We start from the raw sequence: 144,179 nt of genomic DNA, 5'->3' as shown, positions 1-144,179 counted from the left end.
ACAACTGTTGACACGTGAGTGAACTCCATCAGTTGTTCAGCTGTGCGAGTCATGTTCAGTGAACTTATTCTATAATAAGCACCTACATACTAGCTATAGTGTCACCACACAAATGTCTATTAGAACAGACATCCTTCATAATGAAGCAAACATAGTATGTACCGATCTTTGCGGATTACTAATTACCAATTAGTAATCCTATGACCAGGAACTATTTAAGTTCAGAGTTATCATCTTTTAGGTCGCATTATTATGATCTCATCATAATCCATAAAAATACTTTACTCTAAACTATAGTATATCTTATTTAAATACTTAAATAGGTAAAGCCCGTAATAAAAATAAAACAAGTCTTTTATTAATATAATTGAAATCAAACAAATTACATAAAAGTTATTCCTAAATCATCATACATGATTGGACTTTGGACACATCTCTTTCAATCTCCCACTTATACTAAAGCCAATCACTCTAGTATATAATACCCATCTTATCTTTATGACGATCAAAGTGGCTTTGTTAAAGGGTCTGCTATGTTGTTATGTGTGTCAACTCTCTTGACGTTGACATCTCCTCTTTCAACAATCTCTCTAATTAGATGAAAGCGCCGCAGGACATGCTTGGAATTCTTATGAGATCTTGGTTCCTTAGCTTATGCTATTGTCGAATTGTTGTCACAATACAACACTATTGGCTCTTCTATGCTAGGAACAACTCCCAACTCAGAAACAAATTTCTTTATCCAAACAGCTTCTTTTGCAGCTTCACTTGCAACTATATACTCTGCTTCCGCTGTGGAGTCAGCCGTCGTTGACTGTCTGGAACTCTTCCAACTAACTGCCCCACCATTTAGGGTAGACACATACCCTGACATGGATTTACTATCATCTATTTCTGACTGAAAACTAGAGTCTGTATACCCCTCTATTTTTAACTCAGAACCACCATAAACAAGAAAAATTTCCTTAGTCCTTCTAAAGTACTTCAGGATATTTTTCACCGCTTTCCAGTGTTCTTCACCTGGAATCGGACTGAAATCTGCTTGTCACAATAAGTGAGTGAGCAAGATCAGGCTGAGTACATAACATCACGTACATGATAGATCTTATTGCAGAAACATAAGGAATCCTACTCATACGCTCTCTCTCCTCAGATGTCTTTGGAGACATTTTCTTGGAAAGAGAAACTCCATGGCTCATGGGAATGAGTCCTCTCTTGGAGTTTTCCATGCTATATCTCTTTAGCACTTTTTCGATGTATGTACTTTGGGTCAATCCTAACATTCTCTTTGATCTATCTTTATAAATCTTCATTCCAAGAATGTAAGATGCATCTCCCAAGTCCTTCATCGTGAAGTTCTTAGATAGCCACACTTTGACTGATTGAAGCATCGGTATATCATTCCCAATGAGAAGTATGTCGTCCACATACGATAGTATGAATGTTACTACACTCCTACTAACCTTCTTGTAGATGCATGGTTCATCCATATTTTTGATGAAATCAAAATCTTTGATTGTCTCATCAAAACGGGCGTTCCATGTGCGAGAAGCTTGCCTCAGTCCGTATATGGATCGATTCAGCTTACAAACTAGATGTTCATTTCCTTTAGAAATAAATCCTTCATATACACATCCTCTTCAAGTTTCCCATTGAGGAAGGCCATTTTCACGTCCATTTTCCAGATCTCATAGTCATAGTAAGCCGCAATCGCAAGCAAAATCCGAATGGATTTAAGCAAGGCTACCGACGAATAGGTTTCATCAAAGTCAATCCCTTGTCTTTATTTAAATCCTTTTACCACTAGACTAGCCTTATAGGTCTCCACCTGACCATCTGCTCCAATCTTTCTCTTATATACCCACTTGCACCCAATAGGCTTAACACCTTCAGGCTCCTCAACCAGAGTCCACACTTGGTTGGCATATATGGAGTCCATTTTAAATTTCATGGCACTCTGCCATTTCTCTGAGTCATCACAACTCATAGCCTCATCATAGGTCATAGGATCTTCTCCATCAATAAGTGACAAGTCATTGTCATTCTCAATGACAAGGCCATAATACCTCTTAGGTTGACGCGACACCCTATTTGACGTACGTATAGGCTGTTCTACAGAAGTTTGTTCTTTCTTAATAGGTACTTCCTCTTGAACCATTGTAGGTTGTGCTTCTTGAACTTCATTAAGTTCAACCTTGCTCATACTATTCCCTTCAAAGATAAACTGTTTCTCCAAGAAGGTCGCGTGTCTGGAAATAAACACCCTTTGTTCGGTTTAAAAGTAATATCCTAAAGTCTCTTTTGGATATCCCACAAACCTACATTTTATGGATCTTGATTCCAGTTTTTCAGGTTCAACTTTCTTGACAAAAGATGGACATCCCCAAATCTTAATGTGTTTAAGACTTGGCTTCCTTCTTTTCCATATCTCATATGGAGTTTTTGGAACAGATTTAGAAGGTACCTTGTTCAGTAAATAAACTGAAGTTTCTGAGGCATAACCCCAAAGGGATACTGGAAGATCTGTATAGCTCATCATGGACCGAACCATGTCCAACAAAGTCTGGTTCCTCCTTTCAGAAACTCCGTTCAATTGTGGAGTTTCAGGAGGTGTGCATTGTGATTGTATACCGTTTTCTTTGAGATGATTTAGAAACTCCCCACTTAAGTATTTACCTCCTCGATCTGATCGAAGAACTTTAATACTCATTTTGGTTTGTTTCTCTACTTCATATATGTACTCTCTGAACTTTTTAAAAGCTTCAGACTTGTGTTTCATTAAATACACATATCCAAACCTGGATTTATCATCCGTAAAAGTAATGAAGTATGAAAAGCCTCCCATAGCTTGTGTTGACATTGGTCCACATACATCTATGTGTACCAAGCCTAACACGTCTGCAGCTATCTCTTCATATCCAGTAAATGGAGATTTCGTCATCTTACCCATGAGACAAGATTCACATACCGGATATGATTCAAAATTAAATGGTTCAAGTAACCCATCCTGGTGTAATGAGCGTAATCTTTTCTCACTAATATGACCTAGCCTACAGTGCCATAAATAGGTTAGATTTTCATCATCTCTTTTTCTTTTATTATTTTGTTCAATCTGAAGTAAATCATTTCCTAAGTCGCATACATACAAACCAGTATTTAAAGTACCACATCCATAAAGAACATTATCTCTAAGAATAGAACATTCATTATTCTTAATAATAAATGAAAAACCATCCAAATCTAACATAGGAATAGAAACAATATTCCTCACAATAGAGGGAACGTAATAACAATTATTCAAAATAATTGTCTTTGCCCATAGGCATTTGTAAACTAAATGATCCTACAGATATGGCGGCAACCCTTCCTCCATTACCCATACGTAGAATCACCTCATCTTCTTCAAGAGTCCTACTTCCCTTTAGTCCCTGCAATGAATTGCAAATATGAGAACCACAGGCGGTATCTAATATCCAAGTAGAAATTTGACTTAGTGACATATTAACTTCGATCATGAATATACCTGAATCAAAAGGGGTAGTCTCACTAGCCTTCTTCTTTTTCAACTCTGCAAGATAAGCTTTGCAGTTTCTCTTCCAGTGACCCATCTTGTTACAGTGGAAGCAAACAACATTGCTTTTGAGGTCTACTTTAGCCTTTGCTGAAGTAGGCTTACTCTCACCAATCTTTTTCATTTTCTTGGGAAAGGTCCTCTTCCTTTTCTTGGAAGTTGAGCCTTCTCCAATAAGAAGAACAGAACTCTTCTTCGAAGGAAAATACGACTCAGCAGTTTTCAACATGTTATGAAGTTCAATCAAGCTGACATCTATCTTATTCATGTGAAAGTTCACAACAAACTGCGAGAATGAATCTAGAAGTAATTGCAAGACCAAGTCTTGGCTCAGCTCCCCATCCATGGCAAAACCAAGTTGCCCCAAACTTTCAATCAAATTGATCATTTTGAGCACATGGTCATTCACAGATGTCCCCTCTGCCATTTTACTGCGGAATAGCTCTTTTGATATCTCATATCGAGCTGTCCTCCCCTCTACATCATACAACTCTTGTAGATGCACTAGGATAGTGTATGCATCCATGTGCTCATGTTGCTTCTGAAGCTCAGGGTTCATAGATGCCAACATAATACATTGGGCAACATTTGCCTCATCTATCCAATTATGATATTCTTGATGCTCTTGACAAGTTGCATCATCATCGGGGGTTTTAGGCAATGGTGAGTTTAGCACATAGCCCATCTTCTCAGACTTAAGAATAATTCTCAAGTTTCGAAGCCAATCAGCAAAGTTGGGACCAGTCAACTTGTTAGCATCAAGTATGCTACGGAGTGATAGTGCAGAAGACATGATATCTGTAAAATCTGAAAATAAAAACACATAACAACATAAGCACATAAAAAAATCATTTATCACTCCACCATATGAATCGGGTCTTTATCCATTGGTGGCTCCCACTATTGAATTTATGTTATTCAACCCTCTAAATATATAACTAAGCATTCATAACACTAGTGAGAATAAGGATCCTATTTTCCATTACATCACCTCGGTTGTAGCATGAAACGCAATGTGATGTTCTATAGGTAGACAACTCTTATCAATTACATCTCATGTTATTCCCTATAATATTTTAGCCTCTTGAATCATTGAGTCTTGGCTATAGCATGACTCACTCAATATTTTAAGTCAAGTCAAACTCAATATCTTGTATAATTAAATTAGACTTTCAATAGCCCACGGCTGTGGCATGTAACGACCATTGGAACCCAATTTATCATACACATCTCATGTGATAGAAAAGCATCTCTTAATCTCAAAACAAAGCCCTCGGCTGTAGCACGAAACGATAATGTCTCAAAATAAGAACTTTACTTTCTATTATGCTGGAAGGATATGACCGACACAATCCCGTTATGTCTTTGGCCAATTTACTACTTGATATTATTTTATGAGGGATTATATTATGCTACAACCATAATCATATTATAAAGAGATTCTTCCTTTTAAATTAAATATTTCAAATCAATAATCGATAATTGGATGATTCCCAGATCGGGGGAGTATTGTCAAGAGGCGTCACTTAATATCCCTTTCTTACAGATTGAAATCCGCTTTTGACAAAATCATCCTTTCTCTCAAAATTGAAAATTCATATTTAATTATGTATTTCACAAACACAAGAATCTCATGATTGTATTCATAATATTTATATTAAAATTATGGAACACTTCCACTAAGCCTAGATTGTCTACATACGCCTTACGTCAATTAAGTTCACCTAAATCTATCATCGCATGATAACTCAAGCATATATCATATATAAAATATAAAATAACATATATCTAGGCTTGACATAATATGTAGCCCAATTATATACAAGTGTACCAATTATTCATGCATTTAATATTATCAAATGCAATCATGCGCGTGTTATACACGCGTGTTATACACGCGCGACCAAAACACAAAAACGGACAGGACTGAGCCGCTAACACACCTGATCAAATCAGCAGACCTTTTCTAACTTTCTGCTTTTTCCTGCTGCGCACAGAATTTCGTGTAATGATTACAATAATCATCACATAATTATATATACAGATTATTAACTTTTTAATTTAAAAACACTTTAATAAATCAAAATTAAATAATCTGTATATCTAAAAAATCAGAAAAAAATATCCTATCGATCTAAAGCAGTTGTAGAATCATATTCTGGGATCAAAAATATTTTTAATATTTATTTATATTTAATTCATAATTAAATTAATTATAGCCCCAAACACGAATAAATTGATAAAAAATTCATACAATATAATAAAATTCTGAAATTTTTATCACGAATATAGATGCATACAACCTATGCTCTGATACCATTGTTGGGATTTATGCATACACGGAAGCGTGGATTACAATTAAATCCCAACATCATGAACTCTCTGTTATTTTTTTGATTAGTACCACTATTGTTTCCTGATGCTCCCCCTGAATCAGTGTTCCCATTGTTATCAGTATTTGACTCATCAGGATTTGAAGAAGATGAGTCTGATGATCTTTCTACAGATGTCTCTTGAGATGAATCACTTGTTGTAGTCTCTGGATTTGAATCATGTTGTTCCCCCTCAACATATGCTTCAGTGTTAGAAGTATTTCCACTGTTTTGTGGAACCTCAGAGCTTTGAGTGATATCAGGACATATTGTATTAGAGTCAGGATTTAAAATTTCGGCATAGGGTACCTCATTTTCAAATCCCAATTTGTCATGGTCATCTGCATCTTTTAGACATGCTATCATCTTGTCATCAAAAGATACATGTATACATTCCATGACTGTTCTTGTTCTCATATTGTAAACTCTGAAGGCTTTTCTGGTGAATGGATAACCCACAAATATTTCTTCATCAGCTTTCAGATCAAACGTGGTTAGCTGCTCCGGATGAGTTTTGAGAACAAAACACTTACAACCAAAAATATGAAAGAACTTCAAATTTGGCTTCTTTCCCTTCACCATCTCAAATGGTGTTTTTCATGCTTTTTGATCGATGTTGCATTTTGTGTAAAGCAAGCAGTTTGCACAGCCTCAGCCTAGAAGTAGGTAGGCAATCTTGCTTCCTCTAGCATGGTTCTTGCAGCTTCTATCAGAGTTCTATTCCTTCTTTCAACAACTCCATTTTGTTGTGGAGTTCCAGGAGCAGAAAACTCTTGTTTTATCTCCTTGAGTTTGCAGAACTCTTCCATAGAGCTATTCTTGAATTCAGTTCCATTATCACTTTATATGTTGATCCTTTTTCCAGCTCCCTCACATGATCAATAAGAATGGATGGAGATTCATCCTAGGTGTGCAGAAAATACACCCATGTGTATCTTGTATATTCATCAATAATTACGAGTGCATACCTCTTCTTGGCAATTGACATAACATGCACTGGACCAAAGAGATCAACATGAAGTAGATGATATGGTTCAAGAATTGAGGATTCAGTTTTACTCTTGAAAGATATTTTTCTTTGTTTGGATTTCTAGCATGAGTCACATAAGTCATCAGGAGTAAAAACTGCAATGGTCAATCCTCTAACAAGATATTTCCTCTATAGTTCATTGATATTGTTAAAGTTGAGGTGAGAAAGTCTTTTATGCCAGTTCCAGCTGTCTTCCACAGATGCTCTACTTAGTAGATAAACTTTTGAATTTTCAATACATGCGGAGACCCTGGCTAAATATAAACTACTATGTCTTACACGAGTCAATACAATCTTGTCATCAGACTTACTGACAATTTCACAATGCTCCTCATAGAAGTTGACATGGCAACCTCTGTCACAGATTTGACTCACACTAATCAGATTATGCTTGAGTCCTGCGACTAGAGCTACATTTTGAATGATGACATTTCCAACTTTGATTTTGCCATATCCCAAGATTTTTCCTAAGTTGTCATCTCCATAAGAAACGCTTGGGCCAGCCTTCTCCTCAAATTTTGATAGCAAGGATTTATAACCAGTCATATGTCTTGAGCATCCACTGTCCAAGACTAGAGCATTCCTCATGTCACCCCGCAATCAGTAATTTGAATCAGTTAGTGTTTTTAAGGACCTAGATTTTATTGGATCCTTTGGCCTTTTTAAGTTTGGTAACATATGCAGCAGAAGACTTTTTATCAGAGTTTATGTTAACATCCTTACTATCAGTATTTATACATGGAGAAACAAATTTTTCTTTAATTAAAGAGGGTTTCAGTTTATAATAATCATAATATAAACTGTGATACTGTTTAAATATATAAATAGAATGTCAAACACTTCCACAATGAAAACAAGGACTCTGTGGTTTATATCTTACTGTTTTATTCCCAAACTCTAATTTGGAAGAAACAGTATTTATCTTTTTATTCTTCTTGCAAGAGTTAGTAAGATGATTAGTGCTACCACAGTTTAAACAGGTCTTTCTAGGTGCATTAGGTGGGGTTACATAATTTCCATTCTTGTAAACACCTACCTTGACATTCTTATTCTTCCTAGACCTTTTCCTCTTGTCTTTAATGTGTAGATCCTTCAGCTTTTGCTTAAGCTGTTTCTGAGTCATTGAACCAATATTTACAGAATTTGTGTTAACTTGTTCACTCTTATCAGTGATTAAGTTTGATCTAGGTTTTGAGGTTGTACCTTCCTCATGGATTGACTTAACAGTATTAGCACTAGGATTAAACTTAATGGTCTTTATTTGAACCTTGTTCAGTTTGACCTTACTATCAGTTTTTATTGGTTCTGTTATCTCAGTTTTTTTCCACTTTTCTTATCAGAATTAGATCTAGCTGAATATCCTAATCCCGATTCCTAACAACCATTCTCTAAAATTTCCTGAGTTGACTTTCCTGAGTTAGTCAAAAGTTTAATGACTTCTCTTTTTTTAGCTAGCTCCTTCTCTAGATAAGCATATTTTTCTAACAATTTTTCCTTAACATAAACAACATTATCTCTTTCTTTTTGAATTTCTACCATGGAAAGCAACTCAATTTCTAGGTAATCATTCCTTTTCTTTAACACAGAGTTTTCACTCTTGATTCTATTATTCTCTAAGGTTTGATCCCTAAAACTAACATGCAGAGACTTAAGAAATAATCTAAATTCATATATATCATCAGTATCAAAAGCAAGAGTAGTCTGAGGTACCTTTAATTCAGCAATATTATCCTCAGCATCAGCTTTTCCCATGAGAGCATAATTGACTCCATCATCTGAATCTAATTAATCATCCCAGTTTCTCTTCCTTGAGATCAAGGCTTGTTTCTTCTCAGCTCTGGGTTTTCTGCAGTCAGCTGCAAAGTGTCCAATTCTATCACAGTTGCAACATCTCTCTTTTGACTTGTCAAGTTTTCCAGATGTTGATTCCTTTCCATCAGTATTCTCCTATTGATCCTCTTATTAGAGTTTGAGAAACTGGAACCTTTTCTGGAAAATATTCTCCCTTTCCTGAAGTTCTTGTAGACCATCTTCTTGAATCTTTTAACCAATAGGGCAGCCATTTGATCCATATCTTCATTATTGTTATGATCACTGTCAGTATCTGATTCAGTAGCAGTATTTGAGTCATCATCAGAAATTGATGATTCAGTATCTAACTTTGCAATCATGGCTTTCCCTTTGAAGTAGCTTTTCCTCCTAGCTTTCTCTTTTGGCTTCTCTTCAACCTTGAGTGCAACTGGTCTAGCTTTTGATCCTTTCCTCTTGCTTCTTTTCTCCATCTCTAGTTCATGAGTTTTCAGAACTCCATAGATCTCATCTAGAGTTGTGTTGTCAAGTTGATAGTTGTCCCTTATTGATGTGACTTTAAAGTCTCACTTTTCATGGAGAGCGAGTAGGAACTTCACGTTTGAGTCCTCCAAATCATATTCTTTGTTGACAAGGATAAGTCATTCAGCAACTTCTAAAATCTGTCATAGATCTCAGTTAAGGACTCATTGTCCCTTGAGTCAAAGTGCTCATATTCTTGAGTAAGTACTGTCCTCTTGTTCTTCTTGATAGCAGTTATACCTTGACACTTTACTTCTAAAGCATCTCATATCTCTTTTGTTGTCTTACATCCAATGACTCTATTGGACATAACACTGTCGAGACTGCTGTGCAATATGTTTCTAACCTTAGCATCCTTAATGATAGATGAGATATCTTCAGGAGTGTAGTCCTTCCTATCTTTGTCTATCATCTTTGTCTATCATAGATCATGTTCAGATATTCAGGATTTATGGCTTCCAAGCACATAGCCATCCTGACTTTCCAAATGGGATATTCATGTATCTTTTGGATAAGCACCTTGATTGCTTCATACCTACTCATGTTGCCGTTTATCTGTGATATGGCTGGGGGTTGTGGCTTCGAATTCTGTGTTTCTTCTTCTTTGTCTGACATGGTTGATTGATTTTCAGATCTTAAACTGTTTATATGTTAACAGCAAGCTCTGATACCAATTGTTAGACCCTTAATCAACTATAGGGGTGAATACAATTAATACAATCAATTCCACAAAGCTTCAACAGAATCAACAGTTTTTATATTAACTGATAAAAACTTATTACAAACGTACTCTCTCGAAAGGATGAACAAATATCCTTGAGAGCTGCTAGGTTATGAGAAAGATATAACAATGTCGGAATGCATATAGCATGAACCTAATATGTGCTTTATGTAGAGCATAACTACATAATGTATAAGGAATCATATTCAATCAACAACAAGGAAACCTATATAATTGCTTTTGAGATAAAGTCCTTCACCGCCTTGAGTTCCTGTTTCCTTTTCCTTCTCGAACATCAACTGATGTGACAAATATTGATTTCATCATCCGCTGACATCATCATCCGTCGATATCCTTATCTGTCGATTATCAACATCCGTTGAAGTCCTTATCCGTTGATATTAACATTCGTCAATGTCATCATCATTCGTTGATGTAAGTTCTAAAATGAACTTCTGATAGTTTCTGCTTGATATCATCAATTGCTCCTAACAGATGAAGATAAGAAAGGAAAAAGTGTAGACATCTCAGGTTATAGAGGAATGATTAAATCTTTATTGTATTTGACTACAAGTAGACCAGACATTATGTTTACAACATGTCCGTGTGTAAGATTTCGATCCAATCCAAAGGAATCAAATTTGATGGCTGTGAAAAAGGATTTTCAGATATTTAAAGGGAACACCAAACTTGGGACTATGGTATCCTTAGGGAACAAGATTTGAAGCTGTTGGATACATAGATGCAGATTTTGCTGGATGCAGGGTTGATAGAAAGAGCATTAGTGGAAGCTGTCAATTTCTTGGACAAAGACTTATATCTAGGTAAAGTAAGAAACAACAATATGTGTCAACTTTTACAGCTGAGGCTGAATACATAGCTGCTGGAAGTTGCTAGGCTCAAGTGCTTTGGATTAGAAATCAATTAATGGGCTATGGCTTAGTGTTACACAAAATATCAATTATGTATGACAATACTAGTGCTATATCTATTGTTGCTAATCCAGTTAATCATCCTAGAACCAAGCAAATTGATGTAAGGTATCATTTTATTAGAGAACATGCTGCAAATGGTACCATTGATCTCATTTTTGTTCCAACAGAAAAACAATTAGCTGACATTTTCACTAAACCTTTGGATGAAGCAACTTTCACTAGATTTTTTGGTAATTTTGGAATGTTAAATTCTTCATCCTAAAGGCAAGAACTCAGCTAATATGTTGCAGCAGATTAATTTCTAATAAATCAAAATTAATTTAATTTAATTGGAAATTAAATGGAATAGGAATTATAAATATTTCAGAATTCTCTGTATATTTATTTTTCAAAATTCAAAATTCAGCTTGGAATCTTTTAAATTTTAAGAAAAACTATCTAATTATTAATTTACATTTTCAATATGTGAAATTAATAGAAGACGGAATCAGAAAGAACAAAAGTATAGAGAGCACTGAGTTCTCGATAAGTCTAAGTGACTTTTCGACAATTCATTCTGAGACTTCTCGATAAAGTTCTAGATAAGTCTTTTTCATAACTTCTCGACAAGTCTTCTAGAGATCTCGACAAATGTTAATTCATGGAGTTCTCTACAAGTATCCATTTTTAGACTTCTAGATAACTTAGAACTAGTATAATTTAGTTTAATAAATTATTTTAATAAAATACTTTTGATATAAAATCATTCTAATTTTATTTTGATTTATTCAAATAAAAATTGGAAAAAATCAGTCCATTCAGGACAAACTGGGTATTTACTTGACATCTCCATAAGTCATTGTCTAGTTCTCGTTAAGGATCAAGAAAGTGACATATCAATATGTATCTATTCTCTCACGTGACTTCTCGATAAGAAAATCTCAAACGTTTATTTCTACTTCTCAACAAGTCACTTACCCTTTTCTATAAATACCCAGACATCTCGACATAACGCCTCTTTACGCTTTCGAGATCTCAATTGACTTGTTTTTGAAATCTTTAACTATTCTCTCTCATTTCGAGCTCTTTCTCTTTCAAATCTCTTACACACTCAAATTCAAACACTTACAATGGCATCAAATACTGTTATAGTTGTTATCCCCAAGGATGGTACCAACTACCTAGCTTTCACAGATGCTAACCAAGCTCCTGATAGTTTCAAGAGCTTTGTCAAGTTTTTATCTGAGACATACTTTGCAGGTGCTTTGTGTGGTGCCCTCCAAACCCGGGTCAAAAGTTTGGGGTACATACACACACCTTATTAATAACCTGCTTATAACAATGATAAAAATAATAATAATGATATGCAGTGACCCTACTTACCAACTATCACGGACCGCAAGAGGTTAAAGTATGCACACAAGCCAACCACACTTACTTATATTACAAACCATTTAAATCCCAACTATCCAACTCAGAGCTGAGTATTAAACATTATTACAAACTTTTTACAAACTTAAATTATTCCAAAAGAAGCCTACTAGCTCAACTCGATCAACCTGAACCCCTAGCTCTCGCGCTGGACTGGGGATCCTCGGTACCAACCGGTTCCTTTTTAACTAGAAAGAACATAAACAACGTCGCACAAATGAGCTAACTAGCTCAGTAAGTCACAATGACAAAACTGAGAATAATGATCATCAGGTAAATATGGTTATGATATCAAGTGAACAATGGATTATGATTTAGAATTGGACATTATAGTTTCATTTTAAAAAAAAACAAGGTTAGGCTGCTGATCAGTCACGCACTAACCCCGAGCAAAGCACACAGCACTACTCTAACTACTAGATCCAAGGCACACATTGGCCTAACTTGACCATTATATGGTCTGACCACGAATCTGGTCCACAATTTTATAAAAACAATCCAATTCTAACATAATAACAGAATAACAATGTAAATCAATGAACAAAAACATTAACAATATTGAACGATCAGTAATGAAAGGGTTCAATCTTCATAAGGATTAATATGGCATTTTCAAAGCTTGGATGCTAGGTAATGAAAGAATTGGATAACAAAGGAATCAACGTTTCAGGGTTTCAAGGATTTGGTCTTTCAAAGCATAAGATACAATGGGTTGAGTATGTAGGTAATTCGATTCAGTGTATGGTATTTAGTTTGTATGTATTTGTGGAGTAGTATCGTATATTTGTGGTTCATATTTGGGTATACAACAATCAATGGTCTAGAAAGAATCAGGTTTACGGCTCAAGATCAATAACTGGATTCATGGTTAGGGTTCAGTGCTTCAAAGCACTTGCAATATAAAACAGGACTATCAATCACTATAATATCTCGAGAAAGTTCAGAACACTTGCCTGGTACTAGCTTACTATACTGCACTCGCTTTCAATCACAATCGTCTTACTCCTCAACTACCTGTTTCCCTTTCCTACGTCTTACCTCTTCTTCTCACATAACATAAGCATCTATCAATATTCAACTCATATGATTCTATTCAACACATACTCCTATCTACCCTTCGTTTTACCCAAATCCGATTAACGGATTGAAAGTTACGCAATAAACATGTAAACATCGAATATACAGACCGACAGTCAACCAACAAGTCACATATAACACATAACACGTCACATAATCAATGATATATCATTTTTAAAGAAGTCTTGGGTATTAAATAGGCTTTCGGGTACTTAAAATGATTTTTAAAACATTTTTCGGAATTAAAACGGGTTATTGGATCAATTTCGGAGTAATAAATAGGGTTCGGTTGGCCAATTCTGGCTTCAGAACAATTTTATAATAATTATCGAGCCTTGAAAATAATTTAGAATAATATTTTAAAGCTTGAAACTATTTTTCGGGATTTTTAAATCATTTTTAAATAATTAAATCTAATTAAATAATTAAGTAAAATCAATTTATAATTAATTAAATCAATTAATCAATTAATTTTCGAATTTAATTGACCAATTAATCAATTAAAAATTAACTGAAATTATTAACTAATTAATTCAGATTTATTTTTGAATTAAAAATAATTTTTGGAATTTAAATAATTTTTGGAATTAAAATAATAATTTTTAGAATTTTTAGAAATTAAAAACCAATTTTGGAAATGAATTTATAAAAGAAATATGATTTTTAAAAGTTTTTGAAATAGAAATCCCATTTCTGCAAAGCTGGGAAACCTTGGGGGGCTAAACTGTAAAAACAGAAGTTAGAAATTAATTTTACAAAATTTTAGATCAAAACCGGGTCAAACCGGGTCAGAACTCCGGGTCACCAAGAACAAAAACGGGCTCTTCATGAACCCAGATTCCGGTGACCGGAATACGGCTCCGGTGAGCCCCGATTCAAGCGAAAACAGGATGGTTTGACATGATTCAAGTGGGGTTTTCATTCTAAATCACTTCAGGAGTTCAAATCAATTAACAAATGGACCAAACGACATCTGGAAACGAAAATCCGACCAAAAGCTTCAAGAACACCGGCGAAACATTCAAGAGATCGATTCGCACAAACCAGGAACTGTCCGTTGCTATACTATATACGAATCGATTCCATATTCAACCAGGAACACATATCAACCATCAACTTCGACAGATAGCCCCTAACAAAGATTTCCCTAAATCGAATTGAAAACATTCAAGATAAGATAAACCCTAATTTCTAATTCCGAGAATCAAACACAAAATTAAACACGTTATTGAACTCCAAATCAAGCGTATAATATACCAAAATCTTCAGAATGAAAAGTTCTACCACATGCAAGCATCAAAACATACAAACAATAGCTCGAACAAAAATTCATAATTTTATTTTTAAGAAATTCGAATATAAATAATTAAATCAGAAAATACCTTTGAAATCTGCAGTGAAACGGATGAAAGATTTGGATTCTAGATTTCAGTAGCTTCGTTTTGAGTATATGTATGCCAAAATCGGATATCGATAACGCCTCCAAATTTGTATTTGATTACGAAGAACAGTTTATAGTTATAGTATTTTCTCTGTAAAAACTCTGTAAATACTGTTTACAAATGATTTCTGGTACGAAATAAAATACGGTAAAGGCTATTTATAATTACGGAAAATTAGTATCCCGTTGGATCATTTCGGATATAAAACAGTACGTTTATTTATAAAAACTGATCCAAACGGTATCGGTTTTCGGGATAATTATCCAGATGAGTACAATTTGTACTGCGGTCTTGGTCTCAGCACCCGATTACACGTATTACGAGGTGATAATTGTGATAGTTTAATAAAAAGCTCCCGTTTATCGAAAATACGAGTTTTATTGATTTACCGAAACGAATATTGTATCGAAAATATTGCGCCGGGACCCGCACAGGACAAACCATACGCCGGATCGAAAAAGTCAAAACATGGAAAATGTTCGGAATATTGCAATTAGGTTAGGAAGGAGTTCTCGGAAGAGTTTCGGGTTCTAAAAACGTAACAACGGATGACGTCGGTTGGTTCCCATTTTTATAAAATAGATTTTAAATACCCGGAAAAAGATTTTATAAATTTCATATGATTCTTATAAATTCATAAATCAACATAAAAATAATTAGGAAGATATGACAATTATCTATATTTTATTTTGGACATATAAAAATTAAAATACTCAATTAATATTATTTTTAAATATCCAAACACAAATAACACTTAACAATTAATTCACAGAATAGATACTCAACATATATAATAATTATTTATTACAAAAATAATTACACGATATATCCTGAATATTACATCCTTCCCCCCTTAAAAGGATTATGTCCTTAGAATCTCCTAAGAAAATAAATAAGGGTACTTTTCTTTCATATCGCTTTCTAACTCCCAGGTTGACTCTTCAACCTTTGGGTTTCTCCATAATACTCTTACTAGCTTCACCACTTTATTTCTCAATATCTTCTCTCTTTCCTCTAGAATCTTTATCGGACTCTCTACATATGACAAATCTGCCTGAAGCTCTATTGGCTCATATTCTATTACATGCCTGGAATCTGGATTATACTTTTTAAGCATAGATACGTGAAAAACATTGTGAATATGCTCCATGTGCGGAGGTAATGCCAACTCGTAAGCTACTTTGTCGACGCGCTTTAGAATCTCAAAAGGTCCGACATATCTTGGGTTCAGCTTTCCTTTCTTTCCAAACCTCGTTAGTCCTTTCCACGGTGATACTTTCAGTAATACCAAGCTTCCTTCTTCAAATTCTATGTATTTCCTTGACTGGTCGGCATATTTCCTTTGACGGTCTTGTGCTGTTATCAATATTTTCTGGATTACTTCAACGACTTCCTTTGTCTGCTGTACCAATTCAGGCCCAAGTATTTTGCGTTCTCCTACCTCGTCCCAATACATTGGAGATCTATATTTACGTCCATAAAGGGCTTCATAGGGTGGCATCCCAATGCTGGCGTGGTAACTGTTGTTATAAGCAAACTCTACCAGAGGTAAATGCTCGTCCCAACTTCCTTTGAAATCAATAGCACAAACACGTAACATGTCCTCGATTGTCTGGATCGTCCTTTCACTTTGGCCATCCGTCTATGGGTGATAAGCCGTACTCATATTCAATCTTGTTCCCAAACATTCTTGAAAACTCTTCTAAATTCTTGAATTAAATCTTGGATCTCGATCAGATAAAATAGACACTTGAACTCCATGACGAACTACGATTTCCTTTAGGTACATATGGACTAACTTATCGAGCGAGAATCTTTCATTTATAGGCAGAAAATGAGCTGACTTGGTAAGTCTGTCCACTATAACCCAGATGGCATCATGATTAACTCTTGTCCTTGGTAATCCCACTATGAAATCCATGGCAATATGTTCCCATTTCCATTCTGGTATCTCCAATGGCTGTAATAATCCACTTGGTTTCTGATGCTCTGCTTTAACTCTCTGACATGTATAACATCTGCTAACCCATTCCGCAATTTCCCTCTTCATATCTTGCCACCAATAATTCTCCTTTAAATCCCGTACATTTTGGTACTCTCTGGATGGATTGAATATCTTGAACTATGTGCCTCCCGTAAAATTTCATTCTTCAGCTCCGTCACCGGTGGAATCCAAATTCTAGAAGAAAACCTAAGAATACCTTGATCATCCTTTTGCGTGCACAATTCTTCCCCTACCAAACGATTTATATCTTGATCCATTACATCTTCCTGACACTTCTTTATTTTCTCTAACAACTCCAGCTGGAAAGTCATACTGTACACTTTTGCTTCATTAGGCCTGCAAACTCTAATTTCCAATTCCAGTTTCTGAAATTCCTTATATATCTCTTCAGGTACTGATAACACATTTAACTTTTCCTTCCGACTCAACGCGTCTGCTACAACATTCGCCTTACCGGGATGATAATTAATCGAGCAATCGTAATCTTTGATCAATTCTAACCATCTCCTTTGCCTCATATTAAGTTCCTTCTGGGTGAATATGTACTTCAAACTTTTGTGATCCGTATAAATCTCACACTTCTCTCCATACAGATAATGTCTCCAAATCTTCAAAGCGAAAACTATGGCTGCTAGCTCCAAATCATGAGTAGGATACTTCTGTTCGTGTAGTTTCAATTGCCTTGACACATACGCAATCACCTTATCGTGATGTATTAGAACATATCCTAGTCCTTTGTGAGAAGCATCGCTATAAATTACAAAATTCCCTTGATCGTCTGGAAGTGACAAAACAGGTGTCGTGACTAATCTTCGCTTCAACTCCTGAAAACTCTCTTCGCATTTGTCGTTCCATATAAACTTTTCATTCTTTCGCGTAAGCTTTGTCAATGGTGTTGCAATCCTTGAGAAATTTTGAACGAATCGATGATAAAATCCCGCTAATCCCAAAAAACTTCTTACCTCGGTGGGTGTTCTCGGTCTTTCCCAATTTGTAATTATCTCGATCTTTGCTGGGTCCACTTTGATCCCTTCGTTACTGACTATGTGTCCTAAGAACTGAACCTCCTATGACCAAAACTCACACTTTGAGAATTTAGCATATAACTTCTTTTTCCTTAAAATCTCCAAAGCTGTTCTCAAATGTTCCGCATGATCCTCTTCCATTTTTGAATAAATTAAAATATCGTGTATAAACACAATAACGAACTTGTCCAAATATTCCTTGAAAATTCTATTCATCAGTTCCATAAACGCTGCCGGGGCATTGGTCAATCCAAAAGACATCACTAAAAATTCGTAATGTCCATACCTTGTTCTTAAAGCTGTCTTTGGTATATCTTCTGGCTTGATCTTCAGTTGATGATATCCCGATTTTAAATCAATTTTGGAGAAATATTTGGCTCCCTTTAATTGGTTAAACAAATCGTCAATTCTGGGTAACAGATACTTGTTCTTGGTTGTAAGCTTGTTGAGCTCCCTATAATCGATGCACAGTCTCATGCTTCCATCTTTCTTCTTGACAAATAATACCGGGGCTCCCTGATGGATTTTAAACGCAGCGGGGGCATGGCAAAACACTTTTACACACATAAAATCCAAATAAAAGCATATAAATCGTGGTAAAAACGTAGGGATCGAATCAAACCTTTAAAATAATTCGGAGACAACGATCAGAGATCCTTAGCAGTTGCTCCTCAAGTGTGAAGCACTCCACCGGTATCCACCAAGAAAACGATGTTAAGGAGGAGGAAGGAGGTGGAGAGAATTGGGTTTTCCAAACTTTTTGCGTTTTTGGGGTTGGAATAAAAATAGGGTCTATAATAGTATATTTATAGGCAAAATTTTCAGCTGAAATTTTCCCATAAATATTATTATTATTATCCCATTTATTATTCTCATTAATAATTAAAACACCTTTTAATTATTAATCCTTTTTCTAAACACTTTAGAAATAATTCTCTTTCTTGATTTAATTTCCAAAAATTAAATCCTTAATTAATAATATTAAGAACTTTTCTTAATTAATTTATAATCAATTAAATCTCATTTAATCAATTATTAAATTTGCCAATTAATTATTTATTTCACAAATAAATAATTATTAGCCATTATTAATTAATTCCTCCACCAATAAATCATTCTCTTTTTATGGTATGACCCTGTAGGTTCAATATTAAGCCGGTAGTAGAAATAAATAATGATAAAACTATTTTATCATTATTTATATAAATTCTCTAATTTATTAAATATGATTAATTAATTAATCGCATTTATTCTACATCGTGAGGGATACTTCTCAGCATATCGCGAATATCCGGATAATACGAATTCACTGCTTAGAATACCAAGAACCTATTTAGTGAATAATTAACGTACAATAAACTCCTTCTACCCTACAATGTCCCGATTAAATACAAGGCATGGATCTCGTGTCAAGCCTATCTAATTTAATCACTTGCTTACCATTTACTATGCGTAGTTCTATGTAAATTAGAAACTCCTTTCTAATTTCATTCACTCTGGCCAGAGATTCCTGAACTAGCATAAGTGGATCAGCCTTGAACATTCGCTTCCTTCACTGGAAGGGGTAGATCCTTTATTGATCATACACTATCTTCGTGTACAAATTCCTATACCCGGTAGAGCCCTAATAATTACCACTGGAGACTAAGAACTAAACCAAAGCATAGTTCAGTGTACACAAGATGACTATGATGACCTCAAGTCTAAGGATACTTGTACAACTATCACTATGTGAACAACTGCTGATACGTGAGTGAACTCCATCAGTTGTTCAGTTGTGCGAGTCATGTTCAGTGAACTTATTCTATAATAAGCACCTACATACTAGCTATAGTGTCACCACACAAATATCTATGAGAACAGATATCCTTCATAATGAAGCAAGCATAGTATGTACCGATCTTTGCGGATTATTAATTACCAGTTAGTAATCCTATGACCAGGAACTATTTAAGTTTAGAGTTATCATCTTTTAGGTCTCACTATTATGATCTCATCATAATCCATAAAAAGCTTTACTCTAAACTATGGTATATCTTATTTAAACACTTAAATAGATAAAGCCCGTAATAAAAACAAAACTAGTCTTTTATTAATATCAATGAAATCAAAACAGATTACATAGGAAGTTATTCCTAAATCCTAATACATGATTGGACTTAGGACATATTCCTTTCAATCTCCCACTTGTACTAAAGCCAATCACTCTGGTATCTAATACCCATCTTGTCTTTATGACGATCAAAGTGACTTTCATAAAGTAGCTTTGTGAGTGGGTCTGCTATGTTGTTATGTATGTCAACTCTATTTCAATACAACACAAGAAATGTTATCGCGCTCCCACTAACCCTTTTGTAGACACATGGTTCATCCACGTTTTTCATAAAATCAAACTCTTTGATTGTCTCATCAAAATGAATGTTCCATCTTTCGAGAAGCTTGCTTTAAACCACATATGGTTCACAGTAGCTTACACACTAGGTTTTCATTTCTCTTGGAAATAAAACCACCTGGCTAATTGCCAGATCTCATAGTCGTAGTAAGCAGCAATCGCAAGCAAAATCCGAACTGATTTTAATAGGGCTACAGGTAAAAGGCTTCATCAAAGTCAATCCATTGCCTTTGTTTGAATTCTTTTGCCACAAGCCTGGCCTTATAGGTCTCCACCTGGCCATCTGCTATAATCTATCTTTTGTATACCGTATACATAGATTTCATTCTGGATTTCTTGGCACTATGCCATTTCTCTGAGTCAACACTACTCATAGCCTCATTACAAGTCACAGGGTCGTCATCATCAATGATCGACAACTCTTTGTCATTCTCAATGACAAGGCCATATTACCTCTCAGGTTGGCGAGACACTCTCCCTGACCTACGAATGGGCTGTTCCACAGAAGGTTGTTCAGTCAGAACAGGTGTATCCACTTGAACCGTAGTAGTTTGTGCTTCTTGAACTTCATCAAGTTCAATTTTGCTCCCACTGTTTCCTTCAAGGATAAACTCCTTTTCCAAGAAGGTAGCATGTCTGGAGACAAATACCCGATGATCGGTGTAAAAGTAATACCCTAAAGTCTCTTTAGGATATCCCACAAAACTACATTTTACGGATCGATATTCCAGCTTATCTGGGTCAACTTACTTGACATAAGCTGGACGTCCCCAAATCTTAACGTGTTTAAGACTCGGTTTCCTTTCTTTCCATATCTCATACGGAGTTTGAGGAACAGATTTGGAAGGCACCTTATTCAGTAAATATGCTGAGGTTTCCAATGCGTAACCCCATAGGAATACTGGAAGATTCGCATAGCTCATCATGGACCGAACTATATCTAACAAAGTTCGATTTCTCCTTTCAGATACCAATCTGGAGGAGTCCACTGAGAGACTATACCATTTACTTTGAGATAATCTAGAAGCACTCCATTAATGTATTCACCACCTCGATCTAATCGAAGAATTATAATACTATGTTTGGTTTGTTTCTCCACTTCATACTTATACTCTTTGAACTTTTCAAAGGCTTCAGACTTGTGTTTCATCAAACACATATCTGAATCTAGATCTATCATCTATGAAAGTAATGAAGTATGAAAATCCACCCATGGCTTGCTTAGACATTGGTCCACATACATCTGTGTGTACCATTCCTAGCAAATTTGCAGTCCTGTCTCCATGTCTACTAAATGGAGACTGCAGTGCCACAATGAAGTGAGATTTTCATCATCCCTTTTCTTTTATTAGTTTGTTCAATCTGAAGTAAATTATGTCACATTTATACAGACCATTATTTAAAGTACCACGTCCATAAAGAATATTATCTCTAAGAATAGAACATTCATTATTCTCAATAATAAATGAAAATCCAGCCAAGTCTAACATGGGAATAATATTCCTCACAATCGAGGGAACAAAATAACAATTATTTAAAACAATAGTCTTGCCCGTAGGCATACGTAAATGAAATGATTCTACATCTTTAGCAGCAACTCTTGCTCCATTTCCCATCAGTAGAACCACCTCCTCTTCCTCAAGAGTCCTACTTCTCCTTGGTCCCTACAACAAATTGCAGATATGAGAACCACAGGCGGTATCTAATACCCAAGTAGAAATTTGATTTAATGACATATTCACTTTTATCATGAACATACCTGAATCAGAAGCGGTAGTCTCACTACCCTTCTTCTTCTTCAATTCTGCAAGGTAAACCTTGCAGTTCCTCTTCCAGTGCCCCACCTTGTTATAGTGAAAGCAAACAACTTTGCTCTTGGGGTCTTCAGCTTTTGGTGGAACCGGCATTTTCTCACCTACTTTCTTCTTCTTGGAAGAGTTCCTCTTCCTTTTCTTAGGATTGGAACCTTCACCAATTAGAAGAACAGAACTCTTCTTAGGGGGAAAATTTGATTCCGCAGTCTTTAACATGTTGTGGAGTTCAGGAAGGCTGACATCCAACTTATTCATGTGAAAGTTCACAACAAACTGTGAGAACGAACTCGGAAGCGATTGCAAGACCAAGTCTTGGCTCAGCTCCCCATTCATGGAAAAACCAAGTTGTCCAAGACGTTCAATCAAATTGATCATCTTAAGTACATGGTCATTCACAGATGATCCCTCAGACATCCTACAACCAAACAACTCCTTTGATATCTCATATCGAGCTGTCCTCCCCGCCACATCATACAACTCTTGTAGATGCATGAGGATAGTGTGAGCATCCATATGCTCATGTTGCTTCTGTAGCTCAATGTTCATGGAAGCTAGCATGATGTATTGAGCAACATTTGCATCATCTATCCACTTACGATACACAACATGTTCATCATTATGTGCATCACTAGCAGGTTCAGTAGGCTTAGGTGAGTCAATCACGTATTTCCGCTTCTCAATCCTGAGAACAATTCTCAAGTTTCGAAGCCAGTCAGCATAATTAGGACCAGTCAATTTGTGAGCATCTAGTATGCTCCTGAGTGATAGTGCAGAAGACATAACGTACAAAGTAAATCTGTAAATGATAAACACATAACAACACTTAGCAAATATTCGATTTCATTTCAAAACACTATATGAATCGGGTCTTTATTCATAAGTGGCTCCCACTAGTTTATCTAATTTATTCAACCCCCTACGTGAAAAATTAAGCATTCATAATGCTAGTGGGAATAGGGATCCTACATTCCATCACACAACCTCGGCTGTGGCACAAAACGCCATGTAATGTTCAATAGGCAGACAACTCTTGTCAATTAAATCTAATGTTATTCCCTAATCAAACTTTAGCCTCTTGAATAATTGAGTCACGGTTGTGGCACGACAAACTCAATATTCTAAGTCAAGTCTAACCCAACATTCCGTACAGTTGAATCAGTCCCCAAAGGCCCACGGCTGTGGCACGTAACGACCTTTAGATTCTTATTCAATGTACACATCTCTATGTAATAGACAAGTATTTCTTATTTCGAAATCAAAGCCGTCGGCTGTGGCACGAAACGACAATGATTCAAAAATAAGAACTACTTTCTATCATGTTGGAAGGCTATGACCGACACAAGCCCGTTGTATCATTGGCCAATTACTACTTGATATTATTTAATTTTAGAGGGATTATATTACGTTACAATCATAATCATATTATAAAGAGATTCTTCCTTTTAAATTAAATATTTCAAATCAATAATCAATAATCAGACGATTCCCAGATCGGGTGGAGCATTGTCAAGAGGCGTCACTTAATAACCCTTTCTTACAGATAGAAATCTGTTGTTGACAGAATCATCCTTTCTCTCATATCGAAAATTCATATTCAATTACGTGTTTCATAAACACAAGAATCTCATGATTGTATTCATAATATTATTATTAAGATATGAAACAATTTCACTATACTAGATTGTCTAACAAACGCCTTATGTCCATTTAAGTTCACCTAAATCTATCATCTCATGATAAACTAAGCATATATCACATATATCAACATGAATAAACATCAAGGTAGGCATGTTATATCATCTAGTACATTAGTCTAAGCATTATACATCTCTATGTATCACATGAAGCATTTAAAAGCAATTTAAACGATTAAAAACAGCTTTAAAACACTTCTGTTAGCTATAAACAGTTTGAAACAATTTCATAAAATATCATATAATATACCATTAAAAGCGTCTCGAAAAGACGAATCCAACGGCACCAAAATTGCCCAATTCTGAGCTTCCACGCGCACGCACGCGCCGAAAGAAGGTCTCACACGCGCCCCCACGCGCACATGCGCTGTCAGGCGCGTGTGTGACTGTTCCCCACGCGCCCCCACGCGCACACGCGCGTCACACGCCCGAACCCCTGTGCTGACGTCAGCATGACGTCATCTGATGATGTCAGCATGACGTCAGCATCCGTCTGACCTTTGACCAGCGCGTGGCTGACACGCGCCGCGCGTGACACACGAGCGCGTATGCCCCACGCGCGCGCGCCAATCGCGCGGTCCTTCCCTTTGCTGTGATTCGCCGCCTTTTCTGACTTGTCTGTTTCTTTGTCTCCTCCTTTTCCGTGCCACAGCACATCACATGTGCCATTGATTTCAACATCAGCAGTACAGATGTAGATATACAAAAATATATACATACATACAATTTATATATATATATGATTTATTTAATTACGAATTTAATTGTAAAAACTTCAAAAATTCATAATAAAAAATCTATACATCATAAAATTATGAAAAAAATACCCAGACGATCTACAACACTTGTATAACCCAGATCAACATTCAAAATTATTCTGAGAAACGATTTCTTATCAGACAAAATTAATCCATGATATAACTTGTAAAAATCATAATTAATTCATACAAGCACATAAAATTCCGAAATTTTTACCACATATCTATATGCATACAACCTATGCTTTGATACCATTGATGGATTTTAAACGCAGCGGGGGCATGGCAAAATAATTTTACACACATAAAATCCAAATAAAAGCATATAAATCGTGGTAAAAATGTAGGGATCGAATCTAACCTTTAAAATAATTCGGAGACAACGATCAGAGATCCTTAGCAGTTGCTCCTCAAGTGTGAAGCACTCCACCGGTATCCACCAAGAAAACGATGTTAAGGAGGAGGAAGGAGGTGGAGAGAATTGGGTTTTTCAAACTTTTTGGGTTTTTGGGGTTGGAATAAAAATAGGGTCTATGATAGTATATTTATAGGCAAAATTTTCAGCTAAAATTTTCCCATAAATATTATTATTATTATCCCATTTATTATTCTCATTAATAATTAAAACACCTTTTAATTATTAATCCTTTTTCTAAACACTTTAGAAATAATTCTCTCTCTTGATTTAATTTCCAAAAATTAAATCCTTAATTAATAATATTAAGAACTTTTCTTAATTAATTTATAATCAATTAAATCTTATTTAATCAATTATTAAATTTACCAATTAATTATTTATTTCACAAATAAATAATTATTAGCCATTATTAATTAATTCCTCCACCAATAAATCATTCTCTTTTTATGGTGTAACCCTGTAGGTTCAATATTAAGCCAGTAGTAGAAATAAATAATGATAAAACTATTTTATCATTATTTATATAAATTCTCTAATTTATTAAATATGATTAATTAATTAATCACATTTATTCTACATCGTGAGGGATACTTCTCAGCATATCGCGACTATCCGGATAATACGAATTCACTGCTTAGAATACCAAGAACTTATTTAGTGAATAGTTACCGTACAATAAACTCCTTCTACCCTACAATGTCCTGATTAAATACAAGGCATGGATCTCGTGTCAAGCCTATCTAATTTAATCACTTGCCTACCATTTACTATGCGTAGTTCTATGCAAATTAGAAACTCCTTTCTAATTTCATTCACTCTGGCCAGAGATTCCTGAACTAGCATAAGTGGATCAGCCTTGAACATTCGTTTCCTTCACTGGAAGGGGTAGATCCTTTATTGATCATACACTATCTTCGTGTATAAATTCCTATACCCAGTAGAGCCCTAATAATTGTCCCTGGAGACTAAGAACTAAACCAAAGCATAGTTCAGTGTACACAAGATGACTATGATGACCTCAAGTCTAAGGATACTTGTACTATTATCACTATGTGAACAACTGCTGACACGTGAGTGAACTCCATCAGTTGTTCAGCTGTGCGAGTCATGTTCAGTGAACTTATTCTATAATAAGCACCTACATACTAGCTATAGTGTCACCACACAAATGTCTATGAGAACAGACATCCTTCATAATGAAGCAAGCATAGTATGTACCGATCTTTGCGGATTATTAATTACCAGTTAGTAATCCTATGACCAGGAACTATTAAAGTTTAGAGTTATCATCTTTTATGTCTCACTATTATGATCTCATCATAATCCATAAAAAGTTTTACTCTAAACTATGGTATATCTTATTTAAACACTTAAATAGATAAAGCCCGTAATAAAAACAAAACTAGTCTTTTATTAATATCAATGAAATCAAAACAGATTACACAGAAAGTTATTCTTAAATCCTAATACATGATTGGACTTAGGACATATTCCTTTCACTCCCCACGGGGATACACTGGGTCTGATTACTCCTTTCTCTATTAATTCTTGCAATTGCTTCGCTAGCTCTTTCATTTCAACGGGCGCCATTCTGTACGGGGCCTTGGATACCGGTTCTGTTCCAGGTGCTAAGTCGATTGCAAACTCAATTTCTCTATCTGGAGGAAGTCCTGGTAACTCGTCGGGAAACACGTCTGGAAATTCATTCACTACTGGAATATCTTCAAGTTTCGCTGGCTCCTGACTCCTATCAATCACATATGCCACGAAATGCTCGCATCCTTGTCGTAATAACTTCTTGGCTTGAATCATCGTTAAAAACTTCTTTACTTGTTTCTGGCCCTTGAACGTTACTATTCTTTCATCTGGCGTATTCACCATTACCTTCTTATTTCGACAATCTATCTGGGCATCGTGCTTAGATAACCAATCCATTCCTAATATAACGTCAAATTCTCCTAACTTAAATGGTATCAAATCTACACAAAACTTACTACCAGAAATCTCAATCTCACAATTTCCACAAACATGGTTAATAGATACACATTCTTGTTTTGCTAATTCCACAGTCATTATTTCGTTTAAATACTCAACTGGACAATTTAACTTACTAACAAAATCTTGGAAAATAAATGATCGAGTTGCTCCCAAATCTATTAACACTTTGGCACATAAAGAATTCACATTTAGCGTACCTGCCACGACATCAGTATCCTGGATAGCATCCTTCACAGACATGTGAAAAACTCTACCCCTTGGAGTCTCACTCACTGCTGGGGTAGCTCCCATAATCCTCAATACATTACTGACTGGGGCTGGTGTCTTGCAATCCCTGGCTATATGTCCTGGCTTTCTACATTTAAAGCACATAAATCCAATGGCTGGAACCTTCACTGCTGGATTCCGGATAGGCTGATCCTTACTTGCTGGTTCTTTTACTGGCTGATTTCGGCACTCCCTCGAATAGTGCCCTTTCTGTTTACACTTGAAACATACCACATTTAACTTATTACAGACTCCTCCATGTTTCTTTCCGCATACTTGACAATCTAGAAAAGTTATTCTCAACTGATTCGGTTGATTCGCATTAACTGGACGGTTGCCTTGGCCTCCGTCGCTTGCATTTTGTCTTCTGAAATTAAAATTTCTTCCTGGCTGAAACTTGCCCTTCTTAAAATTTGGAAACTTCCCTTGTTGTGACTGGCCTTCATTCCCTTCAAATTTCCTTTTCTTGCTTTCTTTCTCCTTTTGTGACATCTCACTCTCTGTCTCTGCAATCATAGCATTTTGTACCACTCCTGCATAGGTGATAGCTACCTTCCCTCTGATCCATGGTTTCAAACCTTGCTGGAATTTCTTAGCCTTCTTCCTGTCAATATCCACGTACGACGGTACATACCTTGACAATTCTTCAAACTTACTCTCAAAATCTGCCACCGACATATTCCCTTGCTTTAATTCTTAAAACTTTAGCTCCATCTGATCTTGAATAAACTGAGGAAAATACTTTTCTAAAAACAGTTCCTTAAACCTCTCCCAAGTAATAACCATATTCTTATTTTGCGCCTAGAGTGTAGGCAAAAAAACCCATTTGCTATATACTACTCCCTCCGTCCCTCCCAATTGTTATCGTTTCTAAAAGAGTGTCTGTCACGTATTTTAAGATGAATATAAAGTAAAGTTCTAAACTTTTTTAAAAACATTTCTTTTTCTGAATAAAAATATAAACATTCTATTTTTATTCAAAAAAAAAAATTTAAAAAGAATTTTAAAACTATACTTTAAAATGAGTGTCAGATACTCCCTCAAAAACGATAACAATTGGTCGGGACTGAGGGAGTATTGTTTTAACACCCATTAACGACTTGGATAAAAGGGGTTCATTTTTTTCAAGACTCTCCTACTCTTATCATGTGTAAAATATGATTAATAATATTGTAATCAATGACACTGTTAGTTCGTTAATAAAATATGCAACAAAACGCTTAATTTGAAAAGATTTAATTAAGAAAAGAAACAATATGATCCGTACAAAGAAAGAAAATGCTAATGTGGCCAAGTAAACTGCAATATAAAATTATAATCAAAAGGGAGATAAAGGTAAATCCCGTCATCTTCCACACTCCACTGGGAAACCTGACCATACTTGGTATTATCTTCGTTGCCAACAAATAATACCGAAAAGCTAGCTAAAAGATGTACCGATTGCCATTATTTTTGTAAACTACAACAAATATGGCCATTTATGATGAAAAATTGTGACGAAATGTTGGACGCGTTATATTTACGACGAAAATGACAAACCCTTCATAACTACCTAGGACTGAAATAATTTTTCTTATAAGTGTATTATTTTAATAATAAAACTTAACGAAATATAATTAAACAAAGAGGAGATTAACACAGAACGAAAACTTCGTTATTTTCAATTTATGATAGAATTGTGTTTCTATCGTTAATTAAATATTTTGTTATTTTTATGTAAATAAATTCAATGGAAATATGTATACATATATATATATATATTACATTAGAACGACGTCTTATTTAAACTTATGACCGAAAACGAATCTATCGTAAGTTTATTATATTAATATTTTATTACAGCTAAATGTTATTGTAAAGATATTTATTTAAGAAAGGGAAATGTTATACATATATCCACAAATGTTTTAAATTTAGTGTTTTATCTACGACGGAATCCGTCGTAAGTTATCGAGACAGTAAACTAAACTTTCTTCCCAAAAAATTGGTGGTAAATTCAATGGTTTCCAAATCTTTTGTGTCCAATAATTTATGACAGATTATGTCGTAATTAGTGGTATTTTATTTATTTTTTTAATTTATTTTTATTGACGATCGAGGCGTATGAATGTCAAGATGTTTGTGTGTATATAACTGATATATCAAAAATATCTAAAATAATAAATATTTTTTTAAGAATATAGGAGTTAACTACTGATTTAGCTAAGTTCTAACTAGATTGCAGTAATAGACTACGTGTTAATTTTTTTAAAAGATATTTCTCGACAATCTAATCTTATGGATGTTAAGATTTTTGTATTTGAGTGAAATTCTAATATTTCATTAAATACATAATTTTTTTTAAAAAATTGTTGTCAATTTGCCATTTGACTAGTAATTCTTACCAGTTTTTAGTCATCATTATTGTTCTGTTTTTAAATAATATTTCTAGATAATCCAACCATATAGATGCTCAGATTCATGTATTTGAGTATATTTTAAAATTCGGTCAAGTTGTGATTTCACTTGTACTTTTAACTATTTTTCAGTCCCGATTGGTGTTTCAGTTTTTTTTTGAAAAAGTATATACACGATTTAAAAGTCTTGATGTCAAGATTTGTATATTTGAGCGGAAATACAACAAAGTCCTAAAAATAAATTTATTTATTTTGAGATTGTAGTTGCCAACTTGTGATTTGACTAGTACTTCTAACTAGTTTTTGAATACGATTGGTGTATATATGTCAAGATTTATATATATGAGTGTTAGTCTAACATTCTTATGAAGTAAATAAGTTTATCTATTTTGAGATTATAGTAGTGAACTTGTGATTTGACTAGTACTTGTACGTAGTGTATAGTTCCAAACGGGTATTTGGTTATTTAAAAATATTGTTGTGTTGCGTTTCAGGCCATAAAAAAGCATCGAAAATAATAAATAAAACTGTAAAAACTGAATAATCTGAAACCCACTACAGGATCCAAAGTAATATTTAATTCATAGTTAAGATGTTTACTTTAAGGAGATCAAGCTTCAGTTGTTAAGTTATTCATCAAATGTATTATCGGATCCTCAAGAGATATAGTTGAGGGAGATTTTTTGGACTTTGAAATCATGGTGTATTTAACTTGGATTATGAAAAGTCTTTTAAAATTTTGTGATATCAATAATAACTGGAAAAGTTCTATTAAAATTGGGGTGTTCAATTTAGATTTTAAAAAATCCGTCAATTACGATAATATTCGACTCAAGTTTTAAAACAATTATTAAATATGAATTCCTAACAAAATCCTTTGGATTTTGAATTATTTGTCGAAATTGTTATAAAAATTCTCTGTATATTTATTTTCAACAACTCCCTTAAAATCAACCTAAAATTAAAATAAATAACATTAATTTAAAATCCATAGATTATTAGAAATCCTTTAAAATAAAATTAAAATTGAAACCACAGACCATGGGTGAACTACAAAAGAAATAAAATATTTAATACAAATAAATAATTAATGTGGCCAACTAAACTGGAACACAAAATTATGATCAGGCAGGCGGGCTATACCAGTAGATCTCATCCTCATTTACCATCCACTCGCACACATCACCACACCTTGTATTATCTCTGTTGCTTTCAAATATATCGAAAACCCCATTCAGTTTTTTAGTATTCATTGCATACGACCAAATTTCATTCTCCCCCGGAACATTTATGTCGCCTAGCCAATTGATAGAAGTACCATCTGCCATTATTTTTGTACCTAGATCTTTTTTGATATTTGATTGGCAATGAACAATTAGGTTCGGACTCTAGTACAATTCGTTATCTACATATACCTCAATTGAATCAGAACGGAGCGAAGACGGAAATATAATGAGGAAAATGATAGGTAGTGCTAGAATTTGATCTCTAATAGAAGCCATTCTTATTATGATCCAGGACAATGTATCTTATAAAGTTATTAGATTTATAGTGAAATGTTGATTGCTCACAAACGAATATTGATAAGGAAGTTAGGTATAAAGCATTTAATTAATAGATTATCTAATATCCACTTTTGTCTTTTGTAATTTTACTTGTCTTTTGTAATTTTACTTGATATAATTATTTTAAGGTATAATTGGACCAGATTATATCTCCTAACCTTCTTTGTCTCTAGTCTTTTGACTTTACATTGTTGTTAAAGAGTATAACTTCATAAGATTTGATTAGTGCCTTTCTCTAATACTTGATGGACATTTTATTTATAGGGATGTGCACGGATCGGATTGACTCAATTTTTAGCTAAATCGGTACAAACCGGTACGTGTCGGTTCGATTTTTAGCTATTAACCGTTACTGAACCGTCTAGAATAATTTTTTTGATACGGTTAACTGTTATCGATTTTGTTTTTTGGGTTGTTTACCTAACTAAAAAAGTTGTATAAATTTAGTAACAAAAAGCTTGAAAATGTTATAACATCAAAGAAAATTTGAACTTAAAATTTTAAATTTTACATATATTAAATTACTATAAAATTATAAGTGAATTTAAATTTAAATTAAAATATAAAAGCTATAGCAACAATATAAATTAGTGAATGAAGGCCTTAGGAAGAGGTTTGGACGGAAGGGTGCAGCTAACATTAATAATATATTTTCTTTTGCTAGGTTCTCTATGGTAAATGATTTATCTATTAAATAAGTATAATTTTTAAATATGATATACTAAACAGTTTGATTTTTTGGTTCAGTTATAGGGATAAAACCGTAATCGTTACCAAACTGTTGCATCGGTTCGGTTTGATTACTGATTTTTCTACTTTTTATCTATTTCGATTTATTCAGTTTATTTTTTCGGTTTTCGGTCCGGTTTCGATTTTTCAATTTTTTTGTTTTTTGTGAACCGTGGTTACATTTAATTGTGACAAAGATGTGATGGTGTGATTAGCTGTGCCTCGGTTCATACTTTCTCCTTCTCTTTATAAATGTGTATTTCTATTATCAAACTTAAATTATATTGATACACTTACTTTTTTCAAGTGAAAGAGGATGGAGAAAATATTTTATGATGAAAATGAACATGGTACTACCTCCATCCCAAATTACTTCCCCACTTTTACTTTTACGCGAATTTTAGGATGCATTAATCACACATACATTCGTTAAATAACATAGTTGTTAATTAAAAAAGGATAAAATAAGCTACACATCATTACTCATCTTAATCCTATAACCAATAGTCTGACGATGATTGATACAAATGAAAAATAATTTAATTAAACAAAGCAAATAGCAAATACTATTGATAAAAGTGTGACATTCTGTTTTCGTGATTGGATCAAGGGAAAAATAAAAAAAAACATTTATTTTTTGATTTCATAACGTTAAAAAATTATTGATACACAATGTTTCTCCTAATTTAATTTGACTTTGTCTAGTGTGTTCATGAACACTCTTTATAAGATGGGTGATTTTTATTAGTAAAATTTTTTGTACATAAAACAGTGTGGGGCCATCATAATTTTTTAAAAAATAATACCACTCGAAAATTGCAACCATATTCTTATTTTGCGCCTAGAGTGTAGGCAAAAAAACTCATTTGCTATCTACTATTGTTTTAACACCGGTGCATAAGTACAAAATTGAATTCAATTTCCTGCTCTCACTTCTAAGTTTGAGACACTTTAAAGAGCAATATATTTCATAATTAAAACATACTAAGAATTTTTTCAATTAGTCTGTTGAAACCAATTTTCATTAACAAATAAGTTTCAAAAGTTATTCCCGAAAAGAAAACAAAGTTTCGAAAATTATTTTATAATTGGGTATACTATTATACGGATATCCAATTAAGATTTATATGCTTTTGGACTAAGTTTTTGAGAAATAATAAGAAGAAATTTAGGATTCTTCTTATTATTAAGATTTATGTTTAACTCCGTGCTTATAATTTTTAGAAGTAATTCATGGTAATTTTCGTGCTTATTATTTTTTCATTTAATTTTTGATTTCTTGCAGGAAAGGATTAATGATTCCCTATATCTGTACGAATTTACTATTTAGTGCTAGATAACACCCATTAAGGACTACTATATTGGGTTCATATTTTGGTCTAACGCCCATCAAGGACCAGGATATAAGGGGTTCATATTTTGTATTAAAAGTCTTCCCACATTTATCATGTGTAATTTATAATTAAAAATTGTAAGGGATGAGTTTAATGGTTGGATAATAAAGTTTAATTTGTAAAGTTACTCTCAAATGTATTATGTTCTTGAAAAGAGAAAAAATAACAAAAATACACCTTTTTTAGAGTTTGTGACACGAATACCATTTTTGAAAATTATAGCAAAAAATACATGTCTAATACGCATTTCTAAGTTGAGTTTTACTAATACGTATTTTATAAAGGGGTAACTTGTGTGAAAAAAGTTTACAAAATAGTAATAAAAAAAAATTAATTCCCAGATACGCATTCATGTGATGTGTATCACCACTTCACAAAAAATGATACGATCATGCGTATCTTTTGTTATGCTTCTTTTTTTAAAATTTTATCGTTTATTTTTAATTTTGTTTACATAATACCCATTTTTCAAATGCGTAATAGCCTTACCCATTTTTTAAATACGTATTAAGCGGGTTTTTTTACCATACCTTTCAAAAAGTGGTATTCTTGTCCTATTTTTAAAAAAAAGGTATTTTCGGCATGATCAAGAGAAAAAATAAAATATTAACTACAAAAGAAATAGAGTGATCCATATAAACAAATAAATAATGTGGCCAAGTAAACTATAACATCGTGATTAGACGAGATATAAAGGTAGATCATGTTATATTTCACAGTCCACTAGGCACACCTGACCATACCTTGTATTATCCCTGTTGCTCACAAATATACCGAAAAGCCCATTTATATTTACTTTATTCATTAAACACAACCAAATTTCATTCTCCCTGGAACATTTATGCAGCCACTACTAGAAAATCAGCATTAGACATCGCACATTAGACATCAGTCAGAAAAGTCACTGATATTAAAAGCATTTTTTACATCACATAAAAAATAAGTGATGTCTTTTTGGTATGTTTACATCAGCTTTTCAGTATAGCAATATCTAAGTTGTTCTTTTAAAAACTACGTTACATCAGTTAACATATAAACCGATGTCCAATTCACTTTTAACATCGGTTGACATATAAACCGATGTCTAAGCTCAATTTTAAAAAATTAGAGCCCGCTACTTCTCCCTTTTGCTCCCGCCCTTAGCCAAATATTTTTCTTTCCCCCCTTAGTATATTTCCCCCTCCCGTCTATCACTCATTCACTTTAATAAGATTATAACATAAAATTAAAAATAAATCAAAATCAAAACAAAAACAAAAACAAAAAATTACAAAACAAAATGGATTTTGCATTTTCAGACAAAACACTCACCTCATTCCCCCTTTCTCTCGACTGCTCATAGCTAAACCTAGAACTCTCAAATGTATTCAATTTCCGATTAGACCTTCAATCTCCAATTAAAGCTCTCAATTTCTTCAACTCATCTCTTACTTTCTTACTGTCTTTCTTTCAAATGTTCTTTTTTCTCATTTGTTTCAATTTTTGTGACAGATTCGAAGATTAAGGAGTGAAGTGTGTTCATTGAAGTTTAAGGTGAGGAGTTGAGTTTGTTGGAGCTTAAATCTTGGAGCTAAGGGTTTGTTAAAGCTTAAAGCTCGGAGCTTGGAGTTAAGTTGGATTTTGGGCTTTGGAGTTAGTTTTTTGGGATTTTGGAGCTTGCTTTGTTAGGTATATTCTTCTTTACATATCTATTTATATTTGTTTGGGCTGCATGTATATATTTGTGTAGTTGTATGTATGCATGTGAAATTGAAATATGTATTTGTTGCATGTGTAGTTGTATGTGTAGTTATTTGTCTAAAACTGTTTGCAAATTGTCCTCTTAGAAATTTTTGTATTTTTTTATGTTTTATAGACCCCTGTGAAGTTAAAATACGGATTTACATGTAATAACAAGTGCTTGTATATATTTGTGTTTGTGTATTATGTAAATATATAGAGGTATTATGTGTTTCATATTGTTTGTTTTAGGTCTAAATTAGAGATTACAAAAGCCACCGAACGCCATCGAAGGAGGTGTTTGGGGCTTGTCGTTGTAAGTAGCATGGTTTATGAGTGAATTCTAGATGAAATCTTAAGACTGAGTTATTGTTTCTACATTTTTTTCCTAATTAGAATGAATTTAGGAATTAAAAAAATACAGAATAAAGAGATATCAGAGTTTTTTCGGTTAGATAGGGGCATTAATAATGAAGTTATGGGCTCTCTCTCCCTTGGTAAAGTAGTTGGGAGGAATCAGTTAAAGCTTAGATGTCGCAATACATAACTTAAAGTGTTAATAGTATAATCTTAAAGCTAAGTGAGACTTGGTTATAGCTGGTCATAAAATTAATTAATTAATTCTATAATTATTATTGTGTGAAATTATGTTGGGCAGGAGGATTGTATCGGATCGTATATGCAGCCAAATATACTTGTTTTTTCAGTGATGATCTGAGGGGTTGTGAAGTATAGTGGTTCACTCTAGTTTCTTCTACTAGTTTATCACAGATAGTCTAAACAGACAATTTATTTGTTAGCTTCAGTACTTAGCTCATTTCTGTGAGAGGAGATTTAAGTTTTTTCTGTGTTATAGTCAGAGGTTTTTCTGAACCTGAATAAACTCAGATGAAGTGTTTTTTTTAAGATTTGTAGCTACCTTCTTTCTGTCTTTTTTTTAATAATAATAATTTTTGAGCTTTTTTCGTGGACTACATGATTTTGGCTCTCTAGAAGTTTTCTTCACAGCCTGACATGTTACTTCCTCGAATAGCAGTGCTCCCAAGTCCAGAGTCTGTTTTATATAAATTTACAAGTGTATGACTTTGCTGATCGTAACAACTTCTTGCTGACTGTGCATCTTGTTTTCTTAGATTATAATGGAAGCTTCAGGCGATGAGGATTTATCCCCAGAGCAAGATAAAATTGGACCAGATTATTTTGGTTACTATACACGTGAAGTTGCATAACTGCTTTCGCTAGAAGAAGGGTACTTTCCATCTGGATCTCAGACTTTTGAATTGGCTGATAGAAATCGTGGAATCATCAGCGAGATAGATTCTTCTAAACACATTTACACAGGAAAAGACGAAAGTAGTTCTGGGATCAGTGCCTTGTTTTGTAATGCTCTAGGAGCAAGCTTTTCTGATTTTAAGAAGGAAAGATTAAATGCATTGCTTCGACAGAGTGTGCCTCTTCTCACACAGGAAGTTAAAGAGGTATTTGTTCTTCTTTCTATTTAGTTTTCTTTACTTTGTAAAACTAAGTTGTATGATATGCATTACAGAATTAGCGATACACACTTTAGGAGTCTCTTTAGGTTTTGTTATGCATTGGTTTTAAATATTTAAGTTGAAATGAATATAGACTACCAAGCGTTACAGCAACTCAAGTATAAGGATATAAAATAACTTGGTGAGATTATCTTTCTCTTTTTAATATGTTAGCAGAATGAGTATAAAAGTTGTGAAGTTGTAATCTATGACAAAAGGATAATTCAGTAACTAATGTGGTGCTTTGTATCTATTGAAGGAAATGTGTATTTTCATTAACTGGATATTGGTAATTGATGATCGATGAAGTATTATGTAAAATAGAGTTATGGTCTATTTAGATGTTGGGACTGGTTTTACAGATAAAGCCAGCTCGAGCTTCGCTGAATCCCTCAAGCTTGTTTATTAAACCCAGATTAAATAATTTATTTTGTTTATTTAATAATAGTTTAAGCTTTGGCCTAGACTTGCTTAACTTATTTGATGGTAAACGAAGCTCTATTCAAGTAGTTGGACGATGTTTGTTTATCTATCTCCGGTTCAAGATTCGATAAGTTTGAGCAATGAGAACGGTGGATGTGAAACCACATCTAACGTGCTATATTCAAGCTCAAGCACCATGTTTGACAAGTTTATTAGTTAAAACTTGCATCAGCTTGAATATCATTAGGTGATTGTTTGCTTCAAGTGTTTTATTAGTTGATGGAAATAATTGCTTTGTAATCATCAACCAAATCAGTTAATATTCAAGTAAATTAACAAAAAGATGTATGTATTCATAATCTTGCTTGTTACTGCTTTGATTTTAAATTTCTGTTTATGTCGTGGACCTTGAATAATTTTTTAATCTAGATTGAAGACCCATTCATTGCTTTGCATCGAATACAAAGATATAAGGAGAAAGTTTCAACCTCTCCTGTGGCGAATGGTGGAAATCCTCGTAAAAAACTCAAGCTGTGTTCTTCATCATCTTCTATTCGTTCCATTAGTCCTACTAGTTCCAATCATAGTATAGAGGTATGTTCCTACTACCTCTCTTTATTCAATTGTACATGTTTTTTACCTAGACTGATTAATATTTTTTTAATCCTGACAAAGTTTTATCCTTAATTAGGAAAACAGACCATATGCAACAGATATCAGCACATACAACATTCTGATCAACAGATATCAGAGTTTTTTCGGTTAGATAGGGGTATTAATTTACTTATTAATTGGTCTGAGTTTTTTTATTAAATAGGGATGCCCCAAACAGCCCGGTGGAACTGAATGCGGCTATGTTGTTATGTGGTATATGAAAGAAATTGCCATGGATAATGAAATGACATTTGTCAAAAAGGTATATTTTTTTGCTTAATTCATTCTTGATATAATTGGTGTACATATAATTTGTGGTAGAATTCATTGTTACTAATTCCTGTGTGTTACACTTTTCAGTGATCGACGAAGAATCGAAAGGTGACTGTTCCCAAGGCTGAGCTGGACGAGGTTCGATGTGAGACTCTTAGCCTTATCGAATCCTTCTTATAAAAAGGCCTAATCTGCAGCTCCTTTATGTGGACTGAATTTGTAAGAGCTACTAGTGGTTTTTGTTGATAAATGGGGGAACTTTAGTTGGTAAATTTCTGTTTGGGATGAACTATGTAAATGATCGATGGTGGAAATGTCTAGTACTTGATTTTGCAGTTATGTAGTTTGTTTGGATTATGTAGTTTGGTTTGTGGTGGATATATGTACGTACTTGGTATAATCTATGGTAAATGAATGAATGTATGTTTGGTTTTGCATTTGTTTTTGCGTTTGTTTTGGTTTGGTTAGTTTTGGAATTGTAATATGGCAGTTGGTATGTTTTTGGATGACTCTTGTTTGGGTTTTGGGCATTTGATTGAAACATGGGATTAATGAATAAAAAAAATAAACAAACATCACTTCATGAACAAAATAACTGATGTAAAATGTAGCCAATAAGACATTTCATACAATAAATTGATGTCATAAGCAGGCACATATATCAGCTAACAAGAAATGACTGATGTAAAATAATATAATAGATATCACATTTTGAAAGAACTGATGTTAAGCACACACAAAGACATCGGTTTCATTAAAAAAAGAAAGGTACGACATCGCTTCTGATAAAAGACTGATGTAAAATGTTAAGTTACACATCAGTTTAACAAGTTTTTCGATGTTAATGTATCATATTACTTTATATGTGATAAGTTTAAAATGATATACATGACATATGAATGAATAACTGAAATCATAGTGAAGGTATACATTGAAGAAAAATACATCACATTGTTAAGGAAAAGGATGTCTAAACTGTGTATAGACATCGGCTAATAAGTGATGTGTAATGCACCTACCTTTCTCATCGCATGCAAAGACATCGCTCGGATTTTAAATAGACATCGGCTAATAAGCGATGTCTATTGACAAATTTCTAGTAGTGAGCCTGGCAAATTAAAAGGAGTATCAGTTGCCAATATCTTTGTACCTAGATCTTCTTGGGTACTTGATTTGTAATAAACAGTTAGGTTCTGATTATTGTACAAGTCGTTTCCTAGATATATATAAATTGTAACAGAGCGAAAATGGAAATATGATGAAAGAAATGACAAGTAGAGGTAGAATAACACAAGCAATTCTTATTATGATGATATAGAACAAAGTAGCCTATGAAGTTTCTAGATTTATAATGAAATTTGATGGCTCACAAATGAATGTTGATAACGAATTTAGGTACAGAGTATTTTATTAAAGGACAATCGAATAATTACTTTTGTCATTAGTCTTTTAACTTAATATTATTGTTGAAGACTATAATTTGACTCGACTATATCAAATAACCATCTACCTTTTAACTTGATATCGTTGTTGAAGATTATAACTGTATAAGTTTCTGTTGATGTCTTTCTCTAAAAACGGGTTATTTACAATCGTGACAAAGATGTGATGGTGTGAGTTAGATGTGCCTCATTTGATACTTACTCCGTCTCTTTCTACATGTATATTTCTCTTATCAAAACTAACATTTTCTTGATTAACTTGACTTTTTTAGGTAAAAGGGGATGTAGAGAGTAGTTTTACAGTGAAACTGAACTTAATAATAATCTTTGGTTATGATATTGTTAGTCATTAATAACAAACTTTGATCTTATTTCGATGCATTTTGTTTCTTTTTCCTATGTTTCTCAGTTGATTATAAATTCTTCTGAGAGGACTAAAAATATAATTCAAGAGTCTCCATGTGTAAAATATAATTTAAAAAAATTGTTATTGATGATATTGATAGTTTGATAATAATGCTACAAAATGCTTTAGTAGTAAAGTTACACATCAAAATGCTTTTAGTTGTAAAGTTACTCATCAAGTGTATTATCTGTTCTTGAAAATATGTAATTAAGTTATTAAAATCAAATGTGAACTACAAAAGAAACAAAGTAATACATACAAACAAATAACTAATGCGGCCAAGTAAACTGCAACACAAAATCATTATCAGATGGGATATAAAGATAGATCCCGTCATCTTTCACACTCCACTCGCACACCTCACCACACCTGGTATTATCTCTGTTACTTACAAATATAGCGAAAAGCCCATTCACTTTTCCAGTATTCATTGCACACAACCAAATTTCATTCTCCCCCGGAACATTTATGTCACCTAGCCAGTTGAAAGAAGCACCGTGGGCCATTATTTTTGTACCTAAATCTTTGTGGGTACTTGATTTGCAATGAACAGTGAGGATCTGATTATTGTACAAGTTGTTAACTACATATATTTGAATTGAATCGGAACGGAGTGGAGACGGAAATATGATGAGAAATATGACAAGAACTGCTAGAATTTGATCGGTAATAGAAGCCATTTTTTAATGATACAGAACAATGTAGCTTGTGAAGTTATTAGATATGTAGTGAATGTTGATAGCTTACAAATGAATGTTGATAACAAATTAGGTAAAGAGTTATTCATTAATTAACTATCTAATAACCACCTTAGTCTCTAGTCTTTTGACTTGATATGGTTGTTGAAGAGTATAAGTGGACTAGACTATATCTAATAACCATTTTTGTCTCTAGTCTTTTGACCGAATATCGTTGTTGAAGAGTGTAAGTGTATAAAATAATATTGTGCCTTTCTCTAACACTTACTGACGGGTTACCTAGAATCGTGACGAAGATGTGATGGTGTGAGTAGCTGTGCCTCTGCTTATACTTACTTATACTTACTTAGTCTCTTTTTACATGTATATTTCTCTTATCGAACTAATATTTTCTTGATACACTTAATTTTTTTCAAGTAAAAGAGGATGGAGAGAGTATTTTATAGTGAAAATTGAATACAATAACAAAGTTTTTCATTGTAAATTAATTAGTCATTAATAACAAACTTTAGTCTTACTAGCTCAACTCCCATGCTATGTACCGGATTTACATATTAATTTCATCAAATAAATTTTTGTAAGTTTGAAAGTTACATTTTTAAGGAAAGTTAGTGTGATTTGCTGTATGTTTCATCTTTTCTAGTGGTCCATTGCTGTATGATTAGTATATTATTTGTTTATTGTGTACATATATTTTTCTACTATTTTAATTTTTTTAATATATTTTTTAAATTATAATATTGATAAAGTGTATTTTTTCTAAATTTTCTTATTGTCTTTCATTGTTCTAATAATTAGTTTTTCTAAATAAAAAAATGTTGATCTTATTTTCTTCGTCTTGTTACCGGCCAATGTTTTGCGAAGATATTACCACTAGGGAGACTATCAAATTCAATATCTACATTTGTTATACAGAATTGTTAATAATTATGTCTTTTTTATATATTTAGTATTAAATTATGTCTCTAGTCATAATCTTAGCTTGTGTTGAAACTAAAGTAAAAGAAAAGAATTGTACTTTAATCTCGAAACGTATCAATAAACAGTGGTCGTGGCTTTTTAACTATGAACATCATGTTTTGGGGCGTATATGGGTTGATTAGGACCCCACATATTGGATTGTTAATACTATTTCTAAATCTGAGCAACACATCACCTACCATGTTACTTTCATTGAAAAGCAAGTCCATTTCTATGTAACTTTTGTGTATGCCTTGAATAAACCTCATCAACGATTGGCTCTATGGAAAGATTTACTCTCTCTTAGCAAATCTATACTGGGGTCGTGGTGCATTGGTGGGGATTTTAACTATATCCTTAATATTAATGAAGTGCAAGGGGGTCGACTTCATTGGACTCCAGACATGCAACAATTTCTTGACTGTGTTACTCAATGTGGCCTTTCTGAGTTGCGTACTGTAGGCTCATTATTTACTTGGACTAACAAACGTCCTGCTGACCCTATTTTGAAAAGGCTTGATAGAATTCTGGGAAATCCTGATTGGCTTGCTGCGTTTACAGAGGGTTTTATTCATGTGCACCCTAGGGGCTTAATGGATCATGCACCTTTGATGCATTGTGTTCCAATGCAGCTTCATCGAGTGCATAAAAGTTTCCAGTTTTTTTACCTTCATGTCTGACCTAGCAGAGTTTAATGATACGGTGGCAGGGGCTTGGTCTGATAATTGGTTTGGTGATCCCATGATTATCCTTTCTAGGAAACTGAAGGCTGTGAAAACTATTATGGCTGCTCTTAATAAGAAGCATAGTAATTTACATTCTCGTGTGCAAGATGCACGCAATGCACTTCATGATATTCAAGGGGCCTTGTCTAAATCTTCCATCATTACTCTTCTGGCCTCAGAAGCTGAGGCAATCCACCATCTTGAAACCTGCCTTACACAAGAAGAAGCCCTTTTGAGACAGAAATCTCAAGTTTCATGGCTAAAGCTTGGTGACGGTAGTAATCGTTACTTTCATAATCAAGTGAAAGCTAACTGGAATAAAAACAAAATCTTAGCTATTGAAAACCAAGAGGGACACATGGTTTTTGGCCATCAGTTAGTGGCTGGGGTTGCTGTTGATTATTTATCTTCCACTCTTGGCCACGCATCAACTTTGGAACCTTATGATCTTGATTGCCTCGACTTTAATAGGATTTCTGAAGCTCACTCTTCACTTGTTGAAGCCCCTGTCACTAATGAGCTTATTTATAGAACTTTAAAGGCCATGAAGCATAACAAAGCCCCCGGGCTTGATGGTTTTCCTGTGGAGTTTTATCTCTCAACTTGGGATATTGTTGGTCACGACTTTTGTCAAGCAGTGCACCATTTTTTTAGCACCTCAACTATGCCCAAGGGGATTAATAGCACAGTAATAATTCTGATTCCTAAGGTGCATACTCCAACTAACATGAAGGATTTTCGCCCAATCTCCTTGTGCAATATTGCCTATAAATGCATAGCAAAAATTATTGCTTCTCGTCTTCAACAAGTGCTTCCTTCTATGATCAACATCTCTCAATCATCTTTTGTTAAGGGGCGCCGCATTTTAGATAACATTCTAATGGCCCAAGAATTATTTCGAGGTTACACTAGAGAGACTGGCACTCCTAAGTGCGCCTTGAAGATTGACCTACACAAGGCCTTCGACTCTCTAGACCGGAATTTTTTGATGAATGCCTTACAGAGATTGGGGTTCCCTGTACAATTTTTGAGCTGGATTTTTGCATCCATATCAACTCCTATGTATTCTGTTAAGGTGAATGATGTAATCACAGGTTATTTCCAAGGTAGAAAGGGCCTTCGCCAAGGTGACCCCATGTCCCGTTACTTATTTGTTGTTGCTATGAATGTTCTTTGAAGTATTCTTGCTCAAGCCCCTGACATGTTCAAATTTTATTGGAAATGTAAAGATTTGAAATTAACTCACTTACTCTATGCGGATGATGTGCTTCTTTTTTCTCGAGGGGATACAGATTCTGTTGCGCACCTTCTGAGGGGCCTTCACTTGTTCTCTGAATGGAGTGGCTTGCATGCCAGTGTTGCTAAAATACAGTCTTTTTTGGTGGGTGTACTAGAGATTTTATTTCTTGGTTTGATGTTACTTATGCCATCTCCCATGGTGATCTCCCTGTGAGATTTTTGGGTGTTCCCCTTATATCTACTAAGCTATCTTATAATGACTGTATGCCCTTAATTGATAAGATAACTGCTAAGCTAAATTCCTGGACCACTATAGTTCTATCTATAGCTGGTAGAATTGAGCTTATTCAAGTGGTGCTCTCTTCCATTATTCACTTTTGGTCGAAACATTTCCTTCTTCCTGGTGTGGTGCATACTAGATTGTAGACTATTCTTATGAGGTTTCTCTGAAAGGGCGATGCTAACACAAAGGGAGGGGCCAAAATTTCTTGGGCTCAAATCACTATGCCTAGGCTTGAGGGTGGCCTTGACATTAGAAACACTAAAGAATGGAACAAGGCACAGATTCTCGGGCACCTTTGTCATGTTATTGCCATGGCCTCATCTTTGTGGGCATCTTGGATAAATACAACATCACTCAAACACTCTCATTTTTGGACCATGAAAGAGCCCACAGATTGCTCTTGGATTTGGCGCAAAGTTCTTCAACTTCGCCCGCTAGCTAGACAGTTCATACGCTATAAACTTGGGAATGGTCTTCGTACCTCTTTATGGTTTGATCCTTGGTGGCACACTGAGTGCCTTGCACAGGCCTCTACTGATTCTATCATCACTCAAGCTTCCTCTCATCCCACCGCTACGGTTCACTCATTGATTACTTCTGGGCATTGGCTTCTTCCTACTCCCACCACTAGAGTGCACCACATCCAACCGAAACTTCATTATTGGCTGGCTAACTTTGATTTTCCTTCTTATGATTAACTTAAACAGGATATGATTTGCTGGAATGACATGATTTTACCAAATCTTTCTACTTGGCACGTCTGGGATTCAATTAGAGCTAGGCTTCATGAGGTCACATGGCACTCTTACATATGACACAAGCTGCTCATTCATCGCTATGCTTCATATTCCTAACTTCTTACATTGGGGCGTCTCTATACGTTTGATAGATTGGCTTCATTTGGCATTGACATCTCTCAGCATTGCCTTCTATGTCCAGGGGGCACGAGACGTCCTCTCACCTTTTTGTTCATTGTTCATACAACAGTCACATCCTAGCTCATCTCGCCACTACGCTTGGCACTACTCACTCCGGTTGCTCTACTTGGATGGATTTGCTTCACACTTGGGGATCTATATCCCCAGTTCCTCATCAACAGCTTGCTCTCCTCACTCTTCAAGTCTTTGCCTACCCCATTTGGCATGAGAGAAATGCTCGTCTCCACGACAAAGCCTGCGTCCCTCCAGCTAGACTTTTGGAAGGCATCCTCCTAGATATTAGAACCAGACTGCACTCTTTAGTTTGGTTTATGCATAGTTCCTGTATAGATGACTTTCATATTTGGCTAGATTAGAGTTTTGGGTTCCCTGCTTTGATGTTCTTTGTATCTGCAATATGTCTATGTAGATTGCTTATAGATAGCCCCCTCTAGGGCCTGTCCTAGAGTCAGGGTCATCCCTGTATTCTTTGCTTCTTCTTTATATATATAAAATTTAGCCACAAAAAAAAATTATGTCTTCTTATTTATTTAGTAATGAGTAATTATATCTACTGATATATTTAGTATTAGATTAAGTCCCCCTATTTTATTTCATAATCAAAGTGGTTTTAATTTAGTTCTCCTTACTACTTTGACAACAAATATCAAATAATCTTGATCATTGATTTTGTTTTTATATAACGGTTTTGTATACTTTGTGTCTCTTTATTTATTCGGTTTGTCTAGTGTGTGCTTATAGGCACATACTGAGAAAGTATGATTGATGAGTTGTAAAAATTTAATTGGTGGAGATTTTTGTGCATGCAATGCAGGGGTCCATCATTATTAAAATGAGCTATCCACCAATATTTTGTGTGAACACCTCAAGCACTAATTCTTAGCATGTTCACATGGGTAAATACTAGAAAAATCCATATTAGATAATCATCACCATTTATTTTATTTTTAATCTAACAGTTTATATGCTTTGTGCGGTAGTATAGCCAACCAAATATCATCCTTATACTTATCACTTTACAACAAATACCAGATGATCTTAATCATTGATTTTGTTTTTAATTAACGGGCTATATATATGCTTTATGTCTCTTTATTTATTTAATATTGGATATCTTATCTATTTAGTATGTATTTGATTTCATATTTAATTTAATGCTCGGTATGTTTTATGTTGTAGTACACGGACACCTTGTATGATATTATTTTGATGCATTTTGTTTCTTTTTTCTTATGTTTGTCATTTGGTTGTAAATTCTTTTGAGAGGAACAAATAATAAGAACTACAATATGATAATTTAAGTAATTTCTCTTGTCACCACTGCAATCCGATCAACAGAGTTAAACCATTGACCAATTTTTGACACATTGGCCAGTTATTACCCATTATCACCCACATAAGATTTGTTTAGATTCTTATGGCTGCTCTAGCAACCTCCAGACATGAGTTGATATAAACATATGGACCCTTAAATATAAGGTTTAAACAGAGATACAAAATATACTAAACAACTCAACTTGTTATTGAATGGAAAACAAACGTTCTAAATTGAAGTTCATGTGCTTTCAGAAAGAATGCAGAAATTTAAACTAGGTTGATCCTGCAAACCAGGAACCAACTCTCCTATTTTACTTCAACTACCCACGACCTATTCTTAAAACATGCCCACGTCTCTGTAACAACTTACAGACTTATTCAACAAAAACAAATAAATAAACTATCCTATTTTTAGATTAAATAATTAATCTAACATATTCCCCCTTAATATAAACATGATTAAGATTCTTAACACCCAACAACTCGCGCATCTTTTCGAACTTGATCACAGACATAGGCTTCGTCAGAACATCTGCTCTCTGTTGATCAGTGTTTATATGCTTGATAATGATCAGCCCCTTCTCTACACAGTCTCGAATAAAATGATAACGCACATCTATGTGCTTACTTCGACCATGGAACACAGGATTTCTTGCCAAGTCGATGGCAGACCTATTGTCAATATAAATCACTACAGGTCCAGGTTGAACGTCTGAGATTTGGCTAAGAAGTCTATGCAACCATATTCCTTGACAAGCAGTAGACGTAGCAGCCATAAATTCAGCCTCACAACTCGATAAAGTCACACACCTCTGTTTCTGAGAGACCCAAGTGATTAAAGACTCATCCAAGTAAAACGCCATACCTCCAGTACTTTTCCTGTCTACTACATCTGTGACGCCCTCCATCTCGGGGTTAGGAAATGAGGACTCACACACCTCGATTCTAATAATAAAATATGCATAAACCTCGATTAACTCCTAACAGGATCAACAGGATAAAGTATGAGACAAGATTACAACTACCAATCACAGAATATAACTTACAAACCCAAAATATTATTAAATAATCAATATCAGGGTTTCATAAAGCAAGGGTTTCGTACTTTAACAGTTCAATACTCTACATGGTATGAACAACATTTCCTTTATAATCATTTACACAAGTAATCAGAGTTACTTGCCTGAAATTGCTTTCCTGAGGGTTGAACTACTGCCACCTAGTATACTTTTCCCTTTCCTAGCCCGAATGCCCTCACGCTCCGAATCTACAATAAAAACCAAAAATCTTAATTTGATTCCCAACTCTCGTTCCCGGAACGATCACTCTATACGATAACTCGATTATATCTTTGACTCGAGCATACGAATATAGCTTATACAAATAAGCACACAGCACATAGCACATAGCACAATCCTTTCTCATAGTTTTTATATCCTTATATTCCTAGCAATCAAAGCGTACTCGCTTGACCTAGGCTATTTCTCAAATCACACTAACACGACTCTTTTACGAGTACTAGACCCATTTACAACCAAACATTTACGTGCATACTATCACTTATATCAATCGACTTCATTCCCTTTTCTTTTATTCCTTAAATTCGAATCACATAATACAATCAACTAAACAATCCATAGATATTCACATATACGCATCCAATCATTTCATATTTGATTATCAAAAACCAAGTTTTGACCTTAAGTTCATATGGCCTATTCGGCCTAATTGCAAATACCACCATAAAATCAATCAAATACTCACTTTAATTCACATAAACACGTATCTCATTTAACAACCTTTAAAGAACCACTCTCCTTTCTTTTAATCATAGAAATCCGAACCATAATCATACATATACAATCAAATTTCTCAAAAATTACACCATACAACTTTAGTTCTAACATGATTCCACATTTAAACTAGCACCATTTTCTTGATCAACAACCATTCGAACCAAAACATACATACATGCTCACATGCAATTCAATTTCAACTTAGCACGATATCAAACACTTTATCTTTATCACGTAAGCCAACTAAGTTCCTTAACATAATTGATTTTTATCTAAATTACAACATACATCCATTCATTCATCAAATTAATCTATTTTAACTCAATTTCATTCGGCAATAACTCAAATTCACATCTCAAGGACAAATCATTGACATGCACATCTTGATCCTTTTTAAAACTAACATGCAATCACTTTTAGGCTATTCATACTTAGCGTTTACCAAGATTATCTCACAAAAATCAATTCCCTTTCTTATTAACATAAAAATTCGAACCTAACTTAGCATGCATCAATAATTTCATTTCTTTTTCAAGCTAATAACAATCCATTATTACTTTAAACAAGTTTACTCAAATCAAACAACTTTAAAGATTAAGTCCATTCGGCCTTTTTCAAAAACAAGACATGCAACTTGATATTCTTACTCCTTGAATCACAAATCATCCTATTTCTTAACATCAAATCATTAAATCATGCAATTAACCATAATCAACTTGATTTCTTTTAAAATTATAATGGTCATTCGGCCTTTTTCAATCAAAACACCACATGCAAACATAAAGAATTGATTTTAAGGTTCTAGAGCTCAGTTTTTAACATCATAGCTCACCACCGGTTCACCGGAGTTCATCACCGGTGGCGGTGGCATCTCGGTGGTGCCCTCATTCGAGGGTGTCCAACCATGAGCCCCTGATTCCATCAATTACACAAAAAGAACAAACATGCACATCTTCTTTATCATTTGTTTACAAGGAATCAAGCTTAGCAAGATGACATCAACAACAAATAGCAAGAACCATGTGGTTCTCGGGTGAACACACACACCGAGCACCCACAACACACACACACATCGACATGCAAGTGGGTATATACACATGCACACACTTTTACCTACAAATATGTGTTTAACAAGAAGATTTGGGAATGATTGATGTGTTTGATCAAAGAAAAGAGAGGTATACCGAGAGAGATTGAAGAAAGCCGAGAGAGAGAGTGAGAGGGTTCGAGTGAGAGAAGGAGAGAAAAGAGAGAAGAGAAAAGTGATGTCAAGGGAGCAAGAAGAAGAAAGAAAAGAAGGGAGTGAGGTTATATAGCACTCAAAAACAAGGGCACTTTGGTAAATTTCTAATTCCTTTTTCATTCTTACTTGTCCATCTTTTTACTAAAATAAAACAAAGACTAAATATAAAATATATCTCTCTCGGGAAGTCAAGAATTATTGAAAATGACATTTTTAACGCGTAGGTCTCGAAATTAGCTTTTTATCCATTACTCATAATAAGAAATTGAGCGAACGGTTGATTTTATATGAATTTCGCAAACTCGCTTTAATAAATACCTTTTCCACATAAAATTGATTTAAAAATACAAAGATCAACAATTAAATTCACTTATTATTTTTAAAAAGTCTCTAAGACCTCTACGAAGATAACAGAACAAATCCCATGTTTTTATCCATCTCAGATGATTTTATAAAAATGCACGAAGGTTAAATAAACCCTTATTTAAATCAAATAACTCCTTTAAATCCATAAAAATGTCACAGAGCACATAGTCATGCACACAGGCAAGCAATCACACATATACAATCATATAACGACTCAGGTCTGATTATAAAATATATCACTCTTAAATCTTTATCCTCTTTTACGCGTACCGGGTCACGTTCAGCCTGATGGCCCGACGCTCAGCGTTTCGATTACGCTTCTCATTATCTTTGCCAATTAACACGTCTCTTAAGACGAAATACTTTATTCATTCACTTCACATATAATTCACATTTTATATTATTTAATTCCATATTAGGGCGGGTTCCGTTCCACCTGACGGCCCGACACCACAGCTCGACTTCTAAGCTGACTCTTTAAATTGGAACGTTTTTATCCACGCTCCTTAACTCTAGCATACAGATAAGACAAATAATCATCGCTTAATCACATAATCTCATCACATAACACATACTTTACTTTCTTAATTACGACGCAAAATTCTCGGTCGTTACAACATCACCTGCCAAATCACTATCGGAAAACCCAGACAGCATGTAATCTCCTCGACCTTTTGTGTACACCAAGCCATAGTTTAAGGTTCCTTTTACATACCTCAATATTCTTTTAACAGCACCTTGATGAAGTGTAGTAGGCCTCTCCATAAAACGACTCACCACACCAACTGCGTATGCTATATCTGGACGCGTGTGTACTAAATACCGCAATCCACCTACAGTACTCTTGTATTCAGTGGCATTAACAGATTTTCCAGTTTCATCTTTGTGCATCTGTAACTTAGGCTCCATTGGAAACTTTACTTCATTACAATCAGACATACCAGTTTTTTCGAGAAGTTTCTTAGCATATGCCACCTGTTTTAGTTCAATGAAACCTTTTCCCTGTTCGACCTCAATGCCAAGATAATAGCTTAATTTACCCAAATCAGACATCTCGAACTCTTGACTCATCTGTCTTTTAAATTTAACAATATTGCTTACACTGGTGCCTGTAACAATCAAGTCGTCAACATAAACTCCAATAATTAACGACTCCCTGCCCTCCCGTTTTGTATATACAGCATACTCCAGAGGACATTTCACAAAACCAAGCTTCTCGAGACATTTGTTCAGCTGTGTATACCAAGCTCGTGGAGCTTGACGGAGGTCATACAATGCCTTGTATAATCTGTAAACTTTCCCTTCTTGTCTCTTCTCTACATAACCTTCAGGTTGATTGACGTATACCTCCTCATACAATCTGCCATTCAGAAACGCAGATTTTACATCTAAATGATGTACTTCCCACTCGTTCTTGGCGGTAAGAGCTAGCAATAAGCATACCGTTTCCATTCTCGTCACTAGAGCAAACACTTCTTCAAAATCAATACCAAACTTTTGCACATACCCCTTCGCCACCAATCTTGCCTTGTGTTTCAGAATGTCACCATTGGTATCTCTCTTTGTTTTATATACCCACTTCAAGTCTATAGCACGATGACCTGGAGGCAAATCTGTTAGCTCCCATATTTTATTTCGCTCTATTGCTTCAATCTCACAGTCCATAGCCTTCTTCCATTGATGTTCCTTGATTGCTTGGTTATAGCAGGCAGGTTCATCGATACTAACCAACAGAAGCTCATCAGCTAAGTCACCAGCTAGTTCCACCTCCTCAGTCTCATTATAGATATTACTAATGAGCCTGAAGTTTCGTGGAGGCTCACTTCCATCATATGTCTCGTCTAAGTCAAGCTGTGACTGAACTGACCTGCCTGATTCTACAGAGCTTTGACCTGATGATTGAGCCGAGCTGTGACTTGATGTTGGTGTCGCTGAATGAGGCGTAAACATGCCACCATCTTGTTCCTCTTCTCTATCTCCAGAATTCTGCTCCTGAACTTCTTCAGCCTGATGACTTGTTACTACAAATGATGAGGTTACCATACTACCAGTTGCTTCTGTTTCATTCCACGTCCAACTCTTCACCTCATCAAAAACTGCATCTCTGCTTACAAGTATTGTCCTCGTATCAGGATCATATAACCTATAAGCTTTAGTTCCTGCTTCTCGTCCTAGGTGTACAACACATCTGCTTCTATTATATAACTTTTTTGTATGTACACTAGGAACTTTCATGTAACAAACACAGCCAAAAACTCTCAAATGGTCGACCTGAGGCTTCTTCTTTGTCCAGGCTTCATAAGGTGTGGCTCCCTCGACTGCTTTCATTGGTACTTGATTCAAAATATATACAGCATGTCTAATGGCTTCCCCCCACATGTATGATGGCATATTTCTCTCATTTAGTAGACTCCTTCCCATAGCTACCACAGTCCGATTACGACGTTCCACAACGTCATTCTGTTGTGGGGAGTATGGCGCTGTGTAGTGCCTGAGAAATCCATTGCGTTCACAGAAATCAGTGAATTCAATTGAACAGAACTCACCACCTCTATCTGTCCGTAAAACTTTTATTTCACAGCGTGATTCCTTCTCCACCAATGCCTTAAACTTCTTGAAGTAACTAAATGCCTCATCTTTTGTTTTGAGCATGTATACCCACATAGCACGACTGAAATCATCCACAAAAAGTAGAAAATATCTATTATCAAAGAGAGTCGTTGGTGAGATGGGACCACATATATCTCCGTGTATCAATTCCAAACGTTGCTTTGCAGTGAAATCCGTCTGAGATGGGAATGGACACCTAGTTTGCTTGGCAATTAAACAACCTTTACATACATCTTTAGGTTCAATAAGGACAGGCAGACCTCGCACAATTCTGTTCCTAGACATGAGAAACATAGAGTGGAAATTTACATGACCTAGCCGTGAGTGCCACAGCCAGGTAGTCTCATCTGTTTTTGCCAGTAAACATGCATCTCTGTTATCTTTAACAACCAACTTATACAATATGTTTGAAGATTTCTTTACTTTCATGATCAGCTTATCATTCTCATCATAAATCCACAAGAATTCACCTTTAATAAGTACTTTACTACCACTTTCTGATAGCTAACCTAAGCTGATTATATTATTGCATAAGTTCGGAATAAAGTATACCTCTCTGAGCATGCACTTCTTGCCATCCTCTATTGTAAATATTACCGACCCCTTTCCATATATCTTAACTTTGGATCCATCACCGAACTTGACCTCTCCGGCCACTGTTTCATCAAGCGTTTCGAACATATTACGCAGGCCAGTCATGTGGTTACTGGCCCCGTTGTCAAGGTACCATATGCTGGTTTCATTCAGTCTGTCATTTCCAACCGTGCTGAGTTTTGGAGACAGTCCCGTTTCGTTCAGCAAAATCATCTTTCTCCTATCATCATCACACTCAGCCAATAAGAGCGTGGGTTCATCAGCTTCAACTCGTGACAGATTAACTTCATTTGTTGACTCCTTCTCTCTGCGTGCTTTTCGACACTCAGACTGGTAATGTCCAAAAACACCGCAGTTGTAACACCGTATTTTACTTCTGTCCCTGTAACCTCTACCCCTTGCTTCAGTGTTACTGCCTGAACCACCTTTGCCTGCTCTTCTTAACCACTCCTCCCGTGTGAGAAGCAGATGCCCATCTTTACTTTCCCTATTCGCCCACTCTTCTTCTGTTAAAAGAAGTTGATGTTCACCACTCTCCTTTTGCCCACGCATTATTTCCTCGTGAGCCTTCAGGGATCCAACCGTTTCCTCCACATAAATTGTCTCTAGATCACCAAATTGTTCAATGGCTGACACGATCTGTAGGAACTTTGTAGGTACAGCTCGAAGGATTTTCTTTACCACATAAGCTTCTTCAATTTGCTCTCCCAAGGCCCTGATATTCGTTACCAGGCCATTCAATCTCATACAAAACTCATCAAGTTGTTCACTGTCTTTCATGGTTAGTGCCTCAAATTCAGATTTAAGCGTCTGGATTTTTGCCTTCTTCACCTTGTCTGCACCCAAATGAACCGTTTTAATTGCCTCCCATGCTTCTTTGGAGGTCTTCTTATCTGCAATAGACAACAACAAATCCTCAGGAACGCCTTGATAAATAATAGCCAATGCCCGTTTATCCACCTTGTCTTCAATTACAGCCTTGGGATTCTTTGGTTCTATAGCATCCCACATACCATGGGCTTGCATAAAGACTTGCATTTTCAGAGCTCAGCCCATGCTGTGTAGTTAGTTTTCGTAAGCATTGGATAACTTAAGCCAAAAGAGCTTTCCTTACTCTTTGTGTCCATCTCGAAAAGAAGTGTTTTGAAACAGTTTTCAGGTTTTATGTGTTTGAAGGCTCTGATACCAGATATAAGGTTTAAACAGAGATACAAAATATACTAAACAACTCAACTTGTTATTGAATGGAAAACAAACGTTCTAAATTGAAGTTCATGTGCTTTCAGAAAGAATGCAGAAATTTAAACTAGGTCGATCTGCAAACCAGGAACCAACTCTCCTATTTTACTTCAACTACCCACGACCTATTCTTAAAACATGCCCACGTCTCTGTAACAACTTACAGACTTATTCAACAAAAACAAATAAATAAACTATCCTATGTTTAGAGTAAATAATTAATCCAACATTAAACATCACATAAATATATAATTATTCAGCCGAATGCACATGAGATAACTGTGTGAAGATGGAATTACAACAAGTCTAAAATTACTTTGACAGAGTAAAATAAGTTATTACGGTCACCAGCGCACTGTGATTGCATGCAATGTACTGCCTTGGATCATGGTAATCCATCACGCTTTGCGCGACCTGGTGCAGGTGGTGCAGATGGCGAAGAAGGCTTGGGGATATAAGGCATTAGGGGAGAGCCGTGCTGAATAGTTCCATGTCGTATGTAAGCTTTTGAAGCTGGAACTGGATCATTATGACCATAATCTTCAAGATTATAATGATGATTATCACTCGTCTTACTCGTATAACCAATATTCTGAAGATGATTGGAACAAATGAGAAAGGTAATTTAGTAAACAAACTAAATACTATTAATAAGGCCATGACATCTGTTTCAGTGAGGGGATCAAGGGAGGGAAACAAACAGAGATTTCTAAAATTTTGCACTCGCGGAAATGTAACTTATAAGAATACCAGTAAACGCATACAATGGACGTACCTTCATCTTTCTGCTTGTTGCAGTCAGAGTCGTGTCTTTCTTATGTATGTTGAAATCAGTATCTGCGATCAATTTGTGAGAAGAGTAAATATGAATTATCAGTACTAATCACGCTAGAATTTTTAGATTGTACACATATTACCTAATTTAATAGTCTAACTAAAGTAACCAGCGCTTAGACATTTTATGATCGTAGAATAAAAACACGATAATAAGTGATTACTGATACGATAACCATTATCTTGTAGAGTCACAAAACACAATCAGACACCGATGACTTGAGGTGCTACCTACAAGTAAACTAGAAAAGGTCGCAGCAGGCCACCCATTGCACAAGACTCCCTCATTAGCATTGTTAGTAATGTCCCAGATGTACGCATCATTGTCCATTTTTTCAAGCTGTTTTCAAGGTTCAAACTTGTGACCTAATCGATATGAAGTATAACTACAAAACTTGTTACCTCTAAATTTGACACAGTTTAAGGAGTAACTTCGTTTGATGCAAAACAGACAAAGTCTAATAGCATCAAACTAAAACACATTATATCATTTGATGAACTTAAATTATCTTTTCTTGAAATAAACTATCTATCTGATCTATATGCTTAATGACTGAAACCTTATAACTTAAAACTGCGAATAGTACTTGTGCGTGTGTGACAAACATGTACTACTGCTATAAGATACAAAAAATTCCCTTTACTATCCCCTGTTACATGTTAATAGAAGTATTAGACCCGAGTATTGCAGAAACTATACTGCAAGCAAACACGATCCAGAACCCGAAATTGACAAGCAAGCAATAAGGCATAAACTTCTAAAAACAGCAATACTATACTGCTTGGATCTTGTTTTTCTTATTCTAAATTATGCTGCTTGGTTCTTGAAGTAGATATGCATGTCTTAATAGAATAAGATGAAGAATTACCAGGGAGAGAGGAAGTGATGGTTGTAATAAGGCAAACCAAAGCTGTCCCAACCAGAAGCAGCGAAACACAGAACCCAAAGCTCCTCATAATATAAACTTCACAAGTACAAAAATGGACTCTCTCTTTTTCTGCAGATTTTAACAAAATACTGATGTATATTTATAGAAAGAAAGATATGTTTTTTATCTTAAATTTTACCTGAAAATGGGGGAAGATAGAGGGGGAGGGATGGGCAAAATATACATTTTCTATTCTTAAAGATGGGCTCTTGAGCCTTGCCCATCCCTCCCCCTCTATCTTATGTGCTCATGTACACATGATAAGCGCAAAAACTTGCAGTTTTAAGCCAATTTGATTGGTTCATTTTTTATAATAATGATGGATCCCCATTTCACACCAACTCCACCAATCAAACTGGCCTAAAACTGTGGTCATGGACACATAATAGAAAAACCGTTTTTTCTTTACCTGTTGTTTATCCTTATTTGGAAAGAAACGAGGAGAAGTAATGAGAGAAATGAATGCTGTCAAAGTAGTTGAAAAACCAAGACCATTGCTTCATAAATGTGCTGCAGCAGTGCAGAGCAGAGCAGACTCTTGTGAAGTTAATCCCTAAATCATGACCTTATATTTTTCTTGAAGTCAGTAACATTTAATTTAGTTTTGAACATCTTGTCCAAAAAAAAGTTTTGGACATTGTTCACCATAAGTAATCCTGGCCTGAGTGTACATAAACATCTACTATCTTATCTCAGGGTTACTAAAAAATATACTCCCTCCATTCCAAATGAACTGTCGTATTCGATTTGTTTTAATTTTGTTTTTGTGCCTGCGATATATTTGCCTGGATTTACATTGCTTCTCGGCAAACAAATATTTATAGATACTAATCAAGAAAAATATGTATTACTACTTCCCCAGAATGTGTCATTTTTACTCTCAGATAATAAGCAGCAGACGATCTTAAGCTCCCTGATTCCTTGTTCATTTCTTTTTCAACATTTGCCATAGCACATGTACGTGATCATACCTGCAAGTTCTCACATCATGAACTTTATTTACTTTTCAAGTTCTGCAATGCAAAGATCTGTGGTCTAAACACTTAAATGTATAAGCACAAAAATCTTGGAAATGCTATCAAATGACTTATGTGATATTATTTTCTCCACCATCTGTTTTTGGCCCGGCACTGGTTGTATTCGTCCCTGATTTTGGATCCTATACTTGTCCGTGCGTTTAGGGGCACAATTGATGCAGATAAGAAATCCGCAACCTTCACATTCCAAAGAGAAATTCGAGCTGTAGCTAAAACTACAATGTTGGCAAATATACAGGTGTAGTAAGATGGATGGGAAAAGGTTATGGGTTGAATGCAGCCATCACATATCAAAGTCCTTCCATCATCATTGCGGTCTTCATTATCATTCTAACCGGTCCTAATCTGTAATTGTTCTAAGGGATGATTCGTGTGACTCCAGTGCTCTTCTATCATACTGTTTTAAGGCAGCAGTGATTTAGTTATAATGTTTGTGACTTCACCTCGAAAGTTAACTTGGATCTTGCAACACTGGACTGTTATGAGATCAAATATTAATTATTCACTATAGAGTGGAAATATTACCAAATCAGGTTCATGATCAATGGTATCAACTTCGATCTCATGTCTGACAACAGACAGATCTCAGTTAGGATATGGTAAGGAGTGAAGCCATTAGCCAATGGCAAATATGATCTATATAGCAAACAGAAATAACATCATTTAAATGGTACTCACACCATAGATATTGTGGATGTAGCACATCTCATATGCACAAAATATGTGTTTCTGACAATAGTAGAGCCAGTAATGTATCTGAACTTCTAGGCTGCAGATGCCACATTCTCAGTAGAAGTAACCATCAATGTAAGGAATAGAGTAGATAAGATTGAGAGGGTGATGGTGATAAGTAGGAGACTGAATAACAGATGGTGAAAAGGCATATGCCTTGTGAAACCAAAATTCACAGATTTTGTGGAAACATAAGAAGAGTCTTTAGCTTCCTCAGAACATGCATCACAACTAAACAACGCTTCCTTCTTCATCAACGTGAGTGTGTGATACTTGTGGCCTTCATGATGAAGTACTCTCTGTTCAAAACCACAAAACACACACACATAAAAGTCATAATCGATACACGAATATGTGAAAAAATCCCACGCACCACCACAAACATCGCAAAGGCAACTATATGTAGGAACGCCTATTACTGCTTTGTTACAACCATAGCATACAGTATCATCTCCAATAACATCATTTTCTTTTAGTACTAATAGGTGTTTGGGATGGCGAAAATGCTTTACCGTTGAAGAACTCATCTCTGGAATCTTTACTTATTAATCTTTAATCAGGGTAGATGATCTACCAGAGTGATCGCATGATAATCATTTTCCATAGTCAACTTAATTCATATTCTATTGTCACCGATTTGGAATCAATGTTTAAAATAAAATTACTAGGTTTATAATCTTTATTTTATTTTAAGTACAAATTGGGGGCATGTATATAAATATTCAACCAACTCTTTTTTACCCTTATACTTAACTTTCAAAAACAATACTATTTTTTATGAGCACTTCTAAGTAACTCTTAATCTCATCTCCTCTCAAGGAAGAAAAACAAAGTATTAAATTTGCATATAGTTCTCTCCAATTTTTCAATTATTCATCAATTCGAAACTTTCTTTAGATGAATTTTTCGCTTGAACAAAGAAAATTTTAATAGCTAATATCTGAGTATACTAGAATTGTTTAGAAAGAAAAGTGTTCGCTGTAAAAAGGTACAACAAATAATGAACATCACACCAAATTACTAAAATACATGGATATATATAAAGAAAAAAGAACAGAATCATACAAAAGACACACTATTTTGATGTTATATAATTTCATTCGATTTCTTCTGAGTACCTACTGCATGATTTATTTCTTTGAAGTACAAAACAGAAAAACAGAAAGGGAGCACACAGCAATCTTTAAAATAACAAGCTCCTTGAACACTGATGTCTCCAATTCACTAAATGTGAGTGTGAAAATGTTTGTTGTTCGATATATTTGATGTTCGTTCCTGTTTCGTGAAATTGCAGAACCAAACTAGGCCTAACGTTAAGGCATTTACTGCAAAAACCTCGACCTTCTGATTCTGATAGCGGTAATTCTGTATTTCTGAGCTACTACTACATGATCGATTTTTATTGAATTTGCTTTTTCTTTGCTTTTGCCATAAATCTGTTCACAAGGATGTTGCCTAAGAATAAGATTGACTGGCTGTCATTTGTTGATTAAAACAATCCTGGCTTCTGATGGTACTTATAACTGGATTTTAGGGTAGCTTATCTCAAGTACGTTCTAGAAGTCCGAAAGGATTACTGCTGCTGTTGGTGAAGAACCGTATTGAACACCGGATTTAAGTAGCGTAACTCAGTACCTTCTGTCACAGAAGATGAATAATCAACAAGCTGCTGCAACAAGCCAGGTGAGTAATGTGCTGAAAAATGGAAAACCAGTACAGTTTGCAATGTTGTTTCCAGTTATAAAACCACTACTTGATATAAACAGAACCGTGCAACTCACAACCCTCTACAGTAGACTAAAGGTAACATTTCGCCACTGATCTATCTACAGCCACTGCGTTTATTTATTGCTACTCAATTAACAATTTAAATCGTGCTGTTACAGGAAAGAAAAATCTCCAAAGATGTCTTTCTAAAGCACTTGAGAGGTCTTGTGGAAGACCATATACTCAAGCTGGCAGTCGCAAAGTTGCAAGAACAGGTACACCATCGAAAGGTTAACAAATGTAATACATCTTATCGTATATCAGTTCTCATCTTTAAGTTACGATAAACTTAGGATTCAACTTAACAAAAAAAGAGAAAGAAATACAATTCGGCCTTTATTATCAGAAAAGAAGCTGTTTCGACATTTCTACTTCATTAAAATAAAAAAATCGATTACAAGTCTTGGTTTCTACAGAACCATCTTTTTCTAAAAAAATTTGATAACCATAATTTCAAGATGAATGTCTGCTGAAATACAGCTGAATTGCAGGCTTCTCGCAGCTCACAAGTTTCGTCCTACCAGGTTGCTCATGCTCAACAACAGCTTATGAATAGTTCACCCCAATGTCTTAAACAAGAGCCTCAAAATATACAAGTCAAGCTTCAATCCAAGACAGGCAAGTTGACAAAGGAGAAAATCGATCTCAGTAACCGCTTGCAGGTTGCTTTGAACCAAGTGGAGAGTTTGCTTGCACAAAAGTCAAGCTGGGATGAACAACGGATCATATTAGAGGACAAAATGAAGAATTGGATAGCTCGAGCTGTGCAAGCTGAGAGAACTAACTCTGAGTTAGCTTCAAAGCCGCAGACACTCGAAGCCATGTACAAAATTAAGCTCGAAGAGCTCCAGGTTTTCCACAATGCAGAGCTCAAGAAACTGCAGACGGAGCTCGAGAGCATAGACGAGGCTGCTCCTTGTTTAAAGGATGGTTATTTTACCTGTGCAGACAAGTTTGCAGCATCTGCAGCAGATGTTACTAGAAAGCTTTTTGAGAACTATTGTGCTGAGCTAGACCTGTCTCTTTTTATTGAAGCTCTTTGAAACGTATGGAGTTGTTTGTAGTTCTGCAATGAATGTAAATTTTATAGGAGTAGTTGCAGCTAGAACTTCTAGCCTGGAAGTAAATTTTGCATCGGCTTGCTCATACTGTTAAGGAAAATGCTATAGGCCGAAAGACTGGCCCAAATCAATTTAAAGAAGGTAATTTACTCACAAGCGGTGCACTATGTATAGATTGCACAGATTTTTTTTAATATTATATAATTTTTTTAAAAAAAAATGAATTTTATTTTTAATTTTGTTCATTTAAAATTTTAAATGATATGACTTCATAATAATAATATTTGTTGATGTATATGTTCATAATTTTTTAGAACATTTAAATTTATTTAAAGTGATATCATTGGTAAGGAGGGAAATGTTATTATAACGAAATTATTATTTTATTAAGGATAAAAATATAATGTCTTTATAATGTTGGGACCTTAAAAAATATTATTTTAGCATGTTGATTACTTAATCGATTAACAGTAATTCTATAAAACAATATTTGAAAAAGACAATATTAATGATTGAACGATATAGTTTTATTGATAATTCTATGTGTATTTTTTTAAAAATAATATTTATATTTTAATTAATATTTGATTTTCAGTTCACATCAATAGGATATGTTAGGTCACACACACTATAGAGGGGTGAATACAGTGTATAATACAATCAAATCGAACTTTAAAATCTTAAGTAACAGAAAACAAACTTTATTGAAACAATAAACTCTGTTACAGTATGAAACTGTTACCTCTCAGTGATGAACAAATATCACGAGAGCTGTTAGGGTTATAATTAATAATCTTCTCGAATATGATAACACTTATAGTGTAAACCCTATGGCTGTGTTTATATACTACACAGTTACAAGATAATCGCTAATTGATATGGAATATAATTCTGCTTCCTAAAATATATCAATCAGATATCTTTTCTTCCAAGTATTCCATTCTTCACGGAACTCCTTCTTCATGCATATCTCTTCTTATGTTTATCTTGATCTTCTTTCCTTTAATCAGCTACTGTCCTTATCTGATCGTCCTTCAGCACTTAAGTTCTGATATCTAACTTCTGATGATTATCTCCTGATAATATAAGTACTGATATCCTTAAGTCCTGACTTCCAGTATAAGTACTGATTAATGGTTAAGTACTGATTTGTCGTGTTAAGTAATATCTGAAATCTAAACATAAATCATATTAGCCATGACATTATCAAATATATCTAACAATCTCTCTCAACTTGTAAATTAGCATAATATACAAGTTTAACAGATATTTGATGATGTCAAAAATATTAAGTACAAATGCATGAGAATTAGACTAGAAAACTACAACTTACAGTCCTTAAAGCTTTACCAATATTCAACTTCTGATAACAACTTCAGTCTGTACAAATATCAGAATTTAAGCAGTTGTAGATCTTTGACTTGGCTTCATCATCTGATCTCTCTGATGTCAGGAGTTGTTCTGAGATAGTTCTTCAACAAACATTTCTCAGCATATCTGAGTTCATCAATCATTCTCCTTTTGGCATCTTTAAGCTCTGCAGTATCTTCACCAATTTGAAAGATTGCAGCTCTGAGATCATTGATCTTTGCTTTTCTTATATCCTGATCGAGTCTGATCAAATAAGCTTTATCAGACTCAAGATTGAATTCAACAGCCCTGTACCCCAGAAAGGTAGTTATAATCTTAGCAGTGTTGGGCTTCATTTCAACTATATCACCATTGTGATCTCTGTACTTTGGAACGTATGTGCTGTCAGACTTAACAGAATAAAGCCTTTTATGTCTCTGAATCTGTTCTTTCAAATAGTTTGCAGCAGTTCCTGTTATTCTGTCATCCACTTGAAGTAAGAATAGTACATGCTCCAATTCTTCAAAATACTTCAATGGAATGGCATTTTGTCTTATATGATAAACCCTACCATCTGTCATGAAATACAACAAGATGTATTCTTTCAAGTAGGTATGGTAAACCATCTGTACAGATTCCAGTTGATTCAATCTCTCAGGAGTTGCTCCAATACCTGGTTCACTCAAGGAAGTTGGATCATTTGTAGTGTTATGTATTCTTCTTTCATCAGCACTTCCCAATCCAGTTTTATCTCTTGCTTCCTTTCCAGTAACTACTCTTGCTTCAAAACCACTTGCAGTAGTCTTCAAAGGTTGAGTCTGTTTTGCTTTAGTGAATCCTGGTAGGAGTGTCTTTGGTCTTCTTCTGATATCAAGTTAACTTGAGCTATGTCAGATGTTACTTGCTTCTTCTGAATATCAGAACTTACAATTTCTTGACTCTGAACAACTTGAGCCATGTCAGAGGTTGTTTTAAGAACTTTTCTTGAAGTTAGAGCAAGATTATCCTTTTCATCAGTAATTTCTTCATCCTCAGGAGGCACATAAACCTTGATAGGTTCACCAACCTTTTCTTTACCCTTGGATCTTGGATCTATCTGCAGTTGTGATCTAGCCAATGTTGCTTCAGTATGTGTCCTTGCTTTGATCACAATGCCTTTGAGTTTTGGAAGTGGCTTTTTACCAGAAGCTTCAGATTTAGATGTGACTTTCTCTGATTTAAGCCTGGCTTCTTCTTCCATTAAACTTTCCAAGTCCATTCCTGGATTTTCCTGAAGAAATAAATGTCTTGACATTTCCTCATCAAGATCTAAAAGTTCATCAGAACTTATCATTTTACCAACAGCAAAACTTATTCTTTTCCCAGTATCAGAACTTGTCCTGTGACTTGTGATTTCATCTTTTCTTGATGTAAATCTTCTACCTTGACTATGACCTCTACCCATTCCAGAGCTTCCTCGATCATCTTTTCCATCATCCGTACATTTCAGTGTCTTGTCAGTCTTGCATTTGGACTTAATTACTTTCTCCCCCTTTTTGGCATCAGCAGGTAATAGAAGAGAGACAAGCAATTCCACTGAAGATTGGATTTCATTAAGTTGTGATTGCTGAGAAGCTTGATTTGTCAGAATATCATCAATCTGAGCTTGTTGATTATCTTGAGTCTTCTCAATATAAGCAATCATGTCAATGGTAGGTTGGAAGAACTTTTTCTTATCAATTTTCCAAACTTGTTCATGTTTGTTAAATTCTTCCTGAATCTTGTGTAGCTCTGCATGAGTAGTTGAGTGAAGACCTTGTAGATGTTTAGTACTCAATGCAGTGACTCTAAGCTGGGTTTTGAAATCATCAGAATTTAACATTTCATCAGCTTTAGTCAAGTGCTCAGCAAGATGCTTTTCAGTTGGAACACATGAAACTGAGTTCCATTCCTTAGTCCACTCATGTCCTGCAGGAGTTTCACTTCAAGGTACTGGTGCTTCTCTGGTAACAAAATTCTTAACCAGTTCAGACTTTAGAATAGTCTGTTGAGGAGCATGTCCTGAAGGACCTGCTGCATCAGCATCTGCAGTTGGAGCAGCATCACCAGTATCTCTAGCATTTGCAGCATCAGAACTTACAGAATCAGTATCCTCTGATAAAATAACAGTGTGAGTAGCAATGGAGGCTTCAGCATCCTCTAATTGCTGATCTTGTTCTAAGTTCTGATCAACAGCCATATCCTGATGCTCACCTAAAGTCTGATCATCAGCATCTTGATGCAGAGAAGGTGTTGTTGATAACTCTGGAGTTTGAACATAATCAGTAACAGGTGTTGTGGAAGGATTATTTGTTGTTGGAGCTTCTAAGAGTTACTTCAGGCACAACCAAGTTTTGAACATCAATATCAGCACTTGTGCCTGGATCAACAGGAGACACAGATGGTGCGTTAGCCTTTTCAGAAACAGCTTCCTGAGATGGAGTTGATGGAGAAGAAGTGACTGGAGCAAATTCCTTGTCTTGTGAGATCAGAGATTCCTGATCCCCTTCCTTAGCTGCTTCCTCTTCATCATCTGAAACTGGCTTTTTTGCCCTCTGTTTCTTGTATCTCTTTGTTGATTTGGATTCCTTGGGAGTTTCAGGAACTGTCATTCTTCTAAGCCTTTTGAGAAGCCTAGATCTCCCATTTCCAGAATCCTTCTGAGAAGTCTCTTTCTCAGCTTCACCTACAACAGGTCCTGTAGAAGGAACATGTTCCTCAGTATCAGATTCATCTCTCAAGGTAATCCTCCTTCTCTTTTGAGGTGTTTGAGGAACAGACTTTGTCCTCTTTGGCTTGGAGGATGAAGGCTTCACAGTAGGTGCTGAGGATGAGGGTTGAACAGTCTGTGAAGTGGAGAGATAGGATTTGAGATATGTCCTGAGGGTAGGTTGAGTAGAGTGAGTGGTAGGTGCTGAGGATGATGGTTTTTGGGTGTTTGTTGTTGGTTGGACATCAGAGTAAACAGATCTATATGTATCGGGATCAGCATTTACTAGGATCTATTTTACAGACTGAGGAATCTGTAATGGTCTAACCACTGATTTCTTAGTGTCAACATTTACCAGGTCATTAAAGTAGCGTTTTTCAACTTTAAAAGGTGGGGTTGAGGAACTGACTAATTGAGGTTCATCAGTACAAAAAGTATAAATAAGTTGACAGAATCTAGCAAAATAGACAACATTCGTATCCTCTGTCATCCTATCCCCAATAAAACCAATTATACCGGTTGCAAAATCAAAATGAGTTTGATTGATAATAGCATACCCGATGTGCTGACTCAGAATTGGGATAGCATCAAAATTCGAACATTTGTTCCCAAAAGCTTTGGTGATGCAGTCGAAGAAGAAGCTCCATTCTCTTCTGATATGAGCCCGTTTCAACTGCCCAAGTTTTGCCAAACTCTTTTCATATCCCAAATTAGCCATTAACTTCTGAAGAGCTGATTCCTCTGGAATTGAAAAAGTACACTCTTCTGGGAGATGTAGAGCCCTGCGTATTGTACCAGGAGTTACTGCATAAGATGAATCACCCACTTCGAAAACAATACTGGGAGTGCCATGTTTACCACCATCATCAAAGTGCCCAGTCCGGCAAAACGTCAGAACTTGTTGGCTCAAAAAGACTGAAGGCTGGGTTAATGCATACCCAATCTCACTGTGTGCAAGAAGATCTTACACAAAATGTAATTCAGATGGAGCTTCAGCATGATCAAGAATTGCAGCATAGTTGTTTGGAACAAACTTAGCTCCATCAATGATTAAATCCTTAGGTGCCATGTGAAAAATTGAGATGAAAAAGTGCCTGTTAGGTGTTTGATAAAATCTCTGTATGAAAAAACAACGAGTGAAGAAGAGAGAAAGTGAGAGTAAAAGCAAGTAGAGAGAAAAAAAAATATGAAGGAAATAAAAGATTAAAGAAATCCTCTCTCTATCGTACTTATACTCTGAAAAAAATGTTACCGTTGGACACCCAGATATTCCATTAATTAAGGTGAAACAGTTTTAATTCAAAAGTGAAGTCGTTCCCACTTATTGAATTATTTTTCACTGCAACATTAATATTCTGAAAATAAATCAAGTGAAAATGACCAAGATAAATCATATGAGTAAGTACTGATAAAGGAAAGTCAGAACTTAAATTAAAACAAAATTTATATGGTCATCAGAATATCAATCAGGATTTATCAATGCATTACAAAATATCTTAGAGACAAAATCTTGAAACAAAAACAAATTTCATTAATATATCAAGTGAATACATTCATGAAATTGAGATTATATCAGAATTTATACAAGATTTCCCTAAGCTGCTAAACCTAACATCAACAACTTTAGTCCTAGCTAAGAAGCCTGACAAAGCTGATGATGAAGAAAAACAGGAAGAAGACGAGATTAAATCATTTCTTCTTCCTACTCTCGACAAACAGAATGGCGAGTCGGATGATTCGCTCTTGCTGGCGGAGAGCTTCCAGCCTTTCCTCCTCCAATCGCTCCAGATGGCGATGGTAGTCCATATAGAAGAACAGGAGGTGGGTCAGTACCTCCTGTGGGACAGAGTCCCATATCTCCTCAGGATTGGCCGTGATGTGCCATTCCTGCTGCAGTCTGCACAGCTTAGCTCCATATTAAAGTTTTGGTAGTTCAAAAACATGTTGTATCTGACCATTGTGTTTTTGAAAGAAAAAGTATGAAGGTAAGTTTGTGAGAAAGAATTTGATGGGAATGCTGATGTGAAGTGGCTGCTTATATAGGCAAGAGAATGCCAGGAGACGTAAAAGTATTTAATGCTGACAGGTAGAATCAATTCTACCTCGTCTCCCCAGACTTGGAAAAAGAATAACATTCATTGGAAGGAGAAAACATGGTTGAATGCGCACAAGAAACAAGTAAAAGTGGACTGTTCAAGTACGAATATCATTAACCCTAACCATAGTGACTATTAATCTTCCACTTCAACATATTCTAGTTTGAACCGAGACTGTTATCAAATTTTATCCACAAATAAGTCAAGTAAAGAATTAGACTGTAATATCAGAACTTAGACTTATATCAGAACTTAACAGTCATCTCCTCATACAAGTTCTGAGTTATACTCTTCAGAACTTAATCGTCAGAATATGCAACCAGAACTTGTCCTCAGAGTTAGTGTAAAATGACACAATGACTGTTTATCTAAAACAACATAGACCACCACAGTAATTTTCATCATTCAGATGGAGTGATTAGTGTGTGCATTAAGCTAAATTTCAGACAAGGAGTAAAGTTTGATTCACTTCAGTACATCTTAGAAATAAGGCATAACTAAAATTTTGCTAAAGAGCTGTCATTATCCTGAAACCTACTGATGAATGAGTTCATGCTTGAGTCCACCTCAACTGTTTTGTGCTAATTTTATGCATCTTTTTAAATTCTATTTTACAGTGGCTTCTCAGTGTAAGTGAGTCACGACTGCTTATCAGAATTTATGCTATTATCAGAGTATTTCTCCAGTAATCATAGAGTGTGAAAAGTCACCAAGAAAATATTTTGCTTTTCTAATGCATATTTACTTAATACCAGCAATGCACTTGGGTCGTCCCTTCCACATTTTTACTCTAGATCTCAAAGGAGTACCTGATTTTATTTTATTTTTGATCTTTTTGCTTTTTCTTTTGATAATTGAGGTTTATCAGCACTTAGTACATTCAGCAGATTTACTAGTATCAGAACTTAACAGATGAGTAGCATTATTTTAATTTGTGACTTAGTAATAAGATAAACAAAGTAAACTCAACTAAGCTCAATTATCAGAATTTGCTTGTGTCATAAGATTTCCACAGAAATAATTACTTCTTACATGGGATCATTTGTTTATTGAAGACTACTAGGTCAGTATCTAGCACAGTTATCCTCATAGGATTGAATAGTTACTTAAACAGACATATCACTTATCAGAGTTTAGAAACATATATCAGACAACAATCAGTACTTGAACACATATTTTAATTAATCACAGAATACACAAAGAGATTACATTCTGTAAATACTGATCATAAAGTCTAATGAAACAGAACAAAACTAGACAGATTTAGAAAAAGAACCTGAAACCATTCCAAGTTCATTTAGCAATCTTGTAAAAGTGGCTTCACACAGTGGTTTTGTGAAGATATCTGCTAGTTGTTGATCTGTTGCAACAAAGTGCAATTCCACTGTACCTTCATCTATATGTTCCCTTATGAAGTGGTACCTGATGCTGATGTGCTTTGTCATAGAGTGCTGAACTGGATTACCTGTCATAGCAATAGCATTTTGATTATCACAGTAAATAGGGATTTTGAAATATGTTAACCCATAATCCAGTAATTGATTCTTCATCCAAAGAATCTGTGCACAACAGCTTCCTGCAACAATATACTCTGATTCTGCAGTTGATGTGGAAATTGACTTTTATTTCTTGCTGAACCAAGAAACCAATATGCCTCCAAGAAATTGGCAGCTTCCACTTGTGCTTTTCCTGTTAATTTTGCAACCTGTAAAATCTGCATCTGAGTAACCTATTAGTTTAAAATCTGATTCTCTAGGATACCACAATCCCAGATCAGCTGTTCCTTTAAGATACTTAAAGATTCTTTTCACAGCTGTTAAGTGAGGTTCTCTTGGATCTGCTTGAAATCTTGCACAAAGATAGGTAGCATACATGATATCAGGTCTACTATCAGTTAGATAGAGTAGAGAGCCAATCATACCTCTGTAATCAGTAATATCTACTGATTTACCAGTATCCTTATCCAGTTTTGTTGCAGTGGCCATGGGAGTGGATGCACTTGAACAATCTTGCATTCCGAATTTCTTTAGCAAGTTTCTGGTGTACTTAGTTTGACAAATAAAAGTGCCTTCTTCATTCTGCTTGACTTGAAGGCCCAGAAAATAGCTAAGTTCCCCCATCATACTCATCTGATATCTTGACTGCATCAGTTTGGCAAACTTCTTGCAAAGTCTGTCATTTATAGACCCAAAAATGATATCATCAACATAAATCTGGACGAGAAGTAAGTCTTTTCCGTGGTTGAGGTAGAACAATGTTTTGTCTATTGTTCCTCTGTTGAATCCACTTTCCAGAAGTAACTGAGCTAAAGTCTCATACCATGCTCTAGGAGCTTGCTTAAGTCCATAAAGTGATTTATCAAGCCTGTAGACATAATCTGGATATTTGGAATCTACAAAGCCTGGAGTTTGTTCAACATATACTTCCTCCTCCAATTCTCCATTGAGAAAAGCACTTTACACATCCATTTGAAAGATAGTAAACTTTTTATGAGCAACATAAGCCAAAAATATCCTTATGGCTTCTAACCTAGCAACTGGTGCAAATGTTTCATCATAATCAATTCCCTCCTGTTGAGAATATCCTTTTGCAATCAGCCTTGCCTTATTCCTTGTAATTATGCCATCACTGTCAGTTTTGTTTCTGAACACCCACTTTGTACCAACAACAGATCTATTCTTTGGTCTTGGCACTAGGGTCCAGACTTTATTTCTTTCAAATTCATTTAACTCTTCCTGCATTGCTTGCACCCAATCAGCATCTTGAAGAGCTTCTTCCACTTTCTTTGGCTCAGTCTGAGAAAGAAAAGAATTGTAAAGACATTCATTTGAAGTACATGTTCTAGTTCTGACACCTGCATCAGGATTTCCAATTATCAAATCAGGTGTATGTGACTTTGTCCACTTCCTTGCAGATGGAAGGTTTTCTCTAGAACTGGATGCGTCCCCATGATCCATGCTGTCTTCATTTTCATTTTCTGATGCTCCCCCTGAAACTATGCTCTCTGAGTTGGATTCTTCAGAATCTAGATTTTCAGCATTATCAGAATTTGGCTTATCAGAACTTGACGAATCAGAACTTGAAGAGCCAGATGTATGTTCTGATGTTTCTTGAGATGTGGTAGGATCTTGAGTATGCCCCCCTGCATAGGTGCATCTTCCTTTGACGTAGTCACCACAATTTCAATAATATCAGAGTCTAATCCATCAGAGTTTACAGTATCAGGACTTAGACTGTCAGGATTTTCAGTATTAGAATTTGAGTCTTCATTTTCAAATCTCAGCTGATCATGGTCAATGAAATCTTCAAGACCAGTAATCTTCTTATCATCAAAAGAGATATTGATAGATTCCATGACCACTTTTGTTCTCAAATTATAGACTCTGAAGGCTTTTGTGGAAAGTGGATATCCAACAAAGATTCTTTCATCAGCTTTTAGATCAAACTTAGATAGCTGTTCAGGATGAGTCTTGAGAACAAAACACTTGCATCCAAATACATGAAAGTACTTCAGATTTGGCTTTTTTTTCTTCACCATCTCATATGGTGTTTTTCCATGCTTGTTAATAAGTGTTGCATTTTGAGTAAAACAAGCAGTCTGCACAGCTTCAGCCCAGAAATAGGTTGGAAGCTTTGCTTCTTCAAGCATTATACGTGCAGCTTCAATGAGAGTTCTATTCTTCCTTTCAACAACTCCATTTTGCTGTGGAGTTCCAGGAGCATAAAATTCCTGCTTTATTCCATGGTTTTTGCAGAACTCTTCCATCATCAAATTCTTGAACTCAGTGCCATTATCACTCCTTAAGATTTTCACAGAATCTTTGACCAATTTATCCAGATGTTTGACATGTTCAATCAAGATTGATGCAGTTTCACTTTTTGTGTGCAAGAAATACACCCATGTGTATCTGGTGAACTCATCCACTATGACCAACGCATACTTCTTCTTTGCAATAGACATGACATTTACTGGACCAAATAGATCAACATGTAGTAGATGATAAGGCTCAAGAATTGATGATTCAGTCTTGCTCTTGAATGAAGATTTTCTTTGTTTGGCCTTCTGACATGACACACAAAGACCATCAGGAGCAAATACTGACTTTGGCAATCCTCTCACAAGATCTTTCTTGACCAGTTCATTTATATTGTTGAAATTTAAATGAGAGAGTTTCTTGTGCCAATTCCAGCTTTCTTCAATTGATGCTCTACTCATCAGACAGATTGCAGAACCATCAGTACTTGTTGAAAGCTTAGCTTCATAAATGTTACCACGCCTGTATCCTTTCAGAACAATTTTGCCTTTAGATTTACTCACAATTTCACAGTGTTCTTCAAAGAAATCAACATGATAATCTCTGTCACAAATTTGACTTATACTCAGCAGATTGTGTTTAAGTCCTGAGACCAGAGCTACTTCTTTAATTATGACATTCCCAAGATTGATATTGCCATATCCCAATGTTTTTCCAATGTTGCCATCTCCACAGGAAACACTTGGGCCAGCTTTCTCCACAAAGTCTGATAGCAGGGCCTTATTTCCAGTCATATGTCCTGAACATCCACTGTCCAGAACTAGAATATTTTTCCTGTTGCCCTGCAATCACAAAGACCACTAATTATTAGTTTTAAGGACCCAGACTTGCTTGGATCCTTTGGTCTTATTAAGTTTGTTAACATTTGCAGCGGATTTAGCATCAGAGTTTATGTTAACATTTTTCTTTTCAGAACTTACATTATCAGACTTTGAATCAGAATTTACACTAGAAGGAACATTGGAAACTTTCTTCAAAGAAGATTTTATTTGATAATAATCATAGTACAAACTATGATATTCTTACAAGTATAAATGGAATGCCATAAACTACCACAATGAAAACAAGGATTTTGTGGTTTGTATCTAACAGACTGACTCTTAACTCCTGATTTTGAAGGTAAGGAGTTAATATTCTTATTCTTCCTGCAAAAAGAAGCCAGATGATTAGAACTTCCACAGTTATGACATGTTTTCCTAGGAGCATCAGGAACAGGTTTATAATCATTGCTTTTATTCACACCTTTCTTTCCATTCCTATTTTTCCTAGGTGATTTTACCTTGTTTGCATTCTTAACATCTTTCAGCTTATGTTTAAGCTGCTTCTTTGTCATTAAGCCTATGTTTACTTCAGCTGTCTTTTCATGTTTTAGTTTGTCAGAAGTTAATTCCTCTTTAACTTCTGATTTCTCATTTTCAGACTTTATAGTTACAAACTTAACAGGTTTTAACTTTGGCTTTTGCTTAACAACATGCTTAATTTCTTCAGTTCCTTTATCATTCTTATCCTCTCCATAACCTAAGCCCTCTTTCCAGTTTCCACTACTTAGCAAATTTTGAGTTGTTTTGCCAGAATTAGTCCAAGTCCTGATAATCTCTCTTTCCTTTTCTAACTCAGTTTTTAGAGATTCATTCATTTTTAGCACTTTATCCCTAACATAGAAAGCATCATCTCTATCCTTCTGAGTTTGATGAAACATGACTAACTCTTTTTCTAAGAAATCATTTCTTTTCTTAAAAGCAAGATTTTCAGAAGTTAATCTTTCACATGTTAAAGTTTGATCTCTATAACTAACAAACATGGTTTTAAGATATCTTCTCAACTCATTAATATCATCAGTATGAAAAGCATAAGTAGTCTGAGGTACCTTTATTTCAGCAGCTTCAGAACTGCTCTTAGCACTTTCTTTATCAGTATTTGCCATTAATGCATAGTTCTCCTCACTTTCAGAGTCTGAGGTGTCTGTCCAGCTTTTCTACTTTGTGACAAGAGCCTTGCCTTTGTCACCCTTTACCTTCTTGTAATCAGGAGATATGTGGTCTTTCTCACCACAGTTATAGCATCTAACATTGGTATAATCTCCTCTGTCAGACTTTCCTCCTCTGCCTTCAGATCTTCTGAAATTCTTCTTATCAGAACTTATGCCTTTCCTGGAAAACTTCTTTCCCTTCCTGAACTTCCTGTATGCAATCTTTGTGATTCCTTTCACCATAAGAGCACACAACTTCATCATCTCCTCATCAGCATCAGTCTCAGGCAAGCTTTCAGAATCTGAGTCATCATCACTTTCAGAACTTGATGACTCAGTATCAGACTTTATAACAAGAGCTTTACCCTTGTCTTTCCTTGAGGAAGCTGCTTTGGGGGATTCTTCTTCAGCCTTAAGAGCAACTGTCCTTGACTTTCCTCCTTTCCTCTTGCTTCTTTGTTCCATCTCAAGTTCATGAGTCTTGAGCATTCCATAGATTTCATCAAGAGTTGTTTCATCAAGATTGTAGTTGTCTCTTATTGTTGTTGCCTTCAAATCCCAGCATTCAGGAAGAGCTAACAGGAATTTAAGGTTTGAATCTTCAAGATCATACTCTTTGTCAACCAATGACAAATCATTCAAAAGTTTGACAAATCTATCATATAAATCATTCAATGGCTCATTAGTCTTTGAGTCAAAGTGTTCATACTCTTGAGTTAGTATTGTCTTCATGTTCTTCTTAATTGTGTCAGTTCCCTGACACCTTGTTTCCAGAACATCCCATATCTCCTTAGCAGTCTTGCAGTTGATTACCCTGTTTGACATTACATTATCAATGGCACTATGCAGTAAGTGTTGTACCTTAGCATCCTTAGCAATTGATGCTATATCTTCAGCAGTATAATCACTCTTTTCCTTTGGTACAGTCTTTGCTGCTTCACCTGCAACTGCAACAACAAGCTTGGTTGGTTTGTGAGATCCTTCCTTGATTCTATCAAGGTATTCTGGATCTGTTGCTTCCAGGAACATGGTCATTCTCACCTTCCATATGGGATATTCAGATGGTCTCAGTATGGGAACTCTGATGGTCTCATACCGACTCTGAATTTGTGTCTTTGGTGGTTCCTCAGTTTTGGTAGACTTAGTTGGAGTTTATGTGTCAGACATGATTGTGTTTGGATCTTTAACTGTATGTGTGTTAACAGATAGGCTCTGATACCACTTGTTAGGTCACACACACTGTAGAGGGGGTGAATATAGTGTATAATACAATCAAATCGAACTTTAAAATCTTAAGTAACAGAAAACAAACTTTATTGAAACAATAAACTCTGTTACAGTATGAAACTGTTACCTCTCAGTGATGAACAAATATCACGAGAGCTGCTAGGGTTATAATTAATAATCTTCTCGAATATGATAACACTTATAGTGTAAACCCTATGTCTGTGTATATATACTACACAGTTACAAGATAATCGCTAATTGATATGGAATATAATTCTGCTTCCTAAAATATATCAATCAGATATCTTTTCTTCCAAGTATTCCATTCTTCACGGAACTCCTTCTTCATGCATATCTCTTCTTATGTTTATCTTGATCTTCTTTCCTTTAATCAACTACTGTCCTTATCTGATCGTCCTTCAACACTTAAGTTCTGATATCTAACTTCTAATGATTATCTCAGGATAATATAAGTACTGATATCCTTAAGTCTTGACTTCCAGTATAAGTACTGATTAATGGTTAAGTACTGACTTGTCCTGTTAAGTAAGATCTGAAATCTAAACATAAATCATATTAGCCATGACATTATCAAATATATCTAACAGGATACGAATTATACTTAGTCTAATATTAATTTGATTTATCTCGGATCAGTGGTTTATATTATTTAATTTTGCCTGATGTCCAATACACCGACCAAATCAAACTAATTATTTTTAGTTTAATTTTAAATTTTTTAAGTGTGGATCAAAAAGATAATTTTGTTTTAGACTAAATAATTAGTATATATTATTTTTTTTTGTTTGTCAATTTGTATTTTTATTTTAGTTTTGTGTAAGTCTGAATCAATTGTATAATGTATTTTTTTATTCTGGATAAACAAAATATATTATTTTGTTTATCCAAGTTCATTTGTGTAATTTTTTTAGGAGGGCCGATAGTATTATTATTTTATCATAGCCCGATTCACATGACATATCAACTAAATCTTAATAATTATATATTGTTTGCTTATTAATTTTAGCCCAAAGTAACAAATTAGAATAATATAGAACTCGATATGAATTAAAATATAAATTGGTAGAAGAAGTTGAATTTAATATAAATTATAATGATATAGAGTTCGATATAGAATAGAATTGAAATTGGTAAACTAATAGAGGAAGTTCACTTCAATATCAATTAGAATTAGAATTGATTGACCCAATAATTAGAATTGAAATAATTAAGTAAGGGTAATTAAGTAATTTCACCAAGTACCAACCGACCTACTACCAAACTATATTAATAAAATATTTTTTTACAAAAACAATATGATAATTTGTTGCAATTGCGATAAATTAATTTATTTGATTTGTCAGAAAAATTAGTCACCATTATCTTAAAATTTAAATCAATAAATGATATTATAAAATTTTCGGATATATGATTTTAGAATATCATTTATTGATTTAGAATATATGATAACGATAACTAATTTTTTTGACAAATCAAATATATTTATTTGTCGCAATTGCAACAAATTATTATATTGTATTTGTAAAAATTAATATTTTATAATGGAGTAATATTAGTTATCACGAATTTTTTTCAAAACTAATTATTAATACCCCCGATTAAATATTAATGCCCCGATTAAAAAATTATTTTTTTCCTTTTGGCTATAATTTTTTGCATAAAAACTTTACCCTTTCCCCTGTAATTTTTACTTTCTCGCGAAATATTTAAATCTGGGTTAGGGGTGTTTATGGGTTGCTCAACTCGTTCGAACCGATCCAATTCGACCCTATTTTCGAACCTTCAAATAGATTAAAAAAAACAGATATTTGGATGGGTTAAAAAAATTTCAAACCCAACCCAACTCCACCTAATTTAATTTATGCATCTAATTTAAATATATTCTGTATATTATATGCAATAATATAGTATTTCGTGCATGCGCATCTAATTTACGACATGATATACATTATTAAAATTTTAAGTTAATCAAATTTAAATAATTATATTATAATTTTAAGCTATACCTATTTTAGTTAACTAATTTCCGTTTTGTAATCATGAAACTTTCCAAGAAAGGATGTCGTTAATGGCGATCAACAATAAATTAGACTGGACACTAGAACCAACATAACATATGTATAATATTATGCTGATCAGTTAAAATATAGTACGGATCAATGCCCATCTGCATAGACTCACTATCATACAGGGTATTCGGGCCATTTTGGCCTAATAAATCATAGAGTTCAGTCCATCCCCGACCCTTTTCATAACTATCCAATCCGTAAAGTATTTTGATACAAAAAAAACTATTTTGGTTAAAATATCATAATTCAGGGTTCGCAAATAACCTAAGACAATAGGTATTTGCTCAAGAGATCATAAATCATAATAAAAGAACAAGAATATGAGATACTTGCATAATCAATATTTATTGCGGCGAAAAGTAAAATATTTAACTATTCTGAATTTAGAATAGGGAAAATATATTTGACTCAATTGATAAACCCTTTGATCTTTAATCATCTTCCATATAACTCAACTCTGGTATATCTGTAGTTCCGTCGACAGACTATCTGACGTTAACTTATCAATCACCATTCTATTTTCACCTCATCTCTGTATCTACTCGTCTCATGTACCACATATAAACAAGCTTTACTTTTAATCTATATATTTGGCCTTGTACGCCTCGAACTATGTGTTTCTATCATAAAAGATACTCTTTTAACTAATCAATAATATATAATTATCTAATTCATATATCTATCATTATCGTCTACTCACCCGATACTCACCCGATGATAATAGATAAGGATTCAGTTCGTAACAATATTAGACTCGGTATGTTTAAAACTGAAATCGAGTCGAAATACGACTTTTTGATAAATATGCGATTCAGAAACGTTTACAAAATAGAAACCTTTTGATACAAAAAAATTTTTGTCTCGAAAGTATTTTTAATAGAAGCAGAATATTTTTCTGAGTCTAGAAACATTCGATTCGTATTAAACGGATGAACGGTCTATTTATTACGAATAAAATACAAATAATTCAATTAATAATAATATTAATTGAATATTCAATACCTTCATATATTTTTAAAAGCTCAAAATAATTTTTAAAATATTATTTGGCTTAATTATAAATACTTACATTTTATTTAACTATTTATAGATATAATTAATTGATTAAATGAATTAATTAACTAATTAAATCATAAATAATTAATTAAAATAAATTATAAATAATTAAATCAAATTATGAATTTTAAAAATAATGTAAGACATAATTTTCAGGAATTAAAATAATTCAGTTAATTATTTAAAATAATTAACCAAATAAAATTTAAAATTTAAAATCGATTTTGGGTATAAAATAAAAAATTTTGAATTATTTTTCAAATAAAATGTGAGAAACAGATTTTTGAACTGGGTTTGAACTTAGGAGGATCAAAACCCCTTCCTCAAGAATAGCTACCGGAAAAAGCTTGAAGGTGATCGGAATTTGGAGAAATCCCAAAAACCGGCGGCCTTCCGGCTGAAATCCAGCAGCCTCGATTAGAGTCCAAATCAACTCCGTTCGTCCTGGTTTCTCACCGAAATCGGACTAGAATCGTCCCGACAACACGACAGAATTAACAACAACAACTTATCAATCAAATACAAAAACCGATCAAAAACACAACCTCGTCGGCGAAGAAATCCGGCCAAACAACGAAATCATTCGTTTCCAAATGAAAATCAACGTTCTAGGTGTCAAATCGAAACTTATAAATTACCCGATCTAACCGAGCAATTTATATCATCAAGCAATTAACAACAAATCCTGAAAATCGAAATAAAAAAAAATGAAAAATATGAAGAACTCGGCTAACACATCCAGGAATCAAATCATCATCTTATATACATAATACGACTCTACTTAATATCACGAAGCTATATCATACAACAAATTAATTCAATAACCCCTGAAAAATAAAACCCTCTAATTTTGAACATAAACACTAAAATTCGAATTAAAAATTAGTAAATTACCAATCTGCGAATCGTTTTAATGTCATAATCTTATAGAGTTTCTCAAGAGCTTCAGATTGACTACAAACACCACATAGTTTGCTGTACAGATCACCTCAAAATCATGGTTTGATTCCAAGAACAGTTCTTGAAACCCTAACCCTAATTTTTGAGATTTTTCAGATTTTTAATATATTTTCTGAATTTTTATAAAAATAAATAATAATTAAAATCTATTTATAATTACAAAATATTATCCCAAAATTATTTAGGACATAATTATATCATTGAATAAAAATAATTAGCCCAAAATTAATAATAATCCGAGAATAATTTTTAATCAAAAAAATATAAAATTTATGTCAAAATTCCCTAAAAATTATAAATATTTCAAAATTTTGAAAATATAAAATATGTTGAAGTCCCGTGATTTTATAAAAAATAAAAATATGATTTTTGTGGGCTTTGGAGTACTGGTAGGGTCCCATTAAGATCAATTTTCACAAAATGAAACATTTTCTAAATTAACTAGATATTCTCAAAATTCATATGATAACTTCCATATTACGTAAAATAATGCCAAATACCCCACCCGCAATATCAATTATTAAAATTTAATCTCGAAAACATAATATTACATATAAACACATTTATCGCGAAATAAAATAGTTGAAAAATACTCGAAATCGCACTGAACATGTAAAACACACAACAAGTCAAATTTATGACCAAACATAATTCACATTAAAATAAAATACATAATATTTTATTTAATACCAAACAAAATAGCCGTAATTTCCCGTAATTTCCGGGGTCTTACAAAATATATAAACCTTTTATCCAATTACGTTTCAAATTATGTATTTTTTAATAAAAAAATTAAATTCTCCTATGTTGAGTACTGAAATTTGTAAAAAATTATAAAAACAATATTAATTTGTAAAATATTTAATACCTATCTTGCAACAACCTTACCGGATCTTATAAAAGCAAGCAAACGTCGAAAGCTCCAATTTGAAGCCTCTACGAACCTATATACACAAACTAAGCTTTTTGAAGATCATACAGCAATTCAAATGGACCCTTCTATTATGAAGCTCCTTGAAGAAGATGAGGTCTTTTTTTGTTACATACATGTTTATATATATATATGTATGTATATTTTTGATTTTGTTAATGGTTTGATGAAATTGCAGGATGAAACTATGCATTCTGGTGCTGATGTAGAGGCATTTACAGCTGCTTTGAATAGAGATATTGAAGGGGATACTTCTGTTGTTTCTCACCCTTCTGAGTCTGAGACTGGTGAGTTTAATTTGAATTTTTTTGAGGTGTTTTTTGATTGGTTTTGAGTGGTTTGGGTAAATGGGGTTTCAAGATTTGTGATGAATTGGATACCCTTTTGTTGGTTTTGATGGAGAGTATGCAGGTTTGCGAGATTGATGAGGTTGGGGTTAGTGGCTTTTAGAGTTCGAGGTCAACGTTTAAATTTTTTAAACTATTTGTGCATATTGGTTTTCAAGATTTGTGCTGAATTGAATACCCTTTTGTCAATTTTTATGGAAAGTATGCGGTTAGGTTTGATTGATGAGGTTGGGATTGAGTGGCTTTTAGAGTTGGATGTCAAAGTTTAGATTTTTTGAGCTATTTGTGCAAATTGGTTTTCAAGATTTGTGCTGAATTGAATACCCTTTTGTTGATTTTGATGGAAAGTATGCATTTGGCTAGATTGATGAGTTTGTGATTGAGTGGCTTTTAGAGTTAAAGCTTAAAGTATAGATTTTTATCTAGAATTTAGGGTGATTGATATGAACTTATTGAGTTTTGATGTGTGTGTTGTATGTATGAAGTTATTTAGTGGGTTGTCGAGATGTATGTCAAACTTTTTTGTCGAATAGGTTGTTAAGAACTCAAGATTTGTGCTATAATGAATACCCTTTTTGTTGATATGGTGGAAAGTATGCCATTTTTTCCAATTATTAGTGTGGAGTTGAGTGGCTTAGAGTTGGAGTTCCAAGTTTAGATTTTTATGTAGAAATTAAATGTTCAAAAGTGAAAAGTGGGTGTTTTATATGAGCTGATTGACTTCTGCCGTGTATATTATTTATGAAGTTCTTTTGTATTGTTGTTGATTGTAGATGGAGGAAATGTGGGTTAAGGGAGTTATTTAAAATTGGTTGCTTAGATTCGTACTAAAATGGGTACCCTGTTCTTCGTTTTAATTGGAAATTATGCTTTTTTGCCAATTTATGAGGGTGAACTTAGGCAGTGTAAAGTTGCAGGTCAAGTTAATATTTTTATGTAGGGATTAGATGTTAGAAATGTAGGTAACTGATTTATATATATATGTGTGTGTGAGTGTGCGCACACACGCGTGTAGTGGTTTTTGATCATTGATGAGTGTATTTGAACGTAATGTCTGATTATTCGGAAAGTAATTGCATTATGTAAGCTTTTCTCTTTTTAAATTGAACTAGTGTTAATATTAAACTTTTGCACCAAAGATATCTCGAGCAAAGATATCTTAAGTAAACTACTAATTTTGTTATGTACCGATTAAACTCCTGACTTCTGATGGTGTATGAAACTGGATTTTATAGCAGCTTTATCTCAAGGAAGCAACCATAACTCAGGCCAATTGTTTCCACAGTGGCAAACTTCCAGCCAAAATGAAAATGCCAGTTGCCAAAGTCAGCAAGTTGTGAATGTTGCCAAACAGGAGCAACATCCTTCTATACAAGAATTAAATCAGCATGGTTCTGCTTCAGAAAACCAGCTACAACAGCTCGACTCCTCAAAGGAATTGAGTTCCATTCCCGTTCAACAGAAACAGTCTCAAGACAGTTTTCCGCAACAGCAGACTGAGCAGACGAATCCACATGTATCACAATCAATAAGTATCCAGAACTCAGAAAGAAGTACTGCTGTTGGTCAAGAACCAAATAGAGCACAGGATCCAAGTAGCCTATCTCAGTACCTTCGGTCACAGAAGATGAATAGTCAACAAGCTGCAGCATCAAGTCAGGCTAATACTGCTTCGAAAAATGGAAAACAAGTACCATTTGCGATGTTATTTCCCGTTATAGAACCACTACTTGATAAAGACAAAGCCATGCAACTCAGAACTATCTATAATAGATTAAAAGTAACACCATTACCCCTATCTCTTTACAGCCACTTTGCATTTGTTTTATTGCTAAACATGACAATCTCAAACCATCTCTTTACAGCCACTTTGCATTTGTTTTTATTGCTAAACATGACAATCTCAATCTTGCTCTTTCAGAAAAATGAAATATCTAAAGATGCCTTTGTAAAGCACATGAGAAGTCTTGTGGGGGACCACATGCTCAAGCTGGCAGTTGTAAAGTTGCAGGAACAGGTAACGAGAAGAAAATTCAAGAATTGTGATCCATCTATTGCAAATTCACTGTCTTATGTTCCTTAATATTGGCACAGATCATTAAGTTGAAATAAATTTAAAATTCCTTATCTATTTATTATAATTTTTAAGAGAGGCTGGTGTGGATTCTAGTACCTTTATCTATTTTTCCTGAAAGTGTTTGCTGTGTAGAGGACAAGGTATTATTATTGGAGGAGTCGTTATAATTTGACTACAATGACATTAAGATGGATGTATGCTAAAATAGAGCTGGATTGCAGGCTCCTCGCACCTCACAGGCACAGGTTGCACCAACACAAGTTGCGTCGCACTCACAGGTTCCTGCTCAACTACAGCATATGAAAATGCCAGCTGTTGGTGGCAAACAGTTCTCTGAATCTCATTCGTTCGCCCAACTTAATCAACAGGGTCTCAACTCTTCAGTAAACCCATCTAATCATTCTTCAGCAGTTCGAGCAATGACTGATTCAAGCAACATGGCAATGGATAATAATGGCCATATTTTGCATGATATAAAGCAGGAAAGGGAGCGCCCCATTCCGATACAGGGGCTTAATAAGCAGCAACAACAACATATGCACTTTTCTCCGTCATCTTTTCCTTCTTATGGAACTACAGGCAGTAATTATAGTCAATATGCTGGAGGAAATATGCATGGCCCAATGCAATCCCTCAAACAACAGCCTCAAAATATTCAGGCCAGGCAAGTCCCGATTCATCCAGGCGCTGGCACAATACAATCAATTGGGGTGCCCAAGTATGAGAAGCAGAACACTGAACCCATGAGAGGGCAAGGTGAAAATTTTTCTCACTCAATAAACCATTCAAAAATGCAACAGAATTCAGTTAATTATCAGTCATCTGTTAAAGAAGAGCTGGGTAATAGTGCTTCAATTACAGGACATTATGTGAAACAAGAGCCAATCGATCAGACAAATGAGCAACAGAAATCTCAGCTGTCCTCTTCACAGGGGGTATCTTCTTTCTCTCCTGCACAGTTCGAACAAGGAAATGCCTCTGGGAAATTGAGTAATGATTCCATAGGGATGCAGCAAACCAGGACGGGATTCTCTACATCGACCGCTATCATGCAGTCAAACGCAGGTCTATCATCTATCACAACCCAGATGGACTCGAGTAACTCGGTACTTTTCTTACATGCTACTGCTGATTTAATTACTCTGTCATGATTTCTGTGGTCTGCCAAATACACAATCAAATATATTTTTGAATCTAAAATCCGAAGAGAACCCACCTATTATTTACGGGAATAGAGATTATACATGGGGGAAAAACTTAATGACATGGATGATGTGAATTTGAATTAAATTGGAATTGCATCTTACTAAATCTGAACAACGTGATGAAACTAAGACTACGTTGATTTTTGGCCATTCTAATGTGATAAACCAGCTTAGTAAATTGGATCACCACCCAGTAGGAGGGAGGAGGGAGTACAGGAATCTCCATAGCAATCTTCGAATGCTAGAAATACTGCATATTGGGAAATTAAATGGAAAATATTATCCTTTCTCCAGGGTAATGCTTATGTAGGTGTACTCTGCACAAGTAGACAGTACTGATCAATGACATTTTGGTCACTTTAAATTTTGTGGACAAGAGATAGTACTAATTAAAATACTAGCAAATTGCTGATTCGTCATGCTCTTAGGTATGGATGTGAAGTGGAAGACAGTCACTAAGTTACAGCTAGAAAAAGTTTTCTATTTGAATTCAAAACACATAATCTGTACTTTACACCCACATTTCTAAAATCTAAAACAGCAATTAATTAATGGTTTATAATTGAATTATCATTTAGATTAAACAAGTATTTGTATTGTATTAGGTACAAAACAGTAAAGTAGACTGTATTAATCTGTAATTTTTATTATAAAGCTTAAAATTATTTATGCAATAGATAAATTTCAAAGTTACTTGATATGTAGAGTGTGTTTTAGCATCTACTTAGGTAGTGAGTTACTAGATAGTTCAAGATATTGCATAACTCTGTTTTTCTGACTTGTGCACATATGTACACGTAAGAGTTCAAACATTTATAAAAACTTTTGAATAATGTTTTGGTGTATCTACTAAATTTTACACAGGTGAAATTCTTCCTCGTCTGTTTGTTCCTCTCAATAGTTAATAATGGAGTGGCTTTCTCTTTCTCGCTGTTCTACTTCATTTTTCCCTTTCACACTGTTGTCCTTGCTCTCATCAGTGGCAGCTCTCAGATTTAAACCCGTGTCATCTTTTGTCTCTCTTCCAATATATGCCACCGATCAATCGCTAAACACTCCATATCTAGAATGTAAATGCTTTTCTTGTTTTCACTGTTTTGTCTCTCTTTTAAAAGCTTTCATCGTATCTCATGAAATAACCTTTGAACCTGGATGGTTCCATTAAGCTCTCAATTCAGAGAATGGAGACGAAGATCAGAGAATAAACATTCTTAAGTTTATTTTGGTCTCTTTTTCTTCATAAATGAGAAGATAGGTTGGGTCTTCGATATTTGTTTGTCTGCGATGTGGATATTGGTAATTCAGGTTCATTCCACATCAGCTTCATTTAACCCAAGTTCTTCTTTTTGTACATTGGCCCCATATCTATTGGTTTGAAAAGTTAGTGGCGTACAGGCGTTGGAGTGATTAAAAGCTAAAACATTGAATGTTCAAACTGAAAGTGAAAGTTGAATGAGTTATTTGGCTTCAACCTATTAAAAAAACAAGACAAGAAAAGGAACTCCTTTTTAAATTTTTTATTTTATTAGGATATAGCACGAGCTTCTATTATCTGAATATTGATCTAATTATGTTTATTTTAATCCTCCTACGGCAATAACATGTCGATCTTTTCTCCTTGATAACTTATCAGTACATATTTATGTTTAGATCTTTCCTTCTTAATTAAAGATAACTTGGAAAGCCATATTTGTAGAGTTGTACTTAGTCTATCACTTATTGGCATAACCTTTACCCTTTCCTATTATATTTACAGTGATACATTTCTAATCTTTATCCTTTCTTTATTATAGTTAGGTGCCCGGTTGTCATCTACTACCCCCTCAGTTGGGCCTGGAAGTATCGCTAAACCACCTATGAAGAAGGCCATTATTGGTGTGAAAAAACCTTTAGACTCGGCTGCCTCTGAACAGCAGCCAACGTAAAGAATATTCTAGGCTCTACAGCTTTAAAGATGCCTTAGCCTTTTGTTTTCCTTCTAAATAGTAATATTTTGTGTTTTAAACAGGAAAAAGCAAAAGGTTTTTCATTCTGATCAAAGCATTGAGCAACTCAATGATGTTACTGCTGTCAGTGGAGTTAATCTGCGGGTATATATTTTGCAATACTAATAATCTACTTGCGAGATAATTTGAGGCAAGTATAATTCTGATGTCTTGTTAATTCATTATGACAGGAAGAAGAGGAACAACTATTTTCGGGGCCCAAGGAAGACAGTAGAGTCTCAGAAGCATCACGCAGAGTAGTGCAAGAAGAAGAAGAAAGGTTGTTTTTGCAGAAAGTTCCGCTTCAGAAAAAAATGGCAGAAATTAGTAAGAATCTGTTCGTCCTATATCTCAAAAATTTGGATGTATAAGTACGTAGATCTTGCAAGAGCTTTTGACAGCTTTTAACTTGACATTTGGGGTTTTTGTTTTTGGTGTTGCAGTGAAAAAATGGGGGCTGAAGAGTATAAGCAATGACGTGGAACGATGCCTGTCATTGGTACAGCGTCTATGACCTTAGTTTAGTTACAATATTTGTGAACTTTTCTTATGGTATGAGTTTTCACTTTTTAGAGTGCAGAGGAACGTTTGCGTGCGCTGATAAGTAATTTGGTGAGACTCTCAAAACAGGTAATTGTTGTATCTCATTGATTATTCTGAACAAAATAACAAATTAGTCAAATAATCAATTATTGTAATTCCTTCCACATTTAATATTTGTAGCGGGTTGGTATTGAGAAGGCAAGACATCGAACTATCGTCACCTCAGACGTACGCCAACAAATCATAGAAATGAACTTGAAAGCCAGGGAAGAATGGGATAAGACACAGGGTAACTCAGAAAAGAATCAAGGTGTAAATGATGTAAGTTTATTGTCTTTCACTTAAATATTGTATTGTATTGTAGTTACGAAATTTCAGATGTATTTTGTGGAGAGCTATAACTTTGTAGTTGTCCACTGCAGCCAGAAGGTAGTACTGGAACTGAAGGAGATAAGGAGAAGGATGACACTCGTGCAAGACCAGCTAAGGTATTTTTGCTTATTGATTAAGCATATGTCATCAAGTGGAAACAAGTCAAATTCATTATTGACTGATACTTGCATGTGAAGGTTAACAAAGAGGACGATGACAAGATGCGAACAACAGCTGCAAATGTTGCTGCTCGAGCTGCAGTAGGAGGAGATGACAGGTTTTCAAAGTGGCAATTGATGGCTGAGGCGGCGCGGCAGAAACGCGAAGGAGGGGTTGATTCTGCTTCATCTTCTCAGCCAGCTAAAGAGGTAACTCGCAAGCTTGTATCAACCCCTGTAAGAAACGCCAGGGACAACCAAGTTGGTGACAAAAGGGGCAAATTAGCTACTGCTGCTACATCTGGTAAGTATCATTAATAATTATAATTCTTATTTTAATGTAAGCATATTGTTCTACGACCATTGATGCCACTGAGGCTACATTAGTACATATTTGTAGCAAGCATCTAGCTAAATTAGAATGGAATGTAGTGTGTCATATTTGTTGCATCTCATTTCCCAAGCTTCATTAATAGTCCACATAATTTCTTTGACAAGAACCAAAGGTGCTAAACGTTTGTATTGAAAAACGTGGGACACATCTCCTTAACTCGTAGGCCCTATGAAGTCTACCCTGGTAGGATTGTACCACGTCATATGGCTTTGGAGATGAGCTAAAGAACAAGTATGAGAAATCTCCCCTAATCGAGATGATGTACCCTTGATCAAACAATTATTCTTTTCTTCTAAAGAAACAAGGTTTTTAGTTCAATAGGTTAATTCAAGCATTGTAGGACTTAATTTGGGGGCAAATAAACATTCCTGGCTATCTTTGGCATTAAAAATATTTGGAATTAAATTGCTATCTTGTGCCTGGCTAGGTAAAGATGGATTAAATGTAGCACATAAAATTTATTCAATTATTAGGCTAGGAAATTGAAGAAATTTCATTATGATCGGTGATGCTGGTCTGTTGAGGTCCAATTTTTTTTAATTAGGCAGCCAAGCAATTTATTTTAGTGAGGTAACTGAACTAACTAAAGTTACAATTCAATATGTCATTCAGTCCAAGAGTTAACCTCAGACTTTGCATTACCAAGTGACTGCAGCAGAAGCTCCATATTAGCATTAACAAGAGAATGGTATACCCACCAAGCATCTTTTTTTTTAAATGTCAAGTTATTAATTCTGGTACGAATTATACAGGGCTAAAGTCACCCGAAGTCTGCTTGCCTCTTCTTTATAATGGGTCAAACTTTGTTAAGTACAAACTAGTAGTGAGATATACTGGTATTGAACTAATTTATTCCTGAAAAGATAAATGATAGCAGCAATTGACATCAATATATTTAGGCTTATTAACCTTTTGGCCCCTAAACTATATGTGTTTGTACCCATAAACCCCTGAACTCTGCGTGCGTACCCTTTGACCCCCGAGGTATGTATTTTCATACCTTTTAGCCCTTTTTACCGTGACAGTAAAAAATTGGAGGGGCAAAAAAGACATTTGACACAAGTTGTACCGTTATAAGGGTTAAAAGGTTCATTTCTCATACCTTAAGGGTCAAAAGGTACATTTCTCATACCTTAATGGTTAAAAGGTACAACTCTCAAATGGGCCTGATTGAACCTCTGAACAATACAATCAACCAACTTCTGAAGTCTGTGTATGAGCCTTTTGCATATTACCGTCAAAATAAGGGCAATTAATTTTCAGAAGTCCGTGTACTACTGTAGAGCATCTCATAGGAAACCTGAGATTCCAAATTTCCTGGTTCAATTTCAAGTAGCTTGTTGGTTTGATCAACAAACTTTTCTTCATGGGATCTATTTGAGAAGAAGTCATTACACTCTTCTGTTAATGTAGATGGCTTTCTCGAATCTGTTATCAGAACCATCTTTCCGAATAGCTTGATGCTCGAGGAAGCTGATAAATTGTCTGGCATACATCCAGGAATCTTTTCGATGGATGATGGTATCATTTTTCCTGTTGCACGTGAATTGGATGTCATGCACTCGTGGTCTTTTTCCACTGTATAAGTAGTGGTGGAAGATGGGTTGGAAGTGCATAAAAGTGGTGACGGGCAATGGATATTCAGTTCTGAAACTGCAGGACTAAGCGGCTCTGAACCAATTGTAGGCAGGATCGAAATTGGAGATAGGTTCTCCAAGTCATTAAGAGATACATCCGTGGACAAAGATCTGTCTACCTGATCCAGAACAACTGCTCGGTTCAAAAGCAAATCAGCCACTTTACGAGGATATGGATGAAGTGGTTTCTTCTTAGGTCGAGGTGGAGGAATTTCAATTGAAATGTGGGAACTAGCACTCACAGAATTGGGATCTCTTGCAACCTAAAGAGTAAATAGGGAAAGAGTTATGTAACAACATTATAAACAACTTACTGTCATTTGAAGATAATTAGCAACAAAGGTAAACATGCAAAGATAGAAATTGATCACACCAGAAATTACCTTAGAGAAAAACTTCTGAGCATGGCTTCGAATCTGAACTGCTGTCTTTGTGCATATATGTTCTGTGTGCGTAAATAAAATTAGGAGTTACAAAATTGAATTATAATAATTACGATACTAGAGTCTACACTAACACAAAAAAATTAGAAGATTACATAAACCAGACAAGAGTGTGATAATTTCTCTTAACGTCATAAGAAGCTCACCTTCTATATGTCGCCAAGCACGACCATACAACTTTAAAGCTTCAGAAATTTCTGATGCTCTTCCTCTGAGTTGTACATTTTAACCCTTAAGGTATGAGAAATGTACCTTTTAACCCTTAAGGTACGAGAAATATACCTTTTAACCATTATAACTGTACAACTCAGAGGTCAAAAGTCTTTTTTGCCCCTCCGATTTTTTACTATCACGGTAAAAAGGGCTAAAGGATATGAAAATACATACCTCGGGGGTCAAAGGGTACGCTTGCAGAGTTCAGGGGTTTATGGGTACAAACACATATACTTTGGGGGCCAAAAGGTTAATAAGCCATATATTTATTAACCTAATAATTTAGAACCTTTGTTGATGATTTTTGCTCTTTACGTAGTTTTGATAAAAAGTATTATTATCCCCCAAAACTTGAGCGATTACAAATGATCAGCAACAAGGAACCATTACCAGATATTTATTAACTGTAAGATATATAAGCTAATATTGCTTTTGAAGTTTTCTTAAAAGGATATAAGAAATTACTTCAGACCTTAGAATAGTTGGGAAGCATCTGAACTTAGCAGTTGCAATCTTCTCTCAGCACTTTTTATGAATAATTATCGACAAGGCTCCTAAGTATGATTCAACAGGATTTTATAATTTATAGTGATCATTACAAGAGATCTCAGAGGACTCAGACTAATTTAAAAGCATATGTTGAACTGACGGCGAAACTTTATAGAGGAAACAATCTGTCTGACTAATTAGATGTATATTAATTTGTTAATAGCAAGGGATAAGAAGTATGTTAAAATAATTATTTAAAGTTGTTTTAATTTATTTTTTATTGTTCCTAAATTATAAGTATTGTTGGTTAGTTAGTAGGATTAGTAGTTTAGGATCATTTTTAGCCTATGCATAGGCTTGTTACTTGAATTGTTAGATATGAAATCACTTCGCATAAATTTTATTTGTATGAGCACCATTGTTCTCCATTTTCTTTTACTAATATCATCCATAAAAAACCAACAAAGTAGAAATTGAATAGAAGCAGGTGATCTTTTCAAATACAAAGCATTTGGAAAATATTACTAGCAAGTGCATTATGAAGAACAGCACTCAAGGAAGAGTATGAGGAGAGAGTTTGACTTTGGAATAATGGATATGAAGTAAATCACTTAAGGATGAGTTTTGCTAGTAGCTACAAAAAGACGCTATGAAAATTTAGATACTGACAGGACTCAGGTGTACCTTGCTTTATATGAGGTGAGAGATGTTAAAAAGGGAGCTATGGCTGCATAGTTGACATAGAAGTCCGCCGCACTTGCCAGGAACTCCTAGGTCATGGTACAAAGTACAAACCTTTGATGTAGCACGCTCTAGCTTTTTCTACGAGATTTAGAGAGTTAGAAATGGATTTGTTTATGATAAATTTAAACTGAACACTATTTCAGGACAAGTCGTATCATGATGAATCAGAAAATGGCTGATGTAGGATGTTGCAACTCCCTAGTCTCACAGAAGCATATGAGTCGAGGATGGTGAGGTTGTGAGTTCAATTTACTGGCCTGTCTACTGATCCTTTAGAAGTCAGACCCAAGTCTGATTCAAGTATAGTTTAAAGCCAAAAGGATAGCAGTGAAATATGGTTAATTAGAACTTGGATGCAATTGTATACACCGACCTGTTGCCTTGTCTTTAGATAGGACCAGAGTAGATGTTTCCAGCTTGAAGCCTAACCCTGTTCAGAGGTGTATTAACCCTTTTAAGAGGGGGTTAAATTATGAAGTGTATTTAAATTTTAAAATTAGACCCCACATTAATAAAACTTTGATACCAGTAATACCAATATCTGGCTATGCCCCGGGCCCTTTACATGATTTTCGACCAAAAGTACAAGTGTGCAAGGAATTATTATGTATTCATAGCGTGTATGCCCTTTTTCCTGGCAGGAGCAACGGGGAAAACTGGTAAGAATCAGGCTATGTCTCAAACAGGGGTTCTGCGTAAAATTTCCGTGAAGGATGTCATCGCTGCCCTAGAGAGGGAGCCCCAGACGTCTAAGTCTTCATTAATCTATCGTTTGTACGAGAAGGTGCATAAAGATGTATAATGTGACTAGTTGGTGGTTTATCAAGTATATATGCTTCCCTCAAGCTGCCTGCATTTTAAAGACAGTAGGTAAAGTGTCGATTGGCATCACCTGCTTCACAGTTACCACTTACCATATAATTCTTGGCATCTGTTCTCTGTAACATACAGCACTGCAGATAAATGGAGTGGATCGAGGATGTATCGTGGCGGCAGCTTGTTATAGTTACGGTCTCAGAATCAATGCAGATAATTATTTCTTTCTTCTGTCATCTATCTGTTTCAATAAGAATGTTGATGTTATCGTGATGTTCACATTGAGTTTATTTATGGTTAATTCCCGCAAAAATAGTCACAATTTTTCTTAAGTTTTATTATGAACTCGTAATTTACTAATCCTCGGTCCTTGTTCCTCTTGTAATCTAGGCTGTAATTATTTAGGATGTATTACATTGTCATTGTAATAATTTTATTTAACCAAATATGAGTTCATTTTTTTCTTGACAATTTATTTCATCTCCTGTGTACTTTTACCAAGTTATTTCACTCCATTTTAAAAAAAAGGGGATGTTTTTCTAAAATTTTTAATTAAAGGAAAATAGAAAATGTTGTGCACCTAAAACATATTTTTATTTTTCTAATTTGCTAAATATCAAACACCTGAAATGTGGATACTTTTTTATAAATAGCCGATTTTACACAATTTAAGAGTAAATTGCATAATACCTGCAGTTTACACTTTATGCAGAGTGTGTACTTATATTTTTAAATATGCAATTTGTGTACTCGGTTTTTTATAAATGATGCATTTTGTGTGCTTGCCACATTTTTTTATATGTTTCCAAGTCTACTTGCCACATTTTTTAGTTTTGTATAATTAATTTTTTTTTTTACTTCATTGAAATAATAAACTAACTTGACTAAATTTATACCAGAACTTTACTTATTTCACGAATGTTGCTTTAGAATTTTGATACATTATTTTCGTTTTAAACTTATTTACTTGCGTGATTTTCTTATATATAGAGAAAATTTAAGTATAATAACTTTTTTTTCTAAATAGAATTCTAATTAACATTATTTTTTTATTCAAAAGGTCAAATTTTTAAAAAGTAAATTTCTTATATACTCCATGTTGGGAACCCATTTAAATTAATGCGTGTAAAATTAAAGTCCTTGTACAATGAATCAAAGGAACTGGTTTAACGGTCACAATTTTTTTTACATGTTAATGGATTATTTTATTAGTCTTTTTACATTAGGGTAAGCCTAGGTATATACTTATCAAAATTTGATCTTATTATGATTTTTTTATAAAATTTGATTGACCAAAATTTTCACAAAAAATAACACACGTTGTATAATTAAAAAATTAATAAAATATAATGTAAAAAGAAAAATTTTATAACACACGTATAATTAAAAAATTAATAAAATTAATAAATTAATAAATTTTATATTGGAAAAGAAAAATTTAAAAATTTAGACAACTAATTATATAGGAGTGTGTCCATCCCACTTTATTGTAAAAAATTGGGTGGGATATATAATTTGTTATAAACTCATTAATATGATTTATTAAGCCTGATAACTATATATATTTATTAATATATATAAATTATAACCTGTTGATGTACAAGTAATTTTTTGTTAAATTTTTCAACGATTTAACCTAAATTTAACCTATTTAGACACGATCAAGTTTCATTTTATTCTTTTTCCAACTTTGCCCTTACTATTTTAGCCAGCAACCAACAAAAATACAAAAATTGCATCACTTCTCAAATTTGGAGTACACAAATTGCATTTTCTTAAAATCGGGTACACACTTTACATTTTAGTTAAAGTTGAGGTACACATTATGTATTTAACTCTTTAAGAATGTACAAAAATTAGTCCGGTTTAGAAATTATTATATATACTAGCCTTTGTATTTTGAACTTAAACCTGAAGTATGACGACATTAGTGAAATAATATTGTAAAAAAAATTCCTTTTTGATGAATTAAACTTAGGGTGCTAATCCCTAACAATCGTGTGTTATATAAGTTATACTTAACACACTGCTCCAGAATCCTTAGATCATTATTTCAAGGGTCCAGATCTAAAGAATTTTTTTTGGCATTTCACGGATATTTTCCGCGAAAGGGCATTTCTCCTTTCCGCGGAAGGCTAAAAATAATTACTTAAATCTGGGTTCTTAAAATATAGATCGGACGCCCCTGAAGTAGTATATTAAATAAAGTTTAACCAACAACAGGACATTAAACTTATATGTGATGAGAGTTTATCTATTTTCCCATGTTATTACTTATAATCGTCATTTTTTTATTAGTTAAACACACGTTGTACCCACCTTATTTTTTGAAAAAATTTAAATTCTCGATATTCCTTAAAAAGAGGGAGAGACATTCGATTTTCGCCATTTTGTTTTTGCTAGTCAAACATACACGTAAAATCAGGTGTTTTTAACGGAATTCGAATTCTCGATCTCTCCGGAAAAAAGTAAGACATACCAGTACATCCAAAGAATCTTCCCAATTTCTGTGTTTTCATAGATTTCTCCATTCTTGTACAGTCTCTGGTAGTAATTCTCATCATTGTCATCATAAAAAAAATCCATCCATTCATCAGCTTTCCAGTTGTCCTTCACTTTAAGTACCCAGTATTATCTTCCTCATCAGAAAAAACCAGCATCCATCTCTTCATTCTGTGTAGTTTCAACATTATCATGAGGAATGTCATTTTCATCGAACTTTACCCTTCTTTTGGCACTCTTTCTACCTTTACTACTTTCCCCTTCTTCAAATATAGCTTCAACATCATCAGTAGGAATTTCAACTGCACTTAACACTTCCCTTGTTGTTGATAATCCTTTCCTTCTGGCTGTGGTCTTTGATATTTTTTTAGCAAACAATGACTGCTCAGGAAGTATTGAATTTTGAGCCTCCACTGTCAAAACAAGGGAAAATCTAGGGCTTCTTCTGGGCTTAAGTGCTTGAAAAGCTGTTTTGGGAGAAATAGGTGGTGGTGGTAGTTTGGTTTGAGCTGGTTTATGCTTGGATTTAGGTACTTTTTTGGGTTTATTTTCCTTGCTGGGTTTTTTTGTTTTGGATTGGGTGGGTTCATCATCATGCACCGAGGTATCTTCAAGATCATCAAGGGAGAAAGATCATCAAGATGACCCGAATCACCCTCTTTGCTCATATTTTCAGCCCTCCTTCTATAGTTCAACACTAACTTATATAAGGGATCAGATTTCATCACGGTTCCAACCCAAACTATAATCAACTTATCAGGGATTCTTTGATACATTAGAAGAAAATCTTTATCAGTTATCAGTTTTCAATGGCCCATTTTCCACACATAAGTAAAGACTGGAAAATGATAATCCAACTTCATTCCTAATCTTTTTGCTTCATCCTCATACTCAACGACAATATCAAGTAAATTAGATCTCTCTACATCTACATTAATATCCACCAATTTAAGATTTCTCCAATTAAACCTCAAAACCCTAGTATCATCGCCCATTCTGCAAATTAAATACACACTCACTATATGAATATGAATATGAATATGAATATGAAAAAACACATATGAACATACATACGAACAAGTAACATACTTTTCATGTTGATTTATATACTTACATACACATACATACGATTATATATATACATACGCTGCAAAAAATGATGGACTGATGATACTATTCTTTGTACACATTCATACAATTGAATCGAAATCATACCTGTAGTTTCAATTAAATGGAATGATTGTGATGGTACCAAACGGTCCTCTTTTTCCCTCTTTCTCCTCTTTCCACTCGAAACCTAGCTCAGCCTCCAATTGAACCTGTATGCTTAGAATACCCGGTCCATCGTTTCATTTACCTTTTGTTTAATTTTTGATTTTAATATAATTATGGTTTTAAGATTAAAATGTGGAGGAAAAATAATAAATTATATGGATTAAACGTTTAACTAACGTTTCCAGTTTCCACTAACGGAACAGCGTAATTAGCTTAATCAGTTAATTTGAGGGTGTAATTTGGAAGACCAAAACATGAGATGACACCATATGGAAAAGCCAATTTCACACGGGCACCAATGAGAATTTCCCTATAAATTAAGATAATTATATTTAAAAATTATTTATTTCAGTTCATTTAAATAAAAGAAATTATGACTTATAAGTTAAATTATCCAAACATTTATATAACTTATAAGAATTTATTAACTTATCACTTATTAATCACTTATTCGATTTAAAAAATAAGTTATTTATTTTAAGATTTTTCAAACGGGCACTTAGTGTTATATATTAACATTTTAGCTTCATAATAAACCATTAAGTGGACACTCTTCTTGGATGAATAATAATGATTCATGAATCATGTGTCCGGCTTTAAACTTGAAATTGTGCTGCTCCATCGCATAAAATAGAAAAAGGGACAAAAATGCTATCGCCCAGGATCGAACTGGGGACCTTTTGCGTGTAAAGCAAACGTGATAACCACTACACCACGACAGCTTGATGGCATATTTTAAACTAAAATATGTTTTATCGTAGAAATTACAAATTCACAGGTTAAATGGCCCCTGTTTATGAAATTTTGACCAACATCATTTCAACTTATTTGTGATTCCGAGAGTTCTTGTATTATAAATCTGCATATCAATATGTTATGCAGTTCCTGTAAAATAATAATAATAACAATCAATAGCTACGCATAGATAGTCTTAAAAGTGTGCAGTATAAATGTATAACCTAATAACATAAATTATCATGCTGTTGATTAGATAAAACCTTCCAAGTCATTTCCTCTCCAGTAAGTACTAATCAAGAGAATCAGTTTTTAGATTCTACTAAGTAGAAAACTGACTTGAGTACTTTCGTTTACTGTATACCATCGTGCTGTCTACGAGCTATGTTACTCGAACTCGTCTAGAAGTGTCCGACACGTCCATGTGTCGGACTTGGCAACAGTTTGAAAAATTTACATGTTTATGGCCTAAAATAAGCATCCGAGTCCAAGTGTCGAGTATCCGATACGGGTACTCGAAGGGAAAATGAAGAGTCCGATTAACATAGCTTACGAGTAGTATAGCCAACTTACCAAGCATATAAGTAAGAGTTGAGCTACTGTCAGTCATGCATCAAGAAAGTTCAGACTAGGGCCGTGCTCTCTAGATGATCTGCAAAATCACGACTTGGGATCATATAATAATGAGCAATGGATGACTAATGGCTCTAAAAATCACAATCATGCATCACCTTGTGGAAGACTGTATTAAATAATAGCACAGAAGAAAAGGATGTCTTGACTGTCTGTATATGACAGACCTTGAAATAGTATAGTCTATAAACCATATGTTCATCTATCTGCTTGTTATAGTACAGTCTCAGAATCAATGCAGATAATTATGTCTTTCTTTAATCATCTATCTGCTTCAATAAGAATCCTGATGTTATCGTGACGTTCACATTGAGTTTATTTATGTGGTTAATTTCAGCCAAAAAAAAATCACAATTTTCCCTATGTTTTGTTATGAACATAGGATGTAATACATTGTCCATTGTAATAATTAGTTTGAAACGATACCAGCTCAATAACATAAAATTAAAAAAAAATAAGTCAGAAATGCTATCGCCCAGGATCGAACTGGGGACCTTTTGCGTGTAAAGCAAACGTGATAACCACTACACCACGACAGCTTGATGCTTTTAATTTGAAAAACGAAGATTAATACATGCCCCTGTTATTGAATTTTTGTGATTCCTCAAACACAAGTTTTTTAGAATGATAAGTTACTTAACAAGATTATAATCGAAACAATTAGTTTCAAGATAACAAACTTGAAGTACTTCGTTTGTTGTATATCATTGCACGACTGAGAGGTTGTATTTGAATAGCATAACATCGTTTTAGAGTGACTAGTTACTTAACAAGATTACCATGTCGTTGATTAAACAAAACTTAGTTTCAAGATAACAATGTTGGAAGTACTTCGTTTGTTGTATACCATCGCGCTCTCTTATGACAGAATAGTCAACTTGCCAAGCATATAAATAAGAGTTGAGCTACTGTTCAGTGATGCATCAAGTTCAAGATAGGGTTAGGCCCTTTATTTTGTGTTACTGAGGAACTGGTCTAAAAACTGAAATAATTTATAAGGTTTAAGACCTGGGATCATTTAATAATTTGAGCCCTGGTTGACCGATGGCTCTCACGCGTCACCTTATGGAAGAAGACAATGTAAAATAATACTAGCATTTTGGAAAAGAATGTCTTGACTTTCAGAGTTTCAGTATATGAGGCCTTTTAGTACGTTTACAGACCATTTATTCTTCCAGTCCGGAGATCTTTTGTTTTTTTAAACTAGATTGTCAAGGAACCAGTTACTCTGAAACCTCAAGGTATTAGAGAATGACCCTTTCCAAGATCTTATATTCTAACATTCACCCTCACTCGAGAGCCCATTAATGGGTCAAAGAGTGTGTCTGAGCTCGGATACCATGTCAGAGAACCAGTTACTCTAAAATCTCAAAATATTAGAGAATAACCCTTTCCAAGATCTTATATTCTAACATAGATGATAGCAGTAGGCCATTGAAATCCATAGGGCTCGTGAACATTAGTAAGATGAAAAAATGCTTTACTTTGGTCTTCTTCAGCTCCTTTTTTATTGTAAGCTCCCATACATTTAATTCCCTTTTTGTGAATCGGACCTTTACTGACAAAGACACCATGGTATCAGCTAATGGTGATTTTGAACTTGGTTTCTTTAGTCCGGGAAGTTCAAAGAATCGGTACTTGAGCATACGATACCAGAGGGCATTTGAGACGATAGCATGGGTTGCCAATAGAGATGCACCCCTTACTATTTCATCAGGCATGCTAATTTTAAGTAGTGAGGGCATTCTCAATATTCTCGATGGCAAAAACAACATAATATGGTCTTCAAACTCTTCAAAATATTTGAAGAATCCCAGGGCACAGCTATTAGACTCGGGAAATCTTGTTATTACAGGAGATGATGACTCTGATCCGGGAAATTTTCTTTGGCAAAGTTTTGATTTTCCTGATAACACTCTTCTACCAGGCATGAGGTTAGGCAAGAACTTGGCAACTGGGCTAGAATGGTCCTTAAAATCATGGAAAAGCACTATTGATCCTTCTCCAGGAAATTTCCGATTTGAACTTGATATCAGCGGTTATCCACAATTAGTCCTATGGAATGGATCAGCTAGTTACATCAGGATGGGTCCCTGGAATGGTGTTCGATTTAGTGGTGTTCCTAATTGGGGTCCAAGTGATATTTTTGCATCCGAGTTTGTCCTGAATGAGAAAGAGGTATATTACAAGTATAAAACTACTTATAAATGGGTGCTTATGAGGATAAGCACAGAGCCTGACGGGCAAGTAGTACTCCATACATGGACAGACGGTTATAGAACATGGAATCCGTCTATATTGCTTCAGGCTAAATACTGTGATGTTTACGCACGCTGTGGGGAATATGGTAGCTGTAACGAGGACTCTCTTTGTATCTGTTTAGATGGATTTCAGCCCAAAAACATTAAGGCCTGGAGTAGTTTAAATTTTTCAGAGGGGTGTGTCCGAGAGATACCATTAAATTGCAATAACAAAGATGACTTTGTAAGGAAGTCAAACATGAAGTTTCCAGATACACGGAGTTCATCGTATAATTTGAGCATGAATCTTGATGAATGTAGGATAAAGTGCCCGGAGAACTGCTCTTGTAGACTTGTACAGCATATGCAAATACCAACATCACTGGAGAAGGAAGTGGTTGCTTGCTTTGGTTCAGTGGCCTGATTGACATCAAAGAACAAGAACAGGGTGGAGATGTTTTCTATGTCAGAGTTGTTGGCTCTGGTAAGATATGTATTGACCAGTAACTAGAGCCTTATACTTGCACATTATTAGTAATAACGAAAAATGTAACTTTTCAATTACAGTTAGATTGAAGTCACCAAGCTAATGTCATTTTGGCCTTTTCAGGTGCAAGTAATAGTTCCAGAGCAAGGCGAATTGTACTGATTGTATCTGTACTAATCGTGTCAATTTTAACATGTGTACTCGCCTTATACGTGTGGCATGTATGCACGCGCAGGAAGCAAAATAGAGAAGGTTTCTGTAATTATCTTATGTAGATTATTCTAATGCTCTCTGTGGTACATGTCAAATGGCAAACTTCGCGCCAAATTGCATATTTGCTGGTTTCAGATGTTTATGTCTCAATTTTTGCAGAAGGAATGATAGAAAACCAGATAGATGGTGATGGGAGGGAAGATCTACCATTATTTGACTTCAAAACTATTGCTAATGCCACTGACAACTTCTCTAACGACTTCAAACTTGGCGAAGGTGGCTTTGGACCTGTCTACAAGGTAATCACACTGTTCTAACTTTGAACAACTACAAGTACTAGGTCTGGTTAGCAATTAGGATCAAATTTTCTGTTATTTAACGGAGTTCTATAGTAAACAAATCTGGTTTATAAAATCAGGTAAAAAGTTAACTTTCTAGATGCTTAAATATGTCCAAGACAAATCTGACTGTAAAAGTGTGAAATAATATTCAGTGGATGGTGCATACCTGTTTCATCAAGTCCTTTATATCTTTGCCTTGCTGAAGTAGTCTTCAACAGAATCACAGTTTACGAATTCAGTAGGACAATCACAACAGAAGCAACACATATAAAAAATGTGCAGAACAAACGAAAGTGTAACTTAACAATGATCAATACGTAATACCAGGGTATTCTGGAAGATGGCCAGGAAATAGCTGTAAAGAGGCGTTCAACATGTTCGTCACAAGGAACAGAAGAGTTCAAAAATGAAGTATCATGCATTGCAAAGCTTCAACATCGGAATCTGGTGAGGCTTCTTGGTTGGTCCACTGAGGAAGGAGAAAGGATATTATTCTATGAGTACCTGCACAACAAAAGCTTAGATTACTTCATATTTGGAGGTACTATCAACTGCATCACTTACTGTCTAGTACCTCAAGTACCTGCTATAGTTTACAATTCTAGTATATTTCAAGAAATGTCAAAACAAAAACAACTAAATGAAGTACTCAAATTTAGCAGATATTGAACAGAGAGCATCACTGGATTGGCCTAAGCGTTACAATATTATAAATGGCATTGCTAAGGGATTACTCTACCTTCATGAAGACTCTAGATTGAGGGTCATTCATAGAGATCTTAAAGCGAGCAACATCCTTCTTGATTATAACATGAACGCAAAAATCTCAGATTTTGGCACAGCTAGACGTTTTGGAGACGGTCAAGCTGAAGCAAACACAGCAAGGGTGGTCGGAACATAGTAAGAGTTTTCACAAAAATGCAATTTTCCCTTTCCTTTCTGATTCCTTTAAGTCAGATTATTTCTTCATTCAACCTGCAGTGGCTACATGTCTCCTGAGTATGCCATTGAAGGAGAATTTTCGATGAAGTCTGATGTTTATAGCTTCGGTGTACTGGTTATAGAGATTGTGACTGGGAAGCGAAACAGATTCTATAATCATCCAAGCCACAACCTTAATCTTATCGGCCATGTAAGTACAAATCTGACACTAGTAACCTAGCACCTTTCTGTCGATTACTAGTTTGAAAGCTTACGACAAACTGGCAACATCTACTTGTCTAGGCGTGGACGGGTTACAACGAAGATAAGCTTCTGGAACTAATTGATGTCTCAATCCAAGAGTCAAGTGACCAATATGAAATGCATAGAGCTATTCTAATAGGATTACTGTGTGTTCAACAATATCCCGAAGATAGACCTGACATGTCTTCTGTACTCATGATGTTGAGTAGTAAAGTTGCGCTGCCTCGTCCAAAACAACCTGGTTTTTTCACCGAGAGAAGATTATATGAAGCAAATTCTTCCCATAGCAAGGATCTTCTGTCTTCATACAGCCAAACTGGTACATTTTTCGCACCACGATAATGATGTGTTTCTGTCTGTTTCCCTGAACACCTATATCATGTGATCAATCAACCTAAAGAACCTGTTGGTTTACAGCAAAAGGAAATTGAAAAGGCAAATATTGCGCGATCATGAATGTGTACATAAAAACAAGAAGAAATTTGTTAGATCATGAATGTAAGAGTTACTTTTATCTACGGTGCAATTTCTATAGTGTTCTATAGACTTTCTCAGTCACAAGGAAAATGTGAGGACTCATAAGTTGGATACTAGAAAACATATGTTCGGTTCTTTGTTTATCTTAGGAGACGTTATTTCTGTCATCTCAATCCAGCGGTTGGAACATGTTATATTTGTGGTTTCTTTGGATAATACCATGCCAATCTCCGTTTCACGATGCCTGCACCCTAATTAAAGATGGAAAACAATGCCAATTTTAAAGAAAGAATCGCGGGACTAGCATAGAAATACGATGTCTCCATATAATCTATGAGATCTTTGAGGCATTGAGAGTCGATTTTGGTCCATACAACAGATTAACAAGGTCAGAACTACACAAAGTAGTCGCACACTTTGATGACGAACATATATTATAAACACATTCACATACATATTTGCTTAGCAGCAACAGTCTGGAACATCACTTCAGTAACACATTTGGAAAAGACTCAAACATAAATCTCATAGAAACATAAGACGGATTTGACAGTCATCCGTAAGTTCAATCTCCAAACTTGAATCATTTCTTCAAATGAGGAAAGCATGTCTCTGCGTCAGATTTGGGGTGTTTCGCTTCAGCATGTTCCCTGCATTTCACATCTGAAGTGGTGCAGATGAATGTCTGCATGCACACCTTGCACTGAAATGAACATGACATGAATGAGCTACAACCAGCAGATGAAGTTGAACAATTATTATAACTTGATGCAATGATTATTAGCAACAACATTATCTGATACAAATTATATACTACCTACATATAATAAATAACACATACATTCCACCGATTAAGACACAAAACCAAACAAGCGTCGTATATATAACATGACCGACCACACACTTACAAAAAACACATTGCATTAGGAGAAAAGCTCATCCCCACCGCCCCTGCCCCCAAGTTCATTAGGAAACCAAATGTTTCGAATTCTTTGATACCATTTTATGCAACAACTCCTTTCGTACTGACTAGTATTTTATTTATGATGCAACGAGTTGGACAGGACATTTATATGATACAAATAATATACCACATAGACATAATATATACCCTACAAGCCATGACCATCAATTATGTCACAAAACTAAACAAACAAGCGACAAGCAATGTGTACGCACATAAGCAACCACACACACTTCGAGAAAAAACACATCTTGTTACGAGAAAATCTCATCTCCACCCCCGCCCCCAATTTGACCGGTTCAAATTCTTATTTCTTACTACCATCTTATGCAACAACTCCTTCCATACTGACCAGTACCTCATACTATGTAGCAACGATTATTAGGCAAAACATTCATATGAATATATGATACAAAAACTATATAATACATACACATAACATAATACACACCATACATTCCATAACCATCAATTAGGTCACAAAACTAAACAAACAAGTGACAAACACATAACCAACCACAAACTTGAATAAAAAACCCATCGTTTTAAAAGAAAATCTCATCCCCATCGCCCCTACCCCCAAATCAAGTTTTCAAATTCTTATTCCTTACAAAGAAGCAAGAGAGCTTACAATTCTCAACTCCTCATTCTCCACTCCCCGGGTTTAAATAATCTTCGCTCCTAAAAAAACCAAAACATACAGATACACAACCAGGCACTAAATAACATAATCTGGCTATTTCACGGGCACTAAATAACATAATCTCGCTATTTCACGGACTTCTATCATTCGAAACAACCAATACCCCAAACACGCTACAATTAGACCAAACAATCTAACATATCAAATCTACAAAACAAACTAGGGAACATTAATTTGACTAAGAATTCACTAAATTATCGAAAATCGAGGCAATCAAACTACAATTAACCAGCTAAAAACATAAAATCAAAATCGAAACTGAACCTGAATCGACATAGCTTTCTTGTTGGTCTCCAGCTGACTTCCTGTAAATAGAATCAGATCAATTACATGTATTTCATCAAATCAATTCAGATTTAAAAAAAGACTATACATACAAAGAGACACATATAGATACAAATAATAGATACAACATACCTTTGGAAGCTTTGGCGGCTTTCTCCTGATTCTTCTCGCGAGCCATCTTGGTCTTCTGAGCGTTGCCTCCACCCATCTCTCTCTCTCTTTCTCTCTCGAAAATCTCTCTCTCTCTCTCTCTCTCGCTATCTATCTATATATTCTGTATTTCGCCCAATTATGTATGCAATATTTTTTTATTTTATAAGTTAAATTATTTATTTTATTAAATAAATATTTAAAGAAAGTGTGTAATGGTGACCTTTATTTGTTTGTTTTTGGAAAATGGTGTTTTTAATGAAATTGTAAATAAAAAATTGTTGATGACATTTTTATTTGTTTTTATTTGAATTCTTAAAGTTTTAGCATTTTGGGTTTGAACCTTACTTTTTTTTTTTTTTTTTTTTAAGTTTTTAAGTTATATTAGAATTTTGTAAGGATAAAGTGTTGCCAATTTCTGAATTGAGGGATATCATGTTAAACTCTTTTTATTTAAAACTAATTTTGAATTTAATAACACAGTTGTATATTGATTCATAAATAATAGTGTAATCATTTAATCTAATATAAATTTTAAAGAACCGGTGAACTGCGAATTTATTGTTGATAATGCTTGACAACTGGTTGTCACCAGAAATAATAGTAACCCATTTTATGCTTTTCCAAATTTGATACGATGATCTCTCGGAAATTCTCATTCTCATTCGATAAACGACGGTATCATTCGATTAATAAAAAAAATCTCAATTATTTTTATAATATTATAATTTATATTAAACTATAATAAATATATAATTTGATTCAAACTATATTTTAATTATTCATTCTCACGATCATTGAATCTTCTTATCAAATAATTAGAACTTTTAAATTTAAATATCAAAATAATACAATACTTAAACTGGCAGGTTCGGATCTATTCAAAACCAAACATTTATATTATTATCTATAAAGATTTAAATAAGTTCTCATTTTCGAACCCACTAACAATTTTTTTTTCAAATATTATATAATTGTTACTTTGGTATCTAAGTATTGATATTAAATTTTCGTTAAATTATTTATAAAATTATTATAAATATATAAATATTAATGGGAACCGTAAATCGCACAAGATATAATCCAGTTATTTATAATAAATTAAATTGTAACATCTTATATCGATAATAATAATAGTGTTCGAGTACAAGTCTACGATAATGTATACCAAATTGTTAGTTTTTTCGGGCTGACCTATAATGGGTTGTTGGGTCCTATATGCATTCGGTTACAAATATTTATGTTATAAATGGTATTAGAGCTTTACTCGGCCGGAAGTATAGATGTGCTTTCCGGCTTCCGTATTTGTATATATGGATTCGACGAGGACGTCGACCCAATAAAATGGGGTGTTTGTAACATCCCACATCGATAAAAATAAGTGTGTTCGGAGACTTTACAAATAAAAGTCAACGATGGATGTATACCAAATCGAAAGATTTTCAAATTAATGTGATAGGTTGTTGGGTCTGGTACGAATTCGATTTAGTTGTAGGCTTGAATGTTATACAAACGGAACATAAAAGGTGGAAACCACTATAACGGGTCTAATAAAAATAAAAAATAAGATTTACACATACCAATCCATATTCAGGAAAAAATTGGAGGTCGTTTTTGTGAATAACTGGATTTAGTGCAAGACAAGATAAATATGTGGGAAAAGAAAATCTAAAGTTCGTACCTCAAATTCATAATTTTTAAATATTTAATTAAAATTTTAACTGTACGGATGTTAATATCATGTAAAAATAAGTAAGTATGCAAATTTTCAAATAATTTTGTTATTTTGGTTGGTTACTCTATAACAAAAAATAATCGTTTAATCTCTATCGTTAACATTATATTAAAAAATAAAATAATTATAAAAAAATATTAAATCACTTAGATTTGAATAAAAATTTTCCTAAAATTATATTTTGATATATTTACAATTATAAGGTTGGATCATGTAAAAATATTTGATAAATATAATTTTAGGCCGTAAAAAATTTTAAATTACGCTTTTAGAAACTCCAAGTCCTATTTAAAATCCAAATATAAAATTGTGTAAAATAAGCGTAAACAAATACTACACCCCCAAATTATAGACACGCTTAAGAGCCTGAAAATCAAGTAAAGTTTCATTTAACTACGATGTGACCAAAATAAGTAGCTCCCAAAATCTCGATCCTAAATCCAGCTATGTACTCCAAAAATTGATTCGATGGTCCAACATAACACCGTTGTATTGTCATCGACCAGTCTGCAGAGAAGCAAAATTGGACTCGTGCACCTCTGAGACCCGGTAAACCCCCTTTCTCTTCATTGCTGTTCTAAAATTTTGTATCTCTGTAGTGAAATTTACAGGTTGTCCGATAATTAGGATCGGAAAATTTTATTCATTCATCTTATAATTACGATATCCATGTCATGTTTGGTACCGGAAATATTTATTCATCTAGTAAGTTTTGTGTAATGCTGAAAAGGGCATGTTAAATCAAGTTTGTTAAAATCATCAATATAAATATTAATATATTATTGTCTTTTTTTTTAATTATATTTTTGATATCTATTTTTATCAAAATTTACTTTAACAATTAACACTCAAAATTGTCAAATTATTGAATGCAAGTATTATTTAAAATTTATATCAAGGTACATGTCTTTATCACATTGTTTATATTTTGAGAGGTGTGTCAAAAGGGTGCCAAAAATTGGCACACCCTTAAGCCTCCAATAGATAACCAACAAGAAATTCGTACCATCTATTCACATGACATTTTGACACTCTTTTTGGCACCCTAATGGATATGCTCCTAAGGTCCCCAATAGGATATAACAATGTTTTTCCGTATGTTTACACTATTTACTTGTTGCAGATTCTTATTCATCATTTGCAACTTTCATTTACCAAAACCAAGTGCTACATTTGTAAAAAATGTCACTTCCTTGCGAGATGATCGATGAGATACTCTGTCGAGTACCCGTTAAGTACATTCTTCGTTGTCGCAGTGTGTGTAAAGAATGGTGCTCTCTTATTGATAGCACTGCATTTGCCAAGAAACATTTCAAGACTAACCGTGATCGCAATGCTGGTTTTGGTCTTATGATAACGAAACTTGGCGGTGATAGAAAGTTTCTTTTGGCCAGTCTTGATTCTTTGGATGAGGATTCTCCTGCTGTTGTAAAAATAAATAATCCACTTAAGAGTTTTTTATGCGGTGCTGAAGTTGTGGGTGCTAGTAATGGGTTGGTGTGTGTGTTGAAAAATAAAAAGAAGGATGTTTTTGTGTTGAATCCGATAATTAGGAAGTTTAGAAAGATAGCATCTGTGCCTCTAGAGTTTCTGAGTTTTTTCAGAGTGAATGAGAGTTTCTTATTTGGATTTGGTTATGATGAGGTTAATGATGATTATAAGGTGGTCATGATTGCAAAGTGTTATGTTCAGTTTCGTGGCTTGATAGTCATTGTTTACAGCTTCAAAACTAATGTTTGGACACGGATTCAGAATGTTCCTAGTAACATTCGTTTCACTGGGAATAGGGGCATATTTGCGAGTGGATCTCTGCACTGGATGGCAGTTAAGAATTCTAACCATATTATTGTTGGCTTTGATCTCGAACTTCAACAATTTAAGGAGGTCCCTTTTCCTCCTATTGAGGTGACTCATGACAGTTCCAAAAGCAGATTTTTGGCTGATGTAGGACAATGTCTTTGTATTCTTGACCGCTCCAATTCTCGTATGGATGTGTGGTTGATGAACTATCCTGGGACTGAAATTACTTGGTACAAAGCACTTTCTACGGAGCAAGAGGAAATACTCAGAACCAGTATGTCTAATGAGCTTATTGCTTTTTCCAGAAGTGGCAAAGATCTACTCTTACAGGTGCACAACCCCTACTACACAAAACTTGCGTGGTATGACCTCAACCAGGAGACAGTAACAAATATTGGGATTCGTGGGCTTCCTTTCCAATTTTGTTCATTTCTATACACCGAGAGTTTAATACAGCTCACCGAGGATGAGCCGCTGCAGCAGAAGCCATCAGAAGACGATCAAAAGAAGAATACAAAGAAAAGGAGAAGGTACAAAATGTTTTGTTATTTGTGTGGTCTATGGTTATGTTTTTCTCTCCAGTTCATCATTGTGGATTTTGTGGGTTTTGGTACATTTTATTTATTTATGTTTGCTGGGACACTAATCTTAAGTGCTAACGTATCATGGTATTGTGAAGACTATTGATGATACACGGTATATATATACAAGCGCAATCATGTATAAATATGAATTGTAGTAAAATTTAAGTATTTGCATTGTTTTGGGGGTTCACTACTAAGGGAAGGATTTCTAACTTTGATTACCATATGGTTGTTCCTTTACCTAGTTTGTAATTCAATTGTAGAGGTTTGTTAAGTTGTTATTTAACGGTTATATTACCTCAGTTTTGTGTCATAGAGCATGAGACTTTCGATAGTTTTCCAAGCTGTTTGGTTACTTTAAAGTTGTACACGTCAATTTGGGATTTCATTAATACAATGTAGTGTACTTCATATCAATTCATAAGATAATGTCTTTAGCGTAATGGTAAGTTAGATCACATTAGTGTCCAGTGCTTTTTTTTTATTGAGATATATAAGAGCTATGGAAGTTGTTAATGTTTTTTCTGTTGCTCTCCTTTATTAGATTGACATTCTCTTAACTTTTTAAGTATGTAAAATTCTTTAAAATATTTATTTAAGTTCTGCAAGTGTTTTCTGGTAATCATCATATGATGATGTTTTCGATACTTGGGAAAGCTCCTATCTTGGTTAAACTTTCCCCTACCTTCAGAATTTTGAATGCGATAATGGTCTACTTACTCCCCTCAGGCAATGAGAGAATGTAATATTTCCTTGTTATTGTTGTCTTGTTAAATATTTGTTGCTGTTTATGAGTCATGAGAGTCCAGATTATACGTGTTTACTGTGGCAGACTAGAAATTGGGTGATATAGAGAATATCAAATTAACATAACTGAGAATCATTTTTGTCTCTTGTTGAACCAGCATTATTAATATTTCTGTTGTTATGAAGAGAGTAATCATAGTCTAGAACTTGCTAAATACATGCCATTCTCTCTCTTTATTGTGATACTGCTTACAGAGTTACGCTATCTTTTGCTTGATTGCTTTTGATAGATAATTCATATTAGGGAAAACATATATGCTAATTATTGTCCTATCTCTTGTAGGGATGAATTTCTGTCTGAGGGATCCAGTTCGAGGCTTTAAGATACTTGGACTATGACACAAAGTAGTATGACAAGGTAGTTTTTGTCTTAACTTAATGCTGATTATCTTTACTGTTTTTAGTCTGAGTCCTTTGTTTATGTATTGCAACCACTTTCCGCACAAATAACACGGAGTGGTTTATGTGTTCTTCACTTCTATACAAATAACATTTGCAGGCACAGTTTTACATAGAGATTACTGTGATCTTGGTACCTGACAAGATCGTTTGCTCATAACTTTGTGTTGCAGGAATGCTCCAAGAGATGGGTGATCAGTAGATTTCTATTTTTAGATTGTGGCCGGAACAGAAGGGAGTTCACTAGAGCAATAGATAAACTGTTCTTTTAATCGTCAACTGCACCCCTCTGTTTTTTGATCTTTAGTTCATTGTTTCGGCAAAACAAGTTCCGTAAGTTTGGCAACCGATGGTACTCATAATTCAGATCGTGGAAAGAGCTCCTTGGTTGTTGCTCATGTTTATGCCCACTGAATAAACAGTCTGTGCACTAATTGAAGTAGACAAACGAATTGTATAAAAATTACCAAAACACTTTGTTTCATCGTAGAATTCTTTATCCTATTATGTTTGAATGCCTAAATTTGGTAATAATATTGTTATTGGGTCTCGTTCCCTGACAATTATGTGTCAGGGAAGTGTTATCTAACACATCATTTCCTGATCCAACGGCCAGGATTTAAAATTTTTTTACCCGGTCCGCGCTTATTATCCGCGGAAAGAAGGGCTTTCGAGTTTATTATGCGCGGAACGGGTAAAGACATAAATACCCTTAAAAGCCATCCGCTATTAATAACCGCGGAAGGCCTGCTATCAGTTTAACCCGAAAAACGAACCCGTTTTACAATTATTGAAACATAATCAAACTCAGTTCAAAATAGGGGCGATTTTCAGGCGATTACTGTGACGCCCTCAATCTCGGGGTTAGGAAATGAGGACCCACGCACCTTTAATCTATTAATTAAATAAGCATAAACCCCGATTACCTACTAACAAGATCAAACAAGATAAAGTATGAGACAAGATTACAACTACCAACCATAAAATATAACTTACAACCCCAAAATAATATTAAATATACATAGTTGATCCCGGCTTGGGACCGACAGATAACCATTGTATCTTTACATCTCACTGGCTAAGCGCTTGCTCACTCAAAAACATCACTACCTGCTTTGGCAACCGGAAGCCCTCAACACGATAGGGACCACCAGTTACGCTCTTACGAGCAGTGCGCCTAAGCCTGATCATCTTCTTACTTAACTGCCATGGTTAGATTAAAACAAAACACATGAGTATAAAACTCAGCAAGTAACTATAAAGCAGTTCTATGATATAAAATCCACAATATACTTTACCAATCTCAGGGCATTCTACTTTATCAGATCTAGGTGGCAGGTTTCTATCTTTCGTGTTAAGAAAGGGTTATGAAGGAAAAATTTGGGGCTTTCAAGGAACAAGGTTCAAAGCAGGGTGAAAGCCGACATTCATCACAAATCATTATCAGGATCACAAATGATCTTTCAAAAAGGAAAGCGACAATCTTTTCATTATAAGGAATTAACTATATAATCAACAGAATAAAATCAGGGTTCACAAGTTATAAGCTGCACAATATCGCAATCATATCTTTTCAAAGCAATATAAACCATTTCATTTTCAAAGAATCAATTACTGAGTAGGAAATTTCAATTCCTTTTTAAAAATCAAAATAGAACCCTTGATTGGACCACTTTATCTTTCATTTTATTATAATACGGGTGATCAGCACGTATCGACCTCCATCCGGTCTTTAAGGTACCAAATGACATAATTTCAGCCTTAAACTGGACTAGCCCCGCTAGCCTCTTACAATGACTAGACTAGTCCCACTAGCCTCTTACGTCCAATCCAATCCATCAGGAATTCGTTTGGAAAACCTTGAGTTGGAAAAAGTAGGTTTTCTAAATTCACTTTATCATTACCAAGAATATGAAATCATTCAGACTCTTTCAAGTCGAAACTCATTCTTAAATCCAATTTCAAGAAATCAAAGTTAAGGAAATGAATCAAGGATAAGCAAGGTGCAATTTTAGGGATCTTGAATAAATGATAACAAGGCACTTAAGTTGGAAGAATCAAAACTGCTTCAAGGGTCAATACGGAATATGGTGATCAAGGTATATAACATCATTACAAGGGATTCGTAAAGGTACTTATAGGGTTTATAACAGTTCACGGTATAATAAATAATTTGAATAGGAAAGATAGGTTACCAAAGGGTCGAATCAATGAGCTTATCAATAACAGTTTACAAGATCAAAGACAGGGTATCTCAAATCAATAACAGGGGTTCATTCTTTTAACAGTTCAATATTCAACATGGCATGAACAATATCCTCTCTATAACCATTTACACAAGTAATTAGAGTTACTTGTCTGAATCCGCTTTCCTGTTTCACGAAGGTTGAACTACTGCCACCTAGTATACCTTTCCCTTTCCTAGCCTGAATGCCCTCACGCTCCGAATCTACAATAAAAACCAAAACCTTTATCAGTTCTCAACTCTCGTTCCCGGGACGATCACTCAATACGATAACTCGCTTATACTTTTCACTCGAACTATACGAGTATAGCTTATATACACACATGCACATAGCACATAACACATTCTTTTCTCATAGCCTTTATATCTTTATATATATTCGATAATCAACTTATACTCGCTTAACCTTGACTATTCTTCAAATCAAACATTATAACTCATACGAATACACGATTTCATTCATAGCTAATTATTTACGACCATAGCTAACACTTATAGCTTTTAAAATCAATCAACTTAATTCCCTTTTTCTTTTATTTCTTAGTTCGAACCTCAACAACAATCAAACAAACAAATCCAACGATTTTCACATATAAATACTCAATCATTCTTTCAATTACCAAAAATCAAGTCTTGACCTTTATTTCCTATGGCCTATTCGGCCTTATCACTTAACACAACAAGAATCAAACATGCAAAGCTCTTATTTGACATGCATCAAGTATATCATCCCAAACTAGTTCAATTTCATTCTTACAACTCATTTAAACTCGTAATCATGGATGATCACTCATTTTAACACTCAACACAACTTAATCAAGTAGTGACATTCGAAGTTTCTATGAATCAAACAAGCATGCATCAATTTAGACTTTTAACCATAACTCATTCTAATTACTCTACCAATTATAAAAACAATTATCAATAAATCATTCACATCAACAAAATTACATGATTCTCCCAAAAATTAAGAGCCATTCGACCTCTTCTTCTTTTATCAAAGAAACCTCAAATGCAAACTTAATTTCATACCCTTACATCTTTAATCACACTAATCTTTTAACATTATGCTAGAATAACATCCACAACCAACAAAATCAACTCATTAACTTTTGAACTACAATACCATTCGGCTTTTCATCAAAAAAACCACATGCAAACACAAAATAATTGATTTAAAGATACTAGAGCTCAGTTTTCTTAACATCATTGTTCACCACCGGTTCACCGGAGTTCATCACCGGTGGCAGTGGCTTCACGGTGGTGCCCCCATTCGGGGGTTTCCAACCTTCAACCACCAATTTACACAAGTTATTACACACATGCAAGAACACATCTTCACTTTAAATCATTTAAGAACCAAAACCCCTTTTGTTTTCATGAAATCCGAATCAAACCACCAAATCCAACTTTGGATTTTATCAAAAACTTTGAAGATAGTGACATGCATGTATATATATATAGATAGATAAAGCAAAATCTCACACAATCATGGTCTTATAACCGAAAGAGGATGAAGAATAAGAGAGAGATTGAAGAGAGAGAACACCGAGAGTGAAAGAGAGAGAGAGAAGTCCTGAGAGGGAGAAAGAAAATGAGAGAAAAAGAAAGAGAAGAGAGATGCTCGGGTGAAAAAGAAAGAAAGAGGGGGTTGGGTGAGGTTATATACTACCAAGGGAGGGGTAGTATAGTAATTAGGTTATCTAGTATAGCGCACGGTTGATTTTATATGATTTTTACAAGTTCGTACTAAATATAGCATTTTATCACATAAAAATCAATTTAAAATGCAACGATCACCAAATAAATCCGTCCATCATTTTTAGAAAGTCTCTAGGACTATTTCGAAGATAATAGAACAAATCTCATGCCTTTATCGTACTCAGATAATTTTATAAAAATGTGCGAAGGTTAAATAAACCTTATTTAAATCAAATAATTCCCTTAAATTCATAAAAATATCAACAGATCACGTAATCATGCATACAGACAAGAAAGCACACATACAAACACATCACAACTCATGTCTGATCATAAAAATTGTCCTTCTTTAATACTATTCCTTTCTACGCATACCGGGTCAGGTTATCCTGATGGCCCGACGCTCAGCGTTTCAATTACGCTTTATAATATCATTATCGACCGACATGTCACTAGAACACATTACTTTACTCAAGCATTTCATTTCACATAATAACACATTTTAAATACTTTAATCCCTTTTTAGGACGGGTTCCGTTATACTTGACGGCCCGACAACATTGCTTAATTACTAAGCTGACTCTTTAAATTGGAACGCTTTTATCTACGCTCCCAGATACTAATATACAATAAAGACAATAATCATCACTTAATCATATGTTTTATAATCACTTCACATAAATCATACTTTATTGACTTAATTACGTCATAAAATTCTCAGTCGTCACAATTACGGTACGACACAATGTAATTCCATCGTTTTTCATCGATTTCACCCACGTTTTTCCTGCCAGGTTTGTAATTTTATTGTAATTAGGTTTGTTTTTCGGGTTTTTAGGGTTTGGGTTCATGAATAACAGATTTTAATCTGTTTGTGTGTATTTTCATTCGTTTTGTGTGTATAGATACAATTTGTATGTATAATTAAACTCCAATTGGTTCGATTTGGTTAAATACGATTATAGCGTATGTATATATACGTTTATATATACGATTTGTGTGTATTTTCTTTCGCGAATTTTGTATGTTCGATTTGGTAATACTCGCTATTATCTGCTATTTTCATATACTTTTACATATATGTTTATAGTAGTGTTTGTGTATGTGATCCGCGCACTCGATTTACATATACGTTTACTGTAATTTTCGAGGAAGTGAGGATGTATTATCTGCTATTCTTCATTGTAATTTTCGAGGAAGTGAGGTCTACTGTAGTGTTTGTGTATGTGATCCGCGCACAAGATGTACAGAAGATGATTAGACATTGTCTTATGTGTTTCGTAATTTAGATATGGATTTGTAAATGCAGTGAATAAATGGAGAATATTGTACATAATTAAGTTATCTGATGACATCACAATTTGGATACCATTACATGACCTGTTACCTAGTCTTTAGTAGCCTAATTTAGTGCAGCATTTATAGTATGATAGTTTTGGCTATAAATTTCAATCAAAGTAGTTGGCGCAAAATATATTAAGTTGTTGTATTATACCTTTAGAGGATGATTGGACACTGTCTCGGTGCTGTATTTTAAATGTGGAATGTCTAGTTGAAGTATCTAACGTTAAATTGTATGTATATTGTTTCAGGATGAACAACATATTGCCAGGTCCAGTTAGTCATGCTGTTATCTTTGATAACGAGTATCATGTGAGTTCGGATGTTTGGGAGGGACATGAGCGGGGTCCTTTGAAGTGTTATTGTGAGAACAGTAATATGCGTCGTTGGGTTTTGTCTGATAATCAGAAGGACTTGTTGCATAACCTTGGTTTTGGTGTATTTCAAAATACGGGTGTGGTGTTGCAGAATGATGCTAGGCTAGTCACGACACTTTTGGAGAGGTGCTTTTCCTTCAACGGCCTCTAACCAAGTACCCAAAACCCACTCAAATGTAGTCTTCAATTCATCACGCATTAGTGCAAATCCAAAGAGAACCGATTGATAGTGATGATTCACCCCGGTGAAAGGTACAAACGACATAGCATACCTATTTGTTCGATATGTTGTATCGAATGCAACCACATCATCAAAATTCTTGTAGGCATTGAACAACGACCAGGGGTCAACCCATAAAAGGCACTTCAATCTTCCTTTTTCATCAATTAAGAGTCCGAATAAAAAAATTTCCTCCACTTTTCTCTTCTAACCGATATAACAAATCCAATTCCACTTGAGCATCATTCACACCCAAATTATCTTTTCTAAAATCACGCACGACATTTCTCAAGTGTTGGGCATGAAACCCTACTTGCTCCTCTCCTCCGAGCATTTTTCCAAATATATTCATTTGTTGTCTAGGTGCAATATCCGAAATATGGAAACTCTTAATTAAATTCTTGTGGGCGGCGGTTACATGTCGCTTCCTTTTACTCAAACTCATCTTAAATGGCGATACAACATCGTGATAATGATTTAACTCCAACGATGTTATCTCCCAATGCCTTGTATTTCGCCTATTAATCATATAAATCCTAAATTTACATCCACTTCTAGGAAGTTTATCTCTACGCCTTTTCTTCTTCGCACTACCGGCACTTCCTATCAAAAATTCTTTATCCTCTACGGGTTCTTTACCGCGGTTTTCTCCCGCTAAATTAGAAACATAAGTACGGGCATATATTGTTTTGTCCACATGTCTTTGTGTATTTTGGATCTTAATTGCAAACCCATTTTTTAAATCGTAAGCCCTAATTACATTTTCGGCGGCTACTAAATTAGAAAAATTTTGACTCGAGGAAGTAATTACAATATCTTCTTCTCCAATAACACTCTTATCCCTTGTCTCACTACTATCATGTATAAACTCACTATTTTCATGCAAATCTTCATTTTCAAATCTATGTTCACTAACAAAAATATCTTCATCACAATCATCAACAAGGTTAACATAATCTACATTATCATTACGTAAGCAACTACCACTAATATCAACAACTTCACTATTTACAATATTATGAATAACTTTATCACTTCTTTTCAAAACTTTTCTACCTTCAAACCTAGCAAATATCTTATGCATAATTAAAATAAGAAAAAAGTAAGAAATTTAGCTTACCAAATGGAAAATAATGAGTAAGGATGAACAAAACCAATAAATCCCCAAATTTGCTCTCCAATTTGACAAAAGTTAAATAAAAAGGAAAGAATGATCGTTTTAGGGTTATAAACTGCAAGTATAGTCCTTCCGCACTTAATAACCGCGTAAGGGTGCTTAATAACCGCATAAGGGAAAGTCATTCCACGGATAATTTGCACGGAAGCTCTTCTTTCCGTGGTTGATAAGCGCGGCCAGGACATAATGTGTTGTTTCCTGACACATGATTGTTGGGAACATAACCCATTATTATTTCGTCTGAATTTCTTTTGTCAGGAGATTCAAAAAGAAAGAGAAGTAGAACTGTAGATTGTTCTAAACATAACGGACGTTGATGTACCTCTTCAAACTCAATTTGGTTTGGATTTATGCAAATTTTAATTGGATTTTAATTTTGGGATGTATAATAATTTGAATATTTGATATTAATATGCAATTAACTATATTTTTATAAAATGTTTATTCAAAAAATTAATGGAAAAATTTACATATTTTCAAATAATTAGTAAAAGATGGTTTTTTTTATATATAATGTTGTTTTATACGTAATCTCGTCGGACAAATTTACATTTTGAACAAATTTACATTTGAAATATAGATAGATCATTTCATTTTTTTACACTCATGTAAAATTAATGATAAAAATTATTTTTTAAATTTTTCAGTAAAATTAAATAACTTAAATTATTTCTTATGTAATATATTTTAAAATAATAATTTTAATAATGCAATTAAAAATGTTTGTCAAAAATCAAGTGAGATGCAGAGAAGCTAAAATCCAACTATGGAGCCCAAAAAATGTCTATTGGTCCAAAGTAAGAATAATACAATCGTATTCTCCGTGGATTTAAACGAGATTTTAATAAATTAATAATGACTGATATTAAAAAATTTAATATTAAAAAAATTGTAAGTGATACAAAATTAGATATAAAATGACATGTGTGGATTTTATGATTGGTTAATTTGACCAAATTAATTGGCCCATATATATTCTCATCTATATCATTATCAACCAATAAAAAACTATCACGTCATTCACGCCACATCATTTTTGTAATAAAATTTATAAATATTGTATCTCTATCATTATTCATATTTTAAATATGGATAAACTTTCCATGAAATTTAGAATCTAAATTAAATACCAATAAAGTTTAATATAAGTTTATACGATCCTTTTTAAAATCTAAAAAAATCTCATGGAATCTAAATTAAACTATTGGTCCAAAGTAAGAATATTACAATCGTATTCTCTGTCAATTTAAATGAGATTTTAATAATTCAATAATGACTTATATTTAAAAAAATTAATATTTTAAAAAAATTGCTAGAGATACAAAATTTAATACAAAATGATACGTTTCAGCTTTATGATCGGTACTCAATTTGACCAAATTAATGGGCCATATATATTTACAACAATATCAAGAAATAAAAAAATTGTCATACCATTCACAGTCATGTTCGTAATATTTTTATGTGCTTAATCTTATACTCCTATCATCACTCGTATTTTACATATAGATAAACTTTTCATGAAATCTAGGATTTAAATCAAATATCAATAAAGTTTAATGTAAATTTATATATTCCTTTTAAAATCTGAAAATATCTTGTAAAATCTAAATTAAATATTTCTCCAATATATAAACACTCATAGGAGCCTGAAAATGATTGTCCAAAATAACATTGTTGTAAAGAGTCAATTGGCCACATTCAACGGTGAACAGCTGCCCAACGCATGAGCAAAATTAAGTTTGTGCAGGTGAGATCGGTAAACTTCCTTTCTCTTCATTGCTATATCTATGTTGTAAAATTTGTGGTTGTCCAGTTATTGAAAAGGTCTAAAAAATTGTAACATACATAATTAAATTGCTATATCTCTCCGTTGTAACATACTCCCTCAGTGCCTTCCGATTGTTAACATTTTTGAGGAAGTGTCCGGCTCGTATTTTAAGGTGCATAAAAAGTAGATATGTCAATTAGTTCGTGTCGTATACTTTCGTGTCGTGTATTTTCGTGTTTCGTGTACTTGAATGCCAAATACAAAACCGACATGTTTAGTGTTCGTGTACATTCGTGTTCTTCTACTTTCGTTTCGTATCGTTTCGTGTCGTGTATGTCTTGTTAATTAAATATTAATTTATATTAAATTTAATATTAATATAAATTAAAATATAAGATTTTTAGGTAAAAAAATTATAAAATATATGAAAAATATATATTTAGATCTCAATTCTATACAATATAATGAAATCAAATAATATTTTAAAAATAAATATGCATACATTTATTATAATTCTACATATATTTATAAAAAATATTAAAATTTAATTATTATATTTATTTATGTCATATAATTCGTGTCGTGTCGTGTACTCGAATATTAAACACAAAACCGACACTAAATCTTGACCGTGTACTTTCGTGTTCGTATACTTTTGTGTCGTGTACTAAAAATGCAAATACAAACAATAAATTTTCGTGTCGTGTAAGTCGTGTCGTGTTCAAAATTCTCGGGTCTAATAAAAAGTATAATTATGTAACTTATTTTTACAATTTTCTTTTTCAAAATAAAAGTTGAATGTTTTAATTTTTATTCAGAAAAATAAAATTGTAAATTTTTTTTACAAAACTATACTTTATATGAACCTTAAAATGCGTGTAGGACGCTTCTAAAAAATATAAATAATTGAAAGAGACGGAGGGGGAGGGTGTACATAACTATAATTTTTATTTTTCAGTAACTTGTGTTGTGGTGCTAGGAAACCGTCATTACTATCAAGCAGTTAATATTTTTGCCTGAAAGGATGCATCAAAGTACTTGTATGGGGTGGTATTTTATGAATCGTTTTTGGCCGTTTTTCATAATTGAATATCTTTAAAATCAGAAAATTTTATTTATTTCTTGAAATGAAGACGTTCATGTAATGCTTGGTACCTAATTATTGCAGATTCTTATGCATCATTTGGTGTCCAACTCTGCTAGCTAAACTTTCATTTTCCAAACCCTAGTGCTACATTTGTAAAATGGCACTTCCTCGCGAGATGATCGATGAGATACTTTGTCGAGTACCCGTTAGGTATGTTCTACGTTGTCGAAGTGTGTGTAAAGACTGGTGCTCTCTTATTGATAGTACTGCTTTTGTCAAGAAACATCTTAAGACTAGCCGTGATCGCAATACTGGTGCTGGTCTTATGATAGCGAAACTTGGTGGTGGTGAACAAAAGTTTTATTTGGCTAGTCTCGATTCTTTGGATGAGGATTCTGCCGCTGTTGTCAAAATACGTGATCCGCTCAAGACGTTACTCTGTGATGCTGAATATGTGGGTGCTTGTAATGGTTTCATGTGTGTGCTGAAAAATATGGGGAGAGATGTTTTTGTGTTGAATCCGGTCCTTAGGAAGTTCAAAAAGGTAGCTTCCGCGCCACCTGAGTTTCCAAGTTCGTCTGAATGGAAAGATAGATTCTCATTTGGATTTGGTTATGATGAGGTTAATGATGATTATAAGGTGGTCATGATTGCAGACTGTTGTGTTCATTTTGGTGACTTAATAGTCTTTGTTTACAGCTTCAAAACCAAAGCTTGGACACAGATTCAAAACGTTCCAAATAATATTAGTTTTACTGAAAATTGGGGCATATTTGCAAGTGGATCTCTCCATTGGACGGCAATTAAGAATGAAATCAATTCCACGAATTTTATTCTTGGCTTCGATCTTGCACTTCAACAGTTCAAGGAGGTCCCTTTACCTCCTATGGAGGATGACAGTTCCAAAAGGATATTTATGGATGGTGTAGGAGAAAATCTTTGTATTATCCACTGCTCCAGTTCTTGCATGGATGTGTGGTTGATGAACTATCCTGGGGTTGAAAGTACTTGGTACAAAGCACTTTCTACGGAGCAGGAGGAAATGCTCAGAACTGGTATTTCTAATGAAATTATTGCTTTTTCCAGAAATGGCAAGGATCTACTCTTACAGGTGTACAATCCCTTGTACACAACACTTGCATGGTATAACCTCAACCAGGAGACACTAAGAAATGTTGGGATTCGTGGACTTCCTATCCAGTTCTGTTCGTTTCTATACACAGAGAGTCTCTTACAACTCCCCGAGGATGAGCCCCTGCAGCAGAAACCTTCAAAAGACAAACAAAAGAAGAATACAAACAAAAGGAGAAGGTACAAAATGAGTTGTTATTTGTGTGGTCTATAATTCTGTATTTCTCTACCGTTCCTCATTATGTTAGCTTTTGGTACAGTTTATTTATTTACAAATTAATGGGACATTATTATATCGTGCTAATGTATCAAGTTATTGTGAGGACTATTCTAATCCATGGTATAAACAATCACAATCATGTGTTGTAGTATAATTCAAGTGTTTGCATTGTTTTGGTTTTTTTATTGCAATCCCTTTTTTTGGTTAAGTTGTTCCCTTGCTATTTCTGAGTCCTGAGATTCCAACTGAGCATCATTTTTTTCTCATGTTGAACCAGTTTCTGCTGTTCTGATGAGAGTAATTGTAGTCTAGAACTTGCTAAACACATGGCATTTTAATTGATATTTCATATATAGAGATTATTAAGAGATTACTATGATCTTGGTACCTGACAAGATTGTATGCTCATAATTTTGTGTTGCAGGAATGCTAAAAGAGACGGGAGATCAGCAGATTTCAATTTTTAGATTGTGGCCGGAACAGAAGGGAGTCCACTATAGCAATAGATGTACTGTTCTTTTTATCATCTTCTGCAGCCTGTGTTTTGTTTCTTAAATTTTAGTCCAGTATTTCCGTAAAACAAGTACTATAATGCAATATATGCTGTAACTCAGATATTGGTTTGTACCGTAAGTTTCTTGTAACAATGCTCTAAATATCCCAAAAGTAATATGCAATCATCCCTATATTTAATTAGTTATTCAAAAATTGAAGGGAAAATCTAGTAATTGGCAGATTTTTACATATAGTCTCTTTGGACAAATTATTTACTCATTCATTTTTGAAATATATATAAGTTGTTTAACTTTTAGACACACATACTTTAACTAATGCTAATTTATTTTAATTTCTTTCAGTAAAAATAAATAATTTATATTATAATTTACATATAATATATGCCATATCTCTGCTTGTAGCCTTTACTTACCAACCTCGCCTTGTATTTCTCCACTTCTCCATCTTGATTCGTCTTGGTCTTGTAGACCCACTTGACACCGATTGCTTTGTGTCCTTCTGGAAGATCTGTGAGCTCCCAAGTATCATTTTTCTTTATTGCACCAATTTCCTAATCCACGACTTTGTTCCATTTGCTTTATTCAGAAGCCTCTTCAAATGTAGCTCGATCACATTCAGCCATTAAACAAAAGAGAGAATAATCAAGGATGTTTGTCGGTGCTCCCCCGTACTACCAATTTAACATGGACCGTTAAACCTTTTTGCAAATATATGTGCATATGTATAATTATTATCAAATTATATCATATAAATAATTTTGAGTACACAAATTCTGCTCTAAACTATATCTTGGTTGATATGCATCGATATCTATTGGGAAAAAGGACATATTAGTAATTGTAAATATTAGTAAGGATAGTTTAGTACTTTCACTTAAATTAGTTTGTTAGAAAGAGCGGGAAACTTTGTTATATTAGAAGTGAGTATATAATCTTTCTAGGATGATGTTTTCTGTGTAAAAACTTCTTGTAAATACAATTTTCAGAGATAATGAATTTGAGAAATCTCTCGTTTAGTTGAAGATGAGCTTAATCCTTCATGGTATCAGAGCAATACGGTGTTTTCGATCATTCCGCCATTAATATACTGGTTTGAAGCTTCGTTTTTCTTCGATTTCTTGCATTCTTCTTCGTTTCGTGTGATTTTCTTTTGATCTTCGTGAGAATCTGTATCAATATCAGATTCTATTAGTGTTTTTCTGTTGATTCCTTGTTAGAATTGTACATTTCATTTCATCTTCGAATCTGTTTCTATGGCTTCTTCGCAAAACGACAATACGCAAAATATAAAATTTAGGTACAAATACGGCTATCAACTACAACGATCCTTATTTTCTTTCTTCGAGTGACAACTCGAATGCTCAGCTAGGTCAGATTACGTTTTCTGGTAATAACTATGTGAACTGGAATCGTAGTGTTCAATTAGCACTTGGTGCAAAGAACAAGATAGGTTTTATTGATGGATCATTGGTTCGTCCTGCTGATGATTCTCCTGATCTTCAAAAATGGATACGTAATGATTACATGGTAACTGGATGGTTGTTATACTCAATTGATAAGTCTATTGCTGAGAGTTTTATTTTTACTCCATCTGCTAGAGCTTTGTGGCTAGAAATTCAGGAGAGATATGGTCATTCTAATGCTCCTCAGTTGTATGAGATTCATAAGTCTTTGATGTCTATTGTTCAAGGAGGTGATGCAGTTGTTGAATATTACAATAAACTGAAGAAGGTATGAGATCAGTTACAGGTGCTTGAACCTTTGCCTGATTGTTCTTGTGGTGCATTGATTAAATGTTCTTGTGGATTTGTGAAGAAACTTAATGAAGCAGATCAGTTGAAGAAACTGATTCAGTTTGTTGCTGGTTTAAACAAGTCTTATGATCAAGCTAAGATTAATATCTTAAGCATGGATCCAATTCCAAATGTTAACAAGGTATATCATATGATTCAACAGATTGAGAAACAGAATTCAATTGTTAATTCACAGTCTACTGAAATGAGTGCTTTGTTGAGTGTACATCAAAATTCTTGGAATCAAGGAAATACTGGTTTTGGTCAAGGAAATACTGGTTTTGGTTCTAAACCTAACCAGAATTGGAATCAAAGAGCAATTAAGGATCCTAGAAAAAATAAGGGAGATAGGTTTTGTGATTTTTGTAAGATGAAAGGGCACTTAAAGGATCAATGTTTTAAGCTGGTTGGTTATCCTGATTGGTACAAAGGAAAGGTTTCTACTAATTCAGCCAGACCTGGTGTTCCTAAATTTGCTGCTAATGTTCGGGAAGTTTGTGATAGTCCTCTTGATGTACCTATTGAAGATAAAATAAATGAAACTACTTCTGGTGATAACAATGCAACTTTGTACAAGGAATTTTTGAAGTTCATGAATCAGAATCAGGCTGCTTCTGCTGATTCTTCTTCTGCATACAATTTTGCAGGTACTGTTTCAGCTTTTAATGTTTTATCTGAACAGTCTGATATGAATGAGCATGTTTGGATTATTGATACTGGTGCCAGTGATCATATGGCAATTTCTTTAGATATTTTTTCAAATACTCATAAGATTGATCAGCCACTGCATATTGCCTTACCTGATGGTAGTATGAAATTGGTTGATACCATTGGATCTGTTGTCTTAACTCCCAATCTTACACTATCAAATGTATTTTATGTTCCTGAGTTCAAACATAATTTGCTATCTGTTGCTCAATTGCTTGTTCAACATCAGCTTGTTGCTAATTTCTAGCCTAATTCTTGTTCTTTCCAAGACCCTTCAACTAATGCCATCAAAGCTATGGGCATCAGACATGGGGGTCTTTACAAACTTTTAACACATGTTTCTACTAGTACTCTTCCTCTGAAGCATTATGTTTCTTCTGCTTCACTTATTTCCTCTACTGCAGTAAACAATTCTGTTATGCAGTGTTCTGTTTCATTTGATACTTTTCATGCTAGATTTGGTCATATGTCAATGACAAAGTTTAAGCATTTGTCTGGTGTAACCTCAAAGAATATTGTATCTGATTTCAATTGTGAAGCTTGTGTGTTGGCAAAATCTCATAAATTGTCATTTGATATTTCAACTTCTTTAGCTTCTAAAATTTTTGAGTTGGTTCATATAGATTTATGGGGTCCATACAGAACTCCTTCTTTATCAGGTGCTACATATTTTTTAACCATCTTGGATGATCATTCTAGAACTACATGGACTCATTTAGTTCATAATAAGACTCAAGTTCCTCATATATTGACTGCTTTCCTTTCTTATGTTGAGAATCAATTTTCAACTACAGTCAAAATGATAAGGACTGACAATGGAACAGAATTTGTTCAAGAATATTGTCATACTCTTTTTGCGTCTAAAGGAATTATTCATCAGAAATATGTTCCTCATAATCCTCAACAAAATGGCAGAATTGAAAGGAAGCATAGACACTAATTAGAAACTGTTAGGGCTCTTAGACTTCATGCTAATCTTCCTATCAAATTTTGGGGAGATTGTGTTTTATCTGCTACATATCTTATCAATCTAATGCCTAGTTCAGTTCTGTCTTGGAAATCTCCTTATCAAATTCTTTTGCAACAAGATCCTGATTATTCCAGACTAAAAGTTCTTGGATGTCTTTGTTACTCTACAATCAAGACATCTGATAAGCTTGCTTTAAGGGCATTCAGGTGTATTTTTATAGGATATCCTTATGCACAGAAAGCATACAAGTTATATGATTTGGATAATCATAAAGTGATCATTAGCAGAGATGTTACTTTTCAGGAAAATGTTTTTCCTTTTAAACAATCATCCATTTCTCCAGTTGTTTCTCCATCTGTTCAGTTAGATTTTTCTACTGAATCTTCAGATATTCCTTCATTTTCTATGAATCACAATGTTGATAACAATGTTACTGATAATACTGTTGATGATGATTCTTTAAATCAAAATTCTGAATCCTCAGATGCTCATATTCAATCTGATAATATCATTTCTGATAATATTGCTTCTTCATCTAGTGTTCCTTTAAGAAAGTCATCTAGATCTATTCAGATTCCTCAGAAGTACACTGATTATGTTCTTTCAAACACATCAAAAGCCTTTTATTCTCAAGCTTTTAATGTGTTTGCTGATACACAACTAACTTCTTTTAGTACAGCTTATTTGGCTACTCTTGCTAAAGTTCTGTCAATTCATGAACCTACTTCATATGCTCAAGCTCAACTTGATCAAAATTGGGTAGATGCTATGCAAACTGAATTAGCAGCTTTGGATGCTAATCATACTTGGGACTTGGTTCCATTGCCTCCTAGCAAAGTTGCTATTGGCTGCAAATGGGTGTACAAGGCAAAGTTTAATCCTGATGGTTCTTTAAATAAATGCAAGGCTAGATTGGTTGCTAGAGGTGATAGGCAGATTAAAGGAAAAGATTATAAATATACTTTTAGCCCTGTTGCCAGGTTCACTACTGTAAGGGTTTTAATAGCTATTGCTGCTGCTAAAGATTGGCCTATTCATCAGCTTGATATAAACAATGCTTTTTTGCATGGTTTTATTGATGAAGAATTGTATATGCAACCTCCACCTGGTTATACAGTTCCTTCTGGCATGGTTTGTAAGCTTAGAAGATCTTTATATGGCCTTAGACAATCTGCCAGGCAATGGAATGTCGAATTGACTAAACATTTGATAGAAAGAGGTTTTCTGCAGTCCACTCAGGATTATTCTTTATTTGTCAAGAATCACACAAATGGTGATTTTACTGCTGTGGTGGCATATGTGGATGATTTGTTAGTGACAGGAAATTCTCTATCCAATATTCAATCTGTCAAGGATGACCTTCATAAGGCTTTCACTATTAAGGACCTTGGTTCTTTATCATATTTTTTGGGCATAGAGGTGTCAAGGACTGCATCTGGAATTCTTCTCAACCAAAGGAAGTACATTTTGGATCTATTAAAAGATACAGGTTTGGAATCCTGTAATCCAGTTCTTACACCTTTCCCTTCCAATTTGCATTTGAGTACTACAGATGGTCCTTTGTTACCTGATCCTGAATCTTACAGAAGAATTGTTGGCAAGTTGTTGTATCTCAATATGACAAGACCAGATATTTCACATTCTGTTCAACAACCAAGTCAATTTCTCAATACTCCTGTTGTTACACATTTTCAAGCAGCTCTACATGTTCTTAAGTATCTCAAGGGTACTATTAACATGGGTTTATTCTATTCTTCTCAGAATGAGATGATTATGTCAGCTTATTGTGACTCAGATTGGGGTACTTGCACTTTTTCTGCTAAATCCTTGTCTGGCTATGCAGTTTTTCTTGGTAATTCCTTGATATCTTGGAAAACCAAGAAACAGAAAACAACTTCTAAGAGTACTTGTGAAGCAGAGTATAGAAGTATGAGTTACGCTACAAGTGAGATTATCTGGTTACATGGTTTGCTTGCTGACCTGCATATTAATGTTCCTCTTCCAGTTGATTTGTTTTGTGATAAAACTGCAACAAAGTACATTGCTGAAAATCAGATTTTTCAGGAAATGACTAAACATCTAAGGGTTGATTGTCACTTTATTAGGGATTATGTAGTCAATAATTTCATCAAGATCCATCATGTTCAGTCTTATCTTCAGTTGGCTGATCTTTTTACAAAATCTCTTCCTTCTACAAAACTGTAGTTTCTTGCTTCCAAGCTTGGCCTTGCTGTTCATTCCTCAAGTCCAGCTTGAGAGGGGGATATTGGGAAAAAGGACATATTAGTAATTGTAAATATTAGTAAGGATAATTTAGTACTTTCACTTAAATTAGTTTGTTAGAAAGAGCGGGAAACTTTGTTATATTAGAAGTGAGTATATAATCTTTCTAGGATGATGTTTTCTGTGTAAAAACTTCTTGTAAATACAATTTTCAGAGATATTGAATTTGAGAAATCTCTCGTTTAGTTGAAGATGAGCTTAATCCTTCAATATCAACCAATTAAAAAACTGCGCATCATTTTATAATTGTTAGAATAATATAAAATCCTGTAAAGGGCCATTTTCCAACAACTTGAGGTTTTAGAGTAATTGGTTCATCCTTTTCATTGAAACTTGATGTAGTCGCCACACGTAACGCCTGGTAATCAACAACAAGATCCACAACATTCTCCATACTGACAAAGTCTTCTTCTTTTGTTTCTTCTGAAAGAGTACACTCATGAAGGGAAGACTTCAATTTCTCGTCTTGTTGAAAAGATTCAAATTCCAAAGTAAGATTGCATACATCATTAAACGAGATATATGGACTTGATTTAACCGTTCGATAAATAGGCAAATTTAATCCACGAATAAATCTTTCAATTTTTATTTTTTCCGTCTCCTCCAAGTCATAAATAAGGCACAATCTATAAAATTCAGAGGTATACTCTGAAACACTCATAGTACCTTGAGAGAGGGATGTCATCTTCATTATACATTCTAGTTTATAATCCAAAGGAATATATTTTGCACGAAGTTTCTTCTTTAAAGATGTCCAAGTCATAATCTTTTCTTTTCCAGATCTAACTCTTTTTGCGTTTAGATTATCAAACCACAAGCCTGCTTCCTTTGTAAGTTTAAGCGCTGCAATCTTGAATATTTTCATCTCAATCAAACCTGTATAAGCAGAAATCTTATCGACTTGTATAACCCATTCAACAAAATCTTCTTTGCTACCAAAACCTGTAAAATAACCAAGCTCTATACCAGGATCATAGACTTCATCACTATTTTTTACCTTAATTAAAATTTTACCCAATGCATAAAAACTCTATTCCGTTGAATTAACAAATTTTTGAGTACGTTTATCAATCTTATCCAGTTTTCCAAATAATTTTCAGAGTAATTCATCCATAGTCATAAGAAAAATTTGAAAATAAAAATTTGGTGAACAGTATCCGTGAACAGTGCCGATGAACAGTGCTGATAGTACTCGTGAATAGTAATTTTATTAGAGAAAAAACCTCAGGATGTTGGAGAATGGCCCTTTCCGAAGAATGGATGACGGACGCCCATCTTTGGGGGTGGCAGAGATCGAACCTGAGTCCTCTGCCAGCCTGAGCTTTGATACCATGTCAAGGAACCAGTTACTCTAAAACCTCAAGAAGATGTTGGAGAATGACCCTTTTCAGGATCTTATATTATTCTAACAATAATAATTTTTGTACTAAGTTTTGTATACGTATTATTACTCATATTTTTAATATGAATAGACTGTCCATGAAATCTGGAATCTAAATCAAATTACATTAGAACTTATTATAAATTTATATAATTCATTTAAATTTGGAATATAAATCAAATATCATTATATTTTAATATAAATTAATATAATCCATTTAAAATACGAAAATCTCTTGTGAAATCTAAATTAAATATTTCTCTAAATATGTAAACACTAGCAAGAGCCTGAAAATCAAGTAAACCGCTTGTCGGAAATAAACTACCCCCAAAATCTCGATCATGAAATCAATTATGAAGTCCCGCAAAAATTGATTGGCGATCCAAGATAATTAAGTTTCTACAGCTGAAACCGGTAAACTTCCTTTCTCTTCATTACTATCTTAATTTATGGTTCAAATATTGAAAAGGTTCGGCTTACAGGGGCATATCATACATCAAAATAATTTTTATTTATGAAACAACCCATCATTTTAAGTTCATTGTCGTATGGTGCTACGAGACCATCATATATATTTTTGCATGAAGGGGTCCATCATTTTAAGTATTGTGTGAGTACTGTGTGATATGCGGTTAGGGATCGTTATTGACCATTTCCATAATTAAATATCTTTAAAATCAAAATTTTTATTTATTTGTTGGAATAGAGACGTTCATATAATATTTTGTATAGAAATTAGTAAATTTATTTAGGAAGATTTCATTGTATAAAATATATCGCGTAATGCTAAAGATTTCCAATAGGATAAGACAATTTTATGTATGTTTAAGCTATTTACCGATTTATTGCAGATTCTAATTATTTATCATTTGGTTTCCAACTCTGCTAGCTTAACTTTCATTTGTCAAACCCTAGAGCTACATTTTTAAAATCGCCCTTCCTTGCAAGATGAGTGATGAGGTAATTTTTCGAGTACCCGAGTATGTTCTTTGTTGTCAAAGTATGTAAATAATGGCGCTATCTTATTGATAGCACTGCTTTTGTCAAGAAACATATTAAGACTAGTTGTGGTTGCAATGCCAGTGCTGGTCTTATTGTAATGAAACTTGGTGGTGATAGAAACTTTTATTTGGCTAGTCTCGATTCTTTGGATTAGGATTCTGTTGTTTTTGTCAAAATACGTGATCCACTCAAGACATTTCTATGTGGTGCCGAATATGTGTGGGCTTGTAATGGTTTGATGTGTGTTGAAAAATGACGGGAAAGATGTTTTTGTGTTGAATCAGGTACTTAGAAAGTTCAAAAAGGTAGCTTCAGCGCCACCTGAATTTTCAAGTTTATCTATATGGAATGATATATACTTATTTGCATTTTGTTATGATAAGGTTAATGATGAATATAAGTTGGTTATGATTGCAGACTGTTGTGTTCATTTTTGGTGGCTTAATAGTCATTGTTTACGGCTTCAAAACCAACTCTTGGACACAGATTCAAAACGTTCCAAATAACATTCGTTTTACTGGAAATATGGGCATATTTCCCAGTGGATCTCTCCATTTGATTGAAATTAAGAATAAAATCAATTCCAAGGATTTTATTATTGGCTTCGATATCGAACTTCAACAGTTCAAGAAGGTCCTTTTTCCTCCTATTGAGGTAACCCATTACATGTCCAGAAGGAGACTAATGGCTGATGTAGGAGAAAATCTTTGTATTCTCGACTACTCCTATTCTCGTATGGACGTGTGGTTGATTAACTATTTTGAGGTTGAAAGTGCTTTTTATAAAGCACTTTCTACGGAGCAACAGGAAATGCTCAGAACTCGTACGTCTAATGAACTTATTATTTTTTCGAAAAGTGGCAAGGATCTACTCTTACAGGTGTGAAATCCCTTATACGCAACGAGGAGACATTAATAAATTTTAGGATTCGTGGGCTTCCTATCCATTTATATTCATTTCCATACACCGAGAGTCTCTTACAACTCACCGAGGTTGAGTCCCTGCAGCAGAAACCATTAAAAGACAATGAAAAGAAGAATACAAACAAATGGAGAAGGTACAAAATCAGTTGTTATTTGTGTGGTCTATAATTCTGAAATTTCTCTATCGTTCATCATCATGTTTGCTTTGGTACATTTTATTTATTTATTAGTTAATGGGACATTAATCTCATGTTAATGAGGAACGAGAATAAAGAACTGGTATATATGTTATTAATTAATTTATCTTTATTAAGTATAAAGATAAATATGCTATTTATCTATATGTTTTATATGTGGCCTATTAGTTTATTTTCAGTTGGTTGTTTTTAATAAAGCCTAATTATACGGGCCCTAGTCCATTAAATTATTTATTAGGGTTTTTATTTCTATATAAGCATTGCAATTCTTTAAATATTACTAAGTTTTGATTATACACTTTTATGAGAATAATATTGATTTATTATTCTCGGGAATCATATAATTTATTACTTAAGATTTTTTAATGGTTTATATTTAATAAATCATTGTTTTGTAATTCGTTTTCATATTCTATCCTACATTAATTGGTATCAACAGCTTAGGTTTTTCCATCAATTTCTTATTTGTTGGGAGATCTTGGTTTTGTGAAGGAAAGAAATTGATCGAGTATTATTCACAACCAGAAGAGTACTGTTCATATAGGAGCAATGTTCATATGGGAGCACTGTTCATACAGAGGCACTATTCAAATCAGAATTACTATTGATTGAAAACAAATATGGGTTGTTGCAGTGCTAACAAGGATGTTACCGTAGCTATAATTTTATGAATATTGTTCTATTTTAAAATCTCAGTCAACGTCCCACTTCAACTTTAAACAGGCCCATTCATACGGGAAGCTGGTGGTTAATATCCGGAGAAATTACAGTTCTATACCTTATACTTCATGGAATTTAAAATCTGGTCAGTTGATTTTCTGAAAATTATAAATCTGACCGTATAAGTTCCAGAAAATACAAAACGGTCCCTGAAATTTGCAGGTTCTTTAAATCATGCCCTATACCTTTAGAATTTCATAATTTAACCCCAGCAGTTTCTGATTTTTGACATTTTAGTCCTTCTTACCTATAGACTTTGATGTTTCAGCCCTTTAAATTATGTCAAATTGATATTGTCAAAGATAATATTTATTTCCTTTAGTGTGAACGTGATGAATTCTACTGCGAAATTTATGTTTATTGTCGCGAACGTGCACTACGTCATAGATTGGATTCCACAACCCCAAGAAACCGTTACTAAAGGCCAAAAAAGCGTTGCTAAAGGCCAGAAAAAGGCTATGGCGACTCTTTTTCGGGGTTGCAATTTCAGGCGTTGCCATAGAATTTTTTGCAACCTCGGTGACACCTTATTGCAACCCCTGATTATCCGTTACATAAATGTGCTATTGCAACACCAATGGGTTGCAATAGGTCTTGAAAAGTGTGATAATAGGGTTTGGGCTATCAGTACACAGATTTGTGGGCCCCATAATGGGGCCCACATGTGGGGTATCAATGCAATCTCTTTGCAACGCTTTTTAGTGTTTTTTACAACGCTTTTTAGTGTTTTTCTATATATAAGTAGTAGTCATAAATTTGATATATTACATCACAACAATATATTACATTTTTAATTTTACAACATACATTGTCCAAGGCACATACCTTGTATTAAACATGATTTTGTTTTCAGCAATACAAAAAAATGTTGTCATGTAACTATTGTACTCAGCTCCATACATAGCATAACCAAAGGTCTAATTCAGATAATCAAACTGTGTTTACAGCTTTGACATATTTGTCTCTATTTCGTCCTATATTTGAGCAAATCAGGGAAGCAGCGGAAGTTCCCCCATGTTGAATGGAAAGAAACTAACACGTCCATGCTCAATATTATAAAACTTTAAGGGAATACCATTGCACCGTCTCTCAAGGTTGCTTATCTCTTGTTTAGACGGTGGAAGACTGCTGCAAACATTTAAAAGAAAAACTTTGTAAAGTAAATTAGACGGTGGAAGATTGCTGCACTAAAGTAAATTATTTGCACACCTAACATCCAGCTCATTAATGGGTAAAGCATCCCACAAATATGTGCTTCCGTTAGAAAAACTTTGTTCGGAGTCCATATCAGAGTACTTATCCAGGTCATCCAACAGCTGCTTATCCTGAAAGGATCATAAATTCTTAGATCATCAATTTTAAGAAAACAGCTTCACAATATGAGGACCTACAAATATGGCAGTTATTTTTTTCATGAATTTGGACTACGAACGCAGTGCCCAGAATGAAAATTCAAGTCACATTAGCAAAAGCTTAAGACAGGGGATTTGGGGGGACAAGGATAAATTAGCAGAGCTTCGGGTAGTTTTTTTCTTTGCACAAAATTAAATTACTTGCACAGTTGCACACATTATCATCCAGCTCATTAATGGGTAATGCATCCCACAGGTATGTGCTTCCATCAGAAAACTATTGCTTAGAGTGAGCTGATTTATCAGAGTAGCTATCCACGTTGTCCAACTGCTGCTCATCTTGAAAGAATCATATATTGTTACATTAATCTCCAAAAGAAAAATAGCTTCAGAACATGAGAACTTAACATATTAAAACATACACTTTGAAAAGAACCTCCACCGCTGTCCAGATCTAAAATTCCAATATCATTTCCCTCGGGCATACTTCCAGCATGATCCACATCATCCATATCTTTCATTGCAGAATTCAGCTCTTCAGAACCAATGATTTCAGAAAAGGTATCATTTCCCTCGGGCATACTTCCAGCATGTACTTCTTTTTGCCAAATATTCGAGCAGGTATTCAGAGCATAGAGCTGTTACAAGTTTTATGTATAAAACAAACACAATTGGAACCCCAAGTTGTATATATAGAAAATAGGAGGAAAACCTTTAGAATGAAATAATGACTGAATATATAACATAATGGTTAGTAATTCTTGTATTGCATATTGTAGATCAACTTCTGTATTTTCTGTGTGCATACAATAGCTATGGAGATTGATTATAAAGTGAAGAGTGATCCCAAAGTAATCACTAACTGATGTTGGTGCTCATACCTTTGCAATTATGTACAGGCAAGTTCCTGTACTTTGGCCGGACACGAACCTCTTCATTCCTCCTAACCCAACTGGTACTTCACTCACCAGAACAGGGCATTCATGGATATGATGTTGGATCCCTAAAGTTCATCTGAACACTACTAGATGTCTAGAGTCTACACACATAAGTCCAGAATTTCTAACTTGTAGACATTAAATTTACATAAAACCAATAGCAAAACTATTCTACATGCAGCAAAGTAAAACAAGTGAAATCAAACACAATTATGTAACCACCTATCAATCTTCAATGCAGTACGTCTACCACATTCCCCCAACAAAAGGGACTAATCAAACACATTTATAATAAATGATTCATTTAATAAATGATTCATATAACCAGGCTAACAGTACGAACATTTCCCACCAAACACTACTAAAAAAAGTAGAATAGACATCGCCTAAAAACCGATGTCTATGAACAAAAAAATCCGATGTCTTCGTGGGTGATGTTAAAGACCCCCCATTTAACATCGGTTTTAAACTGATGTTAAAGAAGACGTATAACATCATTTTTTAAAGATGTTAAATTTCTAATGCATATCTAATATTCATATATTATTATAATATGATATTTTTATTAATTTTAACATATGTTAGATAAGCAAAATATTTCCATTTACCCATTAAACTGATGTTACTAATACCAATAACAATGGTTTTCAAGAAAACCGATGTAAAGATAACTTTTGACATCAGTTGTTTATTCGGAACTGATTTCTATTTGTGACCAACTGATTTCTATAAAGCTTAATAACATCGGTTTTCTATTTTAAAACTTTTTTGTTGTAGTATTTAACATCGGTTTTATTCGGTATTACTGATGTCAATGTTCAACTAAAACTGATGTATTAAGTTGTGACATACATCATTTTCCACTGTAATGATGTATGTACCTATTTTATTGATGCACATTTTAAAAATATAGATGCCAAAAATTTGCCAAACCAATTACAGCATAATACCAGTTATCTATAAATTTAACAACGAATATTCAAACATCTGGTACAACAGATTCATCTAATCCAAACTTTAAGTACTACATATATCCATCCATTTATTCTACTACTGTTTATACAAAGAATATGACTTGGTACCCGCAATACTAACAACGAAAACCAAACAGAATAGTAAGAAAAACTTTCCAGGAGTTGTGAAAATCATTAGTCATCAGGTGTTTGAGAGAAGGATCGACAATGTAAGGATGGTCACAGCTCTGAAAAGAAAATAAGTGCAACATAACATCAGAGAGGTTGAGAACATTATATTTGTATTAATATCAAAATCATAAATAAAAGTATAAAATTACATTAATAAAATTATAAGATTACATTACGTCTACTGTTGTATAAGAATCAAACTACTCCAAGTTCAACTGCCCCTTCACTATAATCATGTCACACTACTTACATATTGTAATTAGCTTAGCTGCTCTTAACTATTTTAAGAAATAACTTTTCTGCCAATTCACTTTGGGAAAACACTTCATATACAAAATAAAAGGAAATCTAAGAGACTGTTTAATATATCAGTAACTATAAAACTATAATTACAAATGAGGGAATATAATATAATAACAAGACCGATAAAGGTACATTAGCTGGTGACAAACATGCTTCTGCAACATTAATCAATTCAGGTTAATTGACACTCTAAATGCAATTAGTGATATTGACAGCATCAAACTGTTTGGAGTTTACCAAATAGACACCTGAAGTACAAGCATATTCAATGCACTATAATTCTGTAAACAATTTAGTAAACTAATACAAAAGCATATATGCTTTTTCCTTTTAAGAAAAAAATACAAGATAAAGCTGGCAAGAAAAAATAAGAAGCAAAACTAGATTATGAAAGACCAATGCCTGCTTAGGAAGGCAGTAAGCAAAACCTACTAAATATTATTTCTTGGTGCTAAGAAGAATCTGTTATGTTAGAACTTAAAAACATATAATTATTGGACTAAAGTCGCTAAATATCATGAAATAGAAGTCAAGACAAGACTCTTAAAAGAGATGCTAGCAAAACAAAAGCTACCGTGTAAATTCACAAAAATAAAAATAGATATAGTAACAGGATAAAAAATGAGTAGTTTCTTTGATAAACAGAATTCAATTCCCACCGAATAAACATCTTATAAAATTTCAAATTAAATGGAATTTCCCTACCACATGGGACAACAATATTTTCACCTATCTAAAAGTCTAGCAAATTCATTTATCTGATATATTGTGAAACTATAGAAAATGAGAAATCCTAGGGATTTTGAATTTTTGTAGCAAATCATTCAATTTTTCGCTTAATCATAAGACCCGATCATTATGATAAATGCAAGCTTAAATACCAAAAATAATAGAACCAAAATTAAACATACTGTATCAAATACTGCACAAGGATCTAACTGTAAATATGGTATATAATATAGATACATAAAAACTTATACATGATACAAAGCAAGTATATCATAGACAAACATCTTGAAAATGGGCTATGCTCAAATCAAATCAAAATTTAAAGAACCAGAAAACTTATAAAAAAATTGAAATATCTTCTGAGAAAGAACTAGCAAGAAATCAAGCCCTGCAAATAACATAAAACATATCATTAGCTTATAGCCTAACCAATTAAAAAACATTAAGCATAATTAACAAGAAAAAAGAAAAGATTGATGGAAAAAAAGTGCTTACCAAGGTGATAGATTCATTAAAAGAAACAAAACAAATGGGAAGGATGGGTCTTTGTTGTATTCTTTGATATTATATATTTAAAGTTTAGTAATCAAGACTGTACATATAAGTACATATGAAGTACTTCTCTTCATGGGTTGTCAATGGTGTCATCTAGACAATTCACAGCAGTTTATCATCTCCGGCCTTGTCCTTCAAATAAAATAACTTATGGTAGAAAAAACTCAACATCATAACTTCAGCAAGTTGCATATCGAAAATCCCACACTTCAAAATTGTTGCAGAACTTTAGTTACTAGTCAAAGCCATACAATAATCATGTTAAAGTAGACCTTTAGTTACTAGTCAAAGTTATACAATAATCATGTTAACTAACACAAATAAAAAAACGTTGAAGACCTAAACAGCCACCTCAATTAAGCTAATTCACCGCAAAATAAACTGACCTCGAGTACCTGATAAAGAAATAGAACACAATCATTAGCTAATCACTTCCATTAAACATTACAAAAATAATTTGATGCAAAGCGGACAATCACAGACTTCATATTCATAGAGTTTGATTAGTACCATGATCGACTGCTGACATAGCTAACATCCACAGTACTCAAATCAATTCCATTCTGTAACATAGACCTGAACCTCTGAGTCAGAAGAAAAGGTATCTTTGCTGGAGAGGAGAAAAATTACAGGAATCCAGATTAGCATAAAATCAGTGTTTATCAATAGAAAAGGGAAGAGATTCAGACAGGAAGTCTGTGTAATAGTGATATAAGATGACATGTTAGAAATTTTCATTGGAAGACAAAATAACAGTCAAGTTTAATTTCAATAAAAGGGACCCCGACAGAAATCAAAATAAGAGCATATAAACCTGCTACGAATCCAGAGAAAAAGAAGTTAACCCAAGCAAAAGTAAGAGTCTAACCAAGAGAATATAAATATAAAAACATTAGAAATTAATTTCAGTGAAATTAAATGAGAACGAATGCTTTTATCTAATAGAAAAGGTACATGGGGTATGATCATAGAGAGGTTTTTCTTCATCATATCCATAGCCATGTTGGGATCAGAGAACATTTGAGCCTGTGCATTTGAAGCAGTTTGGCCCTTGGGAACATGAAGTAGTCCATTTTTCTGCAATGTTGTACCTAGTTAACATGCATGGTGTTAGTTGCTCATTTGTTTCTGTTTACCTGTAACCAAACCATAGCCTTAGGAAGACTACATCGGTTTATTATCAATCACAAACCACTCTATTATACATGTAACTTGCACAGATTGGGAAATGAACATACAATATGTTGTTTTACGAGCAATACATAGTTTTAAAAGTTCTAACACAAAAATTGATTGTGTATATTAGAACCACTAGATATATCAGGCTCATCAGACATACCAACCCTTTGTGTAATACATACATACATATAACATAGTAGGTAAATGCAATTTTTGCTTAAGAGCTCAATTGCCCCTATTTTCCCGAAAGATCACTTCAAAACTATACCTAAATCTTGACAAACAAAACCAAAAACACCCTAAGAAACTTATAAACTATAGGCATATCAAATAATCACAAAAATAATAGGGAATTAGAGAGATTACTTAATTAAGATTGAATTTTATTTTCAACTCGGATACTGCAAGGTGAAGTGTCCAGGGGTTTTAATAAGAATGATCTAAAAATTGTAAGCGGACTTTCATCAAACACATAACAATCAAATCAAACCTGCTTAAAACTACCATCTTAAAACCATTAAATTAAAAGAATACAAACTAAGAGCATCAGTAATTCCAATGGTCACCGTCTGATAAAAATTAAATAACCACAAAATAATGAAATTAAGATGAATAAAGCTATAATATATGAGTTAATGTTGTAAAATAAAACCACAAGTAAGAATGGAAAAATAAAGAAGAAAAATACCTAAGCTTGAGTAGAGCAGGATTGCAGTAACGGAATTAAAAAATTAAGCAGAGACACCTCGGCGATGCAATTAGGGCAGATTGTTTTTACCTAATTTATCAATTGTATAACATCTCTATATAGCAAGATTTATTATTGCTAAATCTATAAATGAGAGCATAGAGAGGGAAATGAGGGCAACTGTGGGTGTTTAGAAATTATGTTCTTGGTGGGTGTTCTCGACGCAGGTGAGGGTGAGAGATGATTTTTGATGTTTTTTGTTTTTTGTTTTTTGTTTTTTGTTTTTTATGTTTTTTGTTTTATTTTTAATTAAAAGAGGGGGAAGATGTGTGTTAAAAGAGGGGGGAGAATTTTGTTAAGGCAAAAAACTGGGGGGAAAACATGGAGGGAATAAATTTTTTGGCTAAGGGGGGAAAATGGGGAAGCCGCGCTGATTAATTATTTTAAAACAGACATATAACATCAGTTGGGCTAAAACACTGATGTTTATAAAACCAAAAGACATCGGTTGTTTAAAACCGATGTATAAAACACCTTTTACATCGGCTCCAAAAGCAACCGATGTCTAAGAGGCAATGTCTATTGTACTTTTTCTAGTAGTGAAAGGAGGAATAATCCCGTCATAATGCCCCGAGCATACTATATGTGCCTTTCATTAACTTGCCTGTTGTAAGCGGCATATAACAAAAATGTTTCTATTAGTTGGTCAGCTATGTAGTATAAATTATTAGTCACAAGAATCAACAATCTGTATAACATACTCCGTATATCTAGATAGCGCGGGGAGTTTAAGGTGTACGTAGATTGGTATAACTTAAAGAGTAGTCACAGAGTATATAGTCAATGTCAAGTGCATCTAATCAAAATAAATTATCAACCCAACAAATCAATTAGCATGCAGACAAATGGTCCAGCCAAAATCTCTTGGATACTATCTTCTATACAAAGTCTATAAATATGATAACTTGCGAAACAGTTCATTACCTATAGACAATTGTGGCGACCATAAATCCTCTTCATCAATAATCGTCTTCCACATCTCCAATGCCTGATTCATTGTGTCACGAACAACCTTCACCTACAAAAACATATCCAAAATTGCTGGTATGAAATAATTAGAGTAACGTAATGACACACAAAATACCATAAACACACGACACAATAAGCGAATTAAAAGTTTCAAACACTTCCAAGCAACACTGCCTTATCGAATCTTCGGCTCTCCAGAGACACTAAACACGAAGACTTGTACTCAAACAAACTACATTTCTCTGTCACAGTCAATTTCAACAACGCCTCAACAGCTGCCTTCCTCACCGTCCAATCCTCATTGCTCAAAAATTCTACTAGACATTCAATCAAACACTTGAGTACATTCGAACTTTTCGCACCGCCAGCACTCACAACACTCCCAATCAACGATAAAATCGCCGATTCCGCTCTAAAACCATCACTCTTACTCAATTTCAACAATTTAGGTAACAACTTCTGCAATTGAACCGGTTCAGGATCCGGCGCCGCGTCAATCGTCGCGGCTAAACACAAAGCCGAACCGGCTTGCAAGTTTAAGTCATGTTCGTGCTAAACTGCGTCAATTAGCGGCTTCGATAGTGTTGAGAATGGCGGTTTAGTGATCTGTAAATCCATGAAGGTGACGGCGGCGACGCAGGCGAGGCGCACAGCGGAGTCGGAGTCGCGGAGAAGGCGTACGACGGCGGCGAGTTTTTTGGAGAGATGCGGAGAGAGACTGTCACCGTGTGAAGTGGATAAAAGACATAATAGACCCAAATTGATATCCCCCTTATTTTTTATCTGAAATTTTCACTTCCCGCTTGCTGAAAAACTTAGCGGGTCAAAGTTTAATGGCCCAACCCAACTATTTCAGCAGCCTGGTCATTGCCAATTTATTTATATATTTAATTTTATAAATTTTATCAAATTAAACACATCTTATTCATTACAATTAATTGATTAATTTAATTTATTTATAAAATTTTAAAACTATTAGAAGATGTTATGTTCTATACTCAATTCATTTAGTGATTTTAGTTAAAAATAATTCATATACTAATATTATTAACTTCTAAAAATAAATAAAATATATATTTCAATTACTATTTCATTTCTATGTAAAAAATTATTAATTAGTTAAATTCAGAAAAATCATCTTTAATTATATATGTCATTTTGGTAACACATTTTGACTCTACCGCAACATCAAAAAAGAGGGGTTGCGGTAGACATTGATTTTGAAGGCTATTATTACACTTTTGTTTGCAACCCTAGTGTGAACGGTTGCGGAATCCAGTTTATGGCGTAGTGGTGGGTTACTTCAATATGAGCTTACCTTGAAAGAGTTAGATAATTAATATGTTGAATTTAAGAGAATCGAAAAGAGATACAAAATTGAGTTAGTAAAGAAAAGGGCAAACGTGAGTGGGAGAAACTAAACAAAGCAATAGAGATTCTCAATTCTTAAGTAAAACGTCTTATGCATTTGGAGAACGAGAAAAAGGTCAAAGGGACAAATGAAGTTGATTACATTGAAAAAACTTCTATAAAAGATTCAATTAAAGAAGTTACAACAGATCCAATTAACGAGATTAACCAAGTTGAGCATACAAAAGTTGGTTGCAAGTTCCTATTTTTCCAAAACAAGTTCCGTAAATTTGGCAACATGGTATAATTCAGATGTCGGAAAGAGTTCTTTGGTTGTTGCTCACGTTTATACTACTGAATAAACAGTCTACTGAATAAACAGTCTGTGCACCAACTGAAGTAGACAAACGAATTCCCCAAAAAATTACCAAAATACTGTGTTTTATTGTATGGACTTTATCTTATTATGTTTGAATGCTTAAATTTGGTAAAAATAATATTTTTTTCGACTGAATTTCTTTCACTAGGAGATGCAAAAATAAAGATAAATAGATTTGTATAAGGTTCCAAATATACAAACCTATGTTGATGTACCTCTTCAAACTTAATTTGTTTTGGATTTATGCAAATTTTCATTGGAGTTTAACCCAACCTTATCTTTAGTTCTGCATTTTGGGATGTATAATAATTCGAATATTTGAAAATTAATATGCAATTATCTAAAATTTATAAATGTTTATTCAAAAATTAAAGGGCAAATTTGCTTAATTTTAGCTAATTGTTAAATGTCGGATTTTTATATATAATCTCGTTTTATACGTAATCTCATTGGATAAATTTATATTTTGAATATAGATAGGTCGTTTCATTTTTTGACACTCATGTAAAATTAATGACAAAAATTATTTTTTAAAGTTTTCTAGTAAAAATAAATAATTGAAATAAAAAAAATAAGAAATAGGGTTATTTCAAATTCTTTTAGTATTTATAATTTATGTATTTTATTGTATATAATTTTAAATAATAATAATTTTTTAAATTATTTTGAAATATTAGGTGAAATACAAAGAAATATATATATTGAACATTTTCTAATTAATTAGAGTGTATTATAAAATTTGGCACAAAACTAATTGATAACTTAAGACATATATATGAAATACTAATATTAAGAGAATTAATTAATTAATTTATAGGGAAATATATAGATAAATTGTGAAAATTATGAACAATTATATGATTTTAGTAAGGGGAAATGGTACCACACAAAAGTTAATTCATAATTTTATAACGTTCGATTAACGTTTGTTTGATAGAGTGATATTAGATCGATCAATCCAATTATATAATGGTACCACTTAGAAGTAAAAAATGTCTAATAATAACATTAAAGCTAATACCAAGAGGGTACTACTCATAATTTCCCTTTAAATTATTATTTATGTAATAAATTTAAAAATCCGTGTCAAAAAATATACAAAGGAAATACTAAGTATCTACAAAAGTGAATCTTTACTTGATTAACCGAAAATCAAATGAGATCTAGAGAAGCTAAAATTCAACTATGGAGCCCAAAAAAATTATTGGTCGAAAGTAAGAATACTGTTAAAAATTAGTTGGTCCGGAAGCAAAATTAAGCCTGTGCAACTAAGACGGGTAACCTTCCTTTCTCTTCATTGCTATATCTCTGTTGTAAAATTTTGGTTGTCCAATTATTGAAAAGGTCTAGCGTAGAGCAGCATATAAGACATTATAAGTATTATTTTACTTTTCAGTGTACAATTAAGCGGTTAATATTTTTGGGTGAAAGGATCCTAAGTACTGTATGGTATGCTGTTAGGAATTGTTTTTTTTTGGCCATTTTCCATAATTGAATATCTTTAAAATCAAGAAATATTTACTTATTTCTTGGAATGAAGAAGACATTCATGTAATGGTTGGTACCCAAAAAAATTATTCATTTAGGAAGCTTTTCATATATAAAATATATTGTGTAAGGTTTTATTGTACAAAACAGATCGTGCAGTGCTAAAGGTCTCAAATAGGATAGGACTGTTCCATCTATTTTTAAGCTATTTAGCTACTTTTGCAGATCCTTGTTCGTCATTTGGTTTCCAACTCTGCTAGCTGAACTTTCATTTTCCAAACCCTGGTGCTACATGTTGACTTTAATCATAAGCTTGTCTGAATAAGCTTGTTTATGTTTACGTTAGTTTGTTTTGTATTAACAGCTAGTTATGACTTGGTCATGTAGTTGTGGAGTCATATTAGGAGTCTCTTTGAATAATATTAGATAGTGGAGTAGTTATAGGAAAGTAGTTCCTTCTTTCTTGCATCTAGTTTTATCTCTGTATTCGATATATATTAGTGATGCTGCAGTGAAATAAAAGATCAAGAACTTAGCTGCACTTTGTTTTTCTCGTTTCAAACTTACTGTTAGCTTTACATATATATCAGGAGGGCATTCTTATATTCAAGAATTTGGTATCAGAGCAAGGTTGCGTGGTGAATGCCAAAATATATGCCGAAAGCTACTGAGATGGAATCGAGCAAAATAAAAGAAGGTGGAGTGGGTCTGAGTTATCCGATGTTGGCTAAGAGTAATTATGCTTCATGGTCTATGAAGATGAAGGTGAATATGCAGGCACATGGTGTGTGGGATGCTATTGAACCTAAGAACCCTAAGTCACCGGTCGAAGAAAGAACTGACAAGGTAGCATTGGCAGTCATTTACCAAGGCGTACCTGAAGACATTTTGCTGTCACTGGCGGAGAAAAACACAGCAAAAGAGGCCTGGGATGCGATTAAAACCATGTGTCTCGGTGCGGATCGTGTGAAAACGGCTAGGATACAAACTCTGAAGGCGGAGTTTGAGTCATTGAATATGAGTGAGATAGAGCCAATTGACGAGTTCTGTATGAAACTCAATGGTCTGGTGACAAACATTAGAGCTCTTGGAGAAGAGGTTCCGGAGAGCTATGTAGTAAAGAAGTTGTTACGAGCTGTACCAACAAAATTCCTACAAATAGCCTCGACGATCGAACAGTTTGGGAACATTGAGCAAATGTCTGTTGAAGAAACTGTTGGGTCCTTGAAGATTCATGAGGAAAGATTGAAGGGATCCAAGAATGGTGGTGGGGGCGGTAGTCAACTTCTTCTCACGGAAGAGGAATGGACACGAAGAGAAGCTAACGAGGGTAAACTGTTGATGACTCGAGAAGAATGGTCAAGGAGAAATAACAGAGAAAGTGGTGGCGTTTTCACAAATCAGAAAATTCCAAATAAAGAAGGGGGACGACTGGTTCGAGACAAGTCTAGAGTTAGGTGCTTCAACTGTCATCTGTATGGCCATTTCGCAGTTGAGTGCAACAAACCTAAGCGTAACAAGGTTCAAAGGGCTGAAGTTAACATGGCCCATTTTGACGATGATGAGCCTGCATTGCTATTGACTGAACATGATGACAAAGATGTAAACATGATGTTGCTAAAAGAAGAGAAAGTCACACCAAAACTGAAGTTGCATGGAAGTGAAAAATCCAGTGATTCTGACATCTGGTACCTTGACAATGGTGCAAGTAACCATATGACGGGTCAGAGATCAAAATTCAAGATGCTGGACGAATGTGTCAAAGGCCAAGTAAAATTCGGTGATGGTTCGATGGTTGAAATTAAAGGCAAGGGCACTGTGAGCTTGAAGTGTAAAACGGGCGAGGAACGTGAACTACACGAGGTATTTTTCATTCCTTCCTTGTGCAACAATATAATTAGTCTTGGACAATTATCGGAAGCCGGAAATAAGGTTGTCTTGAATGGAGAATATTTGTGGATCCATGAAAAACAAGGAAAGTTGTTAATGAAAGTTAAGAGATCGACAAATCGATTGTATAAGATAATTATAGAAAGTGGTGAACCAAAATGCTTATTGTCAAGGTCAAATGAAAATGCTTGGTTGTGGCACTTTCGGTTAGGACATGTCAATTTTAAGGCAATGGAATTGATGTCAGCAAATGACATGGTTCGTGGTTTTCCAAAGATTGTGTCTCCGGAGATGACATGTAGTGGTTGTTTAATGTCGAAACAGACTCGAAAGCCATTTCCTACTAAGTCGAAGTACTCAGCTAGTAAGGTGCTTGAACTTGTTCATGGTGACATATGCGGACCTATCACTCCTTCGACTCACGCAGGTAATCGTTATTTCATGCTCCTTGTTGATGATTATTCACGTATTATGTGGGCTTACTTGCTAAAGAGCAAGGATGAGGCGTTTGAGGCCTTCAAGAAGTTTAAGGCCAAAGTTGAGAATGGTACAGAGCGAAGGATCAGAGTCTTTCGAACAGATCGTGGGGGGGAGTTCAACTCCAAAGTTTTTTCTGACTTTTGTGAAGATAATGGAATTGTGAGACATCTTACGGCTCCATATACTCCACAGCAAAATGGCGTGGTGGAGCGTAGGAACCGTACTGTCGTTGAGATGGTGAGAAGTTACTTGAAGCAAATGCATATGCCGGCAAACTTCTGGGGTGAGGCAGTGCGTCACGCTGTCTACGTGTTAAATAGGTTGCCCACTCGAGCACTGTCAGGGGTGACTCCGTATGAAGCCTGGAAAAATGAAAAACCCAATATTGGGCACATCAAGGTGTTTGGATGTAAAGCTTACATGAAGGTGCAAGATAAGCTGACTAAGAAGCTAGATGATCGAAGCTTGAAAGTTGTGAATTTAGGCAAAGAGCCAGGAACAAAGGCGTACAGGCTGTATAACCCAGAAAGCAACACGGTGTTAGTCAGTCGAGATGTTGTTTTTGCAGAAACTGAAGCGTGGCCATGGGAAGGACAAAACGGAGAAGAGCAGTTGCAACAAGAAAAGTTGATTGTGTTGGGAGGAAAAGAGAACGACGAAACAACTCAGAGAGAAAGTGATGGTTATGAAAGTCCTGTGAGGGAAGAACGAAGAGAAGAGCTAGACTTTGAGGATGAAAACGTTGATGGAAGTACAAAGCCTAAAAAATATAGAGATGTCATTGAAATTTATAACAACACAGAACCTATTGAGCTGCAGGAGGAGCTATTACTCATGGGAGTCGAAGAACCTGTTAATTTTGGTCAGGCAAACAAAGAAAAGTGTTGGAGACAGGCTATGAAAAACGAAATCGATTCTATAGAAAAAAACAGGACATGGGAACTGACAGAACTTCCAAAGGGGAACAAAGTCATCGGGTTAAAGTGGATATTCAAATTGAAGCGAGATGCAAGTGGTAATGTAGTGAAGCATAAAGCTCGACTTGTGGCAAAGGGTTACACACAGGAACATGGCGTTGATTATGACGAAATATATGCACCTGTTACAAGGCTCGAAACAGTGCGTATGTTGTTGGCCCTTGCTGCAAAAAATTCATGGCAGGTGCATCATATGGATGTGAAGACAGCGTTTTTAAACGGGGAGATATGCGAGGAAGTCTATGTGATGCAACCGGAGGGTTTTGAAAGAAAAGGCCAGGAATCAAAGGTGTACAAACTCCTCAAGGCACTGTATGGTCTTCGGCAAGCCCCTCGTGCATGGTATTCGAAGCTAAACAAGTGCCTGGAAAGACTTGGATTTCAGAGATGCCCATATGAACACGCTGTGTATACAAGGAAAATTGAAGGTAATATTCTGGTAGTTGGCGTTTACGTTGATGATCTTTTGATTACAGGGACTAGTATCAGTATTATCGAGGAGTTCAAGCAGGAGATGAACAAACAATTTGACATGAGTGATCTCGGCAAACTCACATATTATTTGGGAATAGAGGTTGAACAGGGAAACGGATTTATCAAGCTAAAACAGTCAG

At 34.3% G+C, this 144,179-nt stretch overlaps 10 protein-coding genes and 2 non-coding genes across 16 annotated transcripts; 7 read left to right on the top strand and 5 right to left on the bottom strand.

Annotated features, from left to right (window-relative positions):
* Window positions 1–40,062: 40,062 nt before the first annotated feature.
* On the bottom strand, window positions 40,063–40,473 carry LOC141720221 (S-protein homolog 24-like). The gene has a single exon (XM_074522570.1). It carries the CDS (start codon window positions 40,471–40,473, stop codon window positions 40,063–40,065), a length of 411 nt encoding a protein of 136 aa, XP_074378671.1.
* Window positions 40,474–54,012: 13,539 nt separating this feature from the next.
* LOC141717361 (uncharacterized) lies at window positions 54,013–55,735 on the bottom strand. The gene is made up of 3 exons (XM_074519431.1): window positions 55,505–55,735; window positions 54,577–54,638; window positions 54,013–54,393 (listed from the first exon to the last, which is right to left on the bottom strand). The coding sequence occupies exons 1-3, from the start codon at window positions 55,590–55,592 to the stop codon at window positions 54,187–54,189; spliced, it is 357 nt and encodes a 118-aa protein (XP_074375532.1). The 5' UTR covers window positions 55,593–55,735; the 3' UTR covers window positions 54,013–54,186.
* A 2,780-nt stretch (window positions 55,736–58,515) lies between these two features.
* On the top strand, window positions 58,516–60,328 carry LOC141717360 (uncharacterized). Of its 2 annotated transcripts, none has more exons than XM_074519429.1 (4): window positions 58,516–58,692; window positions 58,868–59,136; window positions 59,220–59,315; window positions 59,625–60,328. In XM_074519429.1, exons 2-4 carry the CDS (start codon window positions 58,984–58,986, stop codon window positions 60,141–60,143), a joined length of 768 nt encoding a protein of 255 aa, XP_074375530.1. In that variant the 5' UTR covers window positions 58,516–58,692; window positions 58,868–58,983; the 3' UTR covers window positions 60,144–60,328. The 2 variants fall into 2 exon arrangements, with proteins under 2 accessions (XP_074375530.1, XP_074375529.1); XM_074519428.1 differs by having other exon boundaries at window positions 59,592–60,328.
* Window positions 60,329–78,332: 18,004 nt separating this feature from the next.
* LOC141721816 (transcription initiation factor TFIID subunit 4b-like) lies at window positions 78,333–90,262 on the top strand. 4 transcript variants are annotated; one of them, XR_012574907.1, is made up of 16 exons: window positions 78,333–78,480; window positions 78,562–78,670; window positions 79,966–80,510; window positions 80,652–80,747; window positions 81,029–81,563; window positions 81,669–81,913; window positions 83,806–83,933; window positions 84,021–84,102; window positions 84,189–84,324; window positions 84,441–84,496; window positions 84,571–84,627; window positions 84,721–84,861; window positions 84,963–85,028; window positions 85,110–85,374; window positions 89,632–89,856; window positions 89,942–90,262. XR_012574907.1 is itself a non-coding variant. In XM_074524933.1 (16 exons), the coding sequence occupies exons 1-16, from the start codon at window positions 78,442–78,444 to the stop codon at window positions 89,790–89,792; spliced, it is 2,571 nt and encodes an 856-aa protein (XP_074381034.1). In that variant the 5' UTR covers window positions 78,333–78,441; the 3' UTR covers window positions 89,793–90,262. The 4 variants fall into 4 exon arrangements, 3 of the variants coding, with proteins under 3 accessions (XP_074381034.1, XP_074381033.1, XP_074381032.1); XM_074524933.1 differs by having other exon boundaries at window positions 81,029–81,085; window positions 81,176–81,563; window positions 89,632–90,262; XM_074524932.1 differs by having other exon boundaries at window positions 79,969–80,510; window positions 89,632–90,262.
* A 3,970-nt stretch (window positions 90,263–94,232) lies between these two features.
* TRNAV-UAC (transfer RNA valine (anticodon UAC)) lies at window positions 94,233–94,305 on the bottom strand. The gene has a single exon. It is a non-coding gene; the product is annotated as a tRNA-Val (tRNA).
* A 1,112-nt stretch (window positions 94,306–95,417) lies between these two features.
* TRNAV-UAC (transfer RNA valine (anticodon UAC)) lies at window positions 95,418–95,490 on the bottom strand. Its single transcript has one exon. It is a non-coding gene; the product is annotated as a tRNA-Val (tRNA).
* A 1,033-nt stretch (window positions 95,491–96,523) lies between these two features.
* Window positions 96,524–97,615, top strand: LOC141720220 (G-type lectin S-receptor-like serine/threonine-protein kinase At4g27290). Its single transcript, XM_074522569.1, has one exon. The coding sequence runs from the start codon at window positions 96,524–96,526 to the stop codon at window positions 97,613–97,615; it is 1,092 nt and encodes a 363-aa protein (XP_074378670.1).
* Window positions 97,616–97,962: 347 nt separating this feature from the next.
* Window positions 97,963–99,759, top strand: LOC141720219 (G-type lectin S-receptor-like serine/threonine-protein kinase At4g27290). The gene is made up of 5 exons (XM_074522568.1): window positions 97,963–98,190; window positions 98,560–98,773; window positions 98,895–99,132; window positions 99,214–99,364; window positions 99,457–99,759. Exons 1-5 carry the CDS (start codon window positions 97,963–97,965, stop codon window positions 99,757–99,759), a joined length of 1,134 nt encoding a protein of 377 aa, XP_074378669.1.
* Window positions 99,760–100,195: 436 nt separating this feature from the next.
* On the bottom strand, window positions 100,196–102,139 carry LOC141721815 (uncharacterized protein At2g23090-like). Its single transcript, XM_074524930.1, has 3 exons — window positions 101,979–102,139; window positions 101,826–101,866; window positions 100,196–100,597 (listed from the first exon to the last, which is right to left on the bottom strand). Exons 1-3 carry the CDS (start codon window positions 102,052–102,054, stop codon window positions 100,478–100,480), a joined length of 237 nt encoding a protein of 78 aa, XP_074381031.1. The 5' UTR covers window positions 102,055–102,139; the 3' UTR covers window positions 100,196–100,477.
* Window positions 102,140–104,071: 1,932 nt separating this feature from the next.
* LOC141721814 (F-box protein CPR1-like) lies at window positions 104,072–107,912 on the top strand. Its single transcript, XM_074524929.1, has 4 exons — window positions 104,072–104,280; window positions 104,855–106,061; window positions 107,206–107,280; window positions 107,495–107,912. Exons 2-3 carry the CDS (start codon window positions 104,914–104,916, stop codon window positions 107,243–107,245), a joined length of 1,188 nt encoding a protein of 395 aa, XP_074381030.1. The 5' UTR covers window positions 104,072–104,280; window positions 104,855–104,913; the 3' UTR covers window positions 107,246–107,280; window positions 107,495–107,912.
* A 9,485-nt stretch (window positions 107,913–117,397) lies between these two features.
* On the top strand, window positions 117,398–117,984 carry LOC141720218 (F-box protein CPR1-like). The gene is made up of 2 exons (XM_074522567.1): window positions 117,398–117,880; window positions 117,940–117,984. Exons 1-2 carry the CDS (start codon window positions 117,398–117,400, stop codon window positions 117,982–117,984), a joined length of 528 nt encoding a protein of 175 aa, XP_074378668.1.
* Window positions 117,985–120,359: 2,375 nt separating this feature from the next.
* LOC141720217 (uncharacterized) lies at window positions 120,360–121,854 on the top strand. Its single transcript, XM_074522565.1, has 3 exons — window positions 120,360–120,403; window positions 120,522–120,837; window positions 120,922–121,854. Exons 1-3 carry the CDS (start codon window positions 120,360–120,362, stop codon window positions 121,852–121,854), a joined length of 1,293 nt encoding a protein of 430 aa, XP_074378666.1.
* Window positions 121,855–144,179: the final 22,325 nt, after the last annotated feature.

Source organism: Apium graveolens, chromosome 4 (genome assembly GCF_009905375.1).
Source record: "Apium graveolens cultivar Ventura chromosome 4, ASM990537v1, whole genome shotgun sequence".
In the NCBI taxonomy this organism is placed as follows: domain Eukaryota; kingdom Viridiplantae; phylum Streptophyta; class Magnoliopsida; order Apiales; family Apiaceae; genus Apium; species Apium graveolens.
The sequence above is the reverse complement of the archived record's forward strand: the minus strand, read 5'-3'. Positions and strand labels throughout refer to the sequence as shown.

Excerpts from the sequence above, each read along its gene's own strand:
- LOC141720220 (XM_074522569.1), top strand. The coding sequence starts at position 96,524 with ATGGTATCAGCTAATGGTGATTTTGAACTTGGTTTCTTTAGTCCGGGA.
- LOC141721816 (XM_074524931.1), top strand. The coding sequence starts at position 78,442 with ATGGACCCTTCTATTATGAAGCTCCTTGAAGAAGATGAG. Across the intron at positions 83,934-84,020 it reads GCCTCTGAACAGCAGCCAAC|GAAAAAGCAAAAGGTTTTTC; the intron begins GTAAAGAATATT and ends TGTTTTAAACAG. Across the intron at positions 84,862-84,962 it reads AGAATCAAGGTGTAAATGAT|CCAGAAGGTAGTACTGGAAC; the intron begins GTAAGTTTATTG and ends TGTCCACTGCAG.
- LOC141721815 (XM_074524930.1), bottom strand. The coding sequence starts at position 102,054 with ATGGGTGGAGGCAACGCTCAGAAGACCAAGATGGCTCGCGAGAAGAAT. Across the intron at positions 101,867-101,978 it reads AGCCGCCAAAGCTTCCAAAG|GAAGTCAGCTGGAGACCAAC; the intron begins GTATGTTGTATC and ends TTCTATTTACAG. Across the intron at positions 100,598-101,825 it reads AGAAAGCTATGTCGATTCAG|TGCAAGGTGTGCATGCAGAC; the intron begins GTTCAGTTTCGA and ends TGTTCATTTCAG.
- LOC141720218 (XM_074522567.1), top strand. The coding sequence starts at position 117,398 with ATGGCACTTCCTCGCGAGATGATCGATGAGATACTTTGTCGAGTACCC. Across the intron at positions 117,881-117,939 it reads AGGTTAATGATGATTATAAG|CTTCAAAACCAAAGCTTGGA; the intron begins GTGGTCATGATT and ends CTTTGTTTACAG.
- LOC141721814 (XM_074524929.1), top strand. The coding sequence starts at position 104,914 with ATGTCACTTCCTTGCGAGATGATCGATGAGATACTCTGTCGAGTACCC. Across the intron at positions 106,062-107,205 it reads AATACAAAGAAAAGGAGAAG|GGATGAATTTCTGTCTGAGG; the intron begins GTACAAAATGTT and ends TATCTCTTGTAG.
- LOC141720219 (XM_074522568.1), top strand. The coding sequence starts at position 97,963 with ATGCTCTCTGTGGTACATGTCAAATGGCAAACTTCGCGCCAAATTGCA. Across the intron at positions 98,191-98,559 it reads GCTTTGGACCTGTCTACAAG|GGTATTCTGGAAGATGGCCA; the intron begins GTAATCACACTG and ends ACGTAATACCAG. Across the intron at positions 99,133-99,213 it reads GCAAGGGTGGTCGGAACATA|TGGCTACATGTCTCCTGAGT; the intron begins GTAAGAGTTTTC and ends TTCAACCTGCAG.
- LOC141720217 (XM_074522565.1), top strand. The coding sequence starts at position 120,360 with ATGGCTTCTTCGCAAAACGACAATACGCAAAATATAAAATTTAG. Across the intron at positions 120,404-120,521 it reads ACGCAAAATATAAAATTTAG|TGTTCAATTAGCACTTGGTG; the intron begins GTACAAATACGG and ends CTGGAATCGTAG. Across the intron at positions 120,838-120,921 it reads ATTACAATAAACTGAAGAAG|AAACTTAATGAAGCAGATCA; the intron begins GTATGAGATCAG and ends GGATTTGTGAAG.
- LOC141717360 (XM_074519428.1), top strand. The coding sequence starts at position 58,984 with ATGAATAATCAACAAGCTGCTGCAACAAGCCAGGTGAGTAATGTGCTG. Across the intron at positions 59,137-59,219 it reads CCCTCTACAGTAGACTAAAG|GAAAGAAAAATCTCCAAAGA; the intron begins GTAACATTTCGC and ends GTGCTGTTACAG. Across the intron at positions 59,316-59,591 it reads TCGCAAAGTTGCAAGAACAG|GCTTCTCGCAGCTCACAAGT; the intron begins GTACACCATCGA and ends GCTGAATTGCAG.
- LOC141720221 (XM_074522570.1), bottom strand. The coding sequence starts at position 40,473 with ATGGCTTCTATTACCGATCAAATTCTAGCAGTTCTTGTCATATTTCTC.
- LOC141717361 (XM_074519431.1), bottom strand. The coding sequence starts at position 55,592 with ATGAGGAGCTTTGGGTTCTGTGTTTCGCTGCTTCTGGTTGGGACAGCT. Across the intron at positions 54,639-55,504 it reads CATCACTTCCTCTCTCCCTG|ATACTGATTTCAACATACAT; the intron begins GTAATTCTTCAT and ends AATTGATCGCAG. Across the intron at positions 54,394-54,576 it reads CAACAAGCAGAAAGATGAAG|AATATTGGTTATACGAGTAA; the intron begins GTACGTCCATTG and ends AATCATCTTCAG.